This window comes from Plectropomus leopardus, chromosome 5, assembly GCF_008729295.1.
Source record: "Plectropomus leopardus isolate mb chromosome 5, YSFRI_Pleo_2.0, whole genome shotgun sequence".
NCBI lineage: Eukaryota > Metazoa > Chordata > Actinopteri > Perciformes > Serranidae > Plectropomus > Plectropomus leopardus.
Window position 1 is genome coordinate 10,749,685 of NC_056467.1, and position 130,090 is coordinate 10,879,774.

Genomic DNA, 130,090 nt, shown 5'->3' on the forward strand with positions numbered 1-130,090 from the left:
ATGCACAGCACTGAATAGATGGAATGGATTAAATCATCCTACAAATATGAAATGCCAAAGTTTTTGTTGTGACAATAATCCACTCCATGACTGTTTATCAGCCCCTGGTAGAGACCCACTGTCACTGTATTTTCCTCCTGGTTTGTTATCTGTGACAGACATCATGTTGGTGAGTGGTTTGAGTGTGATTGGGACATTATGGATCACTGCTCAGCCCTCAGGCTAGAAAGTAGGATGTAGCTGCTCTGCCTTCATTGTATTGTTGTTCCCAAATGGAGAGCAATGAACTTGAATGAAGCTGTTTAATTCTCCAAAAGAGTTTCTGTTGTTGGTTATTTATTGATGAAAGTTGCATGAACATGAATGCCCTTCTACAGTCAACCTCCTGCTTCACACCCAAATATTCACTGCTGTCCTGTAATAGCAATGTGAAAAACTTAAAGAGGACCTATTCAGCCCATTTTCATGTTTATGCTTGTATTTTAGGTGTCATTACTTGTGCATGTGTACATGATTAAATTTTTAAAAACACTCAATTTTCCTCATACTATCTGTGCTTGAACACCCATTTTAACTCTATGTCTGAGATGCTTTGTTTTAAGATCTCTCCCTTTAACTCCTCCCCCCAAAAAAGCCCAGTCTGCTCTGATTGCTAAGCATTTCAGGGTCCTCCATATCCTGACATCTCTGCAACGTCATTGCAGCCAGGGGAATAACTGTAACCGAGAACAGCATAACTTTCTACCTTGAAAAATCACCAAGAAAAGCTTCTTTACTAAAGTTCCAGCAGGACTATAATCTGATATCAAGGAGAAATTATCAACAATGCTAGAAATGGAGTGATCATTTTTCATTTTACCATTTGTAATGCCGGTCCCACAATATCCAAATTAGGCTCCATGGTGTTGATTAGAAATGAGGTGTCCATGAGTGCTTTATATTTGGAGAGGCTGCTGGCTCAACATTTCCATGAACTGTATTTTGGTCTTTTGAACAGCCTGTTCATTCCCCAGGCTTTCTCATCACTGATTATGTAGCTATATTCTGCAAAGATATTTGACAATATTACAATCAGTGTAATAATAACATGACCTAGACTTGTTGCGTTGGTACAGAAAATATGACAGCATGGAGCGTGACTTTTCCCTCACCCCTCTGTGTCCACCAGTGGAGAGAGAGAAAGTGGGGAGAGTGTGTTGGTATCCCTGTTGGGTCAACCTGGCCATGAGAGCTCATATGGCCATGTGCTGTTAGCATTTCACTTTGGGACCTTGGCATATGTGTGTTCATGGGCCTCTGTGTGTGTGTGTGTGTGTTTGAGTGTGTGTTAGTGTCTGTGTGTGTGTGTGTGTGTGTGTGTGTGTGTTTAAATGTTTGTGTTCATTGCCATAGTAACCTAATAAAACAGCTGGCTGCTCACTTTCCTTTCCAGGTCACTGTGTATTAGTGGTTAAGACCTGTGCAGGGCACTCACTCGAAACACACACAAACACACACACACACACATGTTAGAGAAATCTATTTTAGAACGTAAATCTTTTTTTCTGTGTCTGACCATAAACAACTAAAATATGCCATGACTTTACCCACACCAAAACAGTCAACCACAAAACTATTAACATTAAATGCTTTTACTAACACATGAACACCCCAGAGGAGGAAATGCAAATCAGTGAAGTGACCTCAGTGCTCTTCCAATGAATTTTGACATCCTTCTGGCTCTGTAGCAAGAGGTCAGTCTTGAAGTGATAAAATCTGTGAATGCATTTTCTAACTAAATCTATTTGGCTTATGAGCCCTTAAGACAAATAAATGTCTTCGTATGATTTTCCTTCATAGGTTCTTGACAGCTCCACAAAAGATTTCCCTTTTGAATATTTTATCTGAAAGGGCAAACCTATCCAATATTCTACAAAAACAGATTGGGAAAAACCTTCAAAACTTGAATGTGAAGATCATGTCACATAAATGTGTTTTTAGCTGTGACCAGCTCTATATCTCACTTTGTTGTTTGGTTGGTCAGTCACAAAAATTCCCTTTGACAGCTGGAGATTTCTCCCGAGGAGGCTGAAATTTGGCATGAAGGTTGCAACTTTGTTTAGATTCACACTGGTTTTGTCCTACCCTTAAACTAAAATCCCCAAATTATTTAACATTTTTAAAGACTGACCAATATCTCACTTTTTCTCACTGTTTTGATTCGGTTTATTTCTTTGCAAAGACAGTCATGCAAGAGTGTATGCACATTGCAAGCAAATGCACAGTCTAATTTTTGCAGACGCTTGATTCATTCAAAATTATACAAAGAGCACAGATGGGATGAGGAAGAGAAGATAAAGTACGAGCAGATATGAGCCTCAGCTTCACAGCGTGCCCTCACATGCCCTGCAGTTTATTATTCATGAGTGTGTGTGTGTCTGTGTTTAGAATGTGGATGTGTGTTTTCAGTTGTAAAGGGGCATCTATGTGTGTCTTTATATGTTGTTTTTTTTCTGTGTGCATGTTCACTTCGTCGTTAATGCGCATCTTGACCATGCAGGCTGCGGTGACAACTTACTGTGTTCACATCAGACCATATGCATTCAACATTTCCTCGGGGCCTAATGTGGCGAGTGTTAATGCTTATTATCTAATCGGGGCAGATACTGTTGCTATGTGACAATGTTAGTGAACCGTGTTAGAACAGAAGACATCAGCCACTTTGTTCCAGAAAGAGTTGATCAAAAAAAAAGCTTTGGAAACTGACTTTGACAGCCAGCCAGTGCACGTCTGTCCTGAACGCCTCACCGCACTGAATGAACATCCTTCACAGGTTCACTGTGGTGTTTCCCTCATCTGCGTCATTCTCCTTTTTCGCTTCTTTTGCATCCTTGGTCTTCTTGCATTTAATTAAAAATATTTCAGCTTGTTATTCAGGCCTCCACCATCTGCCATTTTGAGTCATTTCTGTGTCAGGAAGGCTTCTTCTTGCTTTGGTTGAAATACTTAATTTGTGCCAGAAATCCATTGTGCACAATTTACAGGAAATTAAGTAAGATAAGCTACACCAGTTTTCTTGCAACAGTTTTCTCTCCTTTTTGCAATCATTTTCTTTTGTTGCTCTTTTTGCATGTATAAAAAGCTGCATTATATCATTGCAATGTAACAATACTCACTGGTTCACAGCTTACACACTTTTTGTAATATTATTGTGCTCAAAACAAGCTTTTGTGAAATAATGATGTTCTATGACATTTCATTTGAGCAGGCACTAATTGCATCAGGATAGGAAGCCAGTTTCCATGTTTTTGTGTAACTAAATGAATATTAAGCTGAAAAATACCTACTGTGGTCATTCAACCTTTGCTGTAAAAAAAAGAAATCTAGTACATCCCCTTTTAACCTAAATGGCAAATGCACTCTGCTGGTTTTTGATCACACAGACAGAATTAATGCAGTCATAGATTCAATCAGCTTAGTGGGGAATGGATTAATCAAAAGCCCGTGATATTATTGGATACAGAGCAGGGGATGCTGGGTACAGGAGTGACAGTGAGGGGCATTTAGACCTCCAAGGGGCAGAAGGTCACATAATGAAGCCTATGCTGTGTGTTCATTAATCACTGTGCGTGTGTGTGGGTGTGTGTGTTTGAGTGTGTGTACAGACAGTCTGGATGTTTGTCAGTCCATCTGATTAAATGAGCTCTGCCAGCTGACAGACCGTGGTGTGAAGGTGACAGAGTTACAGCGTCCACAGTTGCTCTTCTATTTCTCTTCTGTTACTCACTTTTGTTTTGTGTCTGTGGTCTTTACCATCATCTCATTTTTCTGTTTTACATCATTCACAACATTTTTGGCATCGCTATGTTAAAAGAAACCTTACATTTTAAAAAAACAAACGAACAATAACAGGTGAAATTGTAAAATGATCTCTCCATAGTTTTACAGTTTTGTTTCACTATATACATATACTGAGCTGTTGTTGCCAAAAGAAAACTAAAAATGTTTTAATGTAATTTTATCCTTTCTGATACTGACTCTGACACCTGAACTTGTGTTTCGGCAAATGCTGAGCACCGATCCAGTGCCGACGTCTTTTATTCACTGTGAAATATTCCCAATTGCTGTCATTTTGTTGTCAACTAAGGCTCCACTGGAAATCAGTTCTTCTTTATAGCTTTAAAACAGTAATTGCTATTGGTTGCATAGTACAACTGGTGATAGGCCACTGTCTAGAGCAGTGAAGAAGAATTGATCTCTCAGAAAATTTCCACTTATTGGGGGTGTGAAACTAAAATTATATGGTATCAGATCACTGCATGGTCTCACGTAGTAGCCGATACCCCGAACCAGCATTCAGACAATATCGGTGGCATTTCCAACATTGGTAACAGTATCAGAACAAGTCCAAATAAAACTATTGTAAACTGCAGTGAACAATTCTTTTGCAGTAGGAGCCGTAACACATTTTTCATAGAACAAACACAAAAATCTATAGACTGATCTACTCCTTTTAAAAGAGTCTACAGGGTACTTTATACAAATGTGCTTTGACACACTTTGGAGCATTTTTGCAGACATGCATATGATTATTGTTTGCTCTAGTGGTAAATCTTAATTTGCATTATGCGGTTTTGCATTAAAACTGCTATTCCAATAACCTCTGGCACTTAATGTGAAGTGGATGTAAAAATACTATTAACCACATTGTTGGAGTTACAGTTGTTTGCTATGGATTCACCATTTGATTTTGTGATTCATTTTGGCAGAGAGAAACTGCTCTGTGGGACTGTTTCTGAGCTCCACATTACTTTGAGGCAGCAAAAAAAAAGCAGAACAAATATAACAATGCAGCTATTTGAACCCCAAATAAGAGAAAGAAACAGTGAATGTTTGTTGACTTCAGCCAGACACAAGCCTGTCCTCTCTGGCCCCAAGCCTTATGTCCACTAAAAGTGTTTAGACTCTGGCATCTGCCTTTGTAAGGAGAAGCTGTGCAGGCACACAGCTCTATTTATTATAGAGCTGAAAAGGAACAACGGTGAAAAACAGGAGATGGAGGGGTGAAAAGAGGCAAACAAAACTAAATAAATTATATATATATATATATATATATATATATATATATATATATTTAACACTAGTGGAATCAAGTGGTGTCTATACAAAGAAGACAGTGACTGATTTGTCTCACTTTATGTTGTAGTGATAGTCTGTGTGTGTCAGTCTGTGTTCTTAATCAGAGCCTAATGGAGCTGTAACCAATCGACACTTGAGATGCAGTGAGTGAAGTTGTGCACTCAACCAGTGATTCAGAGCCTCAGAGCACACGCGCACACACGCAAACACACACACACACACACACACACACACACACACACACACACACACACACACACTCACACACACTCACACACATACACACGCACAAGGACACATGCAATCAGACACACGCAGTCAAACACAGACATAGAGATACGTGTGCAGATAAATGCGTCAATTGCTCATTCTTTATTCATCTTGGAAAACAAGTGAATATTTAACATAGGAGCTGGTATCCTCACTAAATACTTAATTGATCAGACGGTCACAGAAGTGTGTGTGGGGGTTGTGTTGGTGTGTGTGGAGACAAGCATCCAACTTAAAAAAAAAAAAAAAATATACAGCCTTCAGCATCAGCTTTTTTACATGACGTCTATTTTATTGGTTGGAAATTCATTGTGCACTGCAGTTTCAAATGCAAGTATGCAAGTAAGTGCGAGTGTGTAGATGTATGTGTATGTTTGTTTTATTGCATACCCATTAGCTTCAGCCATCACTATCGACTTTCTTCTGAAAGGTTTAGAGCCCTTTTTTTATTATGAATGCTTTAAAGCTATTAAAAGCCCCCGTAAGGGAGTGTTTTAAACCGTGATGGGCTTTACACAGAAGGTATTAGACCTCCGGTGAAACCTTTGGCTTAGAACCAGTCATGTAATAAATTACTTTGGATGGACAGAAAGAGAAACAATTCATTTTGTAATTAAAAGATGAGAGAAAATCTTTAACCATGGATTTTAGTTATTTTACAGTTTGTTTAATTAGGTTACAAAACATAGAGTGTTAAAACAGCAAAGGCCACAGGATTTTAAGGACTCACTTTCCCCACTTTCTCTACTAAAGTTGTCTATCATAGTGAAATTGATAAACAGATTCAAAACAAATTCCTGTATTTGTGGTCACATCCGGCATTTCCTCAACACGTTTATTAAATGTCTTAAAATCGATGAAACAGCGCCCCTCTGGATTGTAACGGCAGCCACATGTTAACGAGGCGATGTGGTGAAAAATGGTATTGCAGCTCAGCGGAGCGAGGCGTTTTGCGCGTGCGGTGCAGGTGTGCAGGTGAGGCCAGGTGAAATGGACATCCTTTAATTAGCGTTTTAAAACCTACTCCCAGTCTTGTGGAGGGCAGCATTACACTTACAGTGTACAGCCTGCCGGAACGCATTAGAAGAAGAGGAAGAAGCATTTTTAAATCCGCCAGGTGTTAACCCGTCACCGCCAGGCTAATAACTAGACTCAATTATTGGAAATGTAGTAAACAATATTCACGTTTTAAACGACCGTGAGAAAGAGTTTAGCTATTTTTATTGTCAGTAAAGTTATTTGTGTTAGTTCGGCATGGCTTGCTGGTAGTGCTGAAGCATCGAAAACCGCATATCATCGGAGAAATACGATATGGACAGCCCTCAATACCGTGAGTAAAAAACTGCCCATCTTCTGTCGCTCTCTTTGGTTTTTCTGTGATTTTTCTGTTGCTGCGTACTACTTGTTGCTGGTGTAATGGAGGTTATTAACTTGATTAAAATTGAGCTATTGTACTGTGCCTGGTTTGCTTGAGCGTTGCAGCTGTTGTGTTATTGTTAGGTGTTCACACACAAAAAAAGGCAGACAAAGCCTGGTCTTTTTAAAAGGCTTTCAATCATTTTGCCCCCAATTTCCATTTTTAGTAGTGAAGTCATTCACTGTGTACAATTTGTGATTGTTTGTAGTCTGTGTTGAAGGTGTGGTAGTTGGTTACATAATTTTATCAAGGTCTATCTATCTATCTATTCTATCGGTCTATCTGTCTGTCTCTGTCTGTCTATCTATTTATCGATCTAGTTTTGCTGTAAAATGAGACATTTGTTGTTTTAATGTGTAAGTCATGTATTTGATACAAAAACTGATTTTTGGGGGGTCAAAAGGAACATAATTATGTTGCGCATTGTTTTTTTATTTGCTACTAACCTGTTGTTAGTGTTGGCTTAAAAGCTTTATTGTGTGTATATAGCACATTGTGTGTGTCTGTTTTTTTTTCCCTTTATTAAATGTTATTTTGGCCTAAATGTCATACTGAAGTTTACTATTCCAATGTTATGTTAGTCATTGTAGCCACCATGCAAATGTACTACAAATCTGAAAAATAATAGTTTTTATTTAAAGGTGGAGACTGTTGAACTCGTCAACAACAACAGCAACAAAAAAAACCCATAATGTGCCAGATTTACTGTCTCGTGCTCCTACTGCATTTTCTTTTCTACATCCATGGCTTTTCCCCTGTCTTGTGCACAATTTCAGATGCTCCCTGTTGCTGATTGGCTGGAATAGTATTGTGTAACTTGATCTGAGCCACTTTCTTGATTTCTCATTTATAGAGACAGGGCTGTGTATAGACACCTTTTTTTTGCACACACAGAACAGACACAGGTCGTGGAACATGAGGAGATTATTCGCTATTTCACCAAAAAGTGTTTTGGCTTTTTATTGCTGACTGCACATTTTAAAGAGCACTTTTAAAAAAGCAGTTACACTAGCAAGCAACTTGCTATTGTGCACATTGTCATGATCTTTGGTAAACCAATTTTTCTGCTGTTGCTGAACTGACCAAATTTACAGAGGTATTACTGCTGTGTAGCTTCCCCTCGGGAATAGGGGGTGAACAAAAACCTAGAAAAAATAGAAACACCTCTCTAAAACAGTTTCAACCAGAAATGAATATTATAACCTTCATTTAGGTTGGATTTATTGCAGAGCTGTATTATTAGACTGCATTAGTTTTAGCTTGCTGTCTCTAATAAACTGGCAACTGAGTAAACATATCAGACATGCTCTTCTTCCACACCACCAGGAATTTGCCCCAGTGTCTCTGTGGCAGTACAACAACCAGTCACAGAAATACAGTTTTTATTATATATATATATATATATATATATATATATATATATATATATATATATATATAAAGCTATTAACAGCCCAAGAAAGAAAGCCTAAAGCGTCAGTTACTTTTAATGAAAGTATTAGTCCTTTGTAAGATTAAGCCAATATTAATTACGTAATATTTTAAGTCTAATAAATCATTTTTTATTATCAAGACACTTTATTTTAGTTTTGGGGTTATAATTCTAAGTTTCAAATTAATATAATTAAATAGATTAAAAAGTAAAATTCAATGACCAAAATATCATTTTTTTTTCTAGTGTAAATTCCTGACATTCTGAGTCAAAAACCAATTAGAGTAATATTGGAAATCTCAACAGTAATTTGAGAGCAGGGGGAGAGGAATGGACTGCTCAGAAAGAAATGCTTTAACTTGATTGCTGTTTTATCAGTCTTCCTAAATGATGATTTTGTCCACGACTTGCTCCCTCTCACTTGCACATTTGTCACTTCAGTCACTTCAGGGACATTTCATTGACCAAGTAATTCCCCGGAGGCTTACCCTGTTCTAACCTCAAGCCAATATGTCACTCCCTAAATATGGGACTCCAGTTAAGTCAGTGCTGTTTCCATACTGGCCTTAATAGGTCTGAAACTGCTTCCTAAATGTGACTTAGGGCAGTCCCCCGGCACTCACACATACACAGACACATCACCAGTTCATTAGTCAACTGCTGAGTGAGCTAATGCATGTTCTTAACATGACTCCCATTAATAAATCAACTCTACAGCCTGGAAAATCTACCAACTCTCACATTCATGGCCACCACTCACAGTGTCTGCCAGCACGCATTGATAGGATTCTGGCGTATCACTTATGTCAGCACCAGGCGACGTGGTGAATCGATAGGGCATCAGTTTTTCCCGTTGATGTGCTTATTTAGGAGCATGCCAGTCACTGTGGATCATCAGGCTCAGCTGACACTCTCTGAAACTCTCTTTGGAAATGATCATAGCTTTAAAAAATGCTGAAAACAACATAAAAAGACAGATTAAAGCATAAGTAAATAATCTAACTATGAGTTGGTAGTGAAGTCTGCACTTTAGCCTGCTGATTCATTAATTTCCTCTTCTCTTTTGTAATTCTTTGCTTTTTAAATCTCTTTAACTTTTCATTTACTGTGTACAGACTGTGCAAATGATGACAAAACATAAATGATCACTCCCTCCCAGTCTTTGTCCGCTTTGGTCTTTAAGTATCGCTGCCTTGCTCACCCCCTCTCTTGCTATTTGTCCATTATTGATGAGCGCTGATAAGCGGTTATTTAAGAGGCAGCACTCTCCTTGGGTCCTGCTGAGGTCGCCTGAGGATAACACCCCAGTGGAGCTTCATCTTACTCTCCCTCGCTGCCGCATGTAAAGCAAAAGGAGCTGTGCCAACTTTAACTTTAACACACTCATCCTTTTACTTTAAATCTATTAGCTGATGTCCAAGGTGACTCTATAGCCTTTTGGCAAATCACACGACAGCCAAAGTACAGCTCATAATGATTGTCTATTCGTTCTGAACACATATTCCTGTAACTCAATTAGAAATCCCCGCAGTGTGACTCACTAAAAGGTGCATTTGGAGCAAAGACGTGAGATTTTTTTTTATTTATTTATTTTTTGCTCAGCAACTACAGTTCTTTCAAGATAAGAGCAGCAGTTAAATACCTCATTTGTAATGATGATGCAGTTACACATGAGGGTAGAAGCGTGGGTGTGTGAAGAACCCCTAAAGGGGAAATGGAGAAACTTTTAAAACATGTTTAACGGTTATGTGGTGCATGTGGGAGGGACAATGAGGTGCAGAGGGTTAGTTATTAAGAGGAGATACAAAAGTCTTGGGAGTTTCAGAGAAAGATCAAAACTGAGAGACAGAGATGTCCTTAATTTGTTTTATTTGAAGTGCTGGTTGGTAGTTTCATCACTAGGGGGAGCCGTGGATCTGCTGCCACTGTGACAATAGATGTGAAAGCATGGGGATGCTTTAAAAGTGTGTGTGCGAGAGATATATAACATTGTCAACAGTAGATTGTGTCTGCAGTAACTTCCACTTTCTTTGTGTACTTTTGAAATGCTAAATGAAGTTGCACCTCTGGACAAACTGTAGCACCATGGATCCAGATAGTTGAGTGCACTCTTTCATATTTGCACAGTTCTAATTCCTCATTGATTGCATTGCATTGATTACAGCTCAAAAACAAAAGTCAATGCAACGCTGATGGCAGTAAATCAGAGCAGCTCAAAGTCAGTTGTTGTGAGATCCTGTTTGTTTGCCAAGAGAGCAAAAATGTGTGTGCGCAAAGTGAAATACTGTATTGCTTTAAGAGGTGCTGCAGTGCTCATGCAGCGATGGAATCAGTAGGAGTGTCACCTACTGTGGATTGCGGAGACCTTTGAAACCACGGCTCAAGAGGGGGCAATATAATATCCAACTCAGCTCCTTCAGTGGATAAATAATTACCTCTCCTTTCCCCCTCCTATATCTTTCTCATTTTCCTTCTCTTCCACTAAAACCAATTTCCTCTGAGCTTTTTATCGCACCGCTGTTTTAACGCTGCTGTTTCATCCTGCCCACGTGTATTTCTTTCATTTTCCTTCTCCCGTCCTTTCTGCCTATTGTTCAATCTTTCTTTTTGTCTCCGACACTCCTTTGGTCCTGTCATTAGCGGTATCCCTCCATCTACGTTTTTGCACAGTCATGCTTAGAATAGACACTCAGTTTTAGTGTCACCATATATCTCCGCTTTACAGCACTAAGCTGATACACTGACGCAGGCAAAGTTTATGCTTCCTTGGATCAGCACTTTTCTTGTCTTTTCTGTGTGTGTGTGTGTGTGTATGTGGGATTGTAATAGAAAAGAGTGGAGCTTGAGTCTTTGCCTGTGTGTGTGTGTGTGTGTGTGTGTGTGTGTGAGAGAGAGAGAGAGAGAGAGAGAGATTGTGGATGTGCGCTCTGGGGTGCAGTGCTATCTTTTATAAGAAAAGGTAATATACTGTGATCTCCCCCAAGGCCAATTTAAAGAGAAGAGGTGAGACAACCAGGGACACAGAGTGGGATATAAGAGATTGTCATCATAATAACAACGAAGGGGCAGTGTAAACCCAGCACCCTCTCTTGCACACACACACACACACACATACACAAACACATAGGCAGACACACTGTAGATTTTACTGCAATATTTGTCACTGTTTAAACACTGCTATAGGTGCAGAAAAACACAATGCAAATAGTTGCACAACACTATTCAAAGAGCATTGTTGTGCAAATACTGGATAAGTAGTTGCATAAATTAAAATCCATAAATGAGCAGTTAGTGTCTTCCGTGTAGCAATGCAGCAAAGATGCAGCCACCAGTGACTGCAGTCTCCTGTTTCAATGTGTAATTTCACAAAACAGTGTTACAAGTTTAGCTTTGTAATTACTTAAATTATTGCATGAGTAAGAGGTTCTGATCATAGGCAGACACAGACAAACTTTCATGCTTTTGTAACCTGTTAAATAGACTACTGTATTTATGTTAAAGTTGAGGTTCTTGAAATTTTCTTGAGTATTTCTAACTCGGGATGTCCCTAAGCTTTTTGCCCCTGATCAATGTCATTTAATATTGAAGATCTGCCGATACTGAGTCCGATACTTCAATTTTTCTAGATATTACAGCTGCAGAGTGGACACTTCAAGTACTTAAAAATACTTAGTTTAAAGATTTTAGTTTAAAGAATAGTTTAAAGAATATTTTTTGGACTTCATTAATAAATTACTCTTATTGGCTTTTTGCTCACGGAGCTTTTGTTGCAGGCTACTTGCAGTGGCACCTGTCTGTCTCTTCTCTAGCTGAAGTGAAACTATAATGTGTTGGAGACAACAGCAAAATGCAAGAGAGTCTTACACTGAGTTGAAATGCAATGAGCGCTCATTCCTGGGGTAAATAACATAAATAGAGTCTTATACTGCATTTTGCTGTTGTTTATGGCATCGTTCTGCAGCAGGCAGGGTGCATGGTGAGGGAGGGATATTTAGTTGAACAGTTGACATGGGCGAGGGCTGCACTTATTGCATCACAGTGCATTGAAGTTTCGGGGGAAATGTCACAAGTGTGACAGCAGACATAAAAGGAACGATCGGATCGGGCTCTAGCTCGCCATAATCAGCCCTGATACCGATCTTTGAGATCGGACTGAGACATCCGTATTTCTGCTTTATGATACTTAAGACTTGTGCTCCACTACATTCATTTGACAGCAATAGTTTCTGGGTGCTTTTTACACATTCGGATTAATATAAAATAAAGCTAATGTTCAACAACAATCAATTAATAAATTATAATGTATTATAGATAAGGGTTTAAGAAGTCACTTTTTTTTTACTTTAAGTAGGGTATATTTTTTGTACTTTTGTACTTTTACTTAAATAGCAAAAGTAAAATGAATTTAGGACTTTCACTTGCAACAGAGTATATCTGTGGTTTTGCTAGTTTTACTAAGTAAAAGATGTTGACACTTCTGCCACCACTGGCATGATTGCAGTTTATTCAGAGTCTGAACAGGGGCTAAAAAAAGAAAGCAAAGTACATCCACCCTTATATCCAAGCCATACTGGCTTTTATATGTGCTAAAATTGATTGGTTTACTTGCTTGTGAATTACCCAGCTCCATCATAGGTGATTGACATGCTTTAAAGTCATAACCTGGACCTTTCAGGTCATCTAGCATCGGCATTTTTGCTCCTCTCTGGGTCATTTGAAAATCCATTTTCTTTAGCTGTCACACTCTGAGTTACTGGAAGAGTCTTTCCGAGGACTTGGAGATGTGTTTAGCTCTGACTTAATTTGAAAGCAGTATCAAATCATTTCTTTGTATTTTGCGTTTCAATGACGACTGTTGTATTTTAGTCACTGAATAGTTGGCATTTACACTCTGGTGTGCTTGTTGTGACACAGTTGTGAATGGCTCTTTCTGTCTTTTGTAAATTTCTTGTAAAGCACATTGAGTTTTCTCTTGTGTATAAAATGTGCTATATAAATAAGGTTGGCCTTGCCTAGCCTCTATCTGTAACTCACAGCTATGTGTGAAATGTTACAGTATGGTAATATAGATGAAAATGTTTTCTTTTTTTATGTGTTTATTGTAAGTCTTGCTGTGTGGTATTTTTGCTGTTTCATTGTAACATTACATAAAAGGATTTAATCCCCTCTGCAGGAACGGATACTGATGGAAACAATCTCACCTGTTTCACACAGACACAGTCCATAAATCTTGTTGGATGAGATGTGTATTACACAGATGATATAATGGCATGAAATGTGGTCCAGAAATTCCCTGTCAACACACATGAGTGATGGGAGATCCCGTGTGTAGTTCATTGCACACTAGTACTCACACGTGCACAAACAGATCAATACACATACTGTTTTTCTCTTTCCAATTCTGGCTTTATCAACCTTTAAATACTTAATGGAAAGCTTTTGAAAGATGTTGTAATTTTCTGAATAACATAATGGATATCAAAACACGGAGAGGAATCCCTCAATGTCCTCATTTTCACGTTGAGCATCAGATTGCATAGATCTTTCTCAAGTTTGGACTTCCACCTTAGTTTGACTCTGAATCCTTGCTTTTAGGCACAGACTAGGCTTGTGTGGAATCTATTTTTCTTAACTTCATACCTTTCTGATATTTCATTTGGGTATACAGTGAATGACAGAATATGTGAAAGTCGTTGTAGCACGCATGTCATGTCATATATATATATATATATATAAAATGCTGTTTATCTAATATCAGCTGGTCTTGTCTTGCTGTGTTTTAATGGTCATAGAATAATGAGTAGATAGGAAATAAGCGATCTTCTGATGCTACTTGTTGCTGTCTCAGACACCAACACATCGATGGCCTGAACAGAGATGATTTGCGGGTGGTGGTGGTGGCTGGCATTTTATGAAGTCGTTTGGCTAATAAATTGTATTTGTAGTGAGAAGAAGTCATCTCAAGTTATATATGTGGCAGTACTTCCAGACCGGGTCAGAAATATTTTTCTTTTTCACTAGTCCTACAGTTCATCACCTCAGCATCTTTATATCAATATAATAGAAAGAGCAATGTCTGTATTTTTGACACGATTGAAAATCTGAACTTCTAAATACCTTGCTATACCATAATACTTTGATATCACCCAGGCCTGGCACAGACCTATAACATCATCTCCCCTTGATGATGAACACATCCTGGGTCAAGCACTTATCAGAGGAGCCAAGTGGTTTGGCAGGATGTAATATGACCGCTTCACCTTCCCATTATCTTCAAGTAGTTTCATCTCAACTCTTTTACGGTTTGGGCAATTTTGCTAATGATCGTCCTTTACAAAGTGGGATAAGAGATGGATTTCTATACGAGTTTGAAAAAGTTCTGCCTCCAGTATCTACAGTGCATACTTTAAAAACTTGTTGCCTTGTTAGGGCTCATTTATACTCCCTTTGTGTATGAAAAATGTCCGTTTCAACCTTTGTAAACGTCGCTGCCCACATACTTCCATGCGACCTCTATGATAGCATAGGCAAAGCCAACAGATGGCATTAGAGAGCAGAGTCAAAAGTATCACACAACAACAAACTAGGCGATGGTGGAGGTCATACTAACCTGCTAATAGAGGCAAAGTTGCAGATGGCGGTTACATCTTGACATATGAAGAGACCATTCTTTCACTATATTACAGATTTGTTCCATTCTGTCATTACTTGAATTTCTTTGTCATCTCCATACAGTCATATCTCACATTAAATACGCTACACTGCCTCCAAGATCTCTGGTGGTACTGCAGCGTTTCGTCCATATTCGTGAGCTCTCAGAAAAGCTACTGACAGAAGGCTTCACCCCTCTCTATATACATTTTTAACATTAACATAACAAATATGATCCTGCAGTCACAATGTAAATCTGAAGCTCTATTAGAATAGCAGAATGTATATGTAAAGCTCTAGGTAATAATATTCATAATTGATTTTGCAACAAAAAATGTTACAATAGAGTGAAAGAAATGTCAATCAAACTCGCCCACACAGGCTTTAGAAGTTGTCTAATTAGCCAAAACAATTGAAATCACCTGCGTGGGTTTACCATAGAGGCTCCAAAGTTTTTAATTATGTGCTCTTTTTTATTTACAGTGTTTTTTCATAAATGATCACAATCAAATTACATTTCAAGATGCTTAGAATAAATCCATAAATAAGTGAAGGAAGCCAAAACCACCCACAGCTAAGCTCACAACTTTCTGTACAGTGAAATTTGTTCATGTAGGAGAAAGTGCTGTAAAAACACAGTGTAAGTATAAAAACAAAGTAACTTTTCACTGACCCAGGCAGTAAACATCAACTAATTAGAGCATAAAAGTACCGCAGAGGGAGATGCACATTAGGCTAGACACAGGTGTTTGATATAATTCAATTAACAAAATGATGAACTCACCAGGTGAAGCACATGCAATCTACTCTCTCACTATTTTTCTCTCGAGCTCTCTGTCTGGCTCTTCCTCTCATGGACACTAAAATGCTGATGTGAGAGCACATGTACATGATTGCACATGCAAATTAACGCATGCCAGAGCAGACACATACAGACCCAACAGACACACCATCTGTTTTAATTTTCTCAAAAAGTTTGTATGCGGAACTAACTGAGTGTTGAGGAATACAGTTTATTTGTAACCTTTTAAATTTCAAACAAGCGTTGCCCTTTAACAGACTCTGAGCATTTTTTCTGTGGACTTCGGTGCTGCCATTTACTGTACATGTAGGTTTACCTGCTAAATCAACCAGGATGAGTCTTTCCCCAGTGGTTTATGTACCGTGACTTCACTGTGCACCAACTTTATTTTAGCAACTGACAGAGTAATTTCGCTGTGCATCCCAACCTCCCTAGGAATCGTCATATTGAACAACAATGTTGTGCACAATTTATGTCTCAGCGTAGTATCTATGACTTGATCCAAGTCGGGCTGTGTGAAATTATGTTCAGTCTAACAGGTCCGTGTAGGGCCTTGTGTCAGCCTTGTATGTCTGTTGTCTAATATTCAAGTCAATCCATTGTGACATCTGAATTATAATAAGATTATAGGAGGTGTTTCTAGTGGTAAGAACTGTGAAGTACAGGGAAATATCATGCCTCACTAATCTTTTTTACCACAGAGTTGCTTGTTAATCGTTAGTGTGATAACAATCAGGTACTATTTTATCTCTGTTTGGGAAAAACACATTTTTGCTGGGGTGTAAATTGGACTATATTTTTTTGGCCTTGTAAAAAAAAATAAAAATGTTTTATGTGTGCAAGGTTTTGGTAGGTGTTCAGATTGGGTCCAACATTTTTAACCAGTGACAAACTCTAGTGCCAGTACAGGAAGTGGTGTCATGTAGTAAAAATATTAAGTATGTAGAAGCTGTTGTGTAGGAGGGGTGTATGGACCATCAGTTACTGTTGGCTTTTTTCCCTAATCTTAACCTTATTTTAATCATACTGTAGTTACCACCTAAGGATTTTTGTGGGATTGTCCCCACTCACATGTCACTTTTAGTGCGCAGAGGATAACAGTCATGAAGCCTTTAGAGCCCTCGTGAAGAACTTGCATTAGAGCTTCAGTACAGTACAGACACTACAGTACACTGCTGTGACCTTTGCTTTGTGTGCATGTGTGTGTGACTGTGCTCAAATGCTACAATCATAACTCAAATAATGTCAAGAGCTTATTAATACTTGACTTAAGTGCAGCAAGTGCTTTGGCATTTTTTTTGCATAAAATAATTGAAATGTCAGACTAGTTTTTTGGTTGTTGCATTGTCTCAAATACGCATAGAGGCACCCTACATGTATTCAGTGTGGCACATTCACACAGACTGTTTTCCCTGCAACACAAACAAAACTGCAGTAGAACTGCAGCAGAAATGTGCGTTGTGTGCATGTGTCAGAGTGTGTGTGTGTGTGTGTGTGTGTGTGTGTGTGTGTGACCAGAAGTAATGTGGTCTCTTAGAGAGAGGAGCATGAAGGTCATGAACACAATTTAAAAAATAAAATCAAGGGCAAGTATGCTTTGGGTTTTCTCGATGTCGGTTCTGCATGATTGCTGCTGTCTTTTGCTGCTGTGTTCTGTCAGAGTTTGACTTTGCTTTCACGGGTGTTGAGAGGCTGTTTAAGTTAAGGATTTTTTAATTTCACAGTGCAATGCTACCTTAAACAAGTTGTACATGCTGTTAAAGATGCTTAATGGGTGAAAAATAATAGTACATTTTCCTGTTGCAGTTAATCTCTTTTTCTGTCTTATTTCACAGTACTGATATATTCATACTGTATATCCCTGAATTGTTCACTTGTTGTCAAAATTCAATAGTGGCTATAACATTGAATGACTGGTTTAAAACAAACATTTTAGCACTGAGCTTCTCATAGAACATCCCCTTTCGAGGTGTTTTGTAGTCATGCTATGGAAAATCAATGTGTCTTTAACATCATTACACTCCTCACTGCACAGTGTTCTCCAAGGTAACCAGTTTACATGGGTTCTTCGTTCCTCCAGATGCTGCCTGGTTGCCATCTGGCATCTTTAGTCTTGCCTGGTGTTATTTTATTGCTGCTTATTCCCACACACAGAACGCCTCCATACTGTTTCCATAGCAATGCTATTACTGAGATGACGGTTTTCTCTCGTTGTTACCACTCTTCACTATCAAGTGTCCATATCTGGAGACTCTCTAGCAGCCAGGAACGCTGCTCTCTGCAACAAATAGCTAATTGTGGTGCAGGTAGTGTAGGAGTATGTGCTTATTACACGGTGCAAGTTTGAGAACAACCTTATTATGTCATCCATTTAGGTACAACGGACAAAAGTTTGAGAAAGTTATGCCTCACAACTTTGCTCTCAGGAACTCTTCTGTAAATGTTCTGACTTTTAGGCACATTCATTTTAGGATCTAACATTTTGACATTATTTGAAAGGCTTAAGCTATAATGGAACTAGAAGTGGTGGATTTTTTTGTGATCTTGTCTATTATGAGATTTACTTCAGGCAACAAACACAAAGCTGGACTGAAGAGTGTCGATTTTATTTCCTCTTTTAAATCACTCCCTAACAACACATTCACATTTACAGCCGTGACCGTGGATGGATACAGCAGTGACTTGAGCTGCAGTGGGAGGAAGTGTTAACCTACTCACAGACACAGACAAACACAGTCAGGAGGAGAGATTCAAATCTCGGCACAAACACTGCCGAAGCTCTCCTGGAGAAGTGTGAGAGCACAGTGCCTTGCTCGCAGGCACTATATAATGAGATCCTTTGTTGTTTGTGCTTGCAAAACATTTCAGTCCAGACATATGGCTCTCTATGCACAGATATTACCATAGTGACCAACCTGAAGGATTTTTAAAAATACAATTAACAGTATGCAGGAGTAAGACTTAAAGCTCCTAGGCTACAGATTGCAGAACCAACTGACAAATTACTGTTTCAGTAAATTTAAGCTTTTCGTTTATAATGGTGAAACAAGTTAAAAAATGTGTACGTATAAAGCAAGATTTATGTTTACTGTATTGTCCCTTGCACAAGGATTGGACGCCCAGAAATGAAATCACCATTTCTTCTTTGTTGGTCGCAAAAACTCCTAAAGTTGTCGCTGGACTTGGTTGTGCCCTTAAGAATTTTTTCAACTGGGTCCTCTCTAGATGGGCTGTCCTTTTCAGTTTAACATGTGCGCCTTCGAGGGGAAAACTGGCAAAGCAAGTTTACCTGTACAGACATCTTCATTAAGAGACCACAGGGACAGACAATTGATCTTAAATTCTTGAAAAGAAATAGCCAAGAACACTGGTGAAAGCAGAGCTTTTCTGCTGCACAGTGTGGAAGAACATGAAAGATCACTGTAAAAGCAAAAACAAAGTTCTCTTGGTAAAAATGGCAACCCGGGGGAATACAAAGCGATATAAAACAATTTCGAATTTGAGATAAGCTACAGCAATAATTACAGTGCACAAATGCAATGTTTTGCTGTATGTCAGTGTTTCATACTGTTGTCAGGCAGCCTACTTTTTGGTAATGTTCTTCCAGTAGCACTTGTAGCTTGCATGTCATAAATGGAGGCCTGTGCCAACTTGTCTCAAATGTGTATAAACATAGCATGACGTTGTGGTGCCTATAGTTTCATGACATTGGTTGTCATTTAGTTACAGTGGATTTGATGCTGTTACAACATGCTATTTTTTGATTGAAACTAATTTTACATTGAATTGGTGTACAGTTGGATGGCAGTTAGAGCCAAACTCCAGCATAAGCCCAACAAACTCTCCATTTTTTCAACCTGAGCATGCCCAGAGGCTAACACCAATATCACTTTGTTACGCACGCACACACAAACCTCCAAAATACAGCTTTTCACGAAGCATTAGGAACTCTTAGGAATCGACCACTATCACAGCTTCTCGCTGATGCTCTGCATGGTCAACTGAACTGTCACATGTAATCAATGTGTATAAAATGTGAATGCCTATGTTTATAATACAACCAGTATAACAATACTTAATGCAGTGGTCTATGCGTGCTCTCAGTGTACAGTATTTAGGTACAATAAAAGTAAATAAGTTAAATGAACTTGAGTCATACCAGAACCTGGTCCGAATTGACCTCTGGAGCCTGTTGGGTCCAGACAGGCTTGCCGACCTCTAATGTCAGGGTGTGTGATCTGCACTGTAACATCCCACTTATTTCCCGTGGTTGACTTGGATTGTTATCTTTTGACTGCACATCTACAGTCAGACTGTCCTCAGTACAGTGGAGTGGAGCTGCCTGGTTGTGGTAATGATAGATCGAAGGTCACAACGACACTTTGACCCTTCTTATCTTTACCAGCTGTCTCAGGTCCTAATAACTTGCTGTAATGTAATAGTCCTCTGAGAACAATGACAGCCACTAAATGGATACACTTGGGATTATGACCCAGTGGTGACCTGACTCTGTGTGTTTGTGTGTGTGTGTGTGTGCACGCATTTAGTTTTAAGTGAGTTGGTGATACAGAGAGCATAAAGAGACATTTAATCTACGTTAAGCTCTGTGTTGATATTGAATGTTTGTGGTTTTTTGTCAGTATTAAGTTTTCACTAGAACCAAATGCACTCACCAAATATCCCTCATAGATACTGCTCCTTATCATTTAACACTCTAGAGTTTTGATAATGGAGGAGGTGTATGTGCTTTTATTTTTGTAAATCACACTATATGTAATTTTGTTAGTGTATTACCAAAAAGAGGGATGATTATTTTAACAAATGATCAGAAATTCTGTGTGGTATTTAGGCATGAATGGGGTATGTTTTTGCACACTATGAGAAGACTAATTTTCACCAGGGAACAACAAAATAATCTTAATTATAAGCACAACTAAAGGTGAACTCTTTAGTTGGACAAGAATTAAGTTGAGTCCTGTACTGTAGTAATTAATGTGCACTCTGTTACATAAGCACCTCTTGGTTTGGAGGAGATGTGGTTTAATTTACAGGGATAATTTTTGTCGATACTTTGAGTGGAGGTGGCAGCTGCAGAAGGTCTGGCATCTTTCCACTGTGACACACCTCAGTACTCAGCCAGATAATGGATACTCTGGCTTTTATGCAAAGCTGAGTGGGGATTTCTTTGGGGAGAATTGTTCTTCTGCTCATTTGCCACTGCTATTGCATTAAACAACCCCGTTTACTGTCCTTCATATTCGTAAAATCCCTGTTTTTTTCCACTGACATGCATTTTTATGATGCATCTTAACAACATACAAGAAGTGTGTGTTTCACATAATAAAGTCCTTTAAATGCAGTCATGAAATTTTGACTTTTTTTTTGCACAGACTTCTTTTTTCATCTCATGAAACATGAGACACCTGCACATGACAAACTAGAGTGTTTGATATATTTTCACAGGGAAGTATTGTAATTGCTTTTATTATTATTATTTTATTATTATTATTATTATTATTATTATTATTATTATTATAGTAGTAGTAGTAGTAGTAGTAGTATAGTAGTTAGTAGTTGTTATTATTATTATTATTATTATTACTATTATTATTATTATTATTTATTAACATAAACAAAACAATCAAGTCGAACAAAATGCAATTATAAAGCTCAGAGATTGGTCATTATAATCACATTACAAAAAGCTCACATGTGCTGCCACTGAGTATGTGGCGTCAGCTCTGCTATAGTGAGGAGATGGAGGAAGAGACTCTCATTTGAGACTCAGCACATGCGTATCTTTCATCCATGACTGACATTAGGACGTCCTCAGGTCCAAGACTCCTTACTTTACTATGACTATGGCTACACTTGTCCCATGATCTGATCTTCTTTAAAGTTTAAACTGCTTAAATAATACAGACGAAGTGAAATGACGACATTTAGTGTGTTCACACATTTAAAGATTATTATACAGGATGCTCTGCTAATATTAAATTACTGCACAGGAAATAAAATCATGCTTCATTCCCAGTGACAAATATGAGCTCTCACCGAGGTTATTTAAATCCTCAAAAACTATAATATAGCAATGTGCTGATGATTGTAGTATAAATTTGCCATATTCACATTCTTACACAGTTCCCATATGGATTTTTGTATGAATCAGGCAGAATAATTCTTCTTCATATTCATGCTTCTAATCAATGTATTTATTTCCAAATTATAAAAGATATGGGAGATATCTCCCTATAAAATCTAACCTGTAAGCTGTCTGTTGTTTTCTTGATTCAGCCATGAGCTCTGCTGGAAATGATGGGGGGTTTGACAGCTTCATGTCGTCACCATTTGTGCTGGGAGCGGGATCACTGACTGCAATTACAGGGGTGAAATTGAAATGCTGATTTTATGGATTTTAATGGGTATGATTGACTAATGAAGCATTCATGCTCTCACTCGTCTGTCATTCTGCCCTTTGACCTGTGGCCTCAGTCATGGCTGGAAGGACTGGGAAAGATTTAATATTATAGAGCTGTTGCTTTAAAATGATAGACTGAATTTTTCTTCTTCTCTGCACAAACTCTTTATATAATTCTGTTTTCTCACACACTATGAGGGTTATTATGCCTTCACACCAGTGACAGCTGTGGCAAAAGCATTAGGTTTTTGGACTGTCTCTTTATGGCTGTCTGTTTCAGTATATCTCAAGAAAGCCTTGAGACAATTTCTTTACATTTGACACAAATATTAACATGGTGTCAAGGATGATCTGATTAGATTTTGGTGGTCAAAGGTAAAAGGACAAGGTCACCGCAACCTACAAAACATGTTTTATGCTATAACACAAAAATGCTCATTGACTAAATTTCCTGCAAATGTCTGATAGGATAAAATGATGAAGTTATGAAGTTTTATATCCAAAAGGTCAAAGGTCAGCTTTCATTGTAACATCATAATGTTTTTTGCCACTATTCAACGTCATAACTCAGAAACAGAAGGGGAGACATTTGGTCGGATTCTGTATTGGTGCTGATATGTTGAAGATGTGTGTAAAGCATCATGTTGTTTTAGCTTCTTTGCAGCAACATCCACACTGTCTGTGGTCATGGTTACATATGAGTCTAGACAGACGTGGATATAAACTGCAACTTAAGTGGTTCGCTCACAACAGTGAAGTGGTAATTCTAGTTTAAACTGTTCATTCCTTTAAAAAACATTTTCAATTTTCATATCAAGCATTTATCTGTTGAGGAGTTAAATACATGAACCAGATAAACTTAAACCTGATTAAACAATTGTCTTTGTCAATGGGTCATTTAGGGTTTTTTTGGGACAACAGAAAGAAGATATTCACACATCTGTCTCTAGTGTTTAGCAAAGTTATCATTTTTGTAGTTCAAGCTGTATTTCTGAGAGCAGACTCTTAATACTCACCAACTCCAGGGTCTTAAACTGTTGTCTTAGCCTTGAGTAAGAACTGATGTCTGACATTTAAATGTTGTTTGAGTCACACAGCACATTTTTGTTCTAGACCATAATTTCTGCAAGTATGTATATTGTGTAGGTCTATGGTATGTTTACATTCAATTGACAAAGCCCTCTAGTGGTTGCAGTATTTATGATGGTAGCAAAGGAGGAAGTAGCCTTGACAAGGTGACCTTGTTATAGAGCAACAAAATGGTGTAAGGGCATGAATAGATGAGGCATGCAACATTTTATTTTAAATGGGAGACATCTGTTTGATTGTGGTTTTAAAATGACAGTCAATATTGTTTTATTATTGATCATGACTGTTCCAGAGGGCACAAACAAATCATTTTGTCCTGTTGTTTAGTTTGGAAAAGTTGCTGCATCATCCACTAATCCACTTGAATACATGTGAAATCCAACAGCAAAGTTACTCTGTTAAAAAGTTGAAAATGTTGAGAAGCACTGGTCGATACACCTTGTTTTGGCTCCATGTTTACATATGCGGGTTTAAAGAAACATTAGCTCCATAAAGAGGTATAGAGGGAATTTCCCAACATATCTTTTCAGTTGGATTTTATATACATGTATCAAACCACACAGTTTCATTCACGATATGTGATGTCACCCTAAGGACCTTTTTAAGCATATTACTTTCTGCAAATGTTAGGGAAAGAAAAGTGCTTCCAACCTAGTTCTAACACCTGGAGTAGCTTATTAAAATACCTGACTCTCTAAGGGTTGGCACTCTGCAAGTTTGAAGAATAAAATAAGTTCTTGAACTGTTGAAAAAACAGGCTGAAAGCCCAATAAGGGTCACAATGTTCAACTTTTTCTCTGAGTTGCACACCAAGTCTTTCCTTTTGTTGTTTTGCTTACCACACAGTTTTAGTAGGAATATGAGGACACAAACAAGTCAGATTTGCTCTACAGATCTGAACCTCACTCATAACACCTCCCTCCTACAGCTGCCGCACATGGTGCAGTCCATGGCAGTGGGAACAGCTCAGTCCTATGGGCAGGAGATGAAGCGATAACAGTCATGAGAGGGGCTGACGTCTCTGATGCGGTCCTGTCAACTTACGTCATGGCACTTGGAGCAGAGCCGCAGACAAGGGCATAAGCATACAGTATCTATTATAATGAGTGTATGTCAGTTCATAGGACCTATGCATTTCCTCCTTAATGATGTTGCTAAAATAACTTTTCTCCTGTAATAATCAAATTCAGATAGACAGATTCAAATAAACAACACCACAAAACTGTGCAATGTTGAGTAAGTCAAGCCAAATGAATACTGTGGAAGACCCTTTAGCAATCTGGCAGTTTCACTAATTTCTCTGCTGTTTGTGCTATATTTTACAAAAGTTAGCATAAGTAGCACTATATGTTGAATTTTCTGTCTGACATTGAAATGCATTACGTCACTTTAGTATTTTTTAAACACAATATTAGGTTAAGACCGTGCAATGCAGTTTGCTGTTAAAAACAGGCAAATTATGTTGGAATAGACATCAAAGGACTGAGTCTGATTTTAGTGCTATGTTGCCAAGTTTATAAGCTGCTGGGTCTGGTATTTAGCACAAACAAAATAATATGTTCAGCAACTGCAGTGTAATTTTGAAAAACATGTTAAATGCTTTTAATTAAAAACTTCAACCAGCAAATGCATTTCGGCTGACGTCAGCACGTCTACTACAGGCCTGTTGGATCTAACTGTAATATGCAGCATTAGCATTGTGCTGCAAAATGAAAATATGCAGCATAATTAAAATTAATAGTCACTACAAAGTGATATCTGTTCCACTCCGCCTCCTAATTTTGTGGACAACACACAACTATTTGTCTTGTTGACCTTGAACCCATGACCAACAGCCTCAAACTGGTCCTTGCAATTGTAATTTAGAAGTACCATCCTGTGTTTTATAAACATTCATAAAAACCTTAGGTTTATGTTATTTCCTCAGGAATGAGGTTTTAAACAGATGAGTATACAAGTTGTTAGTTTTTAAATGTGAGTGTGTGCGGTTTTATGAGCAACATTGGTCGCTAACACACAAACTGTGCCATGCATGTATATGTGTGTGTGAGTGTGTTTTGTGCATCCTGTATCCCTTGCTCAGCATGAAAACATGGTGCTGTCTGCACTATGAAGATCATGTGTATCATAGAAATTATATTAACATCAGTAACATGTCAGGTAGCGCTGACCTGAGGTCAGTTACTGTATAAGCACTGTTGATGCCTGTACAAAATTTAAAGGAAAACACTTGCACAAAATGTACCAGTCAGGTTTGGACACTCCTTCTCATTGAGTGCTTTTTCTTTATTTTTATTATTTGTGTCCAATACTGAGGACATAAAAACTTTTAAAATAACACATATGAGATTATATGGTAAGGAAAACGTGTAGCAGTGCAAAATATGTTTTATATTTTTGATTCTTTAAGTAGCCACTGTTGGCTTTCTCTTAGTCTTCATGAATTGGTCACAAGGGATGGTTTTCCAACAGTCTTGAAGGAGTTTCCATACATGCTGAGCAGTTGTTGGCTGCTTTTCCTTCACTTTGCAGTCCAACTCATCCCAAACTGTCTCAGCTGAGTTAAGGTTGGCTGATTGTGGAAGCTAGGTCATCTTGCACTCCATCACTCTCCTTTACTCAAATCACCCCTTACAATAGCCCAAGTGTGTATTTTCGGTCACTGCTGAAAAAATAAATGATAATCCCTCTTAATACAAACCAGATGGGGTGGCATATTGCTACAGGATGCTGTGGTAGTCATGCTGGTTACATGTGCCCTCAAATTTGTATATATTACAAACACCATCACACCTCCTCCTTCATGCGATCATGCATGCAGAAACCATCCATTAACCTTCTCCGTGTCTCACAAAGAAGGCAGTTAGAACCAAAGATCTCAAACTCATAAGACCAAGGTACAGATTACTGGTCTAATGTCCATTTCTTGTGTTTCTTGGCCTATGCAATTCTCTTTTTGTTGTTGGTCTCCCTCCGTTGTGATTTCTTTGCAGCTATTTGAACATGGAATTCAGATTTTTGCATTCTCCTCCAAACAGTGGGTGTTAAGATGCATCTGCTACTTGAACTCTGTGAAGAGGGCTGAAATCTGAGGGGGTTTTAGTTGCCAATTTCTTTGCCAGGGGTTGCACGGATATGAGCTGATACATGCAGATAGAAAATGCACAATGGCCGCATGGTGTCCCTTTGAAAGGGCATCTCTGATGTGCTGTCACTTTGGATGCATGGGCACTTGTGACCCTTGTAGATGCACCAAGCTTAACTGTAACTGTGAACTTATTCTTTGCAGAGGAGGTTACTCTTGGTACTCCTTTTCTGGAGTGGTCCTAATGAGAGCCATGTTCATTATAGCATTCGATGGTTTTTGCGACTACACTTGAAGATGGTTTCAAAGTTCTTGAAATCTTACAGATTGGCTGACCTTCATGTTTTAAAGTAATGATGGACTGTTGTTTCTCTTTAATTAGTTGAGAGGTTCTTGCCACAATATGGATTGCTAAAGTAAACAAATAGAGCTGTTTACACCAACACTACTTTGGCACAGCACAACTGATGGTCTCAAAAACATTAAGAAGGCAAGACATTTTTAGGCACACGTGTTGACTGGAAACAGTTACAGGTGAGAGAATACCAAAACTGTGCAAGGCTGTCATCAAGAAAAACAGTGGCTGCTCTAAAGAACATAAAATATACAAAAATATTTTTGCTTTAAATAACCCTTTTTTCCTTATTTCATAGTTTTGATTTCTTCAGTAATAGTCTGTGGCAGCTTAACAGCTAAATCTCTCCTCGAGAACCAGTTGTCTCGCATGTTATTAGATCTCTCCCTGCTGCATCACAGGTGAATTAAATGATCTGCTTGTTATTAAGCAGCCTCAGGAGTTCATAATGAGTTGATCATTTGAATCAGCTGTTGGAGCAGGGAGACATCTAAAACATGCAGGACAAGTGGCACTCGAACAGAGGTTTGGGAAATGCTGGTCTATGACATTGAAAGTAATTTTAAAAAAAGAAAATCATTGAATGAGAAGATGTGTCACAGCTTTTGACTGGTACTGTACATACCGACATAAACATATATTATGTATACACACCCACACAAATAATGAGGCATCTCATGGGGATTTCAATATTTAGTGTGGGGGGCTTTTGCTGACAAAGCTTATGACCAGCATAAAGAAGAACACACACACATATACACACACAGGTGCAAAAGTAGGACACAGTCGTTGCCTCATGCTCAGTGAGAGTGAGAGTTATGAGTGTGTCATCACTTGCTGCTTGCGGGGCAGCTGCTGGAAAAACAAAAACCAAAAAACCTGGATGATATTTAGAAAAAATGCCAAGGGGCCTTAAAATATGTGCAGCCTGAATAATAGATCCTAGAAATGGGGGTGCATTGTAATCTCACATGGTTTTATTTTTAGACACAACAGTAAGTCACGATGATTGTCGGTCAGTTGGTCGATTCTAAAAGTTTCACTCAGATCTACTGTGCACATGCTATTCAGGGCCGCAGCTGCAAAGCCTCTCATCAGGCTTGTCTGCTGCATCAGTTTGAGTTTATCTCGGCTGGAAGAACAGAGCCACAAATCCCAGGTTATATAGTTGTGGTTTATCATGAATTATGTGTAGAGCATCTACCACTGAAGTGCACACACACATACATAGATATCATTAATCTTTAAATATGACCCTTTGTGTTGCGATGCAGATTTCTTGGAACAGATCAGCAGTTAGTCAGCTTTAAATGCTGACTTATGATCCACTATAATCCCTTCTATTATTCTGAGATCAGAACTTTTTTCACCCATTTAATTTACAAGTGCAGTACCCATTTATACGTCCCCTTTAAAAACAGGCTGATTGCTTGGACTGTTGTGTTGCTCCTTGCAGCTTTCCCAAGAACCACTCATCAAGACAACTTCACACCCGACACTCTGCTTTCTTGGGTCCTGAGCCATACACCTGCCATGACATAGTTGCCTCCACTAGCAATGCTAGGGAATACACATAATTTGGGTGCAAAAGCTGGCATGAACAATATATGGCCTCTAATAAGTCAAAGCCTGACTATTTTCTGAAACCAAAGCATTCATTCTAAAAGTTACGTCACTGATGCTTAAAATGTTTGAGTTTGCTACAATGTAACATCTCTTGTAACGAGGGACCAATAATGTCCTGTAGATCTTAAGAGCTTAGCAATACACCCACTAAGTGCATCGGTGAATAGTTGTTGAGAAAATCTAAGGACAGACAGAGACAAAGACTCCTTCCTTTTAGACAGATTTCTCTACATGTAGTTGTGTGAAGTCATGTCATTATAAATTACTACAACATAATTGCAGCTAACTTGCAACTTTACAAATTGGGCTAGAAATCACCAACATCAAAGTAGATATGAACACAGCAAACAGAATGAAATGTTCATATCAAGAGAAACATCACATTTGGGGGTTTATGTATTTACAAAAAATGTTTAGCAGCTTGACATTTTACTTCAGGCCATAAGACTGCAGTCAGAAAAGTCTAGTTGCAGTAGAGCCCAAGCAAAACAGCACATCCTGTACACACTGAGTGACACCTCACAACATTTGAGAAGATGCAGCAGCTACTGCTGAATACAAGCAAGCTAAAAGACAGACAGTACGCAACACTCATCAGTGATTAAAAGAGCAGCAGAGCTGCTGTCACATTAAGATTCTTCTCATCAAATACAGTCTATCAGTAGCTCCCTGAGCTTGCCTTTTCTTCTTTGCCCTGAGCTGCAGAGTAGCTGTTAAACTTTCAATAAAACATGCTTATAATTAATTAATTTTTGCCTTATTTATTGGGCAACAGAACAATACATGTGTGTTTTTTTAGATAACTTAATAATACTTGCTGCAGTATTTGTCTTTATGCAGTGCTTTCACGCTTGTGAAAGCATTATTTTGTGGGTTGTGCTAGGAATACTAATTTAAGGCTCTTACATAGTGTGTTTTTCAAATATGTTTCAGTCATAATTGATTGTGTGCATATGTGACATTCTGTTCAAACGAATAAAGTGTTATATGAAAACAAAAAGATGGACAGGAGAACTATCAGTATGTTAGGATAGCACAACTATAAGTATTGAAATAAACTGTAGGAGAAAAGCTGTGAAATGCTGCCAAACTGCAGACATCTGAACAAATGGTTTGACTCAAACTGGACTTGAAGGAAACAAAACTGAGAGTTTACAGCTCTGCTTGCAGCTCTGTTAGGCTGCAGTCGGGTAACAATGATGCTTTGAGCAAATCGCTTATGTCCAGCATCAACATTTGCTACTATAATACAATAGTAGCAAATACGAATACAAAGTAAAGATGAGGCTGTTCTCATTAGTTCTGGAGGTATTTAGTAATAAACCAAGATATTGGAGAAATGCACATTTTGACCTGATGATGGTGTGGGATGAAAAGTCAGGGGAACCCCAAAATTATTATAGTTAATTCTGAGGGGAACATTAACGTGGCGATCAGTTTCCTGTTAATCTATCCACATTTCACTAAAAACCACAAGTGTCACTTTTATGGTGGCGCTGCAGGAAAATTAGGGATTCGCAATGTGGTGGGATTTATCTTCTTTTTGTCAATTGATCCATTAGATTTTAGTCTGGATCAAATTGGTGGACTGACTGACTAATCCACTCTGCCATCCTTAAAGCCATGTTGCTAGCGCGGCTGAATAACGTGATGCAGATTGTAGCTGTGAAAGGAAATCTTGGTTATCTCTGTTTTTTCTCTCACTCAGTTCAGTGACCCTCAATTTGCTTCATTAACTAGTGGGTTACAGCTGCACACAAACCTCCTCTAGCAACTTTGGTGTTTTGACAGTGATGAATGGAGACTGATGGGTTGCACTCACTCCAGGACAGTAACACACTTTGCAGCCACAGCCTCTTTTTCACTCAGCACTTTTCTGCTCCTCATTAGAGGAAACAGGTTTTAAACCAGCTCCAATTCCATATGGTTGGGAATCTGCTGTTCCCCTGAGGTGTGGGACGAAATCGATCTGGAATGAGCTGCTGAAGAAAGGTTTTTCCATTAGGTGTGAAATTGATCGGAGGCTGTGTACATCTTCTCAATAAGGTGGGAAAGATTACACGGCAGGGGTTGAGATGATAAGAGTTCATTTCTAGAGGACTGAAATTGGATTGAAAAAACACGCTGTCCGACTTTCTCATCTGTGTGGATATACTGGAGAAAATTGAGTGACAAGTTTATGACAGTGTTTATGAATGTATTGTGAGAAAAGTTGGAGTGGTTTCAAGGTGTGGAGGGATGCAGATGAGCTGATTAAAAGGCTGATTGTAGGATTGCACAGTGAGCCTCTGTGCCTTGAAATCAAATCAATGAAATACAGCAGTTTAAACAATAGACTAAACCCAGTTTAGTCACAGTCAGATATAATAAATGACCTCAACAGGCAGTTCTGGCCCTGGTTTCCATAAACCACTTTACCCCAAAGGACTCTTATTGAGTGATTTCGAAGTCCTTTCTAGATGAGGTCAGTTTAGCAGGAGGAGCAGTAATGGGGTTAGTTGTGTGAATGAATTTATCATGTCATGTTTATAGACTGCATATACCTGCTTATTTTACCTGCAACAATTATTTTTCCTGTATTGGTGACTCCTGCTAGAGCTAAAGGCTTAGCTGAATTGATGACTGGAGCTCAGATATTTTCAGTCTAAAGCAGTTTACTCGAACACATTTTGAAACAGTTGTTATACTGGGTTAGGTATGAGTATCCAACACTGAATGATGATATTTTATAGGAAATGACACCACGATGGAGAGAACAATAAAAACAAACCACACCAAAATACATGCATAACAAATATGGTATTCACATTTTTTCTGCATATTTGTCCAGATAATGATACAGTCTGTTTCCTCCATTCAAAACTTTGCATATGTAATCACCATGTGTTTATACACACACAGAAAAAGAGACTGTTGAGAGACCCTGCAGCAAAATGATCCACTTACCTCTGCTTGACATCCCTTATAGAATTAATGGAAAATACACAACATAAACATGCATGCACACGTGCGCACACACACACACACACACACACACACACACACAGGTGCATACATTCTCTCTCCTCTCAGCCCTGTTACGCCTCAGCGTGCTGTTTTAGTCGTTTTTCCTCTCTTGATTCCAATCTCCGCACACCTCCCCCATCTCATCTATCCATCCTCCTTTGGATCACTTTGATTTGTAGCTGCCTTTGGGGGTTATATGTACAGTGTGTGAGTGGATTTGGGGGGAAATTATTACTTAATGTCAGCAAATAATGTTTCTGACTTGCACATACTGTAGTTTTTGCATAACGTATGCAAGTGTGCACGTTAAGAAAAAGGAACAGAATATTAGGGCACATAAACGAAACCAATTTAATTCAACAGTCACAGTTCAGATGTTGTCTTTCAATATATCGGGAATTTTAAAGCAAAGAGCCAATGGGTGACTCAGTTAACAGCTGAAGGACAGAGAGAGAGAGAAAGAGAGACAGAAAGAGAGTGGGAGTGAGAGTGAGAGAGAGTGCTGCGCTTCATGCCTCTCAGTTCCCTGAAGGTGCGCTGTCGGAGAAGTAGCTTCCCTGTTGAGAAAAACAAAAACAGGAAAAAGGGAAAAAGACTGGAGCATCCAAATATCGGATAAAGAACAAATTTCACAGAGAGAAGAGAGACCTAGAGGGGGAGAGGAGTAAGAGAAGGGGAAACTGGGGCACAAGCACATTAGTGACATGCATCAACATCGGCAGGCAGGAGCAAGGGAGCGCTGAAGAGAGTGAAGAAGAGGGAGGAGATGAAGAGTGAGGAGAGGAGGAGAAGAAGTGACAAGATGGGAAAAAGTGCTGATGGCAGAAGTGTGATGGTGCACCCTGCTAGGACCTGAGAGTGACTTGTTTCCTCCTTACTCTCCTGCCCTGTCTCCTTATCCGCTCTCTGACCCTGTCCCCTCCTCCTTCACTCTGCTCTCCCCTTTCCTCTCTCTCTCTCTCTCTCTATCGCTCTCTCCCTCTCCTCCCACAGTCAGACCGGGGAGAGCGGAGCGTCTGGGTCGCATCTCTGTTTCTCTCTTTCGCTCTCTTTCTCTCTGCCATCCCTCTGCACACTCTCCAGCTCCTCTGTTTGTCATTCTGCAGCTGTAAGTGAATTTCATAGAGCTTGGCTTCAGAGGAAGGACATCAGGAGCAGGAGAGACCGTGGGGAAATAATTTGGGGATCCCTCAAAGAACTGAAGAGTCTCTTTTGTTCGTTCAAGGCTTTTGATGATTGACCTGCTCTGCTGCTTCTCGTCTACACGGAAAGACTTTAAATGGAAGACTTGATGTGAGAGTAAAAAACAGAGCAAAAGCTTTTGCAGCATTATTTTGCCTCACAGAACAAAGTGATGCAAATGGAGACACAGCATTTGGAAGTGAGCAACTGAAGACCTAATCTGCGAAAAGACAACTGCAAAAGAAACAGGAGAACCAGAACACAGACTTTGAATAAAAGAGGACAAGAATTGAGAGATTTTAAACAAAAGCGCTTTGAGACTTGCCTGCCAGTCTCTGTCTCCACTCCTGCTGTCCCATCTGTACTTTTCCTCTGCGTGTCGGGCTCTGCTCCCACTGCCGAAGCTCAGCCATGCAGGTGTCCATCGCCTGCACGGACCACAACCTGAAGAGGGGGAATGGGGACCACAGCAAGCAGAGTGCCACCAGCCCCAATGTGGTGAACCAAGCCCGGGCCAAGTTCCGCACTGTGGCCATCATCGCCCGCAGCTTCGGCTCTTTCACTCCACGGCACATTTCACTCAAGGAGTCGACGGGAAAACACACGGGCATGAAATACAGGTGTGTGTCAGAGTTAGGTGTGTGTGTAATGTGCAGGGTTTAGTGAGGGTTAGGTATGTACCTTCGAAAAAAAAAGCTATAGCTAGCTTTTTTGCTTCCACATGTTTGTGTGTGCTGTCATGCTGCTCATGTTTCTGTCCATAATTCTTTTCTCGTTCACTCCATCTCAGCTGCCTCATCTTCATTATTCTTTCATTATGCTGCTCAATATTTTATGAGAATCGAGTTGTCCGCACACTTGTGATTTTGAATGCAACTTAAGTCTTTTTGTTTTATGCAATTCTTTCACATATTTCATTAAAAAGTTTAAAAGATTGAATGAAAAAAACTTCCAAAGATTTACATGCTGCCTTGAAAGACACTTTATTCTATTGCAGCACTGTTAATCATTTTTTGTTGAAATTTAATCATAGCCATATGAATAAATATATCAGAGAATTATCCATATTAGTATCTTAAAACTGATTTCAATCATATTACAGACCCTTAATTATGCAGAACCCAGAGAAACTAATATAGTGCTTTAAAGAGTCTTTTCATGTGAATGAGCTTGATACCCCGTTGCCTCACCAAAAGCCACAGAAGTCCCCTTTTCAGCCTTGAAATTCTCACGTGCATGCCTTTTTGTGCCTCATTGAGGCATTTCATAAAGCTGCTCTTGCCAGCACCATCTGAAGCACCTTCTGCCAAGCCTGCAGTATGTTTTCAGTGAGCTTGCGCTACACATTTCAAATGTGATCCTCAGTCTCCAGACTTATCAGTAAGTCATACAGAAGCTGCTCATTCACTTTGGATGTCATGAGCAAACCTGACAGGATTTATGAATAAATGCTGTCTGCTACCTGGTGCAAGTTTACTGACAGTTCCTGCAGCCTCTTTGTCTGGTCTGTCTATCACCAGGTCTCCTCTCTCTTTCCTTCTTTCTTCCCACAATGCATTAACACTTTCTCACATTTCCCGTCTGACTTACATAAATCTTAAACCTCTGTGCCTCATTTTCTATTGTGCTCACAAATACTCAATTTCTAATGCTTTCAAAGGCCATGAATGGAAGAGGACTCTTTTGCGTTTGCTTTGCTCCCACACACCTAAACACTTTATTTTTTCTGTCTCTCTTCACTCTGCCTCTCGCTATGGTTTGGTGAGACAGCTCTGCGGTGTGGGCAGAGTGTCTGAGTCGGATTTGACCTCAGCAGCGCTGTTGCTCAGCTGACTTGTGTCTTTGACTCTCATGGCCTCAGGCTGTGAATCTTACATAAAATATGGTGCCATTACTTTCTTTTCATGCTCCACAGATCGCTGGGAAATCAGATTTGTTTATGTGTGTGTCGGAGTGTGTATGAAAACATGTTTGGTGTGTGCATTGAGAGGAGATGGTGACAGATTACAAGTTGAAGGTAGCGCTAAGTATCATTAAAGGGGCTGTAGAGACATCAGACTTTACTCTGACAATAGTTTTGCTCCTGTGGGTAAATTTGGACGTTGTTTTAGGACTTGTAGTAGTTGGGATTGCTCATCACGCTTTGCATATGTACCGCAGGAAAATAATTTTTTTATCCACAGTGAAAAGATTTTTTTTTCTTTTTGTTAAGTGGACGACCTTCACGTATTTTGAGTTTTAACCTGGATAAAAAGGCTAGAAACATATCCGGGATACTGCTAAGTGTGAGTGAGTCTCTTTAAAAAAACTCTAGTAAATGTTTAGATTTCAGAGGCATAATTTAGTGTCATTGATCTGGATTTCTTCTGCTTTAGTAATTGTGTTTGCTACAGTATTGGCTTTTCGCAGAGCATACAGTTTCTCAGCTTATTCTACTGCCGCAAGTGTTTTATGTGTTGAGCTAAAAATGGAAACATACGTATTCTTGACTACTGCACAGGGCAGTGGAGGACAGTGAAAGAAACTTGATATTAACAGAATGAAGCGTTTCATATGTCTTCTACAGTTATATCTAGTATTGCAAATTTAATGTAAAATGTATGTGGTGTGTATGTTTTTTATGGTATGTGCTATGGTGAATGCACATTTTTATGCATGCCTTTATGCTATGTGTTATGGTGAACTGAAGGAAAATTTCCATCATGGACAACAGACATTTTATGTATTGAAACACCTGGCTAGGACAATTATAACACTGTTGTATAGAAAACAGAAAATCTTGATTTCATTTTAGACTGGACTTGCATTACATAATGTCCAGACTCTGAGTAGTCTAGACAATATGTAATGTAAGTTGGCTATGATGCGGCTTGACCAGTAATGAGAGCTGGGAGACGGGTGAGCAGCGTGCAGGACATGGCTCGCTGCCATGTCACTCTGTGTTGGAAACAACAGGCGAGACTGATGGGGGCCGCAAGTAAAAGTGAAATTTACAGAGCTATGACTGGCAGGTGATATTTAGCTGAGAGCAAACTCACCTGCTAGCAACAATTTGATTCAGCTCTGTAGAGCTAGAGGAGTCCAAATAGTAAGCACTCTTTGAAGTCTTTCTTTAAACTTTACAGTGTTGCTTCTGTCATAACTGACCACAGAAAGATGCTAATAACATTAAACTGTGCCCAAATCGTTGAAATCAATGTTAAGCAGACACTGGATTAGCATCGGTATACCTTGATGACCCTCTGCCAATGTTTTTTGACCATATTGATGTGTCAGCACTGCTGGGAAGAGCTGATCAGACTTCATGAAGAGAACCTCTGAAGCTCTAAAGTTTGTAAAGACGAATGTCTCATGCTTTAGATAACTGACAGCTGTGTTTTTGTAACTGAGAAATCTCATGACACCTCCTGATGGGATGTGATTGTTCAGTGTATATGGGTTCACTTTTAAAACACACATGAAGACAACAGGTCAGACACTAATATGATACCACAGCCACACATCACAGCCAAAGACTATTTTGCGAAATCTATACATAATAGCTGGAGAGAAAGAACATTTTAATATCGTTTAAAAGCAAGTAATGTTTGGTGAGTGTTTCTGCCACTGAGTTTTCCCCTGATCTTGGTGCCAACAGATTGTGTTTGCATCTGATGAAGCTCTTGGGTCGGAAAGTAACATGCCAGGAGCCTGAAAAAGACTGAACATGTCATATCACAGCTGAGTTTAATCTCTATAAACAGATATCTGCATATGTATGCAGAATCTGTAGGCAACTGTACAAGACGTTATTATCAGAAGCTAAGTAGTGATGACCAGTCACATTTGAATGGCCTTTGGTTACCTGCAGGATAACAGTTCATGTTGATAGCGAAAGAGGTGGAAAGCACTTCTCGGAACCCATCAGCAACCAGAAGCATTATTTAGCTTTTATAAATTATCTGTTTTTGTATGCAGTTATCAGTTTATAGAGATTAACTGAAATGTGGTTTGGACCCATCTAGAGTTGCTAATAAAACTGAAACCAATGAACGGCACGTGGAAAAGGACATCTTGGCCAGGATATATGCAAGGTACACCGGATCTCCAGAAATATTGGTAAGTGCCCCCAGAGGCTTTATTGTTGGCAAACAATAGCCAATGGGCTCCATGACTGGATGAAGGGTGACAATGTTGCTGAAATTCCTGAAAAAACATTGGCCTGTGGGAATGTTTGATGCTGCATCAGGCCAAAGAACTCTCATGTTAATACATGCACATCTTAAAAACACATTTGCCGACAGTTAGATTTGATGTAATGGAAGATGCATGAACACATTTGTATTTAGACAGTTATCCAAAAAAAAGATGAGATGTTCTAAAGCTGAGCAATTTGGTCCTAAGTCTTGATCATCATTTAACAGATGGTTTGATGGATAGTAGATGAACGTTGACAATCTGTAGCTGACATTCACTTACAGTGATGCTATGAGTGTGTTGTTGTGTGCGCCAGGATTTTGTTTTGTTAGTCATATGTTTGTGAGCACAAAGGTGCCCATATGTCAGGCAGCGATAAGAAACGTTTACATACAGCTTCAGTGCAGCACAGTTTAGATAATAAATGCATAGTAAATATATGTGCAGACATAGAGGACATATTTAAAGCATATGCTAATCCTATCAGAAGCTGCACACTTTAGTTGAGCTCACTGGTGTCAGTTTTGAAAATTGGTTGTTGATAGTGATGCTGTTATTTTATGTAATGCACTGCACATGATGGTAGTTTTAAGGTGATTGATTGAATGCTCCTCCTAAAAGAATAGCTTGGCATGTGAGCAGTATTATATACACATACATATACACTTCCATATCCACAGCTTTCTCTTTAGGTTGCCGCGTCATGTGCCAGTGCGGTCTTTCTGTCAGTTTGTCATTAAAAGTTCAGTAGGCAGAGGATGGTGAAAATTGCTTTATAACAATAGACGAGGATGGGCTAGAGTTTCTGCTGGTGGCTCTATAGGAACAATGAGAGAAAAGATGCAGAGAGAAGAAGAGGGAGACGGAAATGAAAAGAGACAGAGAGAGATGACAAGAGACAATACCTGTGCGTGTGTGCTAATCACTCAGTGCTGCATTGTCTCTTGCTGACAGTAATTCTTCGGGAAGGACAGTTTGGGATGAGATAGACAGTCTCTATCCTCCTCCTCCACCTCTCGCTGTGTTTCTTTTTGTTTCAAGTGAACTCAGGGTTGTACTCACCATCTGCTCTGGCACTGCGTTGTAGGTGAAAGCGTGACAAGTGAGGATGTGTTAGCTTCTCAGTCTGTATCTGTGTGTGTGTGTGCCTTTTATTTGATGTGCGTCTTACACACAAGGGTGACATGAGGGGTAAGGCTGCTTAACGATTTATCTCTATGAATACACGTGTCGAACTGCATGACAGAAATTATGATGAAGGACTTTTAAGGTTTGCCGATTATACCTAATAAAATAAAATGAACTGTAACAGGACCAAGGAGCTTGTCTTTGTATCAATAACAACCTACATGCAGGTTAATGGCAGAGAGTCTGTGTTGGTGCTCCTAAATTCAACTCTGATGCTCTGTTGAGGTGCATACACAATATTTTAACTGCATCAACAGATTTTTACTACTTTTCTTATTGACTTATTGAATGATGTAATATGTTGTTGCCCTATGCAAGCTTGACTGAGCTTAAATCATTTAAATTTGTATAAGTTCTGACCGCAGCAGAGGAATAGAACAGGAGCAGGCTTGGTTCGTGCATGTGTGGAAAGGTGGGGGTGGTGGATACATCACTGTAAATCTGAATACACTGATAAGATTCTGGATTATGGCGGATTTATGTACACTTTTTGCATTTCTGTCAGTACAGCAGAAACAAAGGGTTTACTGGGCTATTTTTCTGTTACCAAAACGTATTAAGTCTGCTACCATAATTCTGATGCACTGTGCGGCGAGCTCATTCAATTGATAACGATTTCCTCTACTTTCAGACTCGGTAAACAACATTTGCATCAGTCAATCAGTCAGACAGGTGAAAGGAGACACACAGAAGAGATAGGGAGCAGATTTAGATGGCTCTCGTGAAAGGATTCAAACCCTGCGTGGTTGTGTGACTGTTTGTATGCAGTTTGCATTGTATAGATTGAGCCACCAGGGTGCAAGTTGCTATGTGCGCCCCTTTCACAGCGACACTGTGCGCTATGATAGCAAGCTGTGAATCAGACTGAGCTCCTAGCTTGGCAGCATTTAAAATGAGGTTTCTGTTGTGTCCTCGTTGGACACACACACACACACAGAGAAGCGGGAGGTAGGTTTAATTGATAGAAGGAAGCATTAGGAGGCATGAGGCCGTGCTTGATTTAATATCAGATCTATTAATAAATCAGCTATACTGTATGTATGTGTGTCAGAACAACCCCCCACAGAAATGTGTGAAGTATTTAAATGCTTCATTTAGTATGCAGCTATGTTTGGTTAGGCTGCACTTTCAGTTAACCTTACTGAGGCTCTGACCTTCTGCGCTAACATACATCAGGTCCATTCAGGTGGCAGCACGCTCAATGAAAAACCTGTGAGACTGCCGTTTTACCTGTGGCAGGTCCAGCTGGCCTGTGGTATATGTGTGTACAGCGATTTCATAGAGATGGAGAACATTTTAAACACTGCAATGTTTCAATCCATGAGGGAATCGATCTGTCTCAGGATGTTCAGACAGAACCTCGAAGGGGTTAACCAATAGCAAAGCCTGTTAGAATAAAAGTGCAATACTGTGACTCATCTCAGGCTGAACTCATGTTGACAGAATGACAAATGTGTGTGATTACACATATACAGGCTTATCTGTGCATTATTGTTGCATATTTCCCCCGTCTTTATAGTTCTCACTTTCTATCTGATTATTTTGCTAACCTTAGTGTGGATGTACGGGTTTGTGCATCACACATACTATTATCTTTTATTACAGTGGTTTATTTTTTCCCATAAAGAGAGAAAAGCGAGGCAGCAGATGTGGGAGATGGGAGGCTTTTAATGGGTTGCAGCAGTCACGGCCAGATACTAGTGACTCTGAAACGCACAAATCAGTGAAAGTGCAGCAAAGCTAAGTGTAGACACATAATTCATCATCACAGGATAACAAAGAGCTTCTTATTTTTTTAAAAAACTCTATCAGTATTTGTGTTAAAAAGTGATTTAAGGAAAGTTGATAGTAAGAAAAATCAAGGCCTACAGTTTTTTTTTTACATGTTTAGTCTCTGATGTGCCCATGTGAGAAAAAAAAAAAATGGCAGAAAAAAGCCAATTCCTGATGACGTTTCAACATGTGTTGCAATAAAAAAACATGAAGGCTTTGTGAACACTGGGCAAGCTTTTGCATGAGCCAACTCACAAACTGCTAATTTGGCAGAGGAAGGCTGGTGTCAGCTCAGCTACTGTACGTAGCCTGCTGAGAGCTTGCACAGCATAGTGGTGTGAAAGGCCAGATTAGCAACTACTGTAAACGTGTCTGTGTGATGTGCCATCCGACGAAGGAGGTGTGAAGGCGCTCTGTGTGTGTGCGTTTATGTGAAAGACCTAAATGTTTTAGTTGTAATTTTCTTATCAGGTATTTTTGCAGTAATGTGTGAAAATACTGACACCGAAAGTCCCTGCATGTGCGCTTGTCTGTTTGTGTTATAGAGAAATGGCAGCTGTTCATTTCCACATTTTTTTTCCAACAAATTATACAAAGTGGGAAAAAAAGGTTAAAATGAGACAGATGATAATGAATTAAGGAAGGAATTTTTTGTGCCTACTGGTCGCGCTCCAAACCAGCTCACAACAAATACTCAACGGCCCTAACCAATGCATTATCTGCTTGTTGCTATGGTAATCATGTCCTTGGCTCTGTAGTGCCATCATTCAATTTGGAACACTTTACCACACATGCGCGCACACACACACACACACACACACACACACACACACACACACACACACACACACACACACACACACACACACAGCAAACATATTTAAGTAAGACTTTAAGTCATGAGGGCTGAACTAAAGGGACAAAGGAGTGACAGGAATATTGAGACTGGAAAAAGGGGGGATGACGTGATGCAACGAAAGCTGACTGAACTGAAATGCTGTCCATGTCATGAATGTATGAACAGTATCTGCATTTATTGATTTTATTTTGATTGTGAGCACAGAGTAGGCAGTCATTGTTTTCATTGTTAAGACTTTGTATAAGTCAGTGCTACTTACTTTCAATTTGTGGGCTATTGTGACATAGGCATGAACACTTCCAGTCGCCTCTCTGTCAGCTCCGCTAAAGTTGTGGTCAGTTGAGAAGTTAAGTGCTTTATGGTGAAGAAGGACTGGTGTGACGGTGGGAATGTGAGGTGCTGTCCTGTTGTGAATCACTGCTATACGCTGTTCCAACACGTTCTCGTCTCAAATGCCCTACCTGTGTTCAGGATGACTGTCCATACGGACGTCAAGGTTGTGATGTGTGGACAGTTAAAAAATTCCACAACCAGAAACATGGATGACCAGAACCATGCGTAAACATGGACAATTAGAAAGCAGCAGCCAACAATGTGAGAAGTGACTGGTTAATCACAACAAAAAGAAATGACAGTGCACAAGTTAAAGGAGCTGAAATTTTAACCAGAACTGTCCCTTGTATAATTTCAAAAGACAAATTTGATTGATTGATACTTATAGGTGAAAATAAGGATCTGGAAATTTAAACCCACTGATTTTGCTGTGCTGTGATTAACATAACACAAACAGGTATTCAGCTCCCTCAGAGGGATGCATGGATGGTAAAAGGAGCAAGAGGAAGAACAGGGGAGAGCGAAAAGAGAGAGTGTGTCAAATCTATACATGATTATAGGAGTAAATCCCTACAGGGGCCTGTTATATTGAACTGAGGGCAGAGTAACAAACATTAGTTGTCTGTCAGTTTTTCTGTGAACAGTTGCTGTGCCCTTGGGTGTCCTGAAAGTCACTGATAGTAATATTAATTATAGTGACTGGTTTGCAGCTCAAAGTAGCTCTGAGTTAAAAACCTTTTATCTTGTATGTGGCAGCAATTGATAAGACTAATGCCTCTCTTTTCATTGCTGAATAAAATATTCACACGGTCTGCAGCAGCTAAATCTGAAGTAACTGTCTGTTTGTTTGCTAGTTATTAATGTAAGAATAAAGATATAATAATAGCACTTGCTGTCATTTTATTGTTGTTAACATTGGTGTTACTGCTGCTCTGATTTGATCCCAGCAGTGCTGTACAGCTTTTTCGGATGTTAAAGTTAAGGATGATGGAGTCATCCTCGTGCAAATGCTTCATGTGCTTCCTGCACTCACTTGTTAATTAGAAGAAGTTCCAGGATGGCGTGTCAGGTTCATTCCATGGTGTGGCAGGAGAGTGATTTGAATGGAGCTGAGAGCCAAAAACCAAAAGCAGGCATTAGTGCAGACTGATATCAATGATTTTATTGATCATGTTGTCTCCCTCTTTAGCTGCCCAACAGGATAGAAGAGAGAGGGCTAAATAGGGAGCAACAGAGCCTGTCTTTACCCAAAACACTTTAAGAAAGTGTTTTGGGTGATTGGATTGCAATCAGACGGTGCTTGACCACATAAAAGCAAAGGTGTAAATGCACCCAAAATGCACAGAGGACTGGTTGTGAATCTGATTGACCAAACCTCCTTCGCAGGTGGTCAGGGATGCATTGTGAACACGTCAAACACAAGTGTAAAAGCAGTTGTGTTTTCAGCTTGCACACAGCAACTACATGGGTGGACATGTTTAACTGTGTGCAACTGTTCCGAACCAGTGAGGCAACAACCTGTACCTGCTAAGTCAGCAAAGCTACGAGCAAGAAAACAGCAAGGAAACTTATTGGTGTTCAAAACACAAGCCAAGAAGAAACAAAGTGTTTGCTCTCAATTTGGTCTGGCAAAAGTAAACAAGAGGTTTTATATCACTACTAGGAATGTGGATATATATCTGGATACAGTCTGGATACGAGATGCATTTTAATGCAAGGTGTAAAGTTCACAGTAAAACAGCAAAGTCACAAGTGACATTGCTGTTTTACTCACCTTAACTATGGTATTAGGTGCTTACCACCATGATGATCGATTGAAAGTGCAGTCCTTTCCCCTAAAAACAAATCTGTCCTCCCAAAAGCCATCTTGCGTTTGTAATTAAACCTTCATCGCAGAAACAGCGTCACTGTGAAAACACAGGCTTCCCAGCAATTATCACAAACAAGTTTTTTTCTTCGAAGTAATTGTTAAAAGAATCTATTATGCACTGTCCTTTGTTTATAAAAGTACAGCACAGCACTTTACTGGTGGTTTTGTTGCAGCCCAACAGCAGCAGGATGTTCCCTTAACTGTCGCGCCATGCGCCTGTGACTAACTGGCATTGGGGTGAATACGAATTTGAAGGAAACATTAAGCCCATATATCAAGTTGAAATAGAATTAATGAAATGTATTGTCCTTTATATTAGCATGTATGGATGATCAGGTGGGGGGATCTTCATGCTGGATCTGCCCTGCCCCTGTTTGGATGCCAGTTGATGATTATAAAACTGCAGTATGTAGTATGTGCTAAGGAAGCAGATAGTTTTATGACTCTCAGAGCAGATATTTTTAAGCAAACTGAGCATGCTGCCATAGTCTGTGTCACAACCGACCTGTTACTCTCTTGGTCTTACTCTTTGGATCCACAGCAAAAAGTAACTTTTCTACCCTTCCTCTTCCATCGATAAAATTCACATCTGAATCCCCATGCCAGTGTTGAAACTAAAGGCCCATCAGACAGACTGCTGCTGCCTATATAACAAGTGATATCCTCGGGGCCCCTGTCTCTTTCACAGGAGCTCCTCTGACAGCTCTTTTACTGGATTTACAAGGATCCACTGTGAATCTCTCCTGCTGGCCAAAAAAAGGAACAAAAACTGTCAATTGCAGTGCAGATGGTACAGTATAGAGAAGCCGGGCTTTTGTGGTGAAGGAATTTCCCCTGCGGTGATTAAGGGTGGCTCAGCAGTGTGATATGCGGTATTCATTTATCCTCGGTTTAGCGCTCTTTAAATAGGCTTTACTGTTGGGCTATTATTAGGTTGTTTTTCATACAATGCCAAATATGACTGTTTTAAAACAAACAAAATACTTGTTCATGTTAAATGCAAAATACAGAGCGGGCAATGAGGTGCAATAAGGGGTACAGTGATTTTTATTTTACAGGCACAAAGTATAATACTTGCTTTGGATGAAGGGAAGGCTGAAGCGTGTTATGAGAGAGGATGGACCTGCCAACTTTTGTGGGTTTAGTATTAATTTCTCCTCCATTGGATTTGTTGTTTAGTAATGTGACTGGTGGTCTTTGTGGTTTTCGTTCAGCCCCTCCTTCACTGTGATTGGACAAATGGGTAAAAAACAAAGGTGACATTGCAAAGTTGGTCATGCAGAGAAGGTGCTCAGCAACTCATCATGCTACTGGTGTAGAGTGTAAATACGCTGTGCTCCCCTGGAAGACAGAAAAAACACTGACAGTTGTGGCGGTTGCTTGCCATCCCTTGTGGTTGGCTTGTTAATAGCATGGTATTATAATACTGTGTTAAATACTGGAGGTGTTGACTGTGAGAAATCAAAGATCATAACAACCTCGTAGAACTCGGCTCTGTTGGAATTTAACACAACATTACTGTGCTCTGATCTCTGGTATAATGCAACAAAAACATTAACATCCAGTTTGATGATGACGTTGCTGCCAGGTACTGATCTATTTCTCCACACCACATCATTACTGAACAGGGTTGACATTTTGCAGATGGGATGATAGTGGAATTACATTGAATTACTGTCAGAACGTTGCACACAAAGGGTTCAGAGAGAGGTGGAAAGAGGATGGAGAGATGAGAGAAGTTGTCAGAAGTATTATTAATTGGTGCTTCTCATTTTTTTTCTGACTTTGAGCAAATTCTCAGCTTCAGCAATCTGGTAACTATGTATGCGCCTGCCTGTGAATCTGTATTCTCAGCATGTTTCTATATGAACCACATGAATTTGTGAGTACGAAGAGGGGGCATGTATGCCTGTGAATTGCTCATCAGTGTCTGTATGAGGTATGACACATGCACACTTCCTTCCCAAACAATTGCCCTTTTAATTTGTTTTTCTTCTCCTTCTTCAGATTATACCCTTTCACTCACTCTATTTCTCTTTTCTTTATTAAATTATTCCGTGGACAGCAGTGGCATACTGAACGCTGTGACGAATACGTGTTACCATGTGGCGTCTGCTGAGCTCAGTGCCTTTGATCCAAGTTGTTATTAAAATCACCTAACTGTGCCCCTGAGGCTGATGTCATGTTTTCTGCATGGGGGGCTGACTTTACATACCGATCTTGCATGAACAAATGCATAAAATGCAGACACGACAACACCCATACATTTCATTTACATTGTAAGCACTCAGCTGGTGAATTGAGTGAGCAGGTAAGGCTTTTATATTTTATATTTGACTCACTGAAACATGTCAACACATTGTGCCATGAAAGACCTCACTTTGAAGTAGAGCTGATATTAATGAATGAATAATTGATTAGTCAGTTGACAAAAAAAAAAAATTCAAACGCTATTTTGGTAATCAACCAACCAGTCATTTTTTAAGCAAAAATATTAAGCTTTTTCATTTCTTCATCGTTGAGCTTTTACTTAATTGTTTGTCTTGATCTAAGTGATTGCTAATAGTTTTGGATTGTTCTGCACAGGGGTTTTGTTTTGTGCTGCTATCACATGTAGTTGTCTGGCAAATTAAAATATAAATGGCTAACATGTCCAGTGGGAAATATGCAAAATCAATAAATAAATGGGTTTTCATCTTGTGACCTATAAGATATAGAAGGCAGAAAGTAGATTTATTCGTCATTTTTTGAACAAAGTTTAAAAAACAAAATTAGATTAGTCCTTGATCCTGCTTCATCTTTGGAGTTGATGGGTGAGTTGATTTAAAATCAGCAGCTGCTATGAAAATTCAATTCCTGAAGTGCATTTTTTGAATTTGCATCACAGTTTAACAACAGTGCAACAGTTTAATCCGGAATGTTAGGGGTTAACCACGTCTCTGTGAAAATGTGTGCAGAACAGTCCCCGATGTCCTGTTGCTGAGTGAGCCTCAATTGCATCGAATCCACTTTATTCTCCGGTGACCGGACATTAGCCTGAAGAAGGCTTGGTAGAGGAACAGCTCTCGGTCCAAGTTGGGCCCTGATGCCAGCTCTCATCCCTTCCTTTGTCCGCAGCTTTCGGTTTTATTTCTCCCCTTTGGTCTGACTGGTTGCTTATTATTATTTTTTTTAATGTATCGAATAATTTATGCACTAAAGCATTACAGATTGCTTCCCTGTCTCCTCTGAGCGTACACATCCATGGCAGTTAGTGTGCTTGGTGTAGGTGATGGCATCACACATCATGTTCTTCAGGATGACCTTTAGCACACAGCTGGTCTCCCGGTAGATTGGACTGGAGACAGGCTTCCCTAGGTGAGCTAATGTCATATATAGCAGACTTGGTGATTCTCAGGATGTTATCACGGAGAAATTGCATTGACGCTAATGCCTCCTTAAGTGAGTCCTTTTCCTCCTTTGGCTCTACTACTCATCTATTAGTCCCTCTGTCTGTCCTGTAGACTGCTTCTTTATGTATATTTAAGTTATTTAATTTATTCAGTTTCGAGTGCAAAGCGGATCATAGTGTGTTGTATTTTTTTGGTATTTCATGGCTGTTTAAATGTAAGCTTTTATATGGTTATTTAAAACATTTGTCTGGTACTTTTTCTATGTGGCCAGAAATCCTGAATACTAACAGCCATGTTGGCCTTTAAAAAAAAAAGTAATGTGTACAAAACATTTGATGAATAGAATGCTAAGACTGTGCAGCATTTGGCAATAAGGAAAAAAATGAGAAAAATGCTGGTAAATATGCATGGGAGTTAATAATGGAATAGGGAACAAGTGTGCTGTTGAGGGAGGGCATCAAGGACAGCATCAGGGAATGGCGTGAAATGCTGGGGGCAAGTGACAAAGGGCAAGAATAGGTTAATGACAGAAAAATATATGCAGAAATGTGCAAAAATGAAGAACCATAAGAAGGTGTTGTAGCAGTTACAGTGAATTCATGTGTGTAGTCCTCACAAATGTCCCACTTTTAATAACTATCTGAGAGATTTAGGTTCAGTGACTATAGCTCAGGAAGCAAATTAACCCAATCATCAGTGTTTTAGGGGGAGGAAGCTGACGCAGTAAGCATGCAGTTGTTAGTGCAATAGCAATTTCCTGGCTGGTTTGGTTGTATGTCCAATAAACACAAGGAGCTTGAACCTTCAATATGTTTGGGATTAGGAACATTTCACACCTTGCATTAAGAAGTTACAAAAGTAAACACTTAATGTTGATGAGGTATGTGCAATAAACACGTCTCTGACACTGTTACATCTGCAAGTGTAGTGGTGGTGTGGGGGAAGAGAGACTGTGTGTGTGTGTGTGTGTGTGTGTGTGTGTGTGTGTGTGTGTGTGTGTGTGTGTGTGTGTATCCATATGAAGGATATAATTGACTTCTGTCTCCATGGAGATGTGAATGGGTGCAAAAGCTGCAGCCTTGCAGGTTTATCTAATGTGTTCATTATGTTCGACTTGTTGGAGATTTTGTGGCTCCGTGTTGCTTTGTAAAAACTGTTGTTCTACAATTTAGTAATAAAAAAAGCACAGTGTGGATAGTTTGTTATTTTATGTTTTGAAGATGGAAATCCTGTCATTTCTTTTCTCTTTGGTAATCTTTTTTGTGATTGGTTTTTAACATCACAAAACAATTATCACACTTCATCAGTCTTTTCTTTCTGTCGTTCTCTCACACACTCAACCTCACACACCAGAAAATCATGCAATCACATGCCTTAAAACACACACAACATATCAGCACACACACTCTGTAAACACACTCTTTTTCACAGTATCCAGATCGATTCGAGTGAGTCGTTAAGGGGGAGCACAGATGAATTAAAGCTCGAGGGAGAGCCCGTGTGTTTATATGTGTGTGGGGTGTTAAAGACAGTGAGTGAACAAGACAGGGTGTGATGAGTGGATCAGGATGAGATGAAGTGAGAAGAAGATGGTGAGAGAACGTCCCTCTGCTAATTCTTTAATAGGACTAAGATGGATTTGTTCTCCTTCTTCTCCTCTTTTTCACATCTGGTTTTTAATCTCTGTTAGCATCAAAGCTGACACAATACAATTCTCCTGAGTAGATCCTTGACCTCTTCACTGTCCTCATCCTCATGCAGTGCCTGGAAAGCAGTTGTAATTTTAAACTTTAAATTACCTGTCCATCAAACTCAGTGGATTTAACTCAAAATGTCCATTATATCTCCTGATCTAAGGAAAGTGTGGAGCTTATTCCTATTGATCTCCATGCAGAAAACTTTCTAGATGTGAAAAGACAGGCTGATATGCATAGTGGCAAGGTGGTTGTAATAACTTCATTAACTCATTACTGTAACGGAGAGACATAAGGCTCATATTTCTCCTGTCTTGGCTTCACTTTAGTAGCTGCTGCTGGATTCATCTTACATTAGCAAACTCTTAACCCCGTACTGCAAGTGTTTATTAGCTATCACTTTCTTGTGGCCCTGTCTACTTCACGTACTACTTATTTATAGCAGCAAATAGGCCTACATTTTCAGATGAATCTAATGACAGAGTTGCCTTTACAATTAACATAATGAGGGAACGTTGTTAAAGAAGTATGCAATAGCTGGAAGGATGATATTTTCATAAAACTGGGCTATGTAAGTAAACTATGTACATTTACCGTAGTTATTTTTGCAAGCTACCCACATTGTTGTGCTACAAAGGTGGTTAAAAATAAATACCCCTTTACTTGACATAGTGTATGCAAAGTCATTAAATTTTCATACTACCCATATTTGCAAATTGTTACCTTGAGACATGTTTTTTCTTTGCTCTATCTATATCTATTTTTATTTTGATATTTTTTCCAATGTAATATAATACAATATAAACATTTTTGTATGGTTAGGCTTAAGCTCTCACAGCTTTTGGTCAAGTTAGAGATCAAGACCAAATCCACAGTATTTCCCTAACTTCAATCAAAATACTTTCATCGCCTCAGCCTGACCACAGGCAGGACTCAGGACTTGAATTACAGTCTCAGGTGTGGAAGTCCTGTGCTTTGTATGCCCATCCTGAACTCAAACCACCTCCATGTGACTTGTGTGTGGTATAAAAATATAGTGCTCCCTAAATTTGAAAAAAAAAAATAAAATTTTTTTTAATTTAAAACATGCCAAAGATCCAGGCAGCAATTACATTTTTCAACAATATGTTGTTATGTTGCAGTTATGACACCATTTTGATTTAAATGTTATTTTGCTACATTGTAATCTTTAAATTATAAATAGCCAAAAACAGAATAGATCTGTATCACCCCAAGAGGGCAGCAGTGTAGGTGTGGTCACACTTTTTACTAATTGCAGCTTTAGTGAATGACCCCTTTCCTTACCTCCATTTCCTCACTCACTTTCCCCTTTTTTCCAGTTACCCATCAGCATGAGTTATGTGGGTGTGTGCTGTATGGTGTGATGTGTGTTGATGTGTGCATGGCGGTAGTTGGAGTCACAGTATAATTTGGAAATTGCTCACATTTTTGAATGAGAGTGAAAGAGAGAAGAAATTAAGCAAGGAGGTCAACTGAGACCCAATTGAGATTACATTTTTAATGATGTGATTTTGCTCAAGAAAAAAAAAAGACTTTGGGTTTATTATAACGTAGCCAACCAGCACAATATTAATTGGTGTGTATTACTTAGCAAGCACTTCTTAACTGAAGTCTTATTTATCATATTCACTCCTTGAGAATCTAATAAACCTATACATAAACAGCTGACAAACACAATCAGGGACGTGTGTCACGTAAACCGTATGCTGTGTACATTAATGCGCATATCCCTGACCGTACCATGTTCACCACCTGCCTCTCATTAACTCTTGCACATACTGCTTCTGAGCAGCAGCCTGTGCAGTGTGGCACAATGGGAAAAGTGGAAATAATGGACTTCAGCCCTAAGGTTGTGAATTATTGAGGCAATACAAGGAGGTCCACTAAAGGACAAAGCTGTTGACCTTCTGAGTTTTGATACATGATGATAATGTGCAACATTTTTAGAATATTACTCCACTTTGTAGACATGTTCAAGTTAAATTGATTACAGGAGCCTAAAATAGGAATTAAACTAGGACAAAAGTAGCAATTCCCCTCTTTTTTTGTAACTTAACAAGGCCAGTGCATGTGTCGAAGACTGGCACCGATTTTCTGAAAGTGATCACTAAAAAAAATAAAAATTACAAACTTTGCCCATGAAGAAAAAGTCAGTGCACTGTGACTGAAACCAGGTAAATAAACAGCAAACTCGTTACAGTTTTTCCAAAACCAAAATGCAACAAATTTTGTACTTTTTTAACCTTAACAAAATGCAGAGCAGCAGCAAAACAATAACTCAGAGTATTAGCAGCTTCAGCACTAAAGCAATACTTTCAAAGGTCATTTTGTGGGCGAAGTACTTCTTTAAGGAAAATATTCTCAAATAGGAATACATAAATGCATTCAGTTTGATGAGTCTGAGATAATGGATCCCACATAAACTGACCAAATCTCACACATATGCTGAAACTATCTTGCTTTGTAAAAATGTCCTCACTTTGAGGTGTAAACCTCTAATTTCAAACATAAATTAAATGTGAAACCACTGATTCCCCACAACCCCACACCGCTACCCTGGATCATAATTTGCTGATAAAGAAAGCTGAGCTGGCTTCTCTCGATCACGTTCTCTGATGACTGATGAAGCTATTGGTCCAGACAGACGCCGTCTTTTGTCAAACAGAGTTGTTTTTTTTCCTTTATTCCTGTCTTCTTGTCTTCCTCTTTCCACGCATTGTGTAAAAGAGAGGGAGCTACATTATAAAAGAGCAAAGCAGATCATTTTTTTGTGGTGAAACCTGTGAAAAGTTCAAACAAAAGAGAGAAAGAGAGCCTCTTAGAGGTGGCAGCATAGACCATATAGGTGGACAGAGAGAGTCAGGGATGCTGCAGTGTGGTGCATGGGCGAGCAAGCGGTGGTGCTGTGTTGTAAATAATGCAGGATGGAGTGACCAAGCAAGATTTACGTAGTGTGGTTATTGTCTACATGAACATATTTACAGCTCTCATGCTGGACTGACGCAAAGGTACAGTGCATGAAGAAACACGTATTTCTCCAAGTGCTGCTCAGAGCCATAAGTGCAGATCTACAGGAGATTTAGGCTCGCTTTCGCTCATTGTTAGATAAGTATCTGGACATTGATGGAGCCTTCTGTCTTCACTCTCGGTTCATTTTGTCTGTATTTGTGCACTTTTTCTGACCGCTTACAAACATGGAAGAAATGGTGCAGTAGCCTAACTCTGTGTAGCATAGTGTAGTGTAGGCAGTGTAGCATATTTCGAATGACGCACAACCTTAGGATACAATCGGTGTCCACATGTGGTGATGTAATGGCTCGCAGTCCTCTGCAGTCTACAATAAGTAGGTATAGCTGCATCCTTCACATAAAGTCACGTAATTCATGTAAAGTTACAGAAGTTAGGTTTAGGCAAGAAAAGTTGTTAGAGGGTATCATAAAAAGACTGACTTAAAGTTCACACGTCTGTTATGTTTGAAATGTTTGGATCTATTTTAGTTCGTAAAAGGAGTAAAAATGAGCAGTTTGATGATTATTAACCAGAAGAGTAGAAGTCTACCTGATCTGTTTATGAATCACTTCATCACAGTCAGACTTAAATGCATCATACTTTACTGGCTGCTTAATATCTTCCCATGAATCCAGAGACGTCTGCCAGTGTGGGGCCGGTGGTTCTACATGCATGCACTGAAAAGTGTTTTCTTTGGGTTGCTAAACCTACAAATGTTTTCTTAGTTCCATTTTAGTTCATCAAGGGTCATCCTGTTAAAGTTTATTCAAGATTTGCTTTCCTTTATTAACCTTTATAAATCTTAAAATTGAATCAAAGAGTTGGGGACATTTGTTGATCCCTGAAGGGATTTAGTTGTCACACAGCAGATAGGACGCCCAGGCTGGATTTAGCTGCTTTGATTGGTGGTGGTGCAGTCTAAATGTCAAAGAGTCACCTTGTTTTATTGTAGCATACAGAGTTATATGAATTAAAAATAGATCAAACCAGCATACATTATACATGAAAACATGGCAACCCTTAAACACAATAAACAAACAAACAAAGAATACATAATGCTGCTAACTGCAGCCTTAAAACGCCTGTTGTCCGAAAAAAAAACAATATCAGAGAAGAAGAAGGATTAAAAAATCATTGTCCAGCACAATAAAACATACTGTTTTGAGTGTGAACTCTTCCACCCTCTGCTCTTTGAACGACTGCAGCTGCTTTTTCCTTCATGAAAAACAGAAGCTCTCTCTTTCTCTCACTGTCCTTTGGTAGTCATCACTGATTTATTGAGTCCTAACTTGCCTTTGGCAGGATGTTACACATATCCCATTATTTTTGTGCTATTATTGAAAAACCATCCTTAAAAAGGAAGGTATCTCATTTTATTTGTACTTTATTCAGTGCCATTTATTAGCACCATAAAACAATACAGTGATAACAGCCATGAAAAGGCAATAAGTAATAATAATATGCTGGAGATTCAGCAGGGCTTGTTCCTCCTCTGCAAGAGCCTGGGCTTGTATATTAGACTTTTTATGGTCTACCGCAGTTTTATGACATTTATAAAACTGCTCATTTAAACTGTGTGTATGTGTGTGCTACAGTGTTTGTGCATGTGTGTGTGTTTCCAGACCTTTTTTGTGGAAGTGCAGGAATGCATGTATGTATATGTATCTGTATCCATGTGTATGTGTGTTAGTGTGTGCGTGTGTGTGTGTGTGTGTGTGTGTGTGTGTGTGCGCGTGTGTGTGTGCAGGGAAGACTATAAAAGAGTAATTTAGTGAGAATCCATCAGAGCGTTTCTGTTTCTGATTTATCGATCGTGTCCCACACACTCCAGCCTCCCAACATACACACTGACGGCCAGAAAATCTGCTGGCATCGACTTTTCTCCGCATCTCACAAGTCATTTTAATTTAATCTCTGCACTTGAGTCTGTGAATACTGTATGTGTCAGTAGTACTGCACGTTGTGTTGCAAGTGAGTGTGTGTACTATATAAAGAAGTGTTTGTCTCACTAAATTCTGTCTGCTGATGTGCATGCATCTGTAATTTCTTTGTGTTTGTAAGTTTGTGTTTTTGCTCAGGTTTTTGTGTGTGTGTGTGTGTGTGTGTGTGTGTGTGTGTGTGTGTGTGAATGTGTGTATGTGTGTATTTGGATGTTGTTCCAGTTTAGCTTTACGCATGATGAAGGGCCCCCCGAAACAATATCACAGCCTACTGGACCGAATATATTTTCCTTCAATCTGAATGAAACCTTGAGGTGTGCTGCTTAGTATTAATTTAAGAAGCACAGTATCATCAGCATACATTCATTTTCACTAATATTTTGTGCAATATTTTCCCCTTCAATGACATCTTTTCATTTTTGAATGTTAATTCCTCAATGCTGAACATTCCTGATGGACTCTCCCATCTATTCATGTCACAACATGCTAGTTTGAAATCATGCTTCTCTAAGGGTTAAGATTATCTGTCTGAATAATTAATTAGAAAATCACTACCAGATAGTCATTGGATCATCATCGTTTCCCTTCTATAGGCTGCATAAATTAGACCACTTGAATGGGGGTAATGTCAGGTGGTTTGATCATATCTGCCACTATTCATCTTAGATTCACTGACTACAATGCAATCTAATCCCTGTTAAGTGGCGAGATAGTGATGTAGCCTGTGCACTAAACGATTACTAATAGACGCTGTATGTCACGAGTGTTCTGTGTATGTATATGAAAATGTCACTGCAGCTCTCATTCAATTGTCATTTTTGAATATATTAATTTTAATGGAGAGAAACTGAAGGTTCACTTTTCCATTTTCATTGAGGCTCCAAAACTTATTCATTAAAATGCATAATATGTTACTTTGAATAATTGTAGTAGTGCTAATTAATGTTTACTAACATTAGCTTCAGTAAAATCTGTATTTGGAAAAGCAAGTTATATATGCATGATGTGCTTAAATGATGATTTCGGGCATATTATATTTTATAAGTAATGTAGTCAAATATGATTAATTGCCACTAAATCTAAAAGTAAATAGTGCACTGAAGGATGCACAAGCCATGTGCAGAATAATTATCATCTTTCTCAAACATAATTTGTTTGTGATCTCAACTCAATGATCTCTTAAGACCATGACAAGTGATGACAAGAAATTAGAGTGAAAAAAATTGGTTTCTGCACAAATATGTGTGCATTCGTCTGTGTGTGCCTGTTTGTGTGTGTAAACATGCGTCTGTGTGATGTGTGCAAATGTGTCATGGTGTGCACATGTCCAAACATCAATCTCCTTTATTTATTGAAGTCTTAATTAGTGGAGTCATGACCCATTGGGCTTAGTTGAATACTCTACTCTACTTAAATCTGCAGATGGACAGAAACATGAGCAGAATCACAACAGTTTTTCTTGTTATTGCTCATTATTCTTTTTTTTTTTGTAAATCACCCATGTTCAATCAGTTTTTGCTTTAAAGAAAGGAAATGTTTCCATTGCAACGACAGTGTTTTGAATTTTAGCTTGTTCTCTACATAAGAACATTTCTGGATTTCACCTTATGATCTTCTAGTGACAAAACAATTCTTATACAGTATCTCTGAGTTGGCTGCTCTCTCAGTTTCTCCACCTCCTTCTGTTGCTGGCCGTCTTTCTGCAGCTCAGCAGCAAATCTCAACACAGGGAAGCAAATCAACCTTGTGCTCCCCTTTACAACAACAGATATGCTGCTCAGGTGGCAACAGCAGGCAGACAGATCTTTGGACATCAGACAGAAAATTCTGCTGAGTTTTATTCATGGCCATTGGCCTGGCATACTCCCCTGTCTCTCCTAATGTGTACATTTTAATCACGCTCAATGCACAGTCATCACTGTAAACAGCTGAAACCTACAGTCTTTACTGTGTGACTTTAGCCCCTGCCAGGAGTCTTTGTCAAGGCAAGTGTCTTGATGTTTGACTGAGAGTTTGGGATCCTATTTGTGTGAAGATGGACCTTTGAGAATACATGTATACTGCACAATATGTCCTGATTTATTGTTTCATTTTCTATCACAGCATTAAGAGTTTGTTGTTTTGTTGGCAGTTTGTTCATTCCTCATTTGGTTGTACAGAACTAGAGGCAGAAAAGACAAACTAATCCCTATTTAAACTGGATTAGTGTCTGGTAATAGTGGATGTTGCAAGTAGCATCCTTAATTTTAAACCAATGTGAATCTCACGCGGCTGTAATTTTTAAAAAGACTGAAGTACAAAATCCAGACCATTCTTCCTGTGTTCAGCCAAAAACTAACAGCTAAACAGACTAATTTGACATGACATAAAAATTCATAGTACGTCATCTTTCTGTCATCTAGCAGATTGTCTGTCCAGCTACTCATGTAAGTTGAAGTGCAGATTAGCACGTCTTCATCCATCCTGTGTAAAAGTTAAAACATAATATGGGAAAATTTCCCTCCAGCCCCTCCAGCCCCCCCCAAAAAAGCAAGGCCAGTACAACAGCAGAAAGCCAAAGGGACAATTTTAACACAATCATGATTATGGTGCTGAATCTTATAACACTTAATACAGGATAGAAGCTGTATGTGTGCGTGTGTGTGCGTGCACTTGTGTATGTGTGTGTGTGTGTGTGTGTGTGTGTGTGTGTGTGTGTGTGTGTGTGTGTGTGTGTGTGTGTGTGTGTGTGTGCGCAGTCTTTGCTGAAAGAGAATTGCGGATCTTCTAAGAATCTCATTTGGTGTTTGCTTTGTTTTTGCCTCTGGGCTCTGAGTCATCTAGGTCCACAGTCGAGGTTTGGGGAAATTAAACCAGAGCTAGCTGTTCTTACACACTGAAGAATGCACTGATTTTTCTTCCTTTTCGAATAAAGAACACCAAACAATGTTGTAATGTTCTGAAACCATTTTGTTGAGCACTTTGGAGGCTGTCTGTATTGGTCCACTTGCTGCTGGTGTCTTGCAATATTAACAGTTTCAGAGGAGAAATCGTAAATCTCGGCCTCCCTAGGCTTGTGCCACTGTCATTTACCATTGTCGTTCACTGCAGATACCCTCAAGCCACACTCCACTGTGAGAGCTGTAATTTCAATATCTTTGATTTCAACAAGATTCTACACAACAGGTGTTGTCAGAAACTAAAGAAGTCTGTGCGACAACATTAAGTGCCAGTTCTTTTCAAATTAGGAGGAGAAAAGTTTCTTCCACTCTTCTCCTACATCAGCACCCTCGACTGTCTGTCCTAAGTTCACGCTTAAAGTTGCTGCAGATCCCCCCCAGCATCATAATCTTCTGCCCCTCAAGTAGACAGTGTTTGGCAATTGTCTGAAATGCCTCGGCTTTCCATCAGCACCTCAGAAAATTGAAGGAAAACTGATTTGTGTGGGAGGCAGGTGGGACACTGTTTTTAGGGTGATGGATATCAGCTGGGTTCTGCAGAGACAACAAATAGCGAAAGGAAAAAAATAGGATAAAAGATGACAGAATAACCTGACTGTCTGCCAGAAAGGATTGTATATTGTTATGGATTTTGGTTTTGTGGAAATTGCTTGTCCTTTCTCAGATGCACTGGCTTTACATAGCTTTAGAAACCAGTTAGTCTGTGTTGCTGAACAGGAAGGCCACTTGACAGCAAATAGATCAGAGACTTTGGCAGAATGATTCAGGCCTGAAATGTGAGGATCTTTTGCCCACACAGCCACTCTGAGTCACCGCAGGCACATATGGGGTTGTGTTGTGTCAACTACGCACACAATTACTGGTGTGCGTATGTATTCATACATACGTACAAACATATATGTACATCCACTTAGCCTCTCATCAGGGCCTTTCCCCTCATGATTTAATTCAATACAAAAACACTGTTTTACATGTACAAATACATCTATAGCTTGTCTCTGAGTGCCTGAAGCTAATTGTGGGTAATTTGCATTTTGAGTACCTAATTTAACCCTTAGGGGCCCACCATGGATCTTCTTTTGTCTTTTTCAGAGGGAGATGGTGATCTTTGGGGGGAGACAGCAGGTCAGCAGTCCATGCCATGCAGAAGTGGTATACATTAACTGAAATCAGATCATTTTAGGATGCGATGCAGCACTGTGTGTCAAGTTTTCCTAGTCATAAAACTGTAGTAACCCTCAACATAATACAATGTTGTACACAATACAACATTAAGACAGAGAAACACCATAGAAAAATCCATGCTGTAATTTGGCATTAAAAATATTGACATTTTGAGATGTCTGTAACAACTGCATTTTCAGTGATTGGATGATGAGAACTTCATTCTGGAAATTGCTCATAAAACCCTCGTACAGTTTGTGGCTGTACAGTTTCATGGCATTGGAAATTATCCTAAAGGTCACAACAGGTCATTTTAAACAGTGATGAGAAGTTTCAAAAACTGGGCTCACTACTATGAAATGGCCACTATGGGGACTAACATCATCAAACATGAATAGCATTCATGTCAGTTTTCCATTCAAATCCAATTTATGCAATTCCAAGACTGTTTAGGAACACCACTATGCAGACATATTCAAATACACAGTTTGTAGAGTATGCACAAATAATATATGTACACTGCATGCAAAAAAGCTGTGAAGATTTTGCCAAAAACTTAAGGGGATGAGCATGAGGTGGGCATGCCTGCTTTTTAGGTATTCATAGAAACCATTTTCATTCAGATTTTTTGAGGTGAGAGGTCAAAGGTCCACACTAAAAATGTCCATGCCAGTTCTTCCCCCAACAAAATTTTGCCCTACAGTAGGTTGTCTAGTTTATATGCTGCCAAGAGCGTGCCTGAAAAAATGAGCATGCCTCAGCCTCTTGTATGTTAGCTGAGACTGACAGCAATCCCACGGCTCTCTGAGGGTGAATGCAAATTTGCCTTAGTGAAAAAAATCCAGAGGTATGTATATTCTGCATAATGGGACCACCGGAGGAGCAATTCTATTCTAACAAAGCTGAAAGGATGGAAGTAGTACAAAATAATATATTCTGGCCTTGTGATAATGGGTTTTTATTATGGGGGTTGAATCAAAGTAGACTGTTAGGTCTGTCCTATATTTCTATACGGATTCCTCATGTCCACGTTAGCTTCTGCTAAATCAGTTTGCAGATCTAGATTTGAGGATTTCTTTCATAGAGACAAACATGCAGATAAATGGTAATCTACTAGCTCCCCTGTGTCTCAACCATGTGGACACCATCAACCCCTCATTAGACCTAGTTATGAAAGCAAACAAACTAATATTTTTTTGCATTTCTGAAAATGATGGTGTCATTGTACAGGACAGTAGAAGACTAAAAATATGAATAAAAAATACCTGATTAGTTTTTCTGATATAAACAGATAAAAGAAAAATAAAAGAGCTTAATACTGACAAATTTACAGTTGTGCAGCAGGCTACATGCAGAGAGACATTTTTATGAGCATAGTAAATACTCAGATACCTCCAGTGTAGAGTGATACTACAAGGCTTCACATTTACATATTAATATGTACCGTATGTATTTACATCGGTAATGTGTGTTCCGATAAATATTCTTTAGATATGTGGGTTGTTGAAGCATTGCATTAGTAGGTTGCAGAGAGCCAAGAGTTACTTGAGGGATTTTGAACTTGAGCGTCATAATCTCTCTTACTTGCTATTTCTGTCAGGAGGTTTATTGTTTCATGGTGATAACAGGAGGTGTTGATCTCTCAACACACTTGTGTTAATATATTCAATTTCTACACACTGCATTGAGCCATTTACTAGCTGCAAGGTTGCAAATACTTTGCAGCAACGCATAGTTGCCCAGTCCAGTGCTAAATTAAACACACAAGCACATGTGTGCTCACAGGCAACACCACAAATCCCTCCATAGTCACAATTACTGCTCTCATCAGAGTATATATTGCAGCTGCAACTGTGAAGGTGTCAAAAGACTGATTGGCTGAAAGTGTGCTCCCTACTGGACCAATTGGCTGTGTTATCTCGCCTCGCTTGCTAGGTGACAGATTTTATATTACTCCCATACACAGGCTGCTGTATTACACTGCCTGGATGTAGGCTTTGAGAGCTAGCCCCCTCATGTCTTTACACACCCCCACTCACACAGGGCTCAGCGCTTGATAGGCATGAAATAGCTCCACTGCTGAGATTGCTCCTTAGTTCATGGAAACAGTTTAGCTTATATGTGCGCACAGGTACAGATGCATACAGGCATAACATGCAAGCAGGTGCAGATGACCCATTATATTCACAGATGTATTCATGTATTTATGTATGCATGCCTGCAGGGCTGCATACTCACACAACCACAGGCACATGCAGAATGCTTTCAGAAGAGACAGAAGAATGATGGTTGTGAGGTTAGCATTTATTTGTTTTTCTGTGGAACTTTATATGTTGTGTCTCAGAAGCAATGCAAAAGGTGAATGGATGTCCTCTGGTGCTACAGGCCTGCGGGATATTACAGTGCATGAGATAACATGGTGGATGTGAGGAGGGGAAATTCCCCCTGTGTTGTATTGGTTAGTTGCCACATTACTGAGATGCTTCTTCAGTGACACTCAATTTATGGCCTGCAAGCCAAATGTGGCCTGCTTATAGGGTACCTGGTGGCTCATCATCCATATTCTGGTTCACAACCAAAATAAAATGGTTCACACTAGTTGAGTTATTTTTTTGTACTTTGAATGTAAATAAGGTGCAACAATGCATAAAAAGCATCAATATAGATATAGATTTGTTGCAAATTAATAAACTTTTGTGCTCTACTTAGTCTTAAAATGATGATTGTCAGATTAAATCAAAATTAACTATAGTGTCCAGGGGAATCACATTCTTGCTGACTTTTATCACACTCAGTTCGTTCACATGCACAGTTGGGCAGAGCTACGGTTACAGCATGATTAGTGTATTTAATTGTGCTACTGTGCTTGTCCCCAGTATACAAGCACATCCAGAGAATCTATTTATTGATAAAATATATCCACTGTGAAATCGAGGGAAATCTGTCCGCGATCTCATAATTGATCTTGATAAAGGCCAGCGCCGCCGCAAGGGGCATGTATTCTAGCACAGTGTCACAGTTATTTTTACAGTCAGATGTCTCTGCCGAGCAAAGTTTTTTAAAACTTAAAGCTTATTAAAACATACCTACCTTCAGCAATGTTACAAGATTGTCTTAATGGTATTGCTGTCATTAGTATCAATGCAGTATCAATCAATGTCATGTAATAATCTAATTATGACCTGGCAACAGGTAATGCAGACGTGTACCTCTGTAGAGCAGCAGCTGAAAAATGCCTGTTATTCTGTCTGGGAACATACATGGAGAGTTTATAAAATTTGTAATTTTTCTTCTGTTATGTGTGAGTCTAACAATGAAGCAATATGCTGAGTGCCCCTACATGCCAGCAGCAGCCCTGATAACAAACAATCTATTTGCAGGCTAATAAGAGCTGTCTAATAATGCTTACGATCTGTTATTTCACCAAAGAAAATGTGAACTTTCAGCATTAATGTGCTGCTGCATAAACTTGTCTGTCACCTGAATTTAATGTCCCCACGTGGGTTCTGATGATGCACTGATGATGTAGGATGACAAGCACCAAAACTCTCCAATCCAAAACTACAGGTATGAAAGCACCCTAAGCGGACAGCATCCATACTTATTATTGCTTCATTTTCTCCTTTCATCATTCTTTTTTTAAATGGAGGGACATGTGTAATAAAACAAGAGGTGGTTAGTGTAAGATCAGAAATAGCAGGAGGACAGTTAAAAGACTATCTACTGTAGAGTTTGAGTGTGATTAATTAGTGTTTTTTTCCCTCACTCGGGGAGCTGAAGGCAACTTCATGACTCTAATTTTTCACCCTCCATTATTATCAAATCTTTATTATAACATGTACATCATTAATCACCATATACACAACTTGCTAGTTTTCATCTTTGAAGAGCTTTTTCTGATGTTGCTCCCTGAAGCGGTTTAGTCAGTGCCTTGCTTGCTCTGTATTTCTTGCTGTAACTAGCAGCTCTTGAGCTCGCTCTCTCGGTTTGTCAGTTGTCAGTCTGACATTTTCCCACCCTGTAGAAGCCACAGTTTTTGCCCTGGAGGCTGTAATATGGCATAGAGGTCAAGTGTGTGGTTGTGTTTGTGTTCGTGCCAATTGGCAAAAGGGGGCTGGGTGTTATGGCAAGAAATGTCCTGTAATGAAAAGGCGGATATCTTCCAAATGGATTCACAAACTTGCACAACATTGGCCATGAGCCAAAGGCCATCTGATAAAAGTGTCCATGCCAACTGACATAAGGGATTGGAGGTTCACTGGGAGTGGCCTATAGCTAAAAGGTGCATAACTTCTCAACGTATTCATGTAACATGCTCAAACTTTGATAAAGACACACATGAACAAATAGACAGACTTACATACACTGTGTTGTAGGGAGGGATCATTGGACTACGTGTTTTTGAGGCTGTGTGTGAGTGCATATGCGTGTGAATTTTCATTCCTTGTTTATTTTATTTTTCTTTTTGCATAAAGCTTTCACATCATACATGACTTGACATCTGTGACATTTCAGGTTGCAAAATTCTTTACTGATGTGGATGGCATAAGTGTTTCATGGTTGGTATCTCAACAGATCTGTTTCAGCATTTTAGATGTCTTTTTTTTTTAATCATCGCAACTCTCTCCCTCTCTTAATTACTAAGTCAATTAGATATGGAGAGATAATTAGTCCACGAAGCATGATGATTATCTACAGATGGCTCTCTTTTCCTCTCAAGTAAAGTCATTAGCATTTCAGCCTTTTTACCGGTAGAAGATTTTATGCACATATTTTATTGGAACTTTGTATTACTGACTATGAATGTGTATGCTGGATTCTCTCCCCTGAAATTACACCTTTACAAACTGAAGTCCACAAAATATGATGTTTTTCTACTGTACATCTCCTCTTTTCTACATCCCTGCCAAATGACGTCTGACAGGACTTGGCCCATTTAATCCCTCTGATAATGTAAATTCAGCAAAGATTTGTAGAGGGGTGGGATGAAATCTCAGGCTGGAGATGTTTAGAGGAGAGCACAAGAAAAACGAGTCAGCAGCAACTATGAGTGCAAAAAGATTTCTGCCATGATTTTGCCAAACTTGGCGGACCCTCAGAGTTAAATATGTGATTGATAGTGATGAATGTGCAGAGTTGCAGAGAGTTTTCATGTTTTAAAGATGATGGCATGCCAGTGGGAGATAAAAAGAGGGCGAGTGGATTGGGAGATTGTTAGACTGTGTGAGAGGAGAGGAGGGATCTATGCATGCTTACTGCAAGACCAATATGTGCTTTGAATGATTAAAAAAAATGCATGCTTTTGTTTTTAAAGTGTTCAAGCACTTTCGGTTGGTTATTTACCAACAAAGCCAAGAAGCTGAAAATCAGGATGACACAAGCAGGCTTCATAGTGCTCCAGTAAAATGTTACAAGTTGAACTCTTTGCTTTCAAAATATTGCAATAATTTTAAAATCACTGAAGGTTCATATTTCCACTGTATTTTTAAATGCTCTCTTATATATGTGTTCTGGATCAAAGAGTGTGAAGAAACTGACACTCTTTTTTAGAAGAACTGTCCCTTGAGCCCATTTTACACATGCTTTGAATACAGTGCTTCTTTCTAGAGCAAGTATCCTGGATGTGTTCGGTGGGTTTCTGTCCCTGTAATTCCACATTAGATTTGGAGTGTTATGGAGCTGATCCCTTTAGCGCTTTAAGCTTTTGGCTCAAGAACAAACCTGTTAAGTTTTTTTCACATTTAGGACCCTTTTCTGGACAATATTGGACATGAAGGGGACTAAGGAGGCCCATGGGAAGTACCTAACCCTCTGGTGCAAAGTAAGCGTATGTGTCCACACAGCATTTTTCTTTAGCTGAAAAGTGGTGGCATGGCATCGGGGAGTGCACAGGGTTTTGTTTCTAAGACAACAATATCTTGACATTACTTTTGCTACAGAACGTTAGGTTATCAAAAGGCTGACTACAGTTAACAACAAGCTTACAATCTGTACCGTGCTAAAGCACAACACTCACCAGCAACATTCAGTGTTCAGCTGATCTTCTTCTGCAAATGGGTTTTTCTGTCTTTATGTAATACAGCACAGGACAGACAGTAGCTAAAGAAGCAGCAGTGACAATACCAGTGACTCTGAAAAGCTTTAAGCACACTGAGTGGCTGCACAAAACAGCCGTAGTGCTCTGCAGCCTCATATGCTCTTTCCTCATAAGGAACAATTGAAAAAAGATGTTGGGACTCATAAATAACATGCTATGTGGACATAGACCCTAAAAGGGCAATAAAAAATGATAAAGACAGAGCTAATGTGATAGAAACCGACAGAAAGACAGTGACAGAGAAAGATTCAGACAGGAGTAAATAGAGTTATGAGGATAGTGGTCAAAGAAATGTGACGCACAGTAAGGGAACTGCTGCTGTCATCTCCAGAAAGTGTGAAGTGTTATTATAGACAAGCAATATTTGTTGCCAGAACTTGGGCAATGACAATAAAGCCCTTGCAGGTAACGGCCAATATCCCAGGAGCTCTGGTGTAACCAGCAGATATTTCCTCTTCATTGTTTACAGTTTGAATAGCACATAAACCAATGTCTTGAAATCATTTTCGGATAATCTCGACAGTGTTTAATATAAATTCATAATCTATGTGTGTCAGTAGGTGACCACAGGGGGTTCGGATGTTTTTCGGACTACCGACGGAAACCAAAATGCTTCCGATAACAAAATCTTGTCCTGTTGCCTGAAGATTTTGCATACATATGCAGGTGTTTGTTTATAGAAATTAGAACTTTGGTGATTACTTTATCATTGTATCCTACTTATATCTGGAGCTCAGGTGGCCTTAGGCATGCACTCCCGCTTCCTCTTTGTCCCTCTCTCCCTGCCTCATTCAGTCTCTCCAACACACACACACACATACACACACACAAACAGACTGTTTTGCACCCGACAGAGAAGTGTGTCAGATTGTCTCTTGTGGCTTATAACTGTTTGTCTGTATTGTAAACAGCAATTCAGTGTTCATTTTCAAATTGGTCACAAAAGTAAAACCAATCCCTCTGGAAGCCATCCACAAAACCATAAAAGGAAAAGTACACCCAGAATTAAAACACTGACTAACATTGACCGTTCTTGCAAGGGCAGCCAAGTAGTAATTTATTTCTGTTATTTGTTAGCTTCCATAAAAAAAGAGTGTCCGAAGCTTTATTCTATTAGCGATGACCCATTACTGCAAGCTCTAAAAGGCAGTTAAACAGCATTTCCTGGGGCAGTGGTGGTTAACACCGTCTCCTCACCACAGGAGGGTTTTTGGGTTAAAACCTGCTTGTCGACTTGTGTGGTGTTTGCACGTTCTCCTTATGTTAGTGTGGGTTTTCTCTGAGTTCTCTAGCTTCCCCCTGCAGTCCAAATACATGCAGGTTAGGTTACTTGTAGACTCTAAATTGCCCTTTGGTGTGTATGTGAGTGTGAGTGGTTGTCTGTCTCTATGTGTCTCTCTGTGATAGTCTTGCAACCTGTCTAGGGTGTACCCTGCCTCTCACCCAGTGTCAGCTGGGATAGACTCTAGCCCCCAGACCCCCAGACCCTGTAAGTAATTACAGATAAACAATAGATGAATAGAATTTTTCAAAATCTGCTGTGACAAGTGCTTCACAGAAATCCAAAAATGAATATAACACACATATCAAAGAAATAAGAAATCAGGCCAGCATGAAGGAAAGAAATAAGCAACACTATTGAAAGCAATCAGCTGAAAGGATGAAGGAACCTTGAAATAAAATGTCTTACTGAAAAAAATGGTCTTGATCAGAAAAGAAAGTTGAATTTTTTATTTGTAATCAAGATGCCATTGTCATGTATACACAACAACCGTTATCCAACCACCCTACTTGTAAAATATGTACCAAAATATTATAGTGTATCAGTCTAGCGAAACATAAAATGATGATATGGTAAAGTGCCTCAATTAACAAAAACTTTAGTCATAAATCTCATGATGAGATTGATAAATGAGGAAAGGGCAATTTGTCACCCAACCAGAGTCTTGACTTTTAATGTGTTATCGCCAATTACACCCAACTGTCTAGTAATAACTAATCTTGTTGAAAATGCAGACTCAAAGCATCATCCTGAGAACTGATGTTTCCCCCCAGTACTAGTGGAGGAGGTAATGGGTGAATCAGTGACTGTGGTGATGACTGTTGACATGCAGGATGCAGGAGAGAGAGAAAGTGTGTGTGTGTGTGTGTGTGTGTGTGTGTGTGTGTGTATGTGTTTTGGCAGATGAAGGGAGAGGATGATATTGCCATAGTACCAAGGGTATTGGAGAAAGTCATTACTGTCCATCATCAGGCAAATGAAGACATGTTTAACTGGAGATGAATAGCCTCATTGATGGGGAAGGCTTGTTATGGTAGATCTGTTTGGAAAAGCGGCCACAGGGGGTTCATATTTCAATAAATATTTGATGTGTGAGGACAGCTGTATTAGTGTGTGTGTTTTGTGTGTGGGGGGGTTGGTAATTTATATGTGTGGCTATAAGCATATCCATGAAGACCCAATTGAAAGGGGTTTTAAATGAGAGAGAAGATCACTTTCTCACTCCTTCTCCCAAGTGGATGAAATCTTATTTTCTTCTTCTCTGCATCATTCTCTCCATCTCATCTATTATCCTCTTCACTGCTGTTCTTTTATCCATCTTGCAATCTATCCCTGTGAAAGCTGAGTGAGGGGATGCATTGTGTAGGTTCAGCAGTACCCGTGCCAACGTGAGCTGATCTGGGTAAAGTAATTTGTTCCTTTATTACCTCAGTTAACATAGGTCAAACAGTGAGCAGAAGAAAGTACACTCAGCTATAAATGCTGAGAAACATAACCCACCAGCACTCCATTTGCAACAAAAAGTGCTCTGTCTGAATGGATTGTCAGGTGCAATATCACTCATCACAGTGTGCCGTTTTCTGCTTTGATAGGTGATCTGTCCGTGCTCTGCTCTGGCTCCCACCAAGCTCTCTCTTTAGGCCTGAAATAGAGGTCTCCTGTATCATAATCATTCATGGTCGTGGCTGGGAAACAGCGACGTCATCATTAATCCCCTTCGGGGCAGCCAGTGCCTGACTCAGCGCCTCTGGTCCCCATGATCTAAATTCAGAAGATTGCTGTGAGTGTAGGCCTGTACTTTAAACTTTTTAATTAGTCTGTTTTGGGCAAGAAAATAAAAACTTTTACCCATGCTTTTTTTTTTTTTTACCTGACTTTAAGTCTTGTCCTGCACATATTTGCTAAATGGCAGCAAGATTTCAGTTGAACACACTCATGTCTTTAAACAGTTAACTTTTAAGATGGAGACCATGGAAAGAAACTGATGCAAACACGGGAGGAACATGCAAATCCACATATATATAACAGCTGTAGAACTCAAAGCCAGTACCACAGTTTAAGTGAAATGAACGTATACAGAATGAGGCTTTAACTAAATTCATAGATAATCATCTCTTGGTGCTGTTTCTGAAGAAAGTTATTCCTGTTGTTGTTCAAGAGCACTTTGTCTAAAATGTACAGTGTCCTTTGTGGATATTTTGAAAGTTACAGAGGATCTACTGCATCATCCAGAATCGATTTTCTGTGGGTGGCTTGATTTTTATGCCCAATTAACTATTCTGATATTCAAGGATACAGAGGTGACATATCAGCAATGCATATCTTAAATGGTTTTGACAGGTGAGCAAAAATGAAAGATTGCTGACAGCTGTGAATAATGTACTCTTGAATCAATACACAAGGACTCAGCCTGTAAATTGGATGCTTTTAATGAGGCCATGCGTGTGCTTTTAATACAAACTAAGAGAGACTTCAAATGTGAGAAATTCAATTACTTAAATAGAGTTGGTGAAGGTTTAAAAGGTGAATGAATCTGCGACGCCGTTGTTTTATTTTAATGCAGAGATCTATATGAACTATCAGGGACCCTTGGAATCTGATGTTCAAAGGTTTGCTAATGATTGCAAGACACAAAGATGTAAAGAGCAAAAGGCTTTGAAAAGAAAACAATATGTATTATAACCCATGAGACTCAAGACACAAAGATTATGTTTAGTTTTCTGCTTTTTTTCCTGATAAAAACTGTAATGTTCAGCATTGTGTGTGTGCTGTATTGTTCAAGGCTTTGCTGGGACATGAGTACGCAACTTGCTTTTATTTAAGGTGTACACAATGTGAGCCAAAGAAGTTTCTTCTATTCTCTGCTTCTTACAGTGCAATAAAAATAGCAAGTTTGAAAATAAAATGATGACGTTGATTTTAATTTTAAGATCAGTTCTCAAGTTTTCTCTCGAAATAAGGTTCTTGAAAAAGTGCAAACATAACAAATTCTAAACTGTGCCACCTGTACTGTCTACAAGCTGATGAATTGGAGCAGTGGTTTTAGCTTTGCACCTGCTCAAAACGTATCTGCTTTGCGTGTGTGTGTGTATGTGTGTGTGTGTGGTTGTGGTTGTCTAATGGCCTCAGTTTAGTCATCAGTCCATGGTGCTCTCACAGGAGGGTAACATGACAGGACAATAACTGTTCCTCGTGCTCGATTGGACATGGCAGGGATCTGCCAGTCCACCCACAGTAATGAAACAGACAGGAAGGACAACCTCTGCTGTATATCTGTAATCTGAAACTATGCCTTTCACTTTGTCAAGTTGAGTACCTTTCAGTCAATTATTTATTTATTTATTTATTTTGCATGATGCACAGCTTTACAGTTTTTTCTTTCACTCTCACTCTCTTCAGCCTCATTTTCAGGTGCCACAGGTGGCTGTCTGAAGTGAAAAAAAAGTCAGTCGTTTTTCCACCAAAAACTTTTAGTATAGGATCCTTAGAACTGGTTCATAACTCATACAGACGTGTACCTAAACCCTAGATCTGTTTAGAGTTTTTACTAGATATTGATAGCTGCATCACTGCTGATCATCCACAGCACTGTGTTGCACACTGATATTTTCATCACAATAAAGAAAAGGCTGAGGCATTTGAAGTCTCTGTTGGAAAGAATGTTTCTGCTGGCACCACCCAAAAGTTTTGACAACAGAAACTCAAAAATGACCATGTAAAATGAACTGAGCCAGGCTGCTTGATGGAAACAAGGCTCAGCTATCCAGCACCATATGGCAGGAGGACGAAATTAGCAGCTAGCTGGTGAACATAGTGGATTATTTCGAGCCAGGTATCTCCCTCATGAGATTGTGGAGACCAAAACAGAGCTAGAAGGAGAGTTAGTGGTGGAAAAGTAAAGACTGCAAATGAATGTTGCTCGTGCTAGATGTGCAAAACCATGTACTAATATCATTGCCATATAAGCTTAAATGAGTAAATGAAATATGCATGCTAGCAAAAAATAATAGCAATAGCAGCAACAATAATACAAGTTATAATTGAAATTCCAATTCTTTTTATTATGTATGTATTAATTCCAGAGGGGATATTCAAGGTTGATGTTGTGGGTTAATGAGGTTGCAAAGGCAGGCGTGGTTTTTTAGAAGGACAGGTAATTAATTTACATATATAAGTATGCATGTCTGTACTGTGTACAACAAAAAAGCCTAATGATTAGCAAAGACAGTGTGTGGTTAATGGCACAGTTAGTGAGGCTATTAAGCTAATAAGATACATTCAATGTCTGTAGTAAACAAACAAACACACACACACACACACACACACACACAGGCACACTTTATCACCCTCCTGTAGTAAACAAATTGTTACTTTCCTTTTCAGAAATATTTTTGTTTTTTTTCCATTTTATTTTTGTTTCCAATTTATTTGCCCATTGGCATTGATGTTTTTTCATTAGTGTCTCTTCCTCTTGTTTTTATTTCTCTATCCATCACTCTGTTACTGGCTGTTTGTTCTCCTTCTGGCTGACTGAAAAGTAACATTAAAGGGCTGATAACCATTTCCTTCCACATCTAGGCTTCGACATACATACACAATAATTTACACTTGACAGGAGGATGTCAGTGTCAGAGCATCTACCTGGAGGTCTGGTAGATTGAAATTCAATTTCCTGTTGTGGAGAAATCAGACGGACTGTCAAGTTGTCATGTGATTATCCAAGCCAAAGTCACATCCACCCTCTAGTGAAAATGAAAAGCATGCTTATTTGCTTGACTGTCGCCTTAGCTTATTTGTCGATTCTTATCCTTTAATTGTGCCCCGACGTCCGTAATGTGAGGCACTATTCACATTCAGTACAAACCTGTACCTTTTTGTTGCTTTACTTTATCTGTAATAACAAAAAGTTATTTTTTTAACAAGCTTTAGGGCTGATGTAGTAGACAAGAAATGTAGTCTTTTTTCTCTGCTTTTTTCTAATGAGTTAATCTTTTGTCTCTGTCATTCTGTCTGCTTTTGTGTGTGTATGTGTGTCCGCTCTTCTAGCAAAGATATTAGACTATTAATAAAATCATATAAAAAAGAAACTAGACCAGATACCAAAACTATTGTGGTAGGCCACAGCTGCAGGGATAGTTTTGGCTCGCTTCTGCCTCCTGTCTGAGCTGAACAATGACTGCATGGAGCTCCAAGACACTTTTGCCTTACTCTCTAAAATTTGGCACCAATGGATTTAACATAAATTGGTTCTTGACAGTACAGACTCAATTCAGTCAGTACCCAGTACCCAGTCATCTGGTCATCTATGAGATCCCTTAACCTCTTTGATTAGATGTGTGTATTTTGCCTACACAAGGTAGGGATGCAATGATTAATCAACTAGTCTTTTGATTAGTTAACCACTGTTAAATTAATCACCAAATAATGTAATAATTGCTTAATTGCTTTGAGTAATTAAAAAAAATGGACAAAATGGCAATGACTCTGACATTTCTCTTCAATTTTCTGGACCACATAACCAATCAATTAATCTAGATAATAACTCACAGATTAACTGACAATGGAAATAATCAATAGATATGTTATTTACAAGAGATGTGATTCCTTTTTATCTGTTTTTGCAGGAACCTCGGAAAGTCAGGACTCAGAGTATCTTGCTTAGGACTGGGTGAGTAGACTCTTGTTGTCACAGCCTGTAATGCATTTCTCCCACAGGTCTTACTTAGCAAACAACAACACCAATTACATGGACTAAACGAATAATATAATGAAAAAACAGACACCATCTTAAAAAAAAAATCTGTCTATGTTGTATTCTGTGTAATGCTTGTAGTGATAGATGAGTTTGCATTAAATCATTTACACACTTAATTAAGTCATATGGTGAAACTTGGCAAAAGAAGAACAAACAACATTAAATTCAGAACTTGGCAGGGAATTAAACTATTAAGTCAAATCCACTGTGACTGTATAATTCCCCTGCATCTTGCTTCATATGGACACACTTACACAAACACGCACACACAGGTCTAAACTACAAACCTACATACTTTACAAATAATACCTCCTTAATAATAATACAGTTGACCATTTTAATCAGGAAGTAAGTTTCTGTGTGTGTGTGTGTGTGTGTGTGTGTGTGTGTGTGTGTGTGTGTGTGTGTGCATCATGCCTGAACTCATAAGAAGTAAAAGTAAAATTGTAATATAATTAATTTCTAACAATATCTTGAAAGAAATAAATTATTTAGGCAATTTAGTTTGAGTTGTAGTTGATCACCAGGACTGTAGGTTCCTGGTTTGACTGTCAACCAGAATACTGAAACACAGAATGAGATATGTGCTTAATTTATACATTTGAGTCCAGTTTTTAAAGTTTGAGAGAAAATATAAATTGCCAACTCAGTTTCACAGAAATTCAAATATTTATTACTCATCCAATTTCTTGTGAAAAAAAACAGTGAAACTGCACAGGCTCTCTCGAGTACAGCAGCTGCACTCTGATTCATAAATAAGTCATATATCTTTTTGAGAGTCCAGTCCACATCCCCGAAATCCTCCTTAGTTGTCAGAAAAGGAAATTAGAATTTAGCCCCAACTGGGTAACTTAAGCTCTTTTTACCAACAGAGTGCATGCATGTTACTACACTTTTACACACAGTTGTTTTCCCTTTGACAACAAGTTGAAATTATTCGCATAAACCCAAATTTGAAAAATCATGACTTCAGTCACAACCAAAAGTCTAACATGTGAAGAGAACTGTTAGTAATACTTCAGTAACAGACCTGCAGGATCCTCTGGATTAAATCAAACACCACCCTCATTGCTCTCCCTGCTCAGAGATTCCCAAGGGCTCAGATCAGCCGCCGCCCCGTAAATCAAATTACAAATTCCAGTTCTATCAGGACATGAGCTTTAGCCAGCTTAGGGAGGTCAGCCTGCACCAGGAGGTTTTGCACTGTGTCCATGAACACACAGTGCTTCAGTCACAGTTTTAAGACATGGGGGTTTTGGTCAGCAGCGGTAGAGCAGACTGAAGAAAGTTTTAACCACAATATTGTGATCATGTTTTCTGTGCCTGCTTTGGCTTTAGTTTTGACACACGATTCCTGTTTTAGCCTTTGTTTGATTATTTGTCTCTATATATCTAAGCTAGATTTTCAGTAACTCCTCTGAATCTCCCTCTGAATCCTTCTTGCATGGATTTCAGCTTGGTCAAGCCAGGTGTAGTTTTCTCAGTCAGAGTTTTCAGCAGCTGATGTTTTTTAACGCCGTGATACAAATATCTTTTGTTAGCAGAGTGGTAAATTACAGTTTTTATTTTTATTTTGGCAGGCTTATTTGGGGACGTCACAACTAGTTTTTAAGTCAATCAAACAGAGCCAGTATGTAACTTACATGCAGCCCAGTCCCCATAATAAAAAGTTTCCAATATATGTTTCACAAACCACGGATATGTTACATTTGAATGTTCCATATCAACATTTTTAAAGTGATGTAGTTCTGATTATATTAATGAGTTGACTTTATCATCAGAAGGTAGAGAGGAAGGTGGATGACATGGTGACACAGGTGAGATGGCTTTCAAACTGTAGACAACCAAGTTAACCACAGGTTAACCACAGTTATGTTATACAAAAAGTTCAGAAAAGCACGCACATCAAGACAACAAAAAATGAGGTGCTGGGCTAGAGACAATACAAGAGAAGGAAAGACAAAGTCCACACAGTAGATTATGCTCTGATAATTATTTTACACAGTTACCATTCTTCATTAGATTGGTCTGATGAAGAGCATATAACTTGAAATATCATGTAATTGCAATACATATTTATGGGAGCATAACCAGAGCTATGCTGAAATGTAAAGAAATTTAAAGTTTCAACATATTTGCTGTGGTTTGCAGGAACGTACAATGTCAACATTTGTTCTGGTGACTGGGTTGTTGCAGAAGCGTGATGTGGAAACTTGAAGCTTTGAGACTGGACTTTTCAGCAAAGTAAGAGACTTCTTGTGTATAGCAGTTAAGGTTTTAAAATGAAAAACATTTGCATTTTCACAGAGTTTGGACTTTTCAGTGAGAGACAAGGAGTAGGTGAAATTAAAAACTGGTTGATTGATAATTTTGTAAGAAAAGTATAGCAGTCACAGATGTAATTATTCAAAGCAGGGTAAGTTTTTTGTCCTAACTAAGCAAAATGAATCTTTAATTTGAAATGGTTAACTGAATAAAAAAAGCTCCTTTGAAGTGACTGCTAAGGGAAAATCTGATGATCTGTTTCAAACTCCACTTAACATTTAATGCGGAGTAATTTTCCTCGTTTTCATTCATACAAAAAAAAAACCTAAAACCCTAAACTGGGTTTTTATTTATCATTTTGCATTTTGTTTAAGCTGATGGCGGCAATCTCTCTGTGGCCTTTTCAATATTAATGTGACTAAGCCTCTCAATTCATGTGTGAAGTTGAACCAAAAGGATTCCCCCTGGTGTCAGTGGCAGATTTCACAGAAAGAAGCCTTTTCGGTGCCATGTCAAACTTTTGTTTTTCAGTGTGTAATGTCTGGCTCTAAGGGCGCTGCTGCCCCAGGTGGTTCATGGTAGACTGAGAGGTCTGACTCAAACTGGCTGAGCTGCACGGTGCAGAAAAGGTCAGCATAATGCCAGCTGCCTGCCACATGCTGCGCCCAGGGCGGACACGATGCTGGCAGGGGAGAGGGGGATGAGAGAGGGCAACGAGTGGGACGCTAAATGGTGTTTCACTGTTTAACTTGAAGGAGCTGTGCCAAGATAGATGAGGATGTAGTGTGTGTATGGGCGTCTTTGGCATGTTTGACCGTCACTTTACAGCACACACACACACACACACACACACACACACACACACTGAGACAGAAAAATGAATACGACACACATTCAATCATGTTAAATCATGACTTAGTCATTTGTCTCCATTTGTCGCTGGTTGTGTGAACCACAGCCAGGAGGAGATGTAACTATCGCAGGAGTCACACAAGCGCCAACTGCCTGATGCCCCGAGAGAAACACCGTCTCACCAGCACCGGCCTCATTTACATAATGGTTTAATCGGTTGAAAACCTCTTTTTCATACAAATTCAACATTTCTTGCTGTTCAGAATTTGCATAGCCTATTTCTACACTTCATACAAGTGAAGACACTTTTTTTAAGCTGCAATCGAGTTTGTTTTTTATGTCAAAACATTAGACTAAAACAGATACTTGTTATTTATGAGAATTCCTCAATATTTGAGTGATATTATCTTCACTGTGACTTAGGACCCAAGGCTGCTTTTAAAACATTAAAACTTGGCCAGAAATCAGGATGTGTTTTAGATGAAATACCCAGAAGTTATGTAACAATAAAGTAGCAGATTGACCTTGATATATAGACTGGCTGGCAAACATCTATTTCACTCTGTTGCTACGAGAGTAGTAATTAATGATTGCTACAGCATTTAGGATGCAGACCAACACTAGTAAAGTGGTCTTGAGAAAGGCAGTAAGGGTTGACACTCTGGCCTTTAGTTATATCTATGTATGTCAGGCATTGTGTGTATAAGTAGAAATGCAAATTAAATTTTATATATTGTTTCTTCTGGTGTAAAGTGCTATTAATTTCAGAGTTTTCTTACTTTTTCTTAGATCAGTTCACAACAAACTTTCAAAAAGTTGACAAAGTCAGAGTGCTATATGAAATGAATTTTTGACACTTAAATGTGTTCAATGAGCTGCACGAGATCACAGAACAGGCTTACTGGACACAGGCCCAAGGGCTGAAAGTGTCAGGGTCTCCCCTGGCCTTAACTTGCAAAATGTCATTCAAATTAAAACCTACAGACCACCTCAAACAGATTCAAAAGAGCTGCAATGTGACACAACATAACTACAAAAATGGGCAAAACAACCACAAGGAGACACCACATGACTACAAAGTAACACAATAAGACACAAAATGATTCCTAAGGGACCCAAAGGACAACAAAAAGACATAAAAAACCCAGAGAGACACAAAATGACTACAAAGAGATAAAAACAAACTGAGAAGAGACACACCAAAAAATAATAATAAAAAAAATGAAATAAAATAAATAAATAGAATAAACAACCATGAGGAGATACAAAATTATCAAAAAAATTACCACAAAAACATGTTTAACGCCTATAAACCACCAAAACATTGTTTTTTTCTCAGTAGATATGCATTTACAAGGTTGTGCTTGAAATGATCACATGCATATTTTTGCGTTTCCCTGCGATCCACGTCCTGATGTTACTTTAAAATTTATTTTATTAGTTTGAGGGCAAGATCTTTGTTTCTTTTTAGTGTTCAGTATACCAGATCATTTTCTCATTGCCTCTGTTTATTCACACTTGTTTTAACAGAGTGAAATAAAATCACATTCCCAACCATATGTAACTCACATATTTAAAACCCATATACACACATTTAATGTGTGTAGCTGAGGGGTTAATGGCAGTATTAATTCAAGATTTTGAGGAGAATTTAAAGAAAGGTTTTCTTACTGATGCTCAGTCTTTGTGTTGGGTTCTTTTGCTGTGTGCTAATGTCAGAGAGGATCTGAACAGGCAGGTGAATTAGTATTCCACACACACCGTCATTATACCAGGGACAGAGTGCAGGACGGAGGGAGCGGTGATGAGATGTGAACAGGGAAAATTAGGAGGAAAGATGTGACTCCTGCCTTGGCAGTGTTGCCTCTGTCCTGACAGTCTCCACCTCTTACTCTGTCCTTCCCTGTTCTCCTTCTCAAATCTTTGTGTGTCAGGACGGGAAAAGGAAGAATGAACATTCAGCGATTTACACAGGTGATAACGGAAACTGAAACAACATAAATAAATGCCTTCTTTTTGTTTCCTTCGTTCACTCTTACACTCACCTTTCCTCCTGAACATCTCTCCCTCACTCTCCTTACCTCTTGGCTTCCTCTGTCCCTGTGGGTAATTTTTCTCCCAGGACCCAGCTGCGGGTACAAGCGGCCTGTTATTTGGTTAAAATGGTTGGATAGAGGTTAGCTCTGCACTCAGGCAAGATCAAAAGGGCGTTAACACACACTCACACACAAACACACACACACACAGACACACACACACACACACACACACACACAGTCTGTCATACAGCAGGCAAAATAAAATAGATAGGTAGGGTGGTAGGTAGGTAGATTGAATTTTCATGTGTTATCAAAAAACAAACTTTATTTGTTATAAACCAGCCTTGCATAATAACAAAGCAATACTGTACTATGAGTACTGCTCTCTCCTTTTCCTGGCAGCAGTCCTGATTGGAAAACCTTTCACATACTCACTCTGAAATTATTCCTATTAAAATTCAATCTTTTTTTTTTTTTTTATTAGCGTAATAGAGTCCTTTCAATATCAGTTATTTGTACTTCGCTAACAATAAAAAAAGACTAATTTTGAACTGAAGCAGAACACAATTTAATCAGTGAAATTTACATACAGCTGAAATTGTCACATAATATGTAACAACATTCTCTTTCTCCGACAAATAACCTTTCACCAGTTAATTGTAACTGAATTGAGTTAATAAAAAACGTGTTATTCTGGGAGAGAGGTTGGGACGGTGGATTAATTGATAAGTGAAGTGATTAGTGAAGTCAGCGTGACCTCTCAGCACAGGCAGTCCACTGCTGCAGATAATTCACTATCTCTCCATTCACTGATAGATCTGCAGTGGCTTCACTGTGCTGTCACACACACACACACACACACACACACACACACACACACACACACACACACACAGTGGTTCCAATGCTGCTAATTGGTGGAGAAAAATGCAAAGATGGAGTGTTTGTGAGCGTTTGCATGTGCAAACCCATTTTAATTGGCTTACAAAACAAAAAAAAAAGTTTGCAATCAGCATAATCTGAACCACCATGTATCCTCTGTGAACCTTAAACATTTGGCACACACACGCCACACACTGTCCAGGTCCATATTTGCTCCTGGATGCCTGCTGCACTGCTGCGGCACTATTGACTGATGAATTCTTAAAATGCTTCTCCCAGAAAATCCTGCAGTGTAGAAAAGGCAGCAAAAGGATGGACCTCAGTGTGTTGTCACTGTGGTACTTTGGCAGGAGAGATACAGAGCGGACCAACATGTACTACAGTATATGCCCTCTTTTCTTCTGCAGGACTTGCTTTCCTCAAATCTGTCTCCTACTTTTTATTGCACTTTAATGTCTATTAAAATCTACAGCTGTGTGTCTCAGCATCGTCATACCATTACATATCCCTGCAGCACTAAGGAGAGACATTAGCCATGTGCCGCTCTCTCATTACTTTTGTCTTTTTCACAGTAAAAATCTAAGTTTATTGTAATGTTCATCTCTGTAGATACTTCCCTCTCCTCTGCTGCTGAAGTAGAAAGTTGTCTCCGAACATCAATGTTGCGTCAGATTCTGAGTTATTCTCCGTGTTGCTGAAATCACAAAACACATTTGATTTTACCAGTCCAGCTGATTGCAGTTGATCATCAGTTGAATGCTGCAGCATGTGGACACAACATTATACTATAAAATATGATGCAACTAAATGCAAAAGCCTTGCAACAAGTACTAAAGCTTATTATTTTCAGTTTGTGTTGACACTTTGTCAGAGAGAAATTGATGAAACTTTTGATCATATGTGAATCAGTAGATGCATTCTTTCTGCTATTTTATCAACCTGGTGGAAAAAAAAAACAGAAACATATTATTTTTGTGCTGTGTTGCATTGTAAACTTAACCCAGGTAGGTTGCAGCGGAAAGAGTAGACAGGACAGAAACAGGAGCAGATATAACAGTATAGACGAAGGCGATTCAAGTGGAATTGTTTAGAAGAAATCAATAGAACTTGAAGAGGCAGCACAGGAGACAAGGGCATGCAACAGAACTGAAAATAGGTGCAAAGGATGGCGTGTGTGTTTTCTTTGTGTTTGTGTGTATATGCGCTACAGAAATATATAAGGGGCCCTGCAGGATCTTTAAGGTTGGATTCAAACACTGGCAGAACCTGTTTGCTGTGATCCTTTCAAAAAGGAAAGAGGCCTGTTACAAAACATTATGACCTTATTCCCTGAAAAGAGATTTGTGTGGCTTTCTGTGCAACAAAACACATTTTAGATACTTGAATTTAATAATAATTGGGCATCCTGGTTCTCTAGTGTTTAGGACACTTACTGCATAAACAAAATCTCCTTGGTTTTTTGTCAGCTGGTGACCTTTCGTCCCATGACTTGAACTTGAGTCAGAATAGAGTCTGAAATGTGTCGACTTTAGAGTTGACAAAATCAAAAAGACATGCCACTCAATTTGGACTTTGATTTGAGCCTTTTGAGTTGAAAATACCGCCTCTTTTTAAAAGTGTGTCAAAAATCAATAAATTTCCCTTCATTTCCTGAATCACTTGCATTAACATTATTGATTCCCAGCAAGTTGACACACTTAATTCCTACTTAAATGACTACTGATTTTGTTTGAGTACAAAAACTACTGGGAGGTCAACAAAAAGAAAAAAATTAGTATGCAAAATACGTGAATCATAAAATAACAGGTGGAGACGCAACAATTTCCCGCAATCTGCAAATTTTAGAAAACATTTGATTTTTGTCGTTAAAATGTTATTACATTTTGGGTAGATGATATAATCAGTTTTTCAGAATCTGAATCTCAAAGTTTGGGGCTTGGGACTTGGCTCGCCTGTCTCACATTGGGAATTGACTTGCGACGTGAGCGCAAAGACTCACTCTGACTTTCAAAACAATGACTTTGTTCCACAACTGCTGTCAGCTACAAAGCAAGACTGCCAAGAAAAAGTAATTATTATATATAATTATGATGAATTCATTATTATAATTTATTAATAATTAGCTCCTTGAATAGTACAAAAATGTATCTGTTTGAAGATGATGCAGATATAGTTTCCATATATAAGCCAAGTCCAGCTATAATTTGCCTTTTTGTGTCTCTCACCTTAATAAACCTACACTTTGCAGGCACAAGCAGCTCACAGATATACTGCACCTTTTTATTGGAGCTGAAAATTAATCCAACAAAAAAAGTATGACTCAGCCTTTCTATCTGTAGGCAGACGAGCTGAAAAATGCTGAAAAAGAGTTAGGAGGTCAGTTAAACTGAGACACCAGAGAGAAATGTTTCATCTAAATGTGTGCCATCTATGGCGCTGCCAGGCACACAGGCTGGATTCAAGACTGAAGAATCAGGTTAAAAGGATTCACACAAAGCTAAAAAAAAAGTCATAAATTACAACTCTTGCCAGATCTACAACTCTATCTCAACATTCTCTCACTCCCTATTCACCATGTTTTTTGTCTCTTTCACTTCTTCTCTTTGACTTTTCTGCCTTGTGCAGTTGGGCTCATGTACGGTTGTCTTGCTTCTGTTGAACCCGTAATTGAAGTGCTTGACATGTGTGGATACAGGGCAGAAAAATCTCCATAATGGGAAAAAAATGAAAGAAGAATAAGTTGCTGTCAGGAAAAGATTGAAGACAGAGAACAGATGTCAGATTTGAATTTCCTGATATACCTTTGTAGCATTTAGCATGCCAAGTTTACACACTCAATAGATACTTTGTCATGAGTTAGTTGGAGCTCTCCTGTTGACTTGAACCCTTTAGATTTAGCAGAAAGTGCTGCAGGGTTATCAGATATATATTACTGTTGCATAGCAACATCAAGTCCCACTTCCGGCACTTTCCATTTGCAGCTGCCAGTAAAAAAAGCAGCTGATTGCCACTGCTCTTACAAATTCGACTGATTTTTCTGTTTAAAAAATCAGTCGAATCTGTAAGCACAGTGACCTTGACATTAGAGCTCTGTGGGAAGTTCATCCCATGCTGAGCCCCCCGCTCAGAAACAAAGCTCAGAGCTGCAACTGGGATGCCCGCTGAGATTACAGTTTCACCTACTGGAGAGAGTGTAAAGGGCTGATGAACACACAAACGACATACGCACACAAACTCTGCATATGTGTGTGAGAAATAACACACACACATTATGCACATGCTGTATAATAAGGGCAGTATGTAATGATTGGAGTGTAGGTGCAGTTGGGGCTTCATGATGTTGCCGTGGTTAAAGGTTTTAACAATTTCCAAAAAATCTCAAATCTCCCTACCAGCGATTAGCGTTTTTTCACCCACCGACCTGTGCTGAAACAACGATTATGATCCTGCTGATTGCGCATGTTGAGAACGACAGATTTCTGCTCCTTATTAGGTGAAATTAATATCATTATGCACCAACAGATCCAATTTATCCGCAGGGTGTCATCTGTAAGTTAAACCTCAGTGGAGCTCATGGTATTGCGGTGTATGGCGTAATGAGCTCCTCTCTGTTGAAATGAGCAGATGGTTGAGTGCCATTTCATTGTCGGCCGTCTCTGAGGTGCAGCAGTTGTTTTCAGAAAGCTGAGCAGTGGGGGTCAGCAGAGTCAGAGGAAAGATTTTCTATTCATTTGGTGTGAAATTGTGGGCACTGGGGCACAGGGTGAGTGAGAGGATTCAACAGGGAGATAAAACAGAAAGCAGTATTAAGGCCTGAAGGGAATTAATAAATATCCAAAAAGGAGAATATTTAATTAGCTGGAGGGGTTGCATTGTTCTCCTCATCAATATTCTAAGTAAAACCTCTTAGAAGGAAGGTTAAAGGCCGCAGCAGCTTCTACGTGTTGAGTACTAAAGTAGTGCTAATGTCCAGAGTTTTCCCTTTAAACTTTAATGAGATAAAGATCAGATACGGCGCTCGTTAGGCCAATATTAGCAACCAGTATCAGTGCTGGTCTTTATGTCATCTTCATGTCATTGAGTACCAATAAGATATTGCAGTACAGGGGCGGAGTAACACATTGTACATTAGGGGCTCAGCCCAAACACTTGGGGTGTCTGGGGACATGCCCCCCCCCCATGGAGATTTTTATACCTTTTATATTAGCTATATAACACAAACTACTTCGGATAATAGAATGTCTAAAAATCTGTGTCACATGATAGTTGCCAAAGGAAAATAATCATCCTGTAGAGCATACATTATATTTTTTATCAATGTTCCCAACTGTCTTCATCATTTTGAAACCCAGACACAACAACTATCGAGGATGGCTCATTTTAACCCCTTCCACCTAAAAAATAGCCATAAATTGTCTGTTATTACTATTTGTAAGTTACATAACACGGGTAGGGTATAGTAGGGTAAAGGTCTCAGTAGGTGCAAACAGCATTATCAATCTTGAAAGCTATTATTGTTTTTGAAAAGAGTTGATTGAATGAATGTTTATCTGACAAATCTGTTACATTTGAATTCACCCCATAATAATCTGAGCTACTCTTATTGCCAACCAAGGATCCCCAACAATGCAAAGTAAATGTTTTTTCAGTATGCTGAATTGAATATTAGTTTAACAGAACATTTGCTCAATTGAATTATTATGTATTTCTTTAGGGATACATGACACAACAATAAATTTAATCGATCAATCAATCAAACCACACAATTGAAATGAAGACATTTTGATCCTACTTGGATCGACGTTGGGTCAAAAAAGGTCAAATTTTAACCTGACAAACCAGATATACTTCATATACATTAACATGAACAGTTCATAAAATCTAATACATCAATATGTAGCAATATCATACATTTTTAAATGGTTAAATTTGGTCTACCCCCTCCAAATTTCAAACACACTGCGACACTGCCTCCTCATATCTTGACAGTCAGCCCAGATCTTCTTACAACTCCCCAGACACACATAAGCCACATTAGTACCAGACATTTTTCTGATATAAAAAGGTGTTCCTCCCTCTCGCTCTCTCTGTACATCTGGGACACTTTTTGACAGCTAAAACTGTTTCGACATAATCTGAATGGGAAATGCTTTTTTCTGCCACAACAAAGCTACATAATTCAGAGTGGGAGTGTGCAGAGGATTTAGTGTCCCCTCTGGTTGGGGTGGCTTAGCCTTTTGTCTGGCTTATCAGCATTGTTTGCGAGGCAATCAGGAGCATGTAGTCTGATGTACACACATGCACACTCATTACACACACACACACACAGACATAAGGGGGACTCAAGGTCTCCCAAATAAGCTTGACGGTCACAAACACAAACAATCACCAGTAAAGACAGAGAGTGCTCACAGGTGCTCACTAAGGGTGATCCTTCAGTCTTGAACAGCAGGACAGATTTTTCTCTTGGGAACTTGACAGCCTCCTTTGATTGGTGACACGGTCCAGAGATTATTTTTCCTTTATTAGATAGGACAGATCAACAGTGTGAAAGGGGGAGAGAGGGGGGATGACATGCAGCAAAGGGCCACGAGCTGGACTCGAACCCGTGGCTACTGTGGCAAGGACAGTGCCATTATTCATGGGGCGCCTGCTTTATCCACTAAGCCACCGGATGCCCCGATAGTTGTTTTCTAATAGTGAAATGTCTGTCTTTTTCCTGCAGGAACATGGGTGACATTTGGGGGACAGATAACAGACGAGGTAGGAAACATTTTTCCTTTGTCTTTTATGATCATTTAATCTTAATGAACCCTACTTATTCACTGATTGATTGATTTTGTTGTACTGTATATGCAGCAGTGATGGGTATTGAATGTCTTGTATACAAACATGTGTGCCTTATGTCATATCACTTAGTGTTCTTTGCTGAAAACACTTTGGTAGATGTTTGATGTGTAATAAACCATTGATAATGAACAGTGATACTGACAAAGTTTAAACATACAAGAATAGTTGTAACCTATATAACTCACAGGGATCATTTGAGACATAAGATGAGCTTCCTCTGATGCTGCCATAAATAGTGTTTTACTGCTGGAAAGATGGTCTTTCATAAAACTGCATGCAGTAGAGAGACGCAAATAAAATTGCTATATGACCAAAGAAAACAAAAATGGGCTGTGGCATTTGCTTTTTCTTAAGAGATAGAAAACCTACCAGAATGCGCTGCCCCGCACTGAACCAACGCTCCCACTGGCAGGTGATGTAATGCAAGCTTGGCTGATTTCCCAATGTGGTGGCCAGCTGGTAACAAAAAATCTGGAGCCACAGTTAAACAGTGAGCTAAAATGCATTTCTTAAAACATTTTAGGTTAAAATAGGCAACACAGTAACAGAATCTTGGTTCGTATTCAATCAGCACTGCTTAATTTTACTGGTTGATCTTGGCTTTTTCAGACTTCATTTTTGAAATACATGAATAAGTGTGATGCCCACTTCCTGTTCATAGCTTTTCCTATTACAGTCAAACAATGCACTGAAGTATATTTCTGAAAAATTTAAGGCGAAAAATAGACAATGCAGTGACGCGATGTGTAAGTAGGTTTGCATTTGAGAGAAAGAGAGAGAGAGGGGCGGGTCTCTCTCACGATACTCTTTGTGTTTTTGGTGGCGGAAGTAAAATCTATAGTTTCAGCAACAGCCGAAAAGCTAGCAAAAATCGAAGTTTACTATAGTTTATTTGCATATACTACCCACATTGATATGATACAAAGCTGTCTAAGTTTCCCGTCAAATACCAGTTGACCATATGTCATAACATGTCATATGTTCAAACACTGATGAATAAGTGATAGCCAATGCCAAAAAAGTTGCTAAATTAAAAACTAAGTGACCTTTGAAAATGGAGCCTGCAGGCCCAAAAAAGTTGGCTGAATATTTTGGGAGCAGTGTCCAACCGTAGCCTGTCATATTTTGTGCCTCTTTTATAATTTGTATGCAAGCTGTGAAGCTTAGGTTGACTTGACCTGCATAAAATCAATAAGGATGGGATTCCCTCAGCATTTTAACCATGTTTTTCAGTCCTGTGTCTCACACTCTTGTTTTTATGAAATATACACAAGGCTATTGTCACAGTTAACCTTGATCAAACCATTGGCTGGCTATGAAACTTTTAATATCTACAGGCTCAATTAGCCTAAAGCTTAGGTTTTAATTGCTCATGTTATAATGAAGGATTTTTAAAATTGTCTAGAACAAGACGACCCTCACAAGGACTTAGGTGTAATGAATCAGATCATTGGGACAGACTCAAATGTTATGATACATAGGACAGAAAAATGTCATACTGAAGGTCAAAACATCATGAGTTTGTATATCTCCTTTACGCTCATGCTGATGAGCTCTAACATGCTCTGATGTTGCTGCTGGGGTCTTGGCCTTGGTCATCACACACACAGATGCACAGGCATACGCACACATTTAGTGTGACACTTAGGGGGGAGAGGACAAAGCTCACCACAGGGGACACAGTAAGCTTATGTAACAGTATTATTTTTCTTACTTTAAGGCTTAGTGCCATCGACTCACATGGCACACTCAAAGCCTAGCGCCCCACTTCTCTCCATTATTGTGTATGTCCCCAGTTCAGCGTCCCTGGCATCACTCAGACACAGTCCACCAGGCTTCAACAGCTGAGGTCCGTACTCAGCTGGGAATGGCTGGTTGGCTCAGATAAAATCTGTTTTTAATTTTATGTTTTGACTCAGTTCTGAAGATAAAATGTTTATGTTCTCAGTAAAGACACACGACAATGCATTATAACCATAGAAAACAGCCAAAAAAGAAGCCAGTTGTGCAGACAGAAGGTCTCTGTGGATTCAGTGGAGCAACCACACAACAGCCACGGTACAAACATCACATACAACGCTGTTAGCTTAAAAAGTCCTCTGCTGTCCTGATTGCCCCTTGTTCAATGTCATTGTTATCAGAAGTGCTCTAAATATACTACATGTCCTCAGCAGAGTTCAGTGTCCCTGTCCTGGTTAAGAAATGCACAACAACTCTGGCACACAAACACACTTTGTTCATGAAATCTGTGTCAGTGCTGCACAAATATGCACTTAATTGTGCACAGGCTCCAACTCGGACTTACACAAATACATGCAAACTCTGTATAAAAGTCTCATCTTTTTCCTTAGTCAGTCCCTCCAGGATTTAGCAAGTTGTTTTTTGTAGCCTGAAATATCTGATTTTACAGCAGCTTTCCTTAAAAATAAAATAAAATAAAATTTGCAATGCTGTCTCTGTTGTATTCAGAGCCTATTATTATGAGCATTGTGTTTCCCAGAGAATTACAACCTATTTGTGATGGAAATGTGAGTGTGAGGGGGGGCATCCAGCTGGTGCTGCTGTTTTAGGCAGGGCTGAAGGGTCATCTCTGCGAGTCACTCTCCTTCTTCTGTCTCTGCCCGATCAACATGAGATAACACAGTAGCAACGGCTATCATGCACACACCAGAGAGAGGGTTGACCCTTTCATTAAACCTGTTAAGAACCATTTAACATTACCTAATGTCCGCGTCGGTTTGCAGCTAAACAGTTCACTAAAATATGTTTCTGAAAACATTTGAGGTAAAAATATAGGCAATACGATGACAAAATCTTGATTAAAATTTGATCAGCCTTGCCTAAATTGACAGTTTGACCGCACACAAACACGGACATAATTGATTGATTGCTGCATTTGAGACTTGTCGCCTCTGATCAATTGTTTCTGGGTTTTGCAAAGTGATTCTAGCAAATGCCATTAAAAGCTGTAGGAAGAGAAGGGGCATGATTTTTTTTTTCACAGACTATCTGACTCATGTACTTTGTGCCAGTTTCATATATCAAAGTTATTGCCCTAAAAGTTACCAATTGTTGCTTTAACCCTAGGTGAAGCAATATTTTTTCCAGTGCAATGCACTGGTACAGCAATAAGTCTTGGACAAAATCACTTTTCAATATAAAGATTAAAACTGTTTTGCCATACTTGGTAAAGTTCATGTTTTTCCCACATTACAATTTAAAAGCTCATTCACATATAGAAGTCGTAACAAGGACCAAGTGGGACCATATAATAAGATAAAATATATTCCTTTTATATGTAAAACTGCAGAATTGTTAACTTATTAGAAAGTCAGCAGGTCACTAAAGATGGCTCATGAGTTTCTCACTTAATAATAAGCTTATTTAAAGATTTATATACAGTATTTACTGCATTGCATAAAGTATATATGCCCTTTACAAGAAGTAACAGCTACTAAGCCCGTAATAAAATTTGTCTCATCAAATTGTTACTAAGTTTGTTTTACTGCAGTCTTGTCTGGGCAGCAGGCAAAACATTCCCAGACAGAGAGCTCACAGGAGTGATGGTGGGCCGCAAGTTAACATTGCTTACTCACTCAAAAAGGCCAAAAGTGGATCCATGAACCATAAAGTGAATTTGAAGAAAGTGTGTCTTGTCGATTTAAACTTTGATGTAGGGAGTGTGGAGGGGAGGAGGCAGCGCAGCCATAAAACCATCTCAAGGCTGTGTGGGTAGTATGTGGGAGGCCTTGATTCTGGGGCTGTGAGAGAGAAATCGTTTTTTTCTCATCACATCTCTTCTATGGAAATCAAATATCTCCTGCACCTTTTGTGCCCCAGAGAGAAAAAAACAAAACAAAGACAGAAGCCTGAAGCACAGCCACCCATGTATTTCTGCAACTTAACAGTGACTCAGTATTTTTCTGAAGGTAAGGTTAGAAGTGCATGAGTACATGTTTGTGTGCTACAGACAGATTGTCTCTGCAGTTTGTCCTCCCCTTACAAAAATGACTGCACCATTCGAAGGCCATTAGTCACATTCAGTTCATCCAAATTGGCCAGAAGTCAGGAATATGTGTAAGCTGTGATGCTTCATCATCAACAAAAACTTCCTGACCTTGTGAATGTCACTCTTAGCACTCCATGACAGTGATTGACTTTTTAGTATCTTCCGAGACACATTATGAATGAGCAGTCAGGAGAGGCCAAACAGTCACCCTTTAAAATCGGACTCACCCTTCTCTCGGCTCGGTCTGTGGCTATCTGCTCGTCTGTCTTTGTTCCTCACCTTACCTGCAAAAACTTTGTTACCCACTGTGTTTATCCTTAAATTCTCTCTACATGACTTGTCCATTCAGCACTTGCTCACTTTTTCCGTCCACATCCAACTTTTCTTCACCCCCCATCCATTTTCTTACCTCTGCAAAAAAATCTCTTACCTCTCACCCTACATCCACTTTATTGAAAATCACCCTCCAGTGCCCCCGACAGTGTGTGACAGAGATTGTTTCCTATAATGTGCACTCAGCACAGACCAGTTAGAGAAAGAACATGCTGTTCACTTTCTGTCATCCCTCTTTCCCAAGTCTTTCTCTCCTTTACTGACCCCTGCTTTCTTTAACCTCTTCATTATCCAGCTCTGTCTTTTCCTCCGTTTGCCTTAATGGCGGTCAGGACTCAGAGGCTGAATGAGTCATTTTTAAATGCGGCCACCGTTCTCTCTGTTCTTTAGTTTCCTGCATCACTGTCAATTCAACCTTCTCTGAAAGCAGTCTTATAATGATACTCTTTGTGAATATGAATGAATTCTGAAATATTCTGCCGATAGTACTGGTTATAGTACGCAGAAAATGTTATTATCATTAGTTTCCTTTCACTGGAACAGGCAGCAGCTAGGCTCCTTGAGGCTCCCACGTCCTCACCATCAACCACAACACTGCTAATTTGTAAGTGCAATAAATAAGAAATTCCTCTTTTCTAGCCAGGAATTTAAGTTTCTGTTTATAAAAAACTCACCAAAGAAAGTGAAAGCAAAAGCCAACCAAGATTTACTGTTGTTTGGCATTTTGCCGAATTATATTTGCATCTTTTCTTTAGTGCTGTTTCTTTTGGACTGTGTGCTGCTTACAGTCTGGCCAAAGCCCCGACCTCACCTGAGCTCTGTGAGGTAACACACTGATAAACGTCCCAAATGCAGAAAATTATACAAAAATATAGGCAAAGTGCAGAATCTCTGCAGAAAAATACACCAATACACACTTTTCACAGGTCATGAGTTCAGAGGGATTACTTTTACACGAGTTTATACATTGTTCTTGTTTTTTTAATTAGGGAAAATCCTACATAGTGTATCTTTAAGGTTATGGAAAGATCACCATCAGAGTAAAAAAAATATACAGTTGGAAAGAGACAAAATGTGCACCGTCCTCCCTGAGACTTTTTACTGACAAACCAGACATTAACTCTTGGGCCATTCTTAATTTTATGTTGGTCATTACACTTAGCAGGCCCTCTGTGGCATCAGAAAAAAGATTTTTTTTTTTTTTTAAATGTGAAACTGTTTTATTCAGTGTTTTTGCCGGTTTTAATCACTGGATCCATTTGTTTTGAAGAGGGAAAGACCTTTGTGTGTAATTCAGCTCTTGGTAAAAACCTACTAAACAATGAACGCTGACGCAATCCTAACAGTGAGTTCATGATTGGCACACAGGAGAAGTTTCAGCTGGCTGCAATCTGTAATCCTCACCAATAGATGCCCCTTATTATGTCTATGTTTTATTTTTTTTATCTCATCATTTGCCTTTGTTTAATTGTATTGATCTAAATTCTAATCATATATTTTATCTCATTTCATCTTATTTTATTTATGGACCTTAATTGTGTCTATTAAAGCATGGTCTCTAAAGACACTTATTAAATAAAGTTTATTGTTATTGTATTATCATCACTGATAGGCTTGGACAACTGCCCAGTCTGTGAAGGTAGAGAGAGATTCTCAGAGAAGAACTTTCTTCTTTATTGATTAATTAATTAATTCTTCTAGAAACAACACCTCTGCTGTCTGCCACCACTGATACAGCAACACACACACGTCTGACCGTGCATGCACTCTCAGATACATTCACAGCGACAGACAACCACACAAGCACCACATGTGCAAACACACCCTTCTGTCCGCTCACAAACTCAACTGATGCGCACATATGACTCCACAGGGAGATGATGGCAAATTCACTTAGAGTCCCCATGTAATAAAACTCACCGCAGGGAAATTGGATCTCGGTCTGATGATTTATGGTCACCATGTCTGCAAAAATATGAAGGAATGTTTGCACATATGCCACACACTCACTTAAAGCATGAGCTCTTATTAACTGAAGAGGAATGAGTTGACACAAACGTATACCATGGAGTCTGATGATTTTTTCACAGATAATTACGCTGTGATCCCACTTGCTCAAAAAAGTCTGTACCTAACAGACTCACAGTAAAAGCTCTGTTTGAGTATGTGAGTTCATGCAGGCAAGTTGAGTGGGTTGCTGCAGTGTACTCACACAGGACATACAGTACTCTGCTCACTGCAGCATATACACTGACACTTCCTTTGCAACAGGGCACTACTGTTGAGCCTTTGTGCGCAGCTCACTCTGGCTCTGCCATGCCTGCTGCACTGCTGTTCATATAGCATTTCATAAGCCCCACTTCCACCCCAGCATCCACCCGAGAGCTCTAAGGGTTATTATGCTTGATCAGAATTAGTTTATATGACGTGTTACGCTGTTAAGTGTTTATAGCTGTTCTGAATGGCTGCACTCGAAGTCAAGTGAAAAGCTGGCCAGCATAGAGAGAGGGGAGCTGCAATATTCTTTAAATACACTCAGTTGTTCACATGAAATAGTGGCGGAAATAGTTATGTAAAGAATGAAAAAAAAAGCATTTGAGAGAGAAGTTCAAACCAGCAAGAAGTAGGTGTAAATGTCATACTGTCAGTTTTGGAATGTTACACAACGTCCCGTCACCCGTTCAGAACCCAAATATGTTCCAAACGCAAAAAATATTGTCATGTTAATAATGGATATCTATTTCTATAAAGCACTTAAAATCAGTAGCAGAAGATTTTCAAGATTAAAATGCTTTATTATGTGTTATTTTGACTGTCCATTCTAAAGGATGGAGAATTTGAACATGAGAAAGCAGACTTAGTCTTAACAGACCTTTTTCAAACAATAAGCATGAATTTTTTTATTTTTTAATTCATGCTGTGTGTATATATATATATATATCATCCTATTTGTCATCACTACTCAAAATATTCTCAATTTCTCTAATATCTCTAGAAAACTGTTTTCAAACCTCCTGAGATAAATATTCTGTGTACATAATCAACTAGATACATTATAGGCTGATTGTTTATTTAGAAAATCAACTCAGAACAGCATCTTCCAGTTCATTTCCCAGTAATGCTCAGTTCCCCCAACCACTTCAATGGACTGTTTTAATAAAAATAAAATAAAATCTTGAATAAATGCTGTAAATCTTTCACATGATTTTTTGACTTGAATGAGTAATATAAAATCTCAAGTTTACTTTTAACACCGTTTAAACACAAATGATATACTTTATATACACAGTATAACTCATGGATCAAAGGGCTGAAAAGGGGGTGTGGTTCTACTGCTGTCTACTTTGAATGATGTAAAACACTGTTTTTTTTACACAGGTATCCTAGCATGTAAGTCTGCACATTTGGTTGTTACTGGTTGACAGTAATCATATCTAGAAATTGCAGAAAAGCTATGTACATTAGAATGGTTGGGAGGAGGGAGTGTCCAAAACTATTTGACCATCTAACAAGCATTTTGATGAAGCATACTCAAAACTTAGGAGAAACTTAATTTCCTCTAGGAAAGACGTTATTAAAATCACTGCTCAATCCCTGTTGTGCTGAAGTTGGTGTATCCCTGTAGGAAGTAATAAGGGTCAGAGCCCAGGAGTCAAATATTGACACTGTACATATACTGTATAAAAGATCCATTCCAGGTGAGCTGGCTGACTGAAATACTGCTTGGTACTAAAAAAATCACCAAAGATGACACCACAAGTGTCCTTTACAGAGACAGGAACTAACTGGATGCTAGTCCCTGTTACTATATTCTTATAATTTTCTTTGGTTATTTTTTTGATTGATGATGCAGTGGTTATCCCTGATTGTGCATTATTAGAGTTGTTTGGCCTGGCTTTCTGTCCTCTGATTCTTAGCTTGATGCGTGTGACTACTTGAGAGCTTGCACCTCCATGTTGGCGCGGTCTGATGTGTCACCGTCTTGAATGTCTTGCATATATTTGTCTTACAACTAAACAATACTCATGCTCCAAGGATGACCTTAGGCTTTAAATAAAGGTTTTGGTAAACCTTGTACACTGTGGCTCTGAAAACATTTATTTTAAGGATATTGAAATGCTAGAATGCTATACCTCTTTTAAGGATATGTTTTCCATTGGCAAGTGTCAAAAAGAGAGATTTTCAGCACACTGACCTTTCTGTGTCCTGTCTTTCTGTATGTCGATGTGTGTTGGCGTGTGTGTGTCCTGACCTCTTGCCAGGTTGCAGAGCAGCTAATGACTATTGCCTATGAGAGTGGAGTCAACCTGTTCGACACAGCTGAGGTCTACGCAAGCGGCAGGTGGGTGTGGAACCAACCTCTCAGTTTGTTTGCAGTTCAGTTGAGCTCATAACAACCTAATAATGTTTAGCTGTGATCAGGTGCAGACATCTGGCCCCACTGGCTTCAGAAAGTTTTTTTTTTTTTTTTATCATCTGTGTTTGGCCGGAAGGTTTCAGAGTCTAATTTAATCCACTCACTTAGCGAACCGATCCACAGCCAGCAGGTCTGAGAAACATACAATTTACGATTATTCATGACCTTAGAAAAAGTTTCCACTCCGGACATGCCATAGATTTGAGACTGGATGAGTAAATTTAGTTGGACCAAAAGGAAATCACTGCTTTTTATGTGAGGGTGGAATTATTAGTCTTGGTTATTGTGTTATTGTGGCTCTTTGTTAAAGCCTTTGGATGTTGTTTGAATATGAAGAACAATGTAAAATATCAGTGTTCATGAAATCAATCCACAGAATTATAAGAATGTGTTTGATTTTTGTGTAAGGAGTGTGATACTGCTCTCAAAAAAAAGGCCTGTGCTGTGAACTAATTAGCAGAATCAGATATTTATTATTTATTGTTTATTTTAACTGTCTGATGTCTAAGTCTGATGCAAATGTGAGGAAAAATACTGCAAGGCACCTTTCCAGCCTGTGCTAGCTTTCTCAGAGGGAGTGAGAAGATTTGCATTATTGTCTCAGCATGCAACAAGTTTAAATATAGGAAGAGTCACAGAGATTGTACATTTGATTTGGTAAAGTGGAAAGAATAAAAGACATAAGTGTAGGGTTTGATCTTTCTACTGTTGAAGGTGTGATTTCCTTAAGTTGTTTCATAATTTAACAAATTAATGTTGTTAATGTGTTTAATAAAACACAATTTTTGTCCAAAAAATCTTTTTTCAATATAAGATCGAACAAGTGATTTTAAATGTTTTTTTTTTTTTTATCTTTCTGAATGTACCATCTAACTGTCTATTCTATTTTTCTGATGCACAGGGAATGTCTCGGCAATGGATTGCAGGGTTGATATTGTGGATGTGGAGGAAATGTTTATGAATATTAATTTTATCAATTTAATGACACCACCTCATTTATGTTGCATTGCAGGGCCGAAGTCATTCTAGGAAACATTATCAAGAAGAAATGCTGGAGGTAATGATGACATAAACATGTGTGATGGCTTCATTGCTTTTGTTGTAAGAGAGAAACAAGGAGGAGAACAATGTGTGTACATAATGCAAGAGGCAGCGAAAGGAGGTGTGTGTGAGGCATGAGGACAAAGGGAATGGAAATGAGAGATTTTTTTTTCCTTTGGTGAGTGAAAATGCAAATATTTGTGTTGTCAGTTTGTGAAAGAGACAGTCATGTTTGACGTTAAAGTGAAAAGTTTAAAGTGATGGTGAAATCTGGAATATCATTTCTGTCTCCTTAGGACTGTGTTTGTATTTCTTTGAATCAGACCACGTTCCTTATTTTCAGTAATTTGTGTATTTTTGCGTGAACAGACATTGCATTGCATCACAGCCACATGAAACAGTTACTGTATAAAAGTCTGCCTGTAGGCATTTTCAGTTTCTACAAATCTCAAATATTCCCTTTATGGAGTTATTAAAACGCTCAGTCTTTCTTTTTTTTAGTCTTTAATTATTGATCATCTCTGTAGGACACAGGGAAGACAGACTTACAGTAACATCAAAGGGAGTAACTTACAGTAATATTAAGTATCTGATGGAGCCTCTTTGTGATATGTCGGTATGAAGCGGCTTAAATCTGAGAACACTGAGCAATCATTGCTCAGTTTATGAACTGGTCAAACCTGATGACGAGCCAAAGAAACTGGACAAACCACTCATAAAGATTGTTCACACCTTTTTACGCTGATTTTTTAAATCTATGACAGTCAGGAAGTAGCATACACTTTGAGAACAATTGGTAGTGATAAAATCTGAAGACTTCAGATTACATTTTTTTTACATATCACACATTGTATGGTTTTACTTGCACACTGTCAACACCTGCTGACCCAGATTTGAGAAAACCCAACTTTTTCAATCATGCCTAAATCATATTCAGAATCGGTTCAACGGTCGCACACTGTGTCCTCGCCTTCAGTGCCATGTACTGGGCTGACAACATTGCACCAGTAGGCGGTTTGATGCTGTTGTGGTAAAGACATGATGAACCTGACATTTCCGTCTCTGAGTGTCGTCATCAATTTACAGAGAGGAAAGAGCAGACGGCACTAAGGGATGGTGATCCATTTTTAGTTTTTTGGGGTTTTTTTTTTACAGATTTTAGGGGAAATTAATGTGGATAATATAATATACAGTTCCCAGTGCTGCATTAATTTTAATATTTTGTCACATACACAGCATGAATTAATTTGTCACGTGACTCAAGTCGCCGTTTGAAACTTTAAAATTCAATTACGAACTCTGTAAATGCCACGTAATGTAAAATAATGTACTGATTTTAGCCTTTAATCCGATGACAGCAGAAATCGTGTTTGCCAGGTCACCTTTTGTGATGCTGAAGAATTTGTGAAGAGGTTTAATGATTTAACAGAGCAGCAGACACGTCATGACAGGGTGTCACCAAAATCTCTTATGTGGGTGGCATTTTCACACACATTAGTCCAACGGTTTAGACTGAATGTACCTCAGTGACATGTGAACAGCTGATTATGGTTCTAACTAAACAAGTGAGCAGAGAGTGCAGGATCAGTGCTGATAAACACATCCATGATGGCACTAAATGTAGTAGCAAAGAAAGTTATAGATTTTTAGAGCCATGTATATCTAAATAAGAGAATACACAAAGCAAATGCATTATGTATTACTCACTTTCTCTATCTTTCTTAGGCGATCCAGCTTGGTCATCACAACTAAACTGTACTGGGGAGGAAAGTAAGTGAGAAACTCTCTCAAATTTGATTTCCAAGTCTGTTTGTCAACAGAAAATGTATAAGGAAGTCTCACTGACTGCCTTCACATGGACGTGAATAAACTTCTTATAAGGCTCCTTGTTCAGGATATGATGTTTACATGAGCACAAAGAAATCAGGTTATTCATGTTCCCTGTGTACATGAAAAATACTAATAACCGAGTTACAGATTACTGCAGTCTAGTTGCTCAGGTATTTAAAAAAAAAACAAACCAATAATGGGGGAGTGACAGAAGATATTAAACACGCCATTGTCCCACTAAACAAATTAACTGCTTATTTCTTCTCTCCACGACAGCTGTCTGCTCTGAGTGCATCCACTGCCTCACTTTCAACCTCATATGAACTCTACATAGGAGTTACTCACCTAACTTTACTCCTTAAAGGAGCTACGATACTCTTATAGCTCTGTCCTCACTTTGATTGACACCAGTCTGTCACTGTCATTACATATCGGATAGGGGAGAAAGTATGAAGACATGCAGCCTCTTTCATTACCAAAAGACAAACCTCATTTTCTTCATTGCTTTATAAGTGCCGCAATTTCCGCTGTTTGTGTTACATCACTTGGCTGAAGTTGCACCTGCACAGGTAGTTTGTGGCTCTCAATAACCAGGGTAAGGTAACACTAATCCAGCTTCTTTTAGAGTGCTCCAGCTAGCATATAGAGGTTTCTAAAAAAAGAAAATTGTGTTTACATGCTCAAACACATAAACAGCATATTCCAACAACCTGATCATATACGAGTTATTCATGTCCATGTAAACACACCGACAGAGATCAAGATCTGTATTTTAAGAGTGATCTAAAAAAATGTACATACATACAACATCACATTAAAACTTAGGCAAGGAGAGCGGTTATCAAATACAGACACTAACTAAAACATTAAAAAAGAAAAATAAGATGTAAAGCCTCAATGTCCAGAGGAGAAAAAACAAAAAGAGGAAATCAGTTCTCAAATTTATCGATAATTCCCTCATATCTTAGCTCAGTCTCATTCCCAGAGCATCAAATACAGCTGCTTTGTCATGCCCCAGGGCGTTTGATATTGGCAGTCTTCAGTGTCTTTATGAGACCACCGGGCTTTCAACTAACTCCAATGTAAACCCTTTACCAGCAACACACTGACACTGAGAGCAACTGATGTTGTAAAGGGCAAGAAAGTCCACTTAAGGCAGGAGGAAAGGAGATGAATAGGTCAAACACAACAGGACTTTCAGCCAAGAGACCACAACTAATATCCAGTGTGAAACCAAAAGTCAATGTTATTTTAAAATAATGCTGGTTGTTTCAACTGATGTGAGTCACACAATGTATTTACATCATATTACATTTTTTTTAAACCAAAAAAGGCGGCCATTTCACAACATTAACTACATGTTACAGTGTGTCTCAGCTCTGTGGCCTTTGTGTTGCTACGGTATGCAGAGAGGCCGGTGCAATTCATTGATATTTGATGACTTGTAATGAGAAAATATTATATATCTCTTGTTAACATTCAGCAGGTTCTGTGTGTAGCTCTGTTTCAAAGACAGTTGTACTTTCTCCTCCCAACACCTCAATTTTTCTCTGTAACAACCTGAGCAACGTGATGTCACAAACAGTCACCAGTCCAATAACCATCGCAGGAACCAGTTCCTCTGCAGAGTGTGGAAAAAAGGAGAGAGAGGGAGGATAAAGAAATCTGTTTTATAACACACACACAAACACACACACACACACACACACACACACACACACACTCTCACACTCACACTTCTTGGCAGAAACTGTCCCAACTGGGTCTGATGATAAGGATGAAGGTATTCTCCCCAGTCCTGAGCACTCCTTCATCCCTGTGAGGAAAGATTCGGTCCTCCACCTCTCTCCTCCAGAGTTTGGATGCATAATGATGCTGAACAGTTGAACGTGCACTGACCCATTTACATAAAACAGCCTGATTTGCACATTCTCATATCATGCCCCCTCAAAAAGTGATGACTTTTAGTCTGCTTGGAGAGCTAGATGACTGATGTTTAAAAGTTGATGAAGTACCAGAAAGTTCAGATAATATTAAAGTCATTTTAATGCACTGACAGCCACAAACACAGCAACATACGATACACAAGAATAAAATGGTTCATACACCCACTCATGCTGTCTGTTCAGTCATTTACATTGTTTGTTAGATGACACTTTGCAAGAGGGAGGTGACAAGAGCACAAAAATAAAAGCTAAGTCTTTTTACAGCCTTGTCCGTGGGATATAATGTGCTCATAGAACAACACCCAAAAGTGAATTGTTGACTGAAAAAGATTGACAGTGAAGCTTATCATTGGTTTGCATTTGTCTCATCAGAGCAGAGACAGAGAGAGGACTGTCCAGGAAACACATTATTGAAGGTAAGACTTGAAAACACACACGCACAAGATGATCAAAACAACTTAAGACTATTTTACTTTAAAAAAGCCTTAAATAAATGGGTTTTTTTTTACTACACAGTGCTTTATTGAGTCAGTTTATTGTGAGTTTATTGAGTTACTACGGCCACTTTTCATTGTCTCTCTGTGTCTCTCAGGTCTTAAAGGCTCTCTACAAAGGATGCAGTTGGAGTACGTGGATGTAGTTTTTGCAAACCGCCCGGACAGCAATACTCCCATGGAGGGTGAGTCAGCCAATAAACAATCAATTTTACACCTAGGCAACCAAATCAATTGTCATTAACAATGTCAAGCAAGGGGAAGTGACGCTTCTTAGTGTTTTACTCAAGTTTTATGCATCTGAGTTTGTGATTATTTGTTTTGGCATTTATGATTTGGGATACTGCCTTTGCTGTTTTGCAGCAGAATGAGTTTACAGTTCTGAATCAGATTTTGATTGAGCTGCGACTTGAGCCTTACCAGTTCTCTGACATTGAAATAAACTGTGGATGTCTGGTGTGTGCATGTGTTATAATAACAATGAAACCATGTTAAGCAGCATTTTTAACCTTTTCAGGATTTATGTGGTTTTTGTTTAGCAACCAGAAAGAGAGGTTGTTGATAGGTTGTTCACTGGCTGGAGGGCAGCTGTGTACTTGGGAAAGAAATTAGAGTCCCAAAATAACAAAATATTGAATCCAAACACAATGCCTTTGCTGGAAACACTGTTTAGATTTTCCCCCCTCAGTGTCTATATGCTGTTTTTTCACCAGAGGAATTATTTGTGTTCATGTTATAATGAAGCAGATTTCTAAGCCCTCCAAAACTGTTCTTCAGTACAGCTAAAGTGAGGCAGGCAGCCCTGTATAATTCATTATCAAGAAGTTGCTTATTGATATGCATATTAGTAGTGTATTGGCTTCTCATTAGTCATCATGTATTAAATGTGTACTTTTGAGGTCTACTGGTAAAGCAAATTAATTAGTTTTTTTTCTCAGTCCTTTATAAATTAGTGTTCATAGCTAACCAATAAGGCCATTACATGTTTATCAGTTATTTGCTTCTGTTCTTGCTTTGCTCACAGTTCCTACTATCCTTCAGTGGGGGTTTTATCATGAATGTAATTAGACTTTCTGGATAACTTTAATGCATAACTCAGCCCATATATTCCCAATATTGAAGACTTATATGCCTCTGACAATTTATATAAATGACAAGCTGAGTAATGAGTTTATTTTGTAACTTGTGACAGTTTGCATGTGATTGCTAGTTTGAAAGCAGAACTTTGATATTTTATATGATATTTGATATTATTTATGTTCATGTTTTCAGTATGAAAACAAAACTTCCATAATTTAATATAGCAGCGAAACATATAACGCATTCACACACACACAACTTGATTTTTCACTTTTCTCTTGCCTCTTTATTGATTTCTGCTGTCCTGCAAACTCAGCGTAGTTTTTCCCACCATCTGCACTCACTGTTCATTTGCTATTTAATTCTTTCAACTATTAGATCTATTGCTCATCCCTCCTCAAACTTGTTTTGAACTCCCTCTTCCTCTCTCTTGTTATTTTGGCCGGATATTTAGATGAGTAGCATTTAAATGGGAGTGCAGTGTGCACAATCACAGCGTGTTGCTGGAGTTGGATGGGAGGCGGGCGTGAGGGAGGGATGGAGAGGAAGGCAGAAGTAACAAGAAAGAGGAAAGAGATTGTTCACTTTGCTTAATACTGTTATTTCCCTCGACAGGATGGTATTTAGTAAGGCATCTTTGTTTCAGATTGTTAATTATCATTTGCCAAACTGAAAGGCGAGCAAAAAGTCAAGTCTTTTTAGGTCTTCTTGATTATATGCTCTTGTAGATCTATTCTTTAACTTCTCTTCCTCCTCTCTGTTGCCAACCTTCTTCTTTTCTGTCAGTGTTTCCTTTGACCTTCATATTCTGTCTTCCCGCCAAAATTCATTTATGCAGAGTGAAAGACAAGAGTCCTGCCACATTCAAGGATTGCTGTATAATTGGAGTGAGTGCAGGGCGACGATGAATAACCTTAATGACAGTCCTAATCTGAGTTTTTGTTGGCTCGTGCAGTCAGCAGTGTTGGAGCTAATTGCGTCATTAAAAATGCAGCGGCTGGAGTGTGATCAGAGAGGCTTCAGTATGTGAGCGTGTTAGTTTGTCCCTGGAGTTGTTAGGGACGGGTGATGAGCCATCGGCAGGTAAGAGAGACTCGAGGAGTCGGGTGGTCTCTGAGGAGTTTGTTTTTTCAACTTGATCAGTTTGTAAAGGCCTTTCATCTAAGGTTTCGCTCTTAATTTTCTTACTCTGGTTTCCTTGATCTTTTTGACTCCTGAGTGCGTCAGCAAACCCATTCATCAACGCCTGCCTCCTCATTGTTTCTATTTTTCCTTTGTATTTTTTACTGTTTATTTTCTGGGTTTCTGGGTTTCATCCATCTTCTCTCTCTGCCTTTGGCTTTGGCTCTTCATGAGGCTTGGCTGCTGTCGATTCATGCTGCCTGCCTCTGGGCAAGTTACTTCTCAAGTTCTTTAACGTCATCTAAAAAAGAAGAAAACAAACATTTTCTCAGTCATTTTTTCTTTCAGTGCCACCTTTTTCTTCTGTTATTATATGTGAATCACAAGTGTGTTAGGACTGGATATAATGAACACATAGGAAAGAAAGGCACTAAAGTACTCTGTGATTTGGTTACTTCCTCTGAAGATTTCTTGTGGTTACTTCCAAATAAAGTGGTTATATTTCTATCTCCTGAGTGAGACTGATGTCCCCCCAGAGACATATTTCAAATAAGTAACTGTGATATTGATTGTAATTTTGGATCACACAAAATAGTCTGTCCTACGCCTCCTCTCACTCAGTAAGCCTAAATTATGTCTATTAAATTTTAAAATGTACTCTACTCTGTGAATTATGGCTTTAATTTATGCATTGAATTTTCATGAATCCTTAAAAACTGCTTCAAGAAAGAGAGAAACACAATGAGAAGTGTTTGGGCTTTTTTATATATATAATTGCTGATTAGTTTCTGTGTTTCCTCAGACTCTCGGGAACATAGCCTAAAACACTGAACCATTTTGTTGAATGAATTTTGAATGTGCTAAAAGTTGATCCAGCGGGGGGCGGCTGTGTTTTGGTTTTTTTTAGAGTGCAGCTGAAGGTGTGCAGCTGAACAGTGTAAACTGTTGAGAGGAGCATTTCAGGATAAGTGCTGCTGCTTTTTCAAAGAAATCCTGTCATTACTGTCTGTTACTATCACTGAACAGGCTGGAATCAATCAGTTCGTTGTGTTGATCCACTGACTGATGCGATGCTGGCATGTGTATATCTCTGCAGAGATCGTTCGGGCCATGACCTATGTGATCAACCAGGGCATGGCGATGTACTGGGGGACTTCTCGGTGGACAGCCATGGAAATCATGGTAAGCAGAATGGAACTTTTGGGTTTATTTCTGTATTGGAGACTATTTATCTAATGACAACTGTCTTTTGGATTAAAAAAGAATTAACATATGCAGGTAGGTCATTTATTTACTTGGTAAATATCTTCTTTATGTATTAAAGGTTGTTCTTGAGCGCTGGCCAAGCAAAGTTTGTGAACAACACAAAGAGCAGACAGAGTGTTCACTTCAATAAAAAATTCAATTAATTAATATAATTGGCTACTGTACTGCAGTTTTAAACTCACATCAGCTAGTGAGAAGTAAGGTCCTATTCTGGTGGGCACAATATCTCAAGAGTGCCTTGAAGGATTTTTATTTAAATTTGGCACAAACGTCCACTTCGACTCAATGATGGCCAAAGGTCAAGGTCATCGTGATCTTGCTTCTGTCTGATTCTCGTGAACAGGATATATTAAGAAGGCCTTGAGGAAATTTACTCAGATTTGGCACAAATGTCCACTTGGATTCAAAAATGACCTGATTAGAATCTGGTGGTCAAAGGTCACTGTCAGCTCACAAAACATGTTTTTGGCCATAACTTAATAATTCATAAGAAAATGTTGACAAAATTTCAGCTTCACTGTAACATCATAATGTTCTGCAAAAACAAGTTTCTGGTCATTATTCAACGTAATATCTCAGGAACAGAAGGGGAGACATTTGGTCAGATAATGAATTGGTGACATTAATCTTGGGTGTCCACCTTGAAACTTGGCTGATAGCATAGATCTTCTATGCTGCCGGGTTGAAGATGTGTGTAAATCATCCATAGACATGGATGTGCAACTTGACAGGTTTGCAGAGGCACACAGCTGCAAGGTGGTAATTTTAGTTTGTAAAAGTTTCATGCTGCTTTCGCAGATTTAATTTCATATTCCACTGATTAGAATAAGAGAAACCTGAATAAAAACCTTGTATTTGTTCTAAAAAGACCATTGATTCAATGATCCACTGAATAAACTCTTAAGAAGCTATAGATACACTAGTTGTGTCCTATATCTTGACATATTTAAGCCAATTTTAGCAGCTTATCATCATCTCTTTGAACACATCGCTCATGCATAGTCATGGTTGCAAAAGAGTAATGAAAGGAAGGATGAAGTGGGAGGAAAATGGAAAGTCGGACTTTATACAAGTGAGAGGACAAACAGGTTTTTCTGGGAAGTGTTCCCACAGAGGCCCAGCGGTTTCCTCCGTCTGTGTTTCCTCTTCCTGTCAGAAACAATCTACCTCCTGTTTCAACTCTGGCTGCAGTAATGAATACAATACATACAGGGAGTACGAGGCCACAGCAGAACATTATAAAATGATCACATGCCGTAAGTGACATTCAGGGACCTAACACCCATTCTGTCTTCTCTCTGGTGTGTTTCTCACCCTCTCCCTCCCCCTCTGAGCACAGCGCATTGTGTTGACATCCTCTCTCTCTGATTACGGTGCAAAGGAGCAGATATCTTTGTAGAACACAAGCCAAGATGAAAGCCATGTAATTTAGATAGCATCAATAATGAAGGGGGGTAAACACATCTAATAAGTGTATGTGTTACGGCAGCAGTACAGTATGCACACACTCACACATACACACACACAGAGCTACATGCAAGGCTGCACACGCAGGCTCGAGGCACATGTCATGGGTTGCAGCACAGGAGGGCAACATGTAATTTGTAAGTTGAGTGATGGCACCGACAGTATCGTTGTGTTATGCTGAATAGATTTTCCTTTCTTTTACTTCTCTCTCATCCTGACACGTGTTTCACTGCATCAGACTATAAAAGTGAAAGAGTCGGGAGCATTTAAAGAAGCAACACAATGACGTGTTTCCTTTGGCATGTGTTTCTTGAAGGACACATGGAAATCCAGATAAGAAGCAAGAGAAGAAAGTTTGAATATGATGCCTTCGGGAGTTGCGATATGGAATATTGATTGGGTGACTTACTGTGAGCCCTGCATTTGAATTTGTGCCACACTCCCACAAGCTGATTAATACTCTCTATCATCTTTCCCTGAGTTTAACCCATCAATATCTATGGCTTCTAACTTTTGCTCTTGACCATCATCATTTCTTTTATTCTTTTATCCTCACAGAAAAGAAAACAAGTGTGTTAATGCAGTGTTACATTAAACCCCACATAAGAGGATGTTGTTGCTGCAGTGAGATCCGACATCATAACAACCATTCATTAATTCTGTCCTCCTTTTTTTATCTTTAGGAGGCGTATTCAGTGGCAAGGCAGTTTAATCTGATCCCTCCAGTGTGTGAGCAGGCGGAGTATCATCTCTTCCAGAGGGAGAAAGTAGAAGTGCAGCTGCCTGAACTTTATCACAAGATAGGCAAGTATTCTTCGTGTGTGTGTGTGTGTGTGTGTTAGTCAATCAATGCCTCATGATAAAATTTATTGTCAACTTCGCACAAACATCCCATGATGAGAACATTCTTGCACTGTTTGTCATAGACGAGTAAAATCAAGGAATTAATTATACTAATCTCTATCGTTCTCTGTCGCTGAAACCCTTTGAGTTAATCATTTCGTCTTTTTTCTTCTTCTCATACGTTCTCACTTTCCTGGCACTGTTCTCGCACATTTTTTCACACCCTCTTCCTTTGACGCATCTTAATAAAACTCCTCCTGTTTATCTCCCTATGATGGTCTCCATGGTGACAGGAGTTGGGGCGATGACGTGGTCACCGCTGGCGTGCGGCATCATTACGGGAAAATATGAAAATGGCATTCCTGAATCTTCCAGGGCCTCCATGAAGGTAGGCAAACTCAGCTTGATGATAAGTTTGTTTTCCTGGTGTACAACACATGCTCAGTTCCCAAAATAGAATGAGCACATGATTCGAAGTAAAGGCTTTGATCCATAACAGACTTAATCAGTGCTAAACTAGACAGCTTTGTGTAACCTAGTTACAGTTAGATATCTCCTGGATGTTCTCCATCTTGTTTCACAGTTCATGCTTTGGCATGGACCTCATAGTTTTATCTACAATCACATCAGACCAGGCTGTTGTTTTTATCTCCGGTCCTCCTGCACCTGCTGCTGCTTGTCACAGCCAACTTGGGTTAAAGGGACAGTTCACCCCAAAATCGAAAATGCATGTTTTTCCTCCTACCTTTAGTGCTATTTATCAATCTAGTTTGAGATAGATGGAGATATCGGGCATAGAAATGTCTGCCTTCACTCTAGTATCATGGAACTAGAGCACTCAGTTTGTAGTGCTGCTACAAACTCAAATTGCCATAAAAACATTTGAAAAGCTCAACAGCAATTTCTCTTTTCAGAAATCACGGCCCGGTTACTCAAGATAATCCACAGATTGTTGTGAGCAGTTTTTTAGGAGCTATTTTATTTCTACTGAACAACACCAACCATATCATCGTGCAGAAGGAAGCATGTTGCAGACAAACACTGCTGAGGTTGAAAAACCTGCATTTGCAGTTCTTGAAACATTAAAACATCTGTTTGCATATCGTCTTAAACATGCAGCCCAAATATGTTTGCTTTAATATATTTTTATAAAGTTAACTGAAGTTGATCAGTTACAATGGTGGTTCCCAACCTTTATGGCTTTTGACCCCTAAAGTGGAGCGTTGTCCTCTGATGACCCAATGTCGCAGGTTTGTACATGACTAATGAGAAGTTTTCTCCCTCAGACTGTTAACACTAAAGGATTTTTAGGGGTCTGAAGAGATGGAAATGTCAAGTGTTTGACAAGAGAAGAATGAAACATAATTAGCAATTGTTATTAATTATTTGTCTAATACATCATTTTTAATTGTTATATCTTACCGTAATTGAATCCCCAAACATATTTTCTTACAAACAAGTGGAAAATCTGCAGGCATCTGTAGGATTGTTTCAAGAAAGAAAGAAGCCAAGAGAAGAAGCAGGCACCAGCTGGACTGAAAAATAACAAACAAAAATGCTTCAAACAAATTAGTTTAAATTCAAATAAGACGGATTTATTCAAACTGCATTGGCAGATTTCTTCACCTGTTTTTAAAACATGAGTTTCAAGATTTACTCTAAGTTACAAACAAAAATGTCTTGGTAAGAAGGAGATTATTGAAGGGACCTTGTGGCCAATAAATGACTGTATCTCATGTTATGAACCACAGATAAAGGGGCCAGAATCCCTTTGGACGACTGTCAACACTTTTTTTTTATGATTTAATGCCACTACAGTAGTTAAAAATAACATTAGGCCTATGTCTCTGATGCTTTTAATATTTATTAAAATTACACTGCATGTGATTTTGACTTTTCTCTCATCTGTTACTTCACTTCTTTACCCGTTGCCTTTTTCCTCTCATTAAGTACTATAATTACTTCCTCCTTTTGGATCTGTCTCTCCTCTGTTTCTTTGTCTCAAACCCTTTCCTTCCCTTCGCTCACTCTCTGTCCTCTCCTCTCTCCAGTCGTATCAGTGGTTGAAGGAGAAAATAGTAAGTGAGGATGGAAGAAAGCAACAAGCCAAGCTGAAAGAGCTCAACCACATTGCAGAGAAACTGGGCTGCACTCTGCCTCAACTGGCTGTGGGTAAGACTTCACCTTCTTATTGCAAAAACTGTGAAAGCAGCCTGAAGCAGGGCTTTGAAAACTCAGCTGCTTGGGGCCGTCAGACAGGAACCTGTCATAATGCAAGACGTGACCGATTTCACATTATCCTTTTTCACATGCACAATGTCTGCGTTTTCTTATTCTTTTTCAAGTGGGTTTGATTTTTCCCTCAAGCTTCCCACCGATACATGAACACAAAGACTTCTCAAATGTGTTTGTGCATTCAGCTGCATTATTGTGCACCGATAAAATATCTGAGCCGTAAATACAAACAAAACAAAAAAATGACTGGCAGTGTTGTGATGTTTAAGATTGGAAGTAAATTGACTAAAACAAACAAAAACCTTAAGTTTGTATGTAATGATAAATTGTCATATACATCTGGGAAGAGCAAATAGAGGACAAGACTGAAAGCTCAGTTTTACTTGTGCTCTGTTATGAGGCAATAATAAGCAGGAGTGCGCCATCAAGTGGGCTTTGCGTGAACATCAACCTCTCTCTCTCTCTCCAGCGTGGTGTTTAAGAAATGAAGGCGTGAGCTCAGTTCTTCTTGGAACATCCAACCCTGAACAGCTCACTGAGAACCTCGGAGCCATACAGGTGGGAACAAGCAGAAGCGCATGCACACACACACACACACACCCACACGCATACGGTAATGACCTCTATCCTCCAGCTTTATTAATTTCTAGATCAAAAAGTTTCCTCATATCCAAGTCTTTCTATCATGGATGTATTACTGAATGGGTCTACCGGGCACAGACTCAGGGACTCGAACTGTCAGGGGCCCCTGGCCTTCACCTGCAAAATGCCACTCAAATTAACATGTACCAACCAGACAGGAACTCAAAATAAATGCAGAGACACAGAGAAACCACAAACTGCTACAAATGAACTGCAAAGAGACACAAAACAACTAAAGAAACCCACTAAATGATCTCAGACAGACACAAAACACCCACAGAGACACAAAATCACAAAAAGATGCATAACTACAAAGAGACACAAAACATTAAAGAAGATTGAACACCTACAAAGTCTGTGTGTCTTGCTCCTATGTGCCCAGGGGCCCATTGTCTCAGAATCCAGCCATGCTCTTTACACATCAAGGTTTCTCTTTCTCTCCCTCGTGTCTCGCTGTATTTCTCACTTCCTTCCTGCCAGGCTTTTTACCAGTTTCACTCTGTCTCTTCTGCCCAGGTCCTTCCTAAGATGACGTCTCACGTGGTGTCTGAAATCGACCACATCCTGGGCAACAGACCATACAGTAAGAAAGACTACCGCTCTTAGGCCAGGCTGGTGCACTACAGAGAGGTCAGCCTTCCTACTCACCTTCCTACTTAACCACACTGCTACCATGGACCCACCCTTCAATGTTTAAGTCCATGGTTCTCTCCTTGGGCCCCACTCAGCTCCAGCGCACTTCAGCCTGGAACCGACAGCCTTGCTAAGCCCAGCATTGTCGTGCTCAGATCAGCTCTACCAGGTTCATCTCAGGTCCAGTCCAGCTCAGCCAAGAGATGCTTCACAAACTCAGCTTTTCGCAGCCTTAAACCTAACTTTGTCCATCTAAGTGAATCAAAACTGTCCCTCAACCAAGGTGTTAACACTTTCAGCACTGGTCCATTCAAATGTAACTATGCAGAGCTTACCCGTGCCCATGTAGATGTCTCAGTTCAACTCCATACAGGGGCCTTGTTAAGAAATAAATAATAAAAAATTCTGGCTTCTTTACGGTGTCAAGAACCGCTTCTAATAGTCTACAATAAACATGCACACATTTACAGTTGGGATTTGAGCAGTACAGCATGAAAAGCACTGCAAGAGGATTTCAAGTCAAAGTGCCTTGCTCAAGGGCACCTTGATAGTAGTTGTTGAGTGAAACGGTTTTGTTACTTATTCACTTTTCCTACCCGCATCCTCCCAATGACTCAGACCCTCAGGTCTCAAGCCTTTCCTCTCTAATGTCCAGACGTCCACCCAAAAGTAATTTAATTTGAGCACAAAATTCATACGGAGCACATATTTTATTCATGAAAATTGCTGAATACATCAGTATAAGCAACTCCAATTTATAAATTAGAGGTACCTTTGGAAAGCAGATGTGAAGAAGCTTTAGTTGCATGAACAACCTCAGTCAGTTAGTTAGCTTTCTTTCAATTGCTATGCAGTGCAGAAAACAAAATTACAACTTGAGCTTAATATTTGTACCTCTTATGTCAGAGGTATGTGCTCAAGTCGTGGGATGAGCTGTCTTTTTCAGTGAAAATACAAAATAAAATAGCTTTATGAATGAGGCCTCAACAAACCAGTTCCCTATTAGCTTGAATTTGCTTCAAACTACCTACCAAATGTATTCAGACTATATCCAGTAGAGCACAGAATAGTATTCAGTAGATATTACAGGCTGCAAATCCAGAGTATATTAACCAACAGGTGCATGTTTCTCCTGATATAGTGTGCCTCTCTATAGTTTTCTACAAAGCACATACTGAAACAACAGAAGGGAGTACTGCGAGCTAGTCAACTGTCCGTGACCGCCTGTGAAGCAAAGGATTGTGGTTCATCAGCGTCAGCGGGGTTGGGATTTTGTTAGGGGAGAGAGGGAAGCATGTCGCCCCTGTGTGGTCTTTTTCAGGAACTGCTGCTCTGCTTCAGTAGATTATAGAAGAGAGAAAAAACACTTTGCAAAAGAAGTGGACTCCTTTTCTCTCGGTTTGCGTTCGTTATGGAGACATTTGTCTCCTTTTCTGCCTGTGAACTGAACCTGCATCGCTGATTGCCTAAATGAATATTACAGAAAAGGACTTAAGCCTGTACCAAGCCTATGTAATGAAGAATGACTGACCTCCCAGCTGGTCATGGATACAGTAACTGCGAAAACTGCTTGTTAATGGAACAAAGAGGCAAAAGGCAAAGTGGGATGTGGCAAAGATTACAATATAGTACAGTATTTATTCTAGAATAGTTAATAGATAGAAATTTATTTTGACATTTTGAGATATTGTTTGGAGAATTATGATGATGTTACATGTACATACACTGTTAAGGCATACCTTGTAACATAGGCAAAATCATGAAGAAGCCTCTCATGCATAGGAGGACTTCACAGTACTGTATGGTTAATATATAAATAAGATGTAAATAGTTATTTTGTTTCTCCTCTGCAGAATCACTGCATCAGCTGCAGTGTTTGACTCACTCCTCATCCCATTGTTCTCACTGAATACATTGCTGGCTCCTGAAGGATATTTGATATAAGTATTATAAATATTTTTAAGGAGTAAAAGTCAGTTTCCGTTGTTGCATCGTGAAGTCATATTAGGAAATCTGTATTAATAATGGCATTATTTATAAAAGGGAGCCTCTGTTTAAATCTAAGCACTGACCTTGTATCATTATCTCCGAGCAGGTGGCTCAGCTCTTATTGTTCATGTTGCCTTCATGCGTCCTTGTTCTGGTTCTTTTTCATCTGGAAAACAAGCCATCACAGAGATCAGCAGAAATGTTGGCCAGGTTCCAATCGAGTCACTGTCTTGTCCTTGGTGTACATTTGTTGACTTGTAGCACAAACATTCTCCAGATTTTAATCAAAGGGAAGTTCTGTGTACGTTAACCTCTGCAAAAAGAAGCAAAGCAACATTAAGCAGTGTTTGGTTTATAGTTTATTTTAAGAAGTGCAGACTTGGATAATGAATAGATGTCCCTGTGATTCGCACTGACTTAATGTTTCATACAAAGAAATGTGATATGACCTCCTCCGAGTCATTATTGTAATGCAATCGACCAGCAATTAACTGCACTTTTCATTTAAGATACATCACATATATCCATCTGACTCTGCTCATCAAAACGTGGGCAATATGTGGTCGAATACTAAAGTAGTAGTTGGTGAACAAACTCAAAATATGTGTTGTGTACTAACATGTACTTTCAGTTTGGTTGCAAGTCAACAAGCTGCCTCTCAGTTTGAGGCAGTGACCAGGTTGGACTGAGGCCTGCTGGTGTGTGTCGAGACTTCTCCACCCAACAGAGTGCCTTGACTTGAGTCCCTCTACAGGAAAAAATTCAGGGATGTCTTTCATTATGACTTGTTAAGTGGTGTTTGGGTGTTGTCCTACAAACAAAGTGAGAATACAATAATATGTAAGCAGATTATTATATTATTAGATTGCTTAATGCAGTGTATGTTACCTATTACCAAATTTGGACAAAAATCTTTGAAAACAAAGCAGTCAAACCCCCAAAATACAGTTTGTATAAAGGTAACTTTGACAAATTGACAACTCAGCCCGACCCTACAGCTTGTTACAGTGTACAGCTTTGTTCCATCTTGGCCTTTATTTAAGCTGTTTCCCCAAAATGCGAGCTCAACGCAGGAAAACGAGCAGTGTTGGAGGAGTAGTTAACTACATGTAGTTCAATTAATAGTTTAACTACAAATCCTGGGTGCTTTTTCACAAGTTAACTACTTTGGGTCATAAGGTTTTTGTTCATTCTTGGCCTTTATTTAAGCTGTTTCCCCAAAATGCGAGCTCAACGCAGGAAAACGAGCAGTGTTGGAGGAGTAGTTAACTACATGTAGTTCAATTAATAGTTTAACTACAAATCCTGGGTGCTTTTTTGCAAAACAATATGGCACAGTGGAAAGCTCATAAAATTCTATTTTTCTTTCAAGTTTAGCCCCAAATATTTATTTATTTATTCTCAGGCTGCCTAGGAGAGGATTGTCCTGCCCCGAAGTCAAACACATCTACACTTTACTGAGTGTCAGTTCAGATGTACTTCTGTGTCACAGCAAGATTCCAGATTCAGACTGTGATCATTTCCTGTGATGTAGTTTAGATGTAGTTAAACTACTTTCTTTGAAAATAGTTTTTTTAAAAGCTAAAAAAATTGAGTAATAAAGATGTATTTTACCCTTTTAAAAGCTGAATCAACATCAGTTTTCTAGTGCTGTGTTCAGACAACCTCCACAAGTTTGAAAACCTTTCTTTTGAAAATATGAGGGGATAAAACATTAAGCAACTTCATAGAAAATATTCCAAAAATCACAAGAGATTAGTAGTAAATTATTCTCAATAACCTGGGGAAAATGTCCAGAAAACTAGACTTACAATTATCATAATTAGATGTTTAAATTTACATTACATAATTATTATAATTTTTAAGCACTTTTTTTTCAGGTCATGAATGGTTGGAAGGTCATGAACAATTTTCTAGCCAATTTTTGGGTAATTTCTTCTTAAGTTGCTTATTGTCTTCTTTCAATATATATTTATTGATTTATTATTTTAAAGAAATCCACTTAATTCTCTCAGGTTTTAAAGGGTTAACTACTTTTTATTGTAATGTAGCTAGTAGTTTAGTAAACTACAGTTTTAATGTAGTTTACCTAGCATTGGTTACAAGCAATCCAGCATTCCTATGGGTACCAGTGAAATGTAATGTAAACTGGTCCAAATATGTCAGTGTTGTCTGACTGTCGTCTTCGGTAAGTTCACACTCTGGGAAACAGGTCTGAAGGCCAAAATGAATCAAAGCTGGAAACGGTTTAGCTGTGGCTAAATTCTCAACTGAAGCCAAACAAAACTGATACTCATCAAAATATTGAGTAATCTATTCTACAGATCAGTGTTGTTTTCTACGACATGTACATTTGTGGATGGAAAAGACCTGACATTGAATTTGGTTCCTTTTTTTTGTTATGGTGACATGCAAATCATCAGTGTATCATTTCTCTCCTAAACAGTGGTTTCTCTGTAAATAGTCTATATGAAAGTGTGATTAAAAATAAATGCATTGCCAATGGAAGCATCAGTGTCTCTCTTTTGTCTCTGTTAACCTCATGGGAGGGTAAGAATATATTTCAAACAGGTAACTATAGTTTATGCAGACTGAGTAACACCTGTGTGAGTGCGCACGCACACATAATAAACACAGAACAGAAATTCCTGGTTGTTTATTTGTTACAAAAAACAGAAGACAGACCTGGAGAAACACCCTCCAGACATTTGATCATGAATTTCATGAAGTTGAAATGTGCTGTTTCGGTCCCTTAAACCCCATCCCAAACTTAAGTGACAAACAAAATAGTGTATACCCATCTTTAACCCACTCCCAACCAAATCCCACCCCACCATCCCTCCAGCTTTTAACTCCCCTTTCTTTCTCCTTTACTTAGAGCCCGTGGACAGCAGAGCGATAAGTCCTGAGGAGGCACTGATGGACAGAATGTAGTTCCTGGAAAATGTGAAGTTAAGGCAAAAACAAGCATCAACAGAGTGATTTTGACAACTTGTTAAAGGGATCCTTTGCCAGTTTTCAGCCAGGTCTGTGGCACCATGGTGTGGGCAGTGTGTGCAGATGAACAGTGGAACTTCTAGCCTGCTCATGCCAGCAGCGTGGCTGCTCTAATACCCTCCTCCCTGCCTGCACCTGGGTTTTTCCAACACGGGTAAACCCGCTCAATATGGGCGATTGGCTTTATTCCCACTGCCTGTGAACACACCGCCCAAGCACACAAGTCTGCCTTTCTGTCAGCTGGTGCGTATGTGTGTGGGGGGGTTGTTTTGTTTGTGTGTCCGTGCAACGTCACAGACAGGCAGGATTGCATCTGTCCAGCTAAGGAGCTGAAATGACCACTTTCACCCGGTGTTTGTATTCCAATCAATGCCGATCACAGCTTGAGGCGATAAAAACCCTGTGTCTACTGCAGAATCCTTTGACCTGAGTCTGAATGCTGATCACTGCATTAAAACGTCAGATGTTAACAGGTTTTTTGTGTTGTGGAAATTAGGCTTAAATTGTGGTGTGACAATTCATTTTTTTTCAATCCAGTGCATTTTGTCTGGCAGATCGGCGGGAGGCTCTGGAAACTGTGGGTTCAGAGGCTCTTAACACTGTTCATCTGTACATGCTCCCCACACCGCAGTGACACAGACTTGGTTGAAAAGTGGCAAAGTATCCCTTTAAATGCATCCACTTTATTATAAAAATGAGCATTTCATGACTGATGACAAAGTATTGTAAAGCCAAGATAACAACAAGTACAGTTTGGTTTAAAGGATACACGGTGGGGTTGAAGTTCTTGAGCAAGAAAAAGGAGGAGATGATGACGAGCACCAGGAACAGAGTGTTGTTATAGAAGATAGAGAAAGTGGTGGCTTCGTAGTCAGCGACCTCATTCTTCTTCCATAGGATCCTAGACAAACACAAAAAGTTTCATGTATCAATACAGTACAGTATGTATCTTTGCGGCACTTCAGAGAGCCCTTTACTTACATTCAATCAGTAGACTTTTACTCTGTAAAAGAGGAACTCAACACGCATTTATGCTCCATGCACATCTATGTTTAGACATGCTACACTGAAAACAATTTGTCGAAACTAATTGAGAAACTACAATTGCAAACATCCTGCACAACACTGCATTGAGCTACGGCTTTAAAAAACGGTGCATGTTTCACCTCTCGTCTTTCTCCTTGCGGGACATCTTGCGGTTGTCCGCCTCAGACAACTTCCTGGTCACCTCCTTGGAAACAGCATCCTCACGTTTCTGGGCAACTCTGCAGGATAAAGACAAAAAGGTGCAAACATTAGAAGTCAGTGAAAGGTTTTTGTCAAGCTTTTAAAGCATACTCTTATGCCGTCCAGTAAACAGAAATCGACTGAAGGGAAGAAAAATAAACTACTGATTTATGCAGTGAGAAATCCCCCCTTCCATTGTTGCATATGGTGAATTGTTTACCTAAAGTATTGACAATGGTTTTGCATACCAGACTATTTGTTTCAAAGTTTCCCCTTTAAAGAGTTATCTGTACCTGCAGGATGACAGTAATCCTGTCAAAACCCTGATCCTTCTAATGTACACGTACAGGACAGAGAAACTTCAAATGGGACAAATGTAGAGTTATGTGTTTATTCTGCTTACTTGTGTTTGAGAACAAACTTGACATTCTTGTAGGCAAAGGCCACCAGGTATGTGCTGACCAGAGTCATTACAGCGTACAAGACTGCAGACTGGACAAGGTCCATGTGCCAGATCCTCCAAAACAGCCCTAAAAAGAAAGAGTCAGTCAATATTAGCAAAATGATCAAGTCGGTAAGTATGTAGACCAGTTTTTCCCTTAAAAACCTGGACCGACATCACCTTTCGGGTGGTGCTTTTAGACATCTTTCACGAGTATTTAAAACTGTGAATCCCAAGCAAATTGGTGTGATGTCTTCTAAAAACGTGGAAAAAGGCAATGTGCAACTTGATAAGAAATGTTCCACAAACTGCAAGAAACTATCTAACTATAACTATTTTTTTTATTTTATACAAAAAAATTGTTTTGGTTTCTTCTTCCATTGCTCATTGCCTTCTCCCCATATTTTTGAGAGAAGTCAAACCAATATGCTAACAAAGGTTATAAGTCTTCTCCAGTAAACTAAATGTATGCAGAGTAAAGCTTCAAAGTTTATCCTGTGCTTTTTTTTAACTTTGCATTTCAAAAACAAAAAATTAAGAGTACTAACTGACTATACTGTTCATTACTATTATCATAGCGTGCTATTACACCTACAGTAACTTTAACTCATCATCTCAGAGTTAGCAAGGACAATAATAAAACTTCAGCACCTTACAGTCATTTTGAAAATGTATTTCTTACTAACGTTCATTGAGTGTACTCTCGACAAGCTCGTATTTTAATCACTTTCCTCATTTCTCCCAGTGAGATCAGTGTTAGCTCAGCTCGTTAGCATCAGTTAGCTGGTACTCACAGATGGGGATGGCCGAAACGATGAGCGCGTTTCCGTAAAAAAGCGCGGTGGACTTTGCGGAAAGGTTTCTGCTGAAGTCCTGGAGGAGAAGGTCTTCCTCTGACTGCTGCTTGTTGCTGCCTTTAGGAGCCATGTCTGCGGGTCGACCGGCCTGTCTGCTGCTCGGCTCTGGACACAAGAGGACTGACACGTCGGTGTCTGAGCAGAAGAGGGACGCGTCAGCACAAATCCGGAAATACACCGACTCTCTTCTTCTTCTTTGTTTCAGGCGCTTCACATTACTGCTGCCCTCCACAGGAGGATAAAGACACTGCACTTCTACATTTTGGGATATGTGACATTTACATAGGCCTACTTTTTCTTTTTGTTCAGCCTTGCACGTATGCCTATTTATTTATTTATTTATTTATTTATTTATTTATTTATTTATTTATTTATTTATTTATTTTATGTATGTATTTATTGATTTTATTTATTATATGATTTATTATTGATGATTTATTATTATTTAGTCTTTGTTATTATTATTTATTCTCTTAGTTTTTAGTTTTTTTAGTTTAGTTTTTTTTTTTTGTTTTTTTAAGTGTATTCCTTTATATTCTACAATTCTACAATTTCATTTAGCAGACGCTTTTATCCAAAGCGACGTACAACACAAGCAAGAATTTAGACTTAAGGAAAAAACCCTTAGTACGTGCAAAAAAATGTTTCAGGTGTGATTCTCAGTTTTGAGATCAATAAAGTATATCTATCTATCTATCTATCTATCTATCTATCTATCTATCTATCTATCTATCTATCTATCTATTTATTTTATGTATTTATTTATTTATCTTTGCACCTCTTGTCTGCACTCTTGCTTTTGTGTGATTTTTATTTAATTCTTTGAAATCATATTGTAATTGATTTTACCTACTGTAAATCTGTATTCTTTGTTATGTTCATATATTTTAATTCTCTGTAAAGCATTTTGAATTGCCCTGTTGTATGAAATGTGCTAAAAAATAAAGCTGCCTTTTCTTGCCTGGAAATCACTCCTTGCATGTGTACATGTGTATGTATTTGTGGTCTTCACGTGGTGTGTAAAATTCAAAGTCTCTTGCCAACTTAATGCCTGCTCCTTTCAATAAGAAGTAAATTGAACCTACTAGTTTATGCAAAATACAGCTGACATTTATCAAATAATAACTGTGGAACCATATCAAGGCCAAAAGGTTTGTTCATTATAAAAATTTAAAAAAGACTGAAAAAATAAAACTTGAAACTGAAAGTTCAAGTTTTGATTTTGAATTCCAAAAAATAAAATCAAAAACATTTTCAAAATGAGAAAAAGGTCCATTTCCATTTGAATATAATTTTTATTCTTTTGGATATTTTTTTATTTTAAATTTCAAATTATATATAATTTCATATTTACGTTTTTTTCAGTTGCAGCTTTAATATTTTCATTTTTTCGCACTCAAATCTTTTTTCTTTCCTTTTTCTACTTTCAGATCTTTTAAATTTCAGATCGTATTTTTTTCATATTCAGAGTTTGGGCCCTGATCCGGCGTGGGGGACGTGGGATTGTCAGTGACAGCCATGGATGTATTATAGTGAAATCGGTGACAGCTGACAAAAAAGGCTCAATGTCTTCCCCAATTATGTTACCTTCAGGAAATATGGGCACTTTGAAAAATATGACTCAACACTTTCTATACACTGTATTCACCGGATTAGCAGTGAATTAAGTGATGCTCTGGACAAATTTACATTTAACAATCTGTTTTAGACCACTCTTTGCAATCATCAACATAGAAGCAGGAAAATACGTCAGATTGTGAAGTTTAACAGCCATGCATCAAAAACTTAATGTTTCCCATTTCCACACAGGACTATGAACGCAGCGCAGATCACAATGGCGTCCTCATCACAACAACCTGCTGGCAGAGTCGCACAGGTAAGACATGCTATTTTTAGAAGAGGTACTGTGGAAAATTATCCTAAATACTGTCATGCTTTTTTTTTTCAATCTTTGTTTTCTTAGAATTAGCAAACCTTTCGGCTTTGATCTGGCTCGATAAAAAACAGTGAATCTTTCGTAGTCCCACAAGACAAAAAAAAAAAGTTAGTACAGTTGTTGTTTAAGCTAATTCAGTTAAAGTCTGTTGTGTAACATTTTGTGGCATCAAGTGGTGAAGTTGCACAACTGAAACTTCTGTGTGCCAAGCATGCAGGAAAACTGCAGACTGACGCGAAAACATGAATGGCCTAATCTGGAGCCAGTGTTTGTTTTTTTCCACTGTGGGCTTCCGTAGGGCACCAGCCTGTTCCATATGTATATGTAAACGGCTTATTATATAAAGTAACACAATGATACCTGTGTCAATACATCAAATAAGAACATAATGTAAATGGCGGGGTGTATAACGGGAGCACTGGAGTGAAAGAAAATGAAAAGGTAATAGCCATCAGAGGCGCAGAACAAAAACAAGAAGGCAAAATTAGCTAATTTGCACATATGGTATTATCTTATTATTTCTTGTTTATTAGAATAGAGTATCAAATAGAAAAGAAATACTTTATTAATCCTGAGGGAAATTGTTTTGTTACAGCAGCAAATAAGAGAGCAGCAACTGAACAAAATATTTGGTAAAAAGGCAAAATAATGCAAATTTAAATACAAAGGAGGGCCCTTAACGTAGAATAGAATCAAATAAAATAACAATAATATATATATATATATATATATATATATATTATTGTTATTTTATTTGAAAACTCCAAAAGATTTAAAAGCGCAACATAGTAATGTGCAGAACTGAGAGCAGAAATGTTTTTGTTATTAGCCTAAAAAATACAATAAATTGGAAAGATAACAATAGACACGGTCTCAGATGGGGGCTGTCTAGGACACTGCGTGCATCCTGACTGTTGCATACAGAAACAACAAAAACTCCAATAAGCTGGAATTCTAACTGGAAAATGAACATTACATCAGGAAATAAAATGTTTTATTATAACCTGTAAATATCAGTCAAAGAAAAACGATACGAAACAGCAATGGGCTGTTGCTTTTTTGTGTAACTTCTCCATGAATCGTTTTCACTGCTCCACCACACAGTGGCGTGCACAGACTTTTTGAAGGGCAGGGGCGAAAAGGAAAAAAAGGGCACATATAGCACAGCAAATGTTGAACTGAAGTTTCTGCTGCAGGGTGCAGAGTTCAAGTACATGCTGGATTTTCATTTTGCCCACTAGAGGTCAATATCTACATGTCTGTGCACGTCAGCTCCGGTATTCAGTTGACACTTTCTGAGGGACTGGCCGGGAGTGTGACAGTTGATCTGCAGGTCTTAAATCAGAAAGATTACAAACAATCAAGGAGAGTGAAGTCATGCCCTCGTGGTGCTTATAGTCACGGAAAAAAATAGTTATTGTAAGTTGTGAAATGGGCAAAAGTTTGGTTTGGCTGTTTTTTTGTTTTAGTGACTAAAGTGATAAGCAACTAATATCTTACTCAAAACCCAAACAAAAAGTAAAATCTCCATAAAAATGTAAGCAAATGAAACTTCTGTCCACCCTACAGACCCTTACGCCTCTGCCTGCTTTAGTGCTCCTGCTTCCAGCGCACACACATATTCAAGATGCTATTTAAAGCTCCTCCTCCACGCATACACATCCTCATCTGACAAACATTGCACAGTCCATGGTGTGCATGAGAGTGTGACCACGCAGCTACAGATGCATAACCCATTAGTGGAGCATCTGCAAAAGTCCCCCCGTCTTCCTTATCTCGTCCTCCAAACCAGTTACATGTCTGCCGCTGGAGACATTTTAGGACCACGGAAAAAACAGACAGATATTTTGGCCTGCTGCTGCTGCCACTGCAGTGCTTAACCCCACGCTGAGCTGTTTTCTTTCTTTCTCTGTGCTTGCAGGAGCGAGCAGCATGTGCATGTGACCGAGCGCAGGGGTTTGTGTGTCCGTGTGTGTGTTAGAATGCAATTCAGACAGGCAGGTTTGCGTGATGTCCCTGTCTTTAAATGGGGATAGAGCTTAGGGATTAACCGTGCACTTCAGGGGTGCAGGAAGGAGGCAAAGAGGAGGACAGGGAGGGAGGAGGGTGATGCCAAAAGGCCTGCCAACACAATGCTAGGCAAGGCTGGTGATCTCTCTCTCTCTCTCCCTCTCTTTCTCTCTTTCTCTCTCTTGTGTGTGTAAGTGAGTGCCAGATTACTTTGGCTTTGGTGGTACCACAGACATAACCACAGGGGCAAACACACACACACTGACCAGCCACAGCTGACAGGGAGTAAGCAGAACACACAAACACTCTTTCATACACACACTCACACTCACACACACACACACACACACACTGGCACACAGTGGATTCCTCCGGGGCCGTGTGCCTGGCAGTGCTGGTATGTTTTAGCTCACTCCGATCGTACCCTAAGGAGCACATATGACAGATCACCTATCATAGTGACAAATTCTTTTTGAGTTATCTTCTCTTACTCGCCCAAAGCTAAGCTCCGGGAGCCTACATCTCTTACATCTGCATGCCACAACATGTGTGTGTCTGTGTGTCTCTGTGTGTGTGGTAATGATACAGTGTAAAATAGGCTACTATTGTACCATCAGCTTTCCAAGGCCATGAGATCAACATGAATCTTTCAGCACGTACTGTTTATCTGTGTTTATATCTCTGAAGCATCAAATAACAGATGATTTCTGAGCATAAATGCATACAGTTGCACAAACTCAAATGATGAAAAACAATCCAATGAGGGGGGTGTGTGACGTGCATTTAAACGAGTCCAGGAGGCTTAAAGTGTTTAAAACGGTATCTAGCAAATAAGTGGTTACAGAACTCAGTAATTTTCCAGTGTTGGATATTATGGAAGTCCCCAGCCACTGCAAAAATAATTCACAAATGGTGACTGAGCAGGCGTGTGGTCACACAACATCCTCTGGCTTCTGATGGTTAAAAGAGGAACAACATTTATTAATCTTTTATCACTGACATGTGGCAAGAGTTCTTAAGTTGGAGGGCTCAAAGTGGGAGTTTATAGATTTTTTCCTTTTCCTCAAAAACCTTCGGTTTCCCAATTTCCTTTCTGAGAGGTTCCAAAGACAGGGAGCGATCCATAACACTGTTTTCTAACTACAGCTGAAAAGAAGCTGAACTAATGAGTGAAATGTCATAATATACACAATTACTTCTGCAGTGTTTTTCAAAAACGGTTTATTGTATAAATTGTACTACTTTCAGTCAAGCACGCCATGTGTTTAGTGCATTTTAGGCTAGTGAAGCCTGTTTCTTTCATTTCTGGTGTGACAGGGGCTTAATGGTGAGCTTTAGGTTGTTTGTAAAGTCTTGACATAAAGACGTTCATCATCTATCTCCCTGCCCTGCTCGATGGTACAAGATTAAAACTTCCATCTGAGGCTTTAGTTTAATGTCTCTTAATTTGTGATCTCACTTAAAAGACAGTGGAAAAATAGAACAAAGCAGTTTCTTGTAACAAATCAGTGTTTAAAAAAACTATCTCTATTGACTGATGCAAAAATTCTCATGGCCCTATCTAGAGCTAGCGTTATGTTTGTCCACTCTGGGCTACTGTAGAAAAATGACTGTGGAACATGAAAAAACTCTGTAGTCGAGGACCCACTGCCTGTGTAGATATAAACTACTACTTTTAAGTTAATAAAAATACAACAGTTCTTATTTTCAGGTGATCATATGCTAAAGAAAACATGCTTATTCTATTTTATTCCATTTCTGCCAATATAGCCCAATAAATCCTACACACTGGAGCTTTAATATCTATTTTCGAGATTATCACAATTATGCAACCAGAGGTCATTTAGCTAACGTTAATCCCTTTTGACTTCCTTTCTGGGAAAAATACATTTTTATGAACTCGTGCACCACTGTGTTTTTTAAATATTTGGTAAATGATTTTTTAAAGGCAATTAATATTATTTATTTTGCATGTGTTGTGCATGTTTAACCTGTATTCCCTTATATTAAGATCTGCTATTTTACACGTCTATCTTTTCATAAGAGGACCACAGTGGAAACAGGAGTGGGTGGCAGTGTTGTATTTACTCGTGGTTGTGTTTCGAAGTGGACATTATGTTGTGATGTGTTGTACTACTTCATGAAGAATGGATAAATAGAACAGGAGGAGGAAATAGAAAAGAACAGAACATCTGGCTTTCCCTTTTTCTCACCCTCTCTGTCACTTCTCAGTATCGTTGAGTCAGGGTGAGAAATGAACTGAAAGGCTGTAAAATGAACTGATCAGAGAAGGAGAGGGGACAGAAGCACCTGTGAGGGGACACTGGAGATGCCGTGCAACTGTTTCAGGGTCTGGTGACATCTCTTCTGTCAGATCTTGCTTCGGTTAAGGAGAGATTGTATTCCACTCCACAAAATACACCCAGCTCCTCCCTCCCGCTATAACGTCTCTCCCTTTCACAGATGTTTGCTCAAATGGTTGCGTGTGCTTCTCCACTCCTATCTCCATCGTGTCCTGTGATTTATGTTCCCCCTTCGGCTGAAAGGCATGGAGGAGAATGTGATACGGTAGAGGTGGAGGGTGGAGGTGAGGGGATCCCTCAGAGAGATGAAGGGAGGAAAAGGAGTGAAATATTTGTCTTTTCAAAGGATGCCAGACATGTGTTTACACTTTCTGCCCACTTTCACCATAAATAGTTTCATCACCCTCGGGGTTGCGCTGCTTGCACGGGAATCTACATGCGAGCATATGACTGTGCGTGAGTGTAGGTGTGTGCATGTGAGAGAGTGATGGACCCCAGGGAGGCTAAACTTTGATCTATTTCCTCTATTCCCTTTCCTCGTCATTTGTAGGAAAATGTGTTGGAGTTAAAGCAATAAAATGTGTGCATTCCACGAGGCTCTCAGGATGTTTTGTAGTGGCCAAACAGTGTAATTACACCTTCAGACTTTTATGGTATCAGTGCATACATTTTTTGTAAGTGTCACAACCACTGTGAAATGACTCGTTTCACTATTAAGCAATCCATTTGGTCTGATAACGTTTGTAAAGTCTAAATGTGTCTCGGTCTAGAAGTGCTTATCCGACACTCTGATTCCTCAAGTCTGCGAGACAGTTTCTTTACTGTTTCATTCAGCTTTGTTACTTTCTTCCAGTTGCTCAAATCAATTTTTCATTCCTCCACAGAGGGATTTCATTTCCGACTTGAGCTCAGACTTTAAGTCTGCTTTTAGTTCGTTCAGCTTTGTCTTAATTTCAGCAAATGCTGCATCTGGATTCATGCTTCACTCTTTTTCTCGCTGCTGTTATCTGGTGGTAACCTTAGGCCTGCTCATACGGGTCGGCTTTCATATGTTTACTAGCACGTTATTTTCAAAATGACTTATTTATGAGAAGACATTGTTTGTTTGATGGCGTGGAGAGTGTGGCTAATCCTCCCTGCCTTGCTGCTTGACCTGGAAGTCAGAGCTGCACAATTTTATCATTTTATTGCAGTTTAAGTAAGCAGAGTGTTTTGGGACGTCTTCTCTGCCTGTTCTTTCTGTTGGCTGAAGGTGAATCGGGGTTGCAGCTCCGCCTACCTGATTGCTGATGCCGTGCATCTGGACTGATAACCTGTGTGTTAAAGCCCCTCCTCCACCCTGTCTTTGATGGTCAGTGAGAAGGCCAGCTGAACTTAGTTTTTCCATCAGTCCACTACTTTATTATTTATGTTTTTCAGGACCCTTGCTCTTTGTTTGAGTCTATTGGTGCATGAAGTTCAGCATTCAAAGTGGCCCGACACACCTCACAGAGGACGGCTGCATTTCTGTTGGCAGGGGTAGGAACCAGGGTTGCTCAAAATGCAGTGTATGTTTAGGGTGGCACTCAATGGCCTTGTCTCTTTGTGCTTGGTTGTTCATATTGTCAATAAACTGGAAGTAGCTGACTTGGCTGGCGGAAGTCTCTAGTGCACCTGCTCTCTCTGGGCCACACATGTGGGGAGGTTGGACATTTTTGTCTTCATGCACTACTGAGCAACTTTTATAGGAAAAAAGAGGGCCTCACTTCAAACGCTGTGTCTAGTTCTCTACATTCATCCACGCTACACACACACTTACACACACGCACACAGATGGTTGTTTCCACGTCAGAGGACAGTACAACGATTTGCATTTTTTTCCTTGAGACTTACTCTAATTTGGCTAATCCAAACCCCATAACCTTTAACTAAACCTGACATTAATTGAAGTAAACTTATAATTTTATGGTTTACATTATAGAGACTTGAGATTTGTCCCCAAAAAATTACAGTGTAAACAGATTTATGTCCCCACAGCATGAGTAACACATGTCCACGCATCAATATCCAGACACACAAAACTGAGAGTACTTGTTTGTTTTTGTTTTTAATTTTTTGAAATCAGTGATCATCAAAATTAGTCTTCTAAGTGTGAGATATTAGTTTTTTTTGTATGTGTGTGTGACCAGATTTCTGTTGATATGCAAATCATTTTGCTTGGCAGGCTTCATAATATTGACGCCTATTTCTGAACAAAACTCCAAATGTGAAACACTTAAAACTTGGTTGATCCATTTACCAGTTTTTATGGGGAAAAACTGGTTTCATCTTGCATCTGATGTTTGTTTTTTTGCAGCGTGTACGTGTTTCAAAGCTGATGATGACGACAGAGGTGTTTGAGTAACGCTGTAGATGTAGCTGCATTTAGGTAAACATTACTTTTTGGGTCATCTAGACCCCGGTGCTGAGATTCTTAACTATCTGGACTGCGATGACACAAGCTCAGCTTCCCCTGGCAGAGTTACGGTGACCCTTCAAGCAGAGCTCAGTCCCAAAACAAATGCTCACGTGGTTCATTCCTTCACTCCAACAACCCCAAGATTTCACAGTGTGCTCATAACAGATAAGATTGTACTGCTCTGTTATAATGTGTAGATACAGACAGAGTGCACCGTGAGCATGGTTGTCTATTTGCAAGGAGTGTGCGTGTGTTTAGCCAATGTGCAGAGACATGAAGGCTAACCTGCTGCCAACTTGGCTTGTCTAAGAAGCAGAGCGGGAGCAGAAGAAGTTGACATTTTGGCAGTGGAGAAGCTGCTGTTCCATCTGCATCGGAAAGGTCACTGCGGTGGGTTTTGGAGCCACAGTATGTGTGCGATTGTGTGTGAGTGCGTGTGTGTGTGTGTGTGCACCCCGTGCCTGCCAAAAGCACTGTGTTTAATGTGTGTGTCTTTCTCATCAATTCTGTGTGAAAAGAGCAGAGGAGAGCTATAAACAAAGATGCTGGAAGTGTTGGGCATAGCACAAACAGAATAGTAGGAGTCCAACCCCCGCCTCTCTCTCACACAAACACACACATGCATTTGTAGGCTACACACACACATTTTTGCTTTGAAGATGTTTATAAGAACTACGAAGGACCAAACAGACAGTTTTGGTTTAAGGAATACACCAACATTTTATTAAATTTTGTATTACTGAGTAAAAAGAACAATCAAGATCAGTTTATGTCTTTTTATTCAATATAGTGATTGTTGACATATCAAACTGAGCACAGCTGGTGAAGCCCGCTCCCTCCATGACGTAGGCCAAACTAAAAACTCAAGGTACAAGCCAAATAAATGTTTTTCAAAATATTTTTCCTATCATTTTAGGTAATTCTCATTACCCCAGTGTATGTTCCAGTGATTTGTTTTCTGATAAGTTTGGTTTTAATTAGTTATTTACCTGTACAAGAAGACAGCTCCTCTGCTGCAGAGATTTCTGCTGCGCAGATTCTGGGTTTGAATGACGTCACCAGTGTGAGATGGCAACGGATATTTTGGCTTCACTTCAGCATAGCGGGGGGGGGGGGGATTTTGGGACATGTCATCCATCTTTATATTTAATTTATGGTCTGGACCCAAGTGAAAAATGCTTCATAGACCTGCGGAGAACTGCAGAGTTTATAATTACCTATAGCTTTATCACCATGAGTGACTTATTTCACATTATCATGGCATTAATAAGAAAGAAATATTTCTAGTGTAGCTTTAAGATCATTGCTAATAGCCAAGAATGAACTGGGTTTTGTTTAATTAGTGAGACTTCCCTAAACATATGAATTCGAGTACTTTTCTATTAGTGATGAGATGTCTCACACAGTCTCCAAGTAACTTATGGCTGAAATGAAGAGAAACAAATCTGGACATAGTCAACAACGACCAGAGAAACTGGCTCCTTGTACTTGGAACCTGAAATAATGGTGTTTGTGCTGGCAATGAATAACAAACACAGTTGCCAGGGCGACCAATGGAGAGATGCATCCAGCAAGTGGAAGGTGTACAAACATCCAGTAAGGATGTGCTGGATATGCTCCCTTTGGAAATTACGTATTTCAGCTGTCACCAATAGCTATCGAGAGCGATAGCCAAAATATGTCCAGCGCCTGTCATAGTTACGATCTAAGTCGGTTCTGGTGTCAGGTCAGCTGAATACTTCACAGCCTGGTGGTTACGGGGCACGCGTGAACCACATCAAGTGCTGGGTGTTCCATTCACAAAGAGCTATGCAGATTCCTTCCTGATCATGTAACCACAGACCAGCTGTTCACAGTCTCGAAGATAATACATGAATAATGAGAGCTTAGCTAATTGTGTCCGCACGTTTTATAGATGTGTAAGAGGCAAAGATGTCCTGAGAGAAATATGTGTGGCGTGTAGAGAGCCCTGAGCCAGTCTTCACGCATCTGGTGTGAGAGCTGCATTCTTGGCATTAAGTCAAGCTCTTTTAAGCTGGGTGTCAGATGTGTTGTTTATGATGTTCGTGGATAAGATATCAAGATGCCAGAGAAGTCTGTAAGGTGTCCAGTTTAGTGACATTACGGTGGCATCTCTGTTGTTTGCAGATGATGTTGTCCTTTTGATCTCTATGGGTGCTACAGAGGAACAATTTGCTGTTTTCAAATGTAAGATTTAGATTCTTCACTGGAAAAGGAGTGACTGTCTGCTACCTAAAGATCCCATTCAGGAGGAGAGTAGGAGGCTTTAGGTGCCTGGTATACCTCCAAGGATAAACAAGGAATTAAATGTTAATTGAGGAGTAGACGCAGCGGGATTGACTGTGTGTGCACATGGCTGTGCGGCTGCATACATCCTCCATGGATGTGTAAACACATGCCTCTGTGAGCATCCCTGATGTGTTTGTTTGGGTCTTTGGATGTGTATAACACACCATATGGGCAGCATGAGGGATCAGACGGTGTTGTTGGAGGACATGTGTGAGATAACAGAAGGAATTCTTCTTGGATATACTGCATGTCTGACCCTCTCCATATAAAAAGCATAATATATAATCAAAGCTGCAGGACGGCTGCTGCAGACTGTCTGGTTCGGCTGCAGAAAGCACCAGACTTTGATTTAGAATTTACAAATATGTTTAAGTGTTAGTTTCGGTCACATTTTAGAAATTCATTGTAATTATTGTTTGTTGTATTTCCCTTTTTCTGCATCCTTTTTAAGTATACATCCGTTTCCCTTCGCTCAATGTTGGGCCATCTGTGATTGGCAGTTAGACTCAGTGCACAAGAAGAAAAATGTAAGTGGAGAGCAAACAAACTTTTTATATCAAGAAATATTTTACTTTTTAGCCTTTGAGCTTTTTTACAGAAATAACTCCTAACTGTTAGTGTTATTGTTGTCTAGCACACAGTAAGTTTAATTTGTGTCTTGAATCCAGAGAGTTATTTCTCTCTTACACAGGTGCACAACATATGTGCTAGCTGGCTGTTGGGAGTAGTCTTGTATTGTGTTCAGGTGCAACTTTCTGGCTAAGAAACAGGCAACAATATTCCCTTCAAATGATGTTATGATGATGATGACGATCGTATGCCCTGCAACTCACATGCATCGTTTGCATGTGTATCTATGTTTTGCATGTCATACACCTATGTCTGATGTGTGTGTGTCAAAAAGAAATTGTGTGCCGAGGCCACTGATGGCATGGTAATAAAAAACCATATTTGCATGATGCTCTGCATGTAAGACTGAATATGGAAGTACTTTGTTTGCTGGTGTGCGTGCCACTTTGATCATATGCTCAAGGTGCATGTGTGAATTGGAGTTAATGTCCAATTCCCTGCGAGAGGATGACATACTTGCATGAGAGAGTGTAAATGCATGTGTGTGTGGTTGTGTGCTACTGGTTGAGGCAGGGGCCAAGGTCTTATCAGGAGAGTGCTGTGCGTGTTTGCATTAATGGGGGGACAAACGTGTTAGTGAATGGGATGCTAAATGAGGAGTGGACGAGGTGGGCAGAAAATGTGTGAGTGCCAGTGTGTGTGTGTTTACATGTGTGAACCGCTGTCCTAATGAAATGTGAAAGCCCTCCAAGTCACCTCTGCCCCCCCCCACCCCCACCCCCACCCCCCCCCGTACTCAGACTCCCGTCAGCCCCTCTCTCCCCCTCTGTCTCTCTCACATACACATAAACACACATACACACACACACACACACACATTCTCTCTTATTCTCTCATTCACACTCATAAACAGACATGCGTGCACAGCTCGTGTTAACATGGAAGCGTTAGCGTGGAAAGAGGTCTTCTCTCTGTCTTGTCTATCCTGTGAGGCGAGGCTCTCCCTGGGCATGTTGAGAGTACAGCTGGCAGTCCGGGAGCCTACACACACACATACACACACACGCACACACACGCATGCAGACAGAGGCACGCTAGGCAGTAGGTCATGAAGCCGCTGGCGTGAAGGATAGACGGGTCTGACACCAGAAGAGCAGACAGCCTGGCTGACATGCACTGGGGAGCATTACTAGGATAACAATGGCGTGTTTCACTGCGACTGCTTGTGTATGTGTGTAAGCGTGTGTGTGTGTGTGTGTGTGTGTGTAAATAGGATCAGGGGATGTTGTATGACAACAGCATGAGTGTGTATGTATAAAAATATACAAATTTACCAAAAGACCACCTTGCTGGTGTTAAGAAAATGGAAATTTTACATTCACTTAACCCCTCCCCAAAACAGAAATCCTCCATTGGATTATATGAAACAATGTGCATGGGGCTGCAGAAAAAGTGATACTTGGCATTTCCATTTTTTTTTTTTTTTTAAATCATATCCAAAACCAAATTATTACTTCCTGTAAAGACAAATACAAATCAACCCAATTTCTGGAATAAATGTTGGCATTGTACATTTCTGCAAACCATAGATATGCTACATTTGTATGTTTTATATGTAAAATATGTACATTTATAAGTTAAATTTGTATGTTTCATACATATGTTGAAACTTGACATTGTCATTATGTGTAAGTTTTTATAATTATGTAGAGACAATGCCAGGGTTAACTTGTGGTTAGTTTTAGGCAAAAAAAAAAAAAAAAAAAAAAAGATGTGTGTTATAATTACGTTTTAGCTTAAAATACCCAGTTTGGTTGCAGCAAACACTGAAAATGACCAACTGGAAATATCCTCATGTTTCATTAAAAAAATTGGTCGCCACAAGCATAGCTGGACATGGCTGGACATGTCCCAGCGTCTTGTTAAAAAACACATACATAACATCTCAATACAAAACATTAACATCTCATACATAAAATAAATTGCCAATAAACACCCACAGAAGAAAAAAGAGGAAATACCACTTCCAGTCAGAGAATCATCTGTTCAGCCATGCTTAAAAAATCTGCATCCTGCCTCATCTCTTTTACTTCATCTTTCTTAAATAATCGCAATCTTAAATCATGATAATATGGGCAATACAAAGCAAAACGAACATCATTTTCAAATTATTTGAGATCACATAAATAACCAGTCATGTACATGTAATCTGAACTATGTCACTTAAGAAATGTAAAATATCCTTGGTTTGCAGAAATGTAAAATGCCAACATTTTTTTCTGGTGACTGGGCTGTAAATCAGTCATGATGAGAGGGTTTCTGACATTACCGTAAATTTCGTGAATGACAGCTGTGCTGCTGAGATGGAGAGACTGTGTAATATGCGAGTATATTCCTACTGTAGATGACTTTTGTGGGAGGGTGGCATAAATCCTTTCGTTCTCAAGAAAACTCAAAAGTTTTTACTCATGGTAGCTTCACCTCCCACACAAAGGCAGCAATGACGCTGATGTGTGCACAGACACTCAGACACACACATGCACTTGCAGCTGTGGTCCAGATGGGTCAGTTGTCTTCAGTGAATCATACAATCTCTATGACTTAACCGTCGCACAGAGCCGGTAGCAAGCAGTACATTTTTCCATATTACCACCTCCTCCCCTCTGCTGCGTTAACTCCCACCCCTGTCTGTATTTTAGCTTCCCTCTCTGACGTTTACTCCCATCTATCTGCTCGACTGTTTCATACTGTCTCTGTCCACCTCTGTCTCACTGTCTCTGCTTTCTGTTATGGTGTCCTTTGTGGTTCACTCCATCCAACATGTCCTCCTTTTATTTTACTCCCCTTTTTAAAGGAGTTGTTTGGCTCTTTACACTTATTTGCTTTTTTGCCAAAGAGTGAGTTAAGACAGTCTGTTCTCATTCCGAACTCGTAAAATACTGCCGCTTTGACTGTGCTTTTGACGTAATAGCGCAACACCTAAATCTACCTTTTGCATCTGCATAAAATGCATCAGGATGATGTCAGGTGAGAACGCTGGCGGACAGAACCGTTTGCAGTGTTATTTTCAATGCTAGTGATTGCTGGAGTTCACCTGTTGCTTCACTTGAGAACGCATCCAGACAAACCTGTCACGTCTGCATAAAACGTAGCGGGATGGCATCAGGTAGAAACATTGACCGTAACCATGTGATATAAGGATCACGAGGGCGCCTATAGGGGAGGCACGAGATTGTGATGGATAGGTCCAATAAACCCGGGACTTTAATGCTGGAATCTGGTGTTTGCTTCCTGTCTTAATGCAATGTTTTTTTCTACACCTAACCATGTGCTTCTTTTCCGTAATCCTAACCATCTGTGCCAGCATTTGCATTTGTTAATATCCTGGCATTGGTTGCCTTCATGGTAGCTGCATCCTGGAGCGGACAGAAAGGGATACCTAGAGCGAAATATGTAGAAGCGGCAATATGTTACAACTTGGGATGAGAACGTGTTGGTTGAGAAGATGGATACTGCACTTATATCTGTCCACTGAAGCAAAGAGCAGGTTAGATTAGCATAAAGACTAACCCTAAACCTGGGAAAAAGGGAAACAGCTAGCCTAACTCTGTCCAAAGGTAACACAATCTGTCTGCCAGCACCAGAAGCTTACTAATTAACATGTTATCTATTGTTTGTTTAAAGTGTAAAAACAGCAAACTATAGTTTAACTAGGAGTGACGTGCAGGACTGTTTCTCAGACATGTGCTTTGACTTCCTGGTGTTTCCATTGAAACCAGGCAACCTCTAAATGACGACAAGACTCCAGGAAGACAAAGTGCTTAGCTAAGAATTAACCCTATACAAAACTTTGCATATAACCAAAATTGATTGCTTTTTTGGGGGGGCAGCTGTGGCTCAGAAGTAGAGTGCGTCGTCCTCTAATCAGAGGGGTGCATGTGAACAGTCCAAAAAACTGAGCAACAGGTGGCACCACAATAGCCTCAGCCATCAGTGTATGAATGTGTGTGTGAAAAGGTGAAAGTGACTCGCAGTGTGAAAGTGCTTTGAGTGGTCAAAAATGGCTAGAAATGTGCCATACAAGTGTGCAGACCATTTACCATTTATGTTTTTCCAGAGATCATTAATAGTTTTTAAGTGTTTGAATGTCATTTTAATGTCTTCTTATTTTTATGATTATGATTTTCTGTGCTCTTGTAAAGCGCCTTGAATTGCCTTGTATCTGAAGGGTGCTATATAATAAAAACTTGCGTTGCTTTTTATACTTAAGCTCCAGCTCGATATTTAATGGACAGATGTGACAGTAGTAGACAAATAAGTGTGTTATTCAAATTGTCAAACTATTCCTTTAATTCATGTGAGTGTGTGTGAGAGAGAGAGAAAGGTGTGGTCTCCCACGTTCGAACAGAAAGAAACAATCCAACTGTTCCAGATTAGTGCTAATTTCTGGGAACACTGAATAGGTTTATACCCACATGTTTAGACTACAGACTCTGTAGCAGTGTGCGTGCATGTGTGTGCGTCTAAGACGCTATTGTATGTTGATTGTTATTTAACAGGAACTGAGTCACTCAAATGTCTTTTTTTTCACACAATCTTTTCCTTCTGTCTCTCCCATGCTGCAGCGAATGAGTGAAAGCAACAGGCCAGGAGGTGGAGCTAAAGTCTTCATATTTCTCTTTCAGGGGCACAAATGAGTTTAGTCATATTATTAATGGATTAATAGCTTGTGGGTCCTTGTAGAGAGATGGCCTTTTGTTTTGCTTTTTTTTTCAAAGGAGGTTGGAGATCAGGGTCAGATAGAGAGCCAGTAGGGATCGAGCGTCTTGCTCAAGGACACTTCAGCAGGGAGTGTGTTTATTCTCGGAAGGTCATGAACTGTGGATGGAGGACAACTTGTTGTTTATTATACAACCCTGCTGCCTACACTTCCTGGACTTTGTGTCATGAAGAGTAGATTTATCCTCTGCTTTTTCACTTGGCTACTCAACTCCCTCTGTGATTCCTCCTCTCCTCTCTCCTGCCACTCTGCCCTTTTGCCAGGAAATGAGGTGACTGACTCCATTTCAAACCATGCCGCAACACAAAGGCAACTGCTGTACACATGCTTCCTGTGGAGAACGCTCAGGGGATAAAGTTCACCCTTTGTGTGAGTCAGTTGTCCTACAACCCACGCATGAACACACCGGTGGGTGCATAAATGTGTATTTAGCATCCAAAAAAAGTGTGCACGTTACAATCAAACACACTCAATCTGTTCACCTTTAGCTCCATTATTCATCTCTGACACTTACTGCTGTGTTATTGCATAACCTGCAAGCTGCGGTTGCCATGCAAGCAGGAACACATACAGAACAATGTACAGAACAATGCACGTGTGTGTGTGTGTGTGTGTGTTAGTACCCTTTTGTACATGCTCAGAGACAGAGGGGAAGCAATAAATGAATACTCTGTCCTGGCAACAAGATGTTTTCCTGTCAACATTGCCGTATCTGTGCGTGAGTGTTTGAGTGAGTGTATGTGGGACAATTTGGCCAAAACTTTTTCCAGTCAGGAATTGTTGGATTCTCATTCTTTCTGTCATCCTCCACCACTCCTTCAGTCAATATACTTGAAATCTAAACACTATCCAGCGGCCCTCTGGCTCTTTTTCTCAAAGTTTTTCTTCTGTTTCTCCCTCCATTCCTCTGATGTCTTTGTATACTTGTCATCTGAAGTGATGGATGGTCAGTGAAGGAGGAGGACAAGGAAACATAATATGACAGGATAACTAGAAGAAAAGGGTATCACATATCAGTGGGAGAGACGGACGAGACAGACAGA

At 39.3% G+C, this 130,090-nt stretch overlaps 2 protein-coding genes across 2 annotated transcripts; one reads left to right on the plus strand and one right to left on the minus strand.

Annotated features, from left to right (window-relative positions):
- Positions 1 to 32,441: 32,441 nt before the first annotated feature.
- kcnab1a (potassium voltage-gated channel subfamily A regulatory beta subunit 1a) lies at positions 32,442 to 106,786 on the plus strand. The gene is made up of 14 exons (XM_042487339.1): positions 32,442 to 33,071; positions 69,813 to 69,856; positions 81,707 to 81,744; positions 90,436 to 90,515; positions 91,603 to 91,647; positions 93,357 to 93,401; positions 95,780 to 95,823; positions 96,000 to 96,086; positions 99,200 to 99,285; positions 101,520 to 101,640; positions 101,973 to 102,067; positions 103,731 to 103,851; positions 104,384 to 104,472; positions 105,073 to 106,786. The coding sequence occupies exons 1-14, from the start codon at positions 32,863 to 32,865 to the stop codon at positions 105,160 to 105,162; spliced, it is 1,194 nt and encodes a 397-aa protein (XP_042343273.1). The 5' UTR covers positions 32,442 to 32,862; the 3' UTR covers positions 105,163 to 106,786.
- Positions 106,787 to 109,819: 3,033 nt separating this feature from the next.
- Positions 109,820 to 112,854, minus strand: ssr3 (signal sequence receptor, gamma). Its single transcript, XM_042486716.1, has 5 exons — positions 112,639 to 112,854; positions 111,806 to 111,932; positions 111,342 to 111,440; positions 110,945 to 111,076; positions 109,820 to 110,115 (listed from the first exon to the last, which is right to left on the minus strand). Exons 1-5 carry the CDS (start codon positions 112,769 to 112,771, stop codon positions 110,049 to 110,051), a joined length of 558 nt encoding a protein of 185 aa, XP_042342650.1. The 5' UTR covers positions 112,772 to 112,854; the 3' UTR covers positions 109,820 to 110,048.
- Between the last annotated feature and the right edge of the window lie 17,236 nt (positions 112,855 to 130,090).

Excerpts from the sequence above, each read along its gene's own strand:
- kcnab1a (XM_042487339.1), top strand. The coding sequence starts at position 32,863 with ATGCAGGTGTCCATCGCCTGCACGGACCACAACCTGAAGAGGGGGAAT. Across the intron at positions 81,745-90,435 it reads GGGGACAGATAACAGACGAG|GTTGCAGAGCAGCTAATGAC; the intron begins GTAGGAAACATT and ends ACCTCTTGCCAG. Across the intron at positions 103,852-104,383 it reads TCTGCCTCAACTGGCTGTGG|CGTGGTGTTTAAGAAATGAA; the intron begins GTAAGACTTCAC and ends CTCTCTCTCCAG.
- ssr3 (XM_042486716.1), bottom strand. The coding sequence starts at position 112,771 with ATGGCTCCTAAAGGCAGCAACAAGCAGCAGTCAGAGGAAGACCTTCTC. Across the intron at positions 111,933-112,638 it reads CGTTTCGGCCATCCCCATCT|GGCTGTTTTGGAGGATCTGG; the intron begins GTGAGTACCAGC and ends CTTTCTTTTTAG. Across the intron at positions 111,441-111,805 it reads AAGTTTGTTCTCAAACACAA|AGTTGCCCAGAAACGTGAGG; the intron begins GTAAGCAGAATA and ends TTTATCCTGCAG.